Genomic DNA, 141348 nt, shown 5'->3' with positions numbered 1-141348 from the left:
TTGAGCCCGCGATGAATCTTATTGGATTTGTGACCCTCCTTTCACTCGCAGTGGCGTAGACCCACGGAGGGAAGGGGAGTACTAAAAAGAGGAGAATAGGTGTGGAGATGAAGGGGCGGGATGAGATCGAACAAACAACATAACCTTAGACGCCCCCTCGCCCAATGCGGAATGACTGAATTCGCGCTAAATCTGCATTTACCCACGAGACAGAACGGGGGCATTAGGACAAGGAAAAGGAAATTATTATGTTCGTACAGCAAAATCCTTTGAATTGCAGATGAAAGCAAGTAAAACCTATTAACTGCCTCATAATACGCTGGCGGCACACAAGCGCTTATCAAGGCACACAATTATTCAGCCCCCAGCAGACAATAGTAGTGGTATGGTATGGCCGGATATGTTACAAGGATGATTGCTGCTTTTGCTTCAGGGGTCCTGTTCCTTTTCAAATGTCATATTTGTGTAGCTCGAGAAGAGGAAAGAAAAGTTCATAGCCAGAGTGTCTTTAATCCATTGGCTGACATTTTTTTATTGCTCAGCAGCAAAGTGATTTACACCATCCCGGTAGTGCAGCCCGAGGAGTAATACCATCAATTTGCCCTAATTCAGTTTCAGTGACAAGCCTCTCGCACTGGGTAAACCCATTCCCTCTGATCACCTCGCTGTTTAAGTGGCCAACGGTTAAGAGTGTGGGTTTGCAGCGCCGAGCCCAGTGTCCCAAAGTGGCATCATGACAACAAGTCTCGATGTCAGATTACTGTCAAAGCTTGAACAAATCTCGACAATAAGCAGGTAAAAGCGGCTGTATTTCACGAGACAACTCAAGGCGGTAAAATCTCCAGTGCTCAATTCTGGTCAACTTTTATGGTGGAGCAGCTGAAAGCTTCCTGACTGCAAACATTACAATTTGGCATGGATTGTTGCCGTGCAACTTTTGACAGAGACAGTAGTTGGGACCATGGTGGCTCCAAAAGACAGCCAGAATAACCAGACTTCCTGGAGTTTGATACCAATAAAAAGTAATTCCTCATCCTCATCAGCAAACAAAAAATGGAGGGAAAAGGTTAAACCAAGACTTTAAATGAAAGTTGAATTAAGTCTCGCGTGTGTGTTTCTCTCTTGCGTCTTGAGAGGAAGAGCTTATGATTCTGATCTGAGTGCCCTGAGATCATTTTCAAAGCTATTTTGTCCCAGAATGATGCGGAAGAAACAGTTGAGTCTCTGAATCTCCAGATGAGAAGCACTTGCTGTTCTAATCATGGGCATTGCAAAGAAGAGCGAGACGTCCCACCACGCATTCACGGAGGATATGTGAACATGGCATAACCCCGTATGAGAGAAATCTCCAGAACAAGCTACTGTACTAAATAGACCTTATGCCGAGAATTGAGATGGAAATAAGAACTTTTAACGTCAGTTTTTAAGTGTTGTAAAACTAGACCAAGTCATGACCAAGCCCAGAGTGTATCGAGTCTGAGATTTGAGGGCCTGAGACCAAGCAAGTCTAAGACCAGGGGGAAGGGTATACAAGCACAGCACTGCTGTAGATAAGACCCAAAAAGAGTTCTTACAACATGGATTCCTTTTTTTTTTTCTGACGTGCTTGTTGTTGGGACTGTTCCAGCCTTGACTGTCATTTGATTTTGAAACTGCTCTTGACCCACTTTTCAACACGTGTGTCCGCTCAAGGTCTGTGTTGGGTGAGCCGAGGACCATGCGCAAAGATGCGAGCAGAGATGAAACTGCATCATTAAAGCAGAGAAAGACGAGGAAACACAGAAATAGGAGGAAAACACGCTGTTACAGTGTGACTGCTTGATGATGCCTGGGTACCTTTTTAACATTTAAACTGTCCCCAGTGCAGCTTAACGGATCCATTTCTTAAATATGCAACTGCTTCCTTCAATAACTCCCGCAGCTGTAAATGTATGTTTCTTAATGTAGTTAATATCTCCCTACATTCTGGACCGTTTCTGTAAATTAAAGCCAGCCCTTTATGGACCTGCCTCCCAGAATGTCAACAACTGCTACTCAGTGCTCTGCCCATTTTGTTCACTCTCTCTCCATAGATATCTCATCCTACTTAATACCAGAGCCAACCATGTGTGATATTGGCTGTGCTGGCTTTCCAATGACCACGCTCCACCCACTTGCACTCCAGCAGCATATCTGCTCCACCAATAGTCAGGAAGCCGTAGTTATTCCGGCTCAAGTTTTCTAACAAGAGGGCAGCATTTTTCTGGGTGACAGGGGTGCACGGAAGTGACTAGAAATAAATCAAATTACCCTCGTGGTCACGCTGGTCATCATGCTCTGTTTTCTCGAGATGGAGGCGAGGAGCTCGTCTTACTGCCTTCCCCCGAACCCTGTGGGGGAAAAAAAAAATCAAGATGTCCGGATCCTAAAGAAGAAAAATATGTCTTTCGACAACAGTACTCAATGAAGGCTGACATTATGTGCTTAGAAGTGTTTCATATTCCTCCAGGTAACATAACAGGATCAAATAAGAGAACTCTGTGTCTGGGCCGACTCCAGCTCGGAGCTCCTGTGCAGACACTGCTCCTCCCTCCAGGCTTTCATCTGTTGTCTCTGTACGGCAGTGTTGCCATTTGTTACAACAACTTTTTTTGCACCGCCTAGACATGAGGAAAAATGTGCTGCACGTGTGACCTGGGAAAATGGGAACAAGGTGTTTCTCTGCACCTCCGTCAGCGCTATCGACCAATCAATTAGAACCCTCTTCCCACCGCGGCGCGCTTTCTGCTTTAAGTTATGCCACGCATTTGCCTCTTTGTCTTTCAGCGTTATGCCTGTTTCCATAGCGATGACTCCCATGCTCCCACACTCTCTGCTTCCAGGTAGGCACTGCCGAGGTGACAATGCTTCACAGAAGAATTTCTCATCATTACAGCTCCTCTGCTAGACTAAAGAGAGATATTCTAGCAGTGCGTCAATTGTCCTTGACTGTGCTCCAATAAATTCTCATTGATATCTCTCGGAAGGCTCCGGCATTAACATTCAACATACCAGTGAGGCTTTATACTCATGTGTCTGCGTGTCGAGCTGAATGAAAAGGTTCGAAGTAAAGGAAACAGAGCAGGATGGCGCTTTTTTTGTTCTACACATGATAAAAAATCAAAGAGGAAAGCGTAATCAGGCACAGCTTCAAGTTTCTATACATAGCAATGCTTTCTTTTCACAATACTGTCAGCAACTTTAACATTATGCTCAAGCACCGGATATGTTGGCATCCTCTGGGCTCAGATAATATGCTGTTTAGCCTGAATTTAGCCCCTGCCGCTACCACAAATTGAACATTTCTTCAAGGTCAGCTCCCCACATTTCACATCACTGCACCCCCTTCCGCCGGCTCTGCTGACGTTGCCCAAATTCTAACTGATTTATCTGGCTTCCTTTGTATGATTCAAACAAAATGACAAAACAAAAGAGGCAGCGCAGCACGGAGCTGGAGCAGGAGCGACGGGCACGCAGCAACATTTAACATCCTCCGAAGCCATATGCATTACAACAATAAGCTCCTGGTAGGGGTTATGAGATACATCTTTTTTTTTTTTTTTGGACAATGATTTTTCTTTCATGCACGTAAAATGCTTGCAGCTAGAATGCACAGGGATAAGGGTCTTCTTGCAGCTAGTCAATTAGCAAATCGAGCTTGATTTAATGTTCCCTCCACCATCTAATCGTGCAAAACACTCGAGCGCTATGGTGATTCATCACGTGCCAATCTTTGCCACTTCCAGGAGAAGGACTGCACAGTGTGTGAAATGGATCAAGTCACTTTGTTGTTTCGTTTGATTTTTCTTTTTTTTTTTTTCTGCTTATTCCAGGCATATGTCTGTGTCCATCCATAGATGCCAAATGAAGGAAGCCCCGTCTGTTGTCTTTGGAAACATGTGCCATGGCTCACAGACAAATAATTGTTTATCCTTGCATTCTCAATTTCAGTCTCCTCAATCTCAACTTTACCCTTTTTCTTGTTTTGCTGTTATTAAAGGAGACATATTATGCTCATGTTCAGGTTCATAATTCATAAACAACATTTTTGGTTTCTACTTTACATGCTATAGAGCCTAAAAGGTTTTCTCACGTCCAGTGCTGCAGTGCTGTTTTCCCTCTCTGTCTGCGACAAGTCTGCTCTGATTGGTCAGCTCACACACGCCTGAGCAAGCCCCGCTAACATCAACAGGGTAGCTGTGCTTAATAAATTCTTACATGCCAAACTAGCCACTAGGCATACATTACGCAAATGTGTTACACTATCATGCAGTGTGATGTCACTAATTCATGGGATTAAAGGGGGGGCTACTGACGAGGCGTTTCAGGAGCAGTGTTTTCTGTGGGAGAGCGGAGCTTCTGTTGGTGTGGAATTTGACCTTTTTAGCTTTCAAGATGTTTTACATGCACAGGGGCATTAAAACACAGACAGAAAGGAAAAAAAACAAAAAATCATGACAGGGCTTCTTTAAAATTAGCTCATTTCTATCTGAGGAGACACCTTGCTGAAAAATCTCTCAGTGGCATCAGTGCTGCAACTCGAGGGTGTCGGTGTGAACCCCTCAGGTTTACATATGACTTCACAACAGATGTGTGAAAGCGGCTGGCAAAAGTAGTGGATCAAGATACAAGTCATTACAGACAGATGGAGAAGGCGTATAGGTACATTTTGTAAGTGTGCAATTCCTCCCCTCCTCCTTCAACATTCATCTCCGAGCTATCTGTCGAGGCACAAACTGCCAGCTCTCTTTCAGACATCTCCACCTGCCTTCTTCTGCAGCACAGTTAAAAATATATTTTTTTTGTCCATCCCGCACCAAACACCACGTGTAGAGTAAGTTAAGGTGACTGCTAGTTGAAAGTTTATTGAGAAAAAATATGTTGCTTGTCTTTTGAATTAAGAGGATATGACATTTCCTTGAAAATAATTGTGCGGCCCTGGCCAAGAGCCCAGTGTGGTGACAGGATGTCTTTGTCTGATTCTGTGTGTGTGTGTGTGTGGGCCTGTATTTAATAAGAGACAGAATAAAGTGCATGTCCAGCTTGACGCCAGAGTCCTGCTGGGGGAGTGTTGAGTATCACAGCCCAGGATGGCAAGAGATCAACAGAGGTGTCTCATTCACACACTCTTAACAGCCGCCATGCTCGCACTTGTTCATACTTTTATCTCCTCTTCACAGACCCTTTAAGCAACTAATGTCACAGAGATAATGCCAAGTAAATCACAATCAGCCTTAACAAAGACACCTACGAGCATTTTGTGGGGTAGAAGTGTTCAAAATGAAAGTTAGAATTGAGTAGTGGAGCTAATTTCCTGCTTGAGTCAGGCCCGTTTTGTTCATTATAGCAGTGTGAAATGAGTGAGCAGTTTAGTTCTCTATATTAGATATCCTGATTTTTACTTCTCAGTGTTCATTAAGCTCCAGAAACATTGAGTCATACACTTCCCATTCAGTGACTACTAGCTAGGGCTGCACAATTCTGGGAAAAATGTGAATCACAATTTTTTTGCTTAGAATTGAGATCACGATTCTCTGGCACGATTTTTTTCACAAAATGTTTATTGCACTGATGAACTTGAACAAACCCCCCCCCCCCCCAAAACACTGTAGTATGGCAGAGGCATACTACTATGCCTCTGCCAAAGCAAAGTTTTTTTGTTTTGTTGAAGTTCTATCATTGGATGAAAAATGATTTTTACAAGAGTAAAAAAAAAAAAAAATAAGTCTGCAAGATGAGAGGGCATCCTTTAATACCTCATGTTGAATAGTGATTATTGGGGCCGTATCTTTGGCTAGGTGATATGTGATAGCTGCTGTGATCGGCTTTCTAAAACGGAGGCATAATATTCCACCTTTTCCAAAAGCCGCCTCAGAGGTAGAGGTAAACATGTGACGTGGCGTGAAGCTCGAAGTTGGGCAGTGAACAGTTGACAACGAATTTGTCTTCAAAATAAGAGCTTTACATTGCACCCCATTGGAGTTTAGAACTGGGTTCTTAGCGGGGTGCTTTTAATTTGAAAGTAGCGACCGTTCCTAGCATGTTGTTACAACAACAAGCTAACACAACTATACAGCTAGAGATCAAGGAGACGCTAGCATCTCAGCGGCTGTCTAGTTGCTCATCTAGCAGGCGAGATGTAAATAAGTGTACCCTCCGAGGCGGCAAATCGGCAGACCAAAACAGACCCTCAATTTGCCGCCCTCTGTCTAAAACCGCGGACCTAGCCACCAAAAGGACGCGCAGATTGGCGGCTTGCTGCCCCGTCTAAAAACGGCTTCTCACTCACTTTGTTTGTGATTCAGCTCCAGATATAAAATGCTTCAGAATCGCCGTGTGTAGAAATGAGATCACGTGTCTGTATGAATCGAGATCGCGATTTTTTAACGATTTTTTGTGCAGCCCTACTACTAGCCCTGTCTATGTTGGTTGAACTGGCTTAACAACATACGCTAACCCTGCCTACATACCCCAACCCCAAAAACATACCCTTAACTTAAACTTAAGAACATACCCTAACCCTAACTACATACCCCATCCCCACCTCATACTCTAACCACAACCCAAACAACATACACCAACAGCATATTCTACTTTAACCCAAACAACTTACCCTGACCCTAACAACATACACTAAACTTAAACTTAACAACATGCCCTAACTCTGACAAAATACCCCAACCCAAACAACATATCCCAACCCTAACACCATACCCTAAACTTAAACTTAACAATACGCCCGGCCCTAACCCTGACAAAATACCCTAACCCAAACTACATACCTCAACCCTAACCACATACACAAACAACATACCCTACCTTAACCCCAACAACATACCCTAACCCTAACAACATACCTCAACACTGACCTGGCACTAAGATATCGTGGGCAAAAGCTTTTTTACTGTCAGGCACATAGGAGTCAGTCCAATGAGACATTTTTCAAACCACTGGGATATTGGAATAATTGGCAGCCAGAACAATGGACAGTCTCTGTATGCGCCAAGTGAGTATCTTCCATCGGAATTAATGGCACCATCTTGGAACACAGCATCCTCTTCTCTTAATACATCCACACTTTTGTTAGCCCCGTCGTGCCTGCTAAAAGCCACATTTGTAACACTGACGCTCAGCTGAAAACCAGAGCTACTGAAGACACTGAGCTGCTTTCAAAGGCTGACTTGTCCTCCCCGTGACTCGTGAATGGATTCTCACTTCCAGTCATCAACTTTTCACGACAAAACCTGCTTCTTCCCCCCTCGGTCTCCTTGTCTCTCTTTTCCTCATCAGTGTCTTTTACTGTGTGTTCTCCAGACCTTGCTGTACCACACCTGTCCACTACAGCTTCACCTGACTGCTCCTGCCATCAGCCAACTCCCCGCACAGCTGTTCCTCATCCGCTCGTTCGCTCCTCAGTACTTCCAGAGACAGTATCCCACATGCACTGGCCTGATTGTGTATGTTAGGTAACTAATGTGGAGCTATTCCTGTTTATCATATCTCCCAATTACAGCCCATGTAAGACCAGCAAGTGAAGACCCTTATATGAAACTTGACCTGCTCCGTATGTTGAGTCTTCTTTTTGTCCAAACATTGTTATCCAAACCCCACAACTGTAGCTTATTGTCCTAGTTTTAATAGATGGTCTAAAGGTAACATGCTGTCAGTATCCCAACATGAGTCTGTTGTGTTGAGATAACAATCAGCTCTTCCTGTATACCTCCTGTATGTACTGTACAACCATTATGCTCAACATAAATCAAGAAATATAGGAGTCAACATTGCTGAAATTATGTCTGATTTCCTCCACAGCAGCTAAGTTATATACAGTTCACAAGACTGGTTCACGAATTTGAATAATAAATACAAATAGAAACGTATAAAACATTTAGGTGGGGACATAATTTTAACCAACACACACCACTGGAGTGCAATCAAGTAAACAGCAGCACCATACATATATTTCATGGTGGAGAGGTTGTTATTGGACTTAATTTAAGAGGGCGTAACTTGGAGGTCTTGTAAGTGACTGTACTAAATTGCAAGTTGAATAATATGTTGCCCCTTCCGTATGCATCACATCCTGTCTTTATGGGGTGAATCATACCCATGCAACTTTTATGGTTTTATGTTGGCTGTGTCAGGTGCAGCTTACTGGGTTCACATACTGTACATTGTAACACACATTTCCATTTTATCTCCACAGCTTGTGGGCAGCCCACAGGAAACTGTTTTAATTTGAAAGATGTGACATGACTGACAGCTGATCAGCTCATGCCAGTAATAGAGCAAATAACTAAACAACACCAGGCACGTCAGGGTAGACAATTTGTGGTTGATTAGAATTGCGAAGAACACAGTATTAAAAGGTGTATTTTTAGCTGTCATTATTTCACGTTTTAACAAATAATTAAACATCGTGATCCCACCTCTCTGATGTTTTGGCTTGGTTCGCTCCCATCTTCGATATCTATCCAGGTGAAAGTTTCGGGGTAAACTCAGGCTGTCACTGTCTTTGGCCTGTAGCCCGACTTTGAAATAAGATTATGAAAAATGACAATTAAATTGTATGTAAGCCAGTGCATGTGACAGGGTTTTCTCCAGAAAGTTAGTGAAAACAAACATTGTGATAAGTTCTTCATTAAAATCTGCCTATTGTCCTTCCCCCAAGCTGTGATTGGACAGTTTAATGTTTTCCATTTTGGCATCAATACTTCTTCTCCATTTCAAAAAAGAAAAAGCTCCTTTGCGCCTCTAGTCTATAGTCGGTAAAGCTATATCCCTCTTCCTTTTCTGTTTTGTTTTATGATTTGACTTTGATTTGGCATTAAATAAACATGCATATAAACAAATACATAAATAATGTATTCTGCATTTCACTGTTTTTCTATGTTTGAGTTCTTTTTTTCTGTAGGCTTTTTAAATCTTCCATACTCAAACTCTGCGCTGATCAGCACTACTGTGCCTCTGCGTGGAGAAGACGGGAGCCGTTAGGAGGATTTGTTTTGATGGTGCAAACCAAGAGGGAGCTGCCTCACTGGATTGTACTCTGACAGGACCGTAGAAGTAAATGAAAATATATGAATGAATAGGCGATGCTTCGAGAGAGTATTGGAAGAAAAATATCCAACATGAAATGGTTTCCCTGACTAGAATGTCAGTAAGCTCCATTTAGCCACTCTCACGGAGCACTGAGTGGGCAGCAGACGATGCAGGTAATGCCTGCTGTCATTTTCTGTAAAGGTAGAAGTCCTGCCTGAGTGCTGCTTTCATGTTAAATATCTGGATATGCCAATTAGCTGTTTTATGCCAACAGTACATTGGATAAATACAGTGGAGTGGACACATGCCTTGAGCCTAAGCTCTCCACTTTGCAGGGCTCAACCCCCCCCTTTAATTTCCCTGTGATGAAGACCTACAGGGCAGTATAATCATCTCTACGAATACCTCAACCATGTACCTGACCATTTATACAGTAATAGCCGATATTTAAGATCTAATGTACGAACATAAACATCAATATACCAACAAATTACAATTTCATGGAGCTTCTTCCGTTCTTTTGCATGGGGAAATGGGTTTTACATGCACACATTTCATTTGTTGAAAAGGAAAACAAAAAAGAAAAGAAATTAAGACTGTTCATCTCAGCTGCCACTAAAATGATCATCCAAATGACGTTGCCATAGTAACACATCAGCTTTCTCACAGTCTCATGCTCCACAGTTTTTTGGCGCCGGAGATTTGGTGATTATATCAGATTTCCATGAGATGCTGTATGGTTACCAGGCTAAATGAGTGGGTATCAAGCATGTTGCCATTCTATCAGTCTAAGTTAAACAGGACGGAGCCGATTTTCAAACAGCTTTGTCTCACTACAGTGTGTGTAGTATATGCAAATGAACAATGTTCAAACAACTTCTCTCCATCTTGTCTGCACACAGAGCCCACCGATCTTTTGCCAAAAGAGAGCTGCCCCCCCCCCCCCCCCCCCTCTTTCTTTCTTATGATCGAGTAAATGGCATCTCACCAGACTCTGTTTGAACTGTATTAACTAGGCAGTGCTGATAAACGATAAACCAAGGCTCTGTTACTACACTTAAACTCATATGTCAAAGGGAGGGACTGATCAAATATGAACCAGGATCCTTTTCATCGTTTTTTCCTCATCTGACATTCACGTCTTTCTACTACAGAGACAGCACAATTTTATGCAATGGGCATCTTTGTATTAACATATTAACGTGTTCGGACTGTTTTATTTGAACATGCCTCATGTGAACTATGGCTGCAGCCCTATCTTTCCCCTTGACCCCTACAGGTGTGCAGCTCAACACGAATCACTAAGTGGCCATTATTCAGCGTGACACCTCCTACCAAATAATACCGTAAATCAATTGAAATGGAAACTTGGGACGGTTATCTGTTTCACTTGCACCAAGGTTCTGTCTTGATGTATTTGTTTTAATCAGCACTTTGGCAAAATCGAATCGTAAGCATGGATTCCTAAAAAAAAAACAAAAAAACAACAGAAAAACAGAACAGACTGTAGACGCACAGCAACTTTTAAGTTCGGCTGATCCTGCAGAATCTGTGGATAACATCCATACACAGAATATATTTACCAACTAAAGCAATGCATTTTGGGCCGAGGTGTTAACGTCATTGTGATTGTGTTCCCATTGAGAAAAGGGTTAATACATGTTAACACTACTTTTGCCCATTGTTCTCTATTTTTCCCTTTGTTACACTGTGTTTGTAGCATTCATCCCATCACTGACAATTAAAAGTTAAGTCATGTTCCTTAAAAACACAGTGAGTGTTTGAACATGAGTATAGCAGCTATTGGAAATACAACAGTTGTAGCAGTAAAGGTGCTCTGTGGAACTTCTGTGTCGTGCTCGAGGCCACTCAATATTTTATGCAAGCAGAGTCCATTTGTAAACTACCGTCAGCTACTGTTGCTCACTGTTAGCGGGCTGGAGAGAGGCTCTGAGACGAGTCACTCGAGGACGTACGTAAAGTCAGACTGTCCTTCACAAAGAAATCCAAGGTCTCAGTTTTCATGTCACGTTACAATCCGCTCACATGGGGCCAATAAAAAGGTGACAGGAATATGTAAATTGCTACAAACTGTTACATGGAGTGCTTTTAATATAGCATTGCCTAGAATTATTAATCGCTCCAGAGTGACAGGTTTTAATGACCTGGGGATGTCACTCGACAATCAACCATCTTTTTCCAGAACAGCATATTGCACCTATTGAGCGTAGCGGCCTACAAAAATAAATGAACCCGTGTTCTAAATGTTCTATTATTCATCTAAGTGAATTTGCCCTCCACAGTGCAACTCTGACTTAAAGGAAACTTTTTAGGAAAGTTAAAATAAATCTACCTGAGTAAGATGTTTTTGTCTTACACTGCATGTTTGGCTGTTCCAAAAGACCGGTGCAACTTTCTTTTTTTTTTTTTTTGCGATGTTCAAAGTTGCGTGCAGAAACTCCCATGATAGGAACTGTTTTCCTCGCATTATTTTTGGGCTTCAGGGAGACATGACCGCCAGCCAAATCTGATTGGCACTACATTATCACTACTTTTTTAGTGGAAACTAACAAATGTCCATATTGCAGCCTTTGCAATTTATTTCATCTCTGCCTGTGATTTCAGTTTGGAATTCCCACTTGCGATGACTGTAACGGATGGAAATCTAAGAATACATTTCTCCGAGTCAGTGCTTCATAACGTTTGGCAAGGGCTCCGTCACAGGGGGGGCAGAATAATTAGGGTGTTTTGTGAGAGGATTAGTGGGGTACGCTGAATCGAGTTATGTCATGTCCATTTATCTTATTTTCCTTTTATTTCCTTTCAGCTGCCCAATAGTTTGCAGCCTGCTGACAATCAAATAAAAGAATGTAAAAACCTGAAAGTCATTCTTTCGGATAAACCACTTTGCTTACAGTATGTGACAGGAATGGGAGTTCAGGGATTGCTTTGAGTTATGTGTCAGAAGTCAAAAAGATTAAGTCCCACTTCTCTAATCTGTCTGAAACCCAGAGCTGCTTTATTCAATGTTTAGTGAATCTGCCTCAATATCCAATTGTATTTATTTGCTGTTAAACTCATTTTTTCTTTCCACCTTTATCAACCGCTGCATTTTTAAAATATAATTAAAAGATTAAAAAGTTTCAGGTAAGTAAGTAAAGTTTAAATCATATGTGCTGTCTCGCTTTCAGAAAAACGAGGATGAGGAGGCGGAGGAGGACGTATTCTGCTCGTTCTCAGGTTCATAATCTTATTTCAGGTTACCACTAGAATAGATTTACATGCTTTAATGCTCAAAAAACACACCAGTTTTCTCATACTTACTATTTTCTGCATCTCTACCGCCCCTCTGTCTTAAACGCTCTGTTTTGTTCTCCTGTCTCTTCAAGGCCCCGCTTCTGAATACAAAGTCTCTGATTGGTCAGCTCACACGTGTCTGAGCCGACACCGCAACAACAGGGCAGCTGTGCTTGATTGAATTCTTACTTGCCAAACTCTGGGCATAATTTATGAGAAATACATGATACCACAAAATAACATAATTAAAGGCGAGGCTGGGGACGATGCATTTAAGGAGCAGTGTTTTCCGTGGGAGAGAGGAGCTTCAGTTGGCGCTGGCTTTGGCCCGTTTAACTTAAAAGACCTTTTACCTGCGCAAGAACCTATAAAACACAGAGGAAAGGAAAAAAAAACTTGAAAAACGATAATACGTCTCCTCTAAACGTTCAGAAATACAGCCTAACCTGTCCGCGAAAAAAGAGGTGGACTTCTCCTTTAAAACGAGAGCATGGCATTGAACCGTGTATTAATGGCTGGTTAAGTGGGTCTTTGCATATGCAAACAGTGTAGATAGCTCCTGTGTAATCAAGCACAAGCAAAAAGCTGCCAAAACACTGGATTAAGTCATTCTTATAATGGAAGCATATGGTCTGACCCGTTACAGTGCTATCGCTTGACAAGAATTAACTCAATTATAATAAAATTTAACAGTATGCTCAATTAACCCAGTGATGTAACAGTGGACTGCATAGTCTAGCATGAGATTTGAAAAGCTCTCTGCTTATTCACATTCATTCTTGGTAATAAATAATAATCTTACAGTAATATCCCCCAAAATATAAAAACCCAATAACTGTAATATGAGTCACAATCTTCGCTTCAAATTAAAACACCCACTCATATTTTAGTCACACCACTGCAGCATGGTCATTCGGACCCAAAGCCGTACATGTTTAAATTCTAATGACATTACACTGTATAATGGTGCTGCAGCGGCTCTATAACCGCAGATTAGAAAAATGAGCTCTGCTGCGTGAGTGTAATTACATTTTAAACATTTAGACATCCTCTAATGTATCTGTTCATTACGAGGCTGTTTGGTAGAGCTCCTGTAACATCGTCCAGATGCTCTGCGTGTGTTAATGTATGTCTACGCAAAGTGGTCAACACTGTCTCCATTCAGGGCGTTGTATTTATTATTTGTTCGGCCGTCCTCACCGTAGCCCACTGTTCCCTAAAAGTTTTCTCCTTCTTCTCGTATTCTCATAGACCTTGTCGTGTCAGACTTTATTGTAAAATAGTAATAAAATTGAGGACTGCAATTAGATTTCATCCGATACGGTTATTGTTGAGTAAATAAATAAATAAAAGGCCGTGTTGGCAGTAAAGCAGCAGAGCTAGACAGAGCAAGAGGGTTTTATTTTGGTTTTCCAGTGTTACTAGAAGAACAGTCCCTGATCTTTACGGCTCCACTGATCAATATTTTCATATTAACAATGGATTAAATGGCTGTGAGTAATGTGAGAGAGGTCACTCACAGTGACAAACCCAAGTTTATCACCCGATGAGATGAGCCCACAAATCTGAGCTGAAAGACCCTTGTTACTTGTTTAGTTTGTTTTGAATCCAAGGCCCCCTACATCTCTGTCATTAAGCTTGTTTCCAGACGCAGCAGCTAACTGACAAACCTGCTACCTGCCCAGCAATGAACACAGTCAGACGTGGATTATTTAGTAATTAGTGCCCAACATTTTTCAGCTTTATTTTTTTGTCATTTCTTGTTTGAGACTGCAAAGCTTTAGCCAATACTATCTGACCCCTAGGCTGAAATAAGCACACTAGAATATACTTAAAATTGAATTGATAAACACAATTATCAGCTTGATAATGGATTAACATTATGCCTTAATCTGGCACATGTACATCAAATTGAATTTAAAGTGGAAAAAGACAACTTTAACTGCTTGTCATTGGTTTTATTGTTGGTGTCGCTGCCACAAAGACACTGGATTGCTCTCCGTTTTGCTTAGAGTATGGCAGCTACCAACAACGCGGCGCAAAATGTGAGTTTATCATTCATTTAGTGTTTGATGTAGACATGAAAGCAAATTGAAATGGTCCCAGGCTGCTGGTCTGACAGGTTTGCCAGTCAACCTCCATCTTCCCAGAATTTTCGTCCCCTCTAGCAAAATTGTCAAAATTACACGGTGGAAGTGAGGTTTACAGGGACCCATTATAAACCCTGATGGTGTCATAATTCTAAAGCCATTACATTGTGCAATTGACATTTAATTTATAATGATAATGTAAAGCTAAAAACGTTTGCCTGTTTAATGTGTGCTGCCTCCTACAAAAGTACAAGTAATTATCGGCATTAATGCCTGGATCTCTTCTTCCTCTTCTTCCTTAACTTTGTATTATTATTAAAGGGGCTCTGTGGAACTTGTGTGTTGTGCTGGAAGCCAGTCATTAGTTTATGTTATTGGACTCCATTTCTAAACTAACGTTAGCTACTGTCGCTTTTCTATTCGCAGAGCAGAGAGAGGCCCTGAGACGAGGCGCTTGAGAAATGTTCTTAATGTCCACGAAAGTCCTTCACAAATAAGTCCACAGCATTAAACAACTAAAAGATATCGTCCTCAGGCTTGTAAAGGCCACCAGAGAGAGACAGGGAAGGGGTAGTAAATGAGTGATTTCGTCATGTAATTACTGCAAAATGTTACATGTTGTTAAAGCTACTACAAGGCCCTTACATTTTTGTTGATTGTGGTGACCCCTGTGGGCAAAAGATGAAGCTGTTTAAACAAAGTGAACTTCAGCAGCTTCAGTGTCAGTCTGTGACGCTCCTCAATTCATCGTCAGCAGCTGTCCATAAAAGAAGTTTGAATTTTATTTAATATCCAACTAGGTTACACTGAAATCCAGCCTGGTGTCAAGCCTTAGGAATATATCCTCATAAAGAATATATACTCATATTATCTCTATATAAATAGCCAGTCTCTTCACTGAGGGTCTCATTTGCTTATCCAGGTCATATAAAGGGATAACGCTATTAAAGTGAGACTGTTTCATAATCAGTTCAAAGTTCCTTGTAGTACATTTAAGCGGGTGAAGAAATGAAATATATACCGTGCATGGCAATGACCCATTTGATGATAACAAGGCCTCAGACAGCTGCAGCAGGCAAAACTGTTCCCTAAAGCGCTGAAAGCCAGAAACCCAGCGAGAACCACGTCAGGTCCCTGTACTCCCCGTCTGTAACCCCAGCAAGACCACAGCCGTACACCCCCTCTGCAGCATCCAATTCACCCTGCACACTTAAACTGTACCCACAACTGCCGTTCAGAGTGACTCAATCCAGCTTAGCAGATACACAGCAATACTCAAATCCCTCTTCCTTTTAATTTGCACTCTCGTGGCGGGGTGTTAATGGCTTACACAACAGATGTTTATTATGCCGCGTTTAGGTCCATGTGAGCCGAAGCCACCCGCAGTCTCAGACATGCATGACAACCTGGGACTTCTTGTCTCCGAGGCGAAATAAGCATGTTCACGCCGTTGTCACGCTTACATGCACGGAAACAACAAAAGCAAGCACTTCGTACGAGCAAGTACAAAAAAACACGCGACGCGGGAAGACAACATGCGAAAGCGCGAGTGTGGGAGAGGGGGTGTGAACGCGAAAGGGAAAAGATGGAGAAAGTGATGGAGAGAGAGAGAGAACGGTGACAGCTTCCATCTGCTGGGGAGCTGCTGATGGGCTCCTCAGACAGAGGAATCCACTTGGATCAGTATGTATACATACACACTAATGCAGTAATGAGGGTATTTGACAGAAGTGTGCTTTATGGCAACAATTAGTCGGGGAGGAAAGTTGCCTCATCATGTATGGAGCGGTGAAATTATATAAACAGCTGCAATTCCTCAGACTGGGAGGAGAGCGACTGCGCTCATTATTAAAGCACACGCTGATCGAGGCAATCCTGAAGCCCAGCAGAGCTACAGAGCCACACCTGAGGCAAAGGGAAGCAAACTCACGGGTTCACAATACACAATGAGAATGTATGCACAAAACAAGCGCAGCCCAAATACAGCAAGCATAAACAAACCCATCCCTTTTTTCATTCCAGGAAAGGCTAGAGCAGTCGCAAAGGCTAAAAGAGGTGTGATGTGTTCACCGCTTCGACACTATGACCTCGAGGTGGACAAGAAAGGCCGCCACATTCGCTCTTTTTCTCACGCAAGAGTTGATCTTGTCATAGGTAATATTTCCCCCCCATCTCGCGTGCGGTCACATCAGCACGTTGATTCTGATGTAATGGGATTTTGCCTACCGCTGACATCTTGTAGTACAGGTGTGCAAAAAGCCTCCAGGATGACAGTTTAATGCTGCTTTCGTGTCATACAAGAGAGACGCCGTTGTAGATATAAGCCTCCTCCATTAGGAAGAGGCTTTCCGCCTCAGCATTCAGCTGGTCAATTTTATGAGAAAACACAGTTAACCTCAGCTGTGGGAGTTATCACTACTCCGAGGCTCAGGGTGATGTGATGAATCCTGACGCCTGAGTACTGTATACTGTATCGCCTCCCTTATGGAATTCCACAGTGCATCTGATGTTCACAACTTTTGGCAGGACACAACTTTTTTGGATAAAGAGCTGCACAAGTAAAGACCTTTAAAGCATCCTCAAGGATTCAAAACATACAAAAACATGCACAAATAAAATACATATCTACAGCCTTTCTAGCGGCATGGCACTTGGTCCGTTGGTCTACCCGACCCTTTAGTCCAGACTGCATTATCTAAACAACTATCTGGTGGCTTGCAATGAAAAATTCATGCTCCCCAGAAGAGGAATCCTTACTGCTTTGGTGATCCTCAGACTTTCCCTAGCGCCCCTTTGAGGTTGAATTTTTTGTTTTTGAGTCAAATGTATCATGATGTTTCGCTCAAAAAAGCATTTTGTTAGCATTTAGCTCAAATTACACTGGTACTCTGATGATCCCCAGCTTGTGCTCCAGTGGTTGATAAGAGTTGAACAGCAAGTATAGATCTGTGTGTGCAGGTTTTCTGTACACCTCAATGTTAAGGCTTCATATCTCACTTTCAAACCAACACAGCGAGGTGGAAATTATCCATCATAAGGACAAAACACCAGGCATAAGCAGCCAGGGCTGCACAGATTTGTACATACGGGAGACAAAACAACCTCTCCATAAACAAATGGTACAACAGAGGAGGGTCAACTCATCAGGTCAAGACTCTGCTGTCAAAGAAGACAGATGGTCTGAAAGAGGAGTAAAAAGTATTCCATCTTCGTCAAACTCGAACGACCGTCTTTGAACAGAGTAGGTGGCCTAAGACATCACTCATCACCCACCTACAATGCAGTGCTGAGTTCCCTCCCCAGACAGCTTAACAACAATTCACACCTGGGCTCACCTAGCCCTAGCAACCCACATGAAGGCTGGTTTGGTCAACGACCCACAAGTGGCCCTAACGACTCGAAAACTCTGAGCTCACGGGTGTCCTGAACGACCCTGTAAGGACACTCCCACACAGGGTTTAAAAGCCTGATCCTTAAAAAGATCAAACGCGTTGAGCCGATATTTGGCAAAAGTGTTTTCAATGCATGTTATTATGAGACTCAAAATTATATGTAAATGTGACAATTCTCTGAATTTCCAGGTTTCCAGGCTTCTTTGTGTTTGGCATGTCCCAAAAAACCTCTATAGTCTCATTTAGCCACCTGAAAAACCCATAAAAAACACTGACTTTGAGACAAGGGAACTGGGAGGGATTAAATGCTAATTTTTTCAAGGTTTTAGTACTTATTTTTCATGCAGCACTCGGTCAAAGATTTATCTAGAAAGGGATCATGTCCTCGTTGCAGCACTAGTGACTTTTAGAGGTTGGACAGTGCACCTGCGCCTAAGGATAAGGGATATCCAGGTAGTGTGAAGCTCTATACATGGGACCACCATCCTGGTCTACTGCCAAGTAAAAACAAACCTTGTGCAACACATTGAGGATTGGAAGAGCAATCGGAAATGAGTTGGAACTGTTTGTTTTAATGCAGCCGGCTGAGGTTAAAAAATTGAGACCGACTCAACTTTTGGAGAATTGCAGCCCGACATCATGTTGCGGCGGCCAATCACATAAGCTAGCGATCAGATGCGCAGCATGAATGAGTGAAACCACAGTGGATTGCAACGTAGTGTGTGTTCACTCAGTTTAGCTTTGTGACGATCACTGTAGGACCGGCATGTTTAACCTGCTGTGGCAGAGGCACGACTGGAGATCATAACAGAGCCAACATTTCTGTAGATGACCATTAAGAGCCAGGCTAAATGCTACAAAGGGAACACAATGGGCATTTCTCTGTGTAGCGCTGTTTCTATTTTTATTCATAATTCGTCAAACTCGTAGGACTAGCGTGCTGGGAGCATTACAGCATAGCAGCTTCGCCTTTTCTGCAAACTGATCGGCAGGGGTTCCCAACATGTCACCCACACGGACCACGGGTTGACTATCCCACACTGCACATAGCTGCAGCGTTTTGCTCCACCGCCAGATTTAGTCTGAATGTACCGTTATTTGAATAAGTTCACGAATTGGCTGTTTCCAGTCTCCAAATAAGCAAACGAATAATTTGTTTAGTCAAATAACAGCCTCCATATATAGAATTTAAAATTATTTGACATTAGTGCCACCTAGTGGTGTTATCAAAAAGACACTGCAACATCAGCAAAGCTCAAAAATACCCCTACGCCACATGTCCGACCTACAAACGCTGGACATTCTGACACACGCTGGAGTTTTCATGTGAATTGTCATTTTTGACATTATGTAAACAGAACCGTGTGCCATCAGAATCATTTGAAACGCCATTTAAAAAATCCACTCATTGTGGCTTTAATGTACTCTGTTTCTCTGGGCACATTTAATTGATTCTTCTTCCTGCACATTCCCAGTTATTCGCTCAAGTGAAAACACATTTTAAAAAGCCTGTTATGCTGGTTTGTTTTGTCACCCGTTGCTAATGTCTGCACAATTATCCTCCTGTATCAATTAAAATAATAATTACGATAATAATTTGGCTAATCCCACTGACACCTTTAGGAGTGGTGGGATGCACATTTTAGTTATTAAAGGTTGTCATGAGTTAAGTGGTATCCAGATGTGACCTTAGGGATGAAGTGAAGGTTCAGATCGTGCCTACTGTAGTTTGGATGTGAAGGGTTACATCACACATGATACAAGCTGGACTCTATCAGCTGCTCCTGAATCCTGGTCACCAGCTGATGTGACTTAATGTATGTCCCAGCATGTCTTCCCAAAACGTCTCCAGCCCCGTCCTTGCAGTTCTCCACTTCCACTCCTGCGCCTCGGTGCGGCACGGTGCAGCTCCGGACAGCGCTGCCCCCCCTTTGTCAGACCCAGTCCGACGCTCCATGAGCGCGCAGCCACATGACGTGACACGCTCCGGCACATGACATATTTGGCTTTAAAATGACGTCACGGCAGCGTGGGGCTCAGCGGGCAGGTCGTCCGTCAGTCTGAGAGAAGAGGAGCAGCAGGAGACGGAGCAGCCTCCTCTCCTCTCTGATGACAGCCTCTCATTCCCCCCTCCATCTCTCTCTTCTCTCGTCTCTCTCTCTCTCTCTCTCCAACTCGTCCGAAACAACTCTCAACCTCCAGGATTCTCCTCCGTCGCTTCCCCATCTTCCTTTTTTCAGTTGCACCTCGTTTTTTCTCCCCCCCTCTCTCACTGTGCGTGTGTTACTTTGCCTCACCCCTACGCACCCCTCGACACCTCCCGGAGATGTGAGTAGATAATGAGGACCTCCCGCCAGCGGTGACTTGTCTCCTCCATCATCTTCTTCCATCCTCAATCTTTTTTTTTTTCTTCTTCTTTTCTTTTTTTTTTTTTCCCTCGGACGTTCATCTGCCTTTCAACAATGTAGGAGAAGGTGCGCTGTCATTTCAGCGACGAGGATGCCAACTACATGCCTTGCCTTCGCTCTCCGCAGCTCACATCTTCGTCTTTTTCCAGACTGGGGGTCGATGGCAGACCTGCGTGAAGGCAAAGTTTGAGGGCACCTCTCCTCGGTTTTCCCGCTCACCTGTCCGCCTTGCATGCGCCTGCCCCCCCGCCCCTCTTCCCTCCTCCAGACTGACAACGGCGGACATTACCACCACCGAGAGAAACAATTGACGAGCAACTTGAGACAGAGACCTGACTATTGTTCCGGTGTTTGCTTTTTCTTTTTTTCTTTTCTTTTTTCTTTTTTTGCAAGTGGGATTCGGCAGCGCTGTCGGAGGAATTTCATGTGCGCAACGTTGAAGGATACGGCTCAAATGATGGTTGCGTTGCTGACAGCTGGAGTAAGGTCCGTCACTTGAGTGTTTCCTCTTTATTTTCGTTTTTATTTTTTACGTATCAGATATTGTCGACTTTGGTGGGGGGAAAAAACCCATCTAAATGGGAGGATACCTGGAGGACTGAGACGAGACGAGTCGAGAGAAAAATGTGGATAAAACGGAGCGTTGCGCGCAGGTAAGAAACCCCCTGTTCAGTTTTATGGGAATTGCGTTGTTTGGCAACGAAAGGCAAAATGTACACATTGTTTCTCGCTGCTTTTCGACAACATGTTGTCTCAGTTGTTATGTTTTTGTTTTTTGTTTTTTTTTAATCTACGCCAATGCAAGTTGTGAGACTCTGCTGAAATCGGTGACTGGATAACATTCAGCCTTTTTTTAAAAAAAACAACAACAAAAAAAAAAACACGCACAATGAATGCGCCCTCCTTCCAAACTTCCTCAGATGCACAGTGTGGCTCTCTGCTGTGGTTGTTGACATTGGGGGGGTGGTGGTGGTGGGGGCACGTCGAGACGGAGGCTTTTTTTCTCTCTTTTCTTCATGGATGTGTTTTGTGATGTTTTTGGAAAAAAAAAAAAAAAAAAAAAAAAGGAAGCGCGCGATCTAATGAAACGCGCATCCCGTACGCTGGGGGTCGCCAGCAGTACGGAGCAGGCAACGCGCACATTCGCTCGCAGACGCGCGCGCCCGCTCACGCCCGCGCGCGCACAGCCTCAAGGTTAGGTCCCGTCGGCCCCTCCGGCACAGTGAGAACAAACCGGAGGAACAGAAACAAGCGCTTAATATGGTAATTAGGGTGGGGTGGAATTATGGGTCAGGCGCGTAATGCAGGCATAAATGAATTAACTTCTTTTTGGGATCTTGATTGAATTCAGTTTTTTTGGGGAGTTTGTGGCTCTTCCTATAGGTCTACCCCCCTCCCACTCCTCTCAGAGGGAGCATGGGAGAACTGTGTGTGTTTGTGTGTGTGTGTGTGTGCGCGCGCGCCGACGAGTGTTTACCCGAGATTAAAGGGGCGAGGGTGGCACGCACACAGCCTGGATGGAGAGGTGAGCGTCACCTCTTTTCTCCCCAACGACACCCACTCACACTTTGCTCTCCTCATCTTCCTCTGTTCTTATATCACAGTGGATCGTCTCCCAGTCGCAGAGCACATCACTCACCGCTGAGTACTCGCCTTGCTTTCAGGATCAAGGAAAATGCTTCCCCTAATCAGGAAGCAGGATGGAGACCTGTCCAACCGGAGTTAGTTGGGAAGTCTGCAAAACAAAACAAAAAAAAAGCCAAAACTGAGCTCATTCATCCGCCGTAAAATAGGTTTAGAGGTAATGACACGCGCAGTGGAATGAGACCAAAACCAGCCAGCGGTGGGTGAGATTCTCTTGCCACCTGCTGGAATCTCATTCCCACCGGTGGCTCTAATTCCTGCCCCCGTTTTTTTATTTTTTTATTTTCTGCCCGCCGTTCATCTATTATGCATGACACACACTGCACATCTTAAGGGCTGACCTCGCAGGGTAATGGCAATACACGGCGCAAGACAGAACAGTTGTGTTAGACGATGAAATGAAATGCATTTAGGTCTCATATCTCTCGATGGATCCATCAGGGGCACAGAGAAACCAATTTCTATCATAGGGAATTTTCCTGTCACTCGCTGACAAGATGTGCGACGTAAAAAAAAATGGCATGTGGGATGAACGGCAACGGCTGTTACGGACCGAAGTAATTCAGCGTGTCCTAGATTGTTTTTGCCTTCACATGCAGGCTGAAAGCTTTCATTGTTGCGATCATTTATTATCAGACAGTGATTGCAATACTTGGTTCCGAAACATTGCATGGGATAACGTCCTGCGTTCAGGTGCAGGCTGTCATTAACATTATTAGGTTTTTTTTTTTATTTTCTAAAGAGAACAATAAAACGAAATGTTCTGTGAGCATTTGGAGAGAAAAAAGCTCCTGTACCTGTTGGAACAGACAAAGAACAGACCACCTACAGGCACTGGATACGTGGGCGTTAATACAACAGCAACGACTAGCAAAACTGGAGAGGAGAACAGACTGGATAGATACATAGATGTGATAAAACTGAGCAGCTGGAGGTCGACCGCTGTGGTTGTTCTAAATGTGATGTGGGCAAACTCATGAATGAAGACGAAAGCTGGGTGTCATCCTGTAGAATTTATGGGGTGATGATGATGCTGATAGGATCATTTTGCAATTGAAACTAATCAGGCTAATTGTCATTTTAAAGTTATTTGAGTTTTTCTTTTTTTAGGAACTGTATTTCATACATCTGCCCTTATATGATATCATATCAGATGTCCTTTATTATCCAAAGGGGAAATTTATTTAGCAATAGATTGATTTCAACATTTATTCCACAGTGTGACGACTATTTTAACGATATCACCCGAACCGATTGTAGAGCAAGAGCAGGAGCCACCTTTGTTGTGATGGAGCCTGGACTAGATATTTTTATTTCATGTTTTTTATACCAAAAGGTAGGGAAAAAAACGTCAATCCTAACTTCCCACAGCCCAAGTTTACATCTTCGGATTATAATTTTTTTTCCTAGCAACAGTCCAAACTCCAAATATATTTATGATAAACTGGTTTCCTACATGGGCAGACAAATCCAAATTCAGATTAAGATGTCAACTTCTCAAGCAGTTCAAACTGATCTAGTCGAATTGTTCAAATGGTCGCAACCTGGCGTTGAAAGTCAAACTAAGTTTCTTTTTCAGATACAAAGCCTGTTTCTCCCTTCAGGAGAGAAAATGCTTGATTTCCACCACAGTTTTTTTCAATCATCACTGGATCACAGTGATTTGCTCTTTATGAATGCACCTGACCACTGCCTGGACGCCGTCTACCACTGTGCCTTACACTTTATTACTGCCTGTGGTAATCTCCACTGTACACCACTGTACTGTATGCTCCTGCTAAAAGGCGATCCTTGTATTCCTGCAGACTTTCGTATCAGTTGGATTTATTTATAGATCCCTCCTTGGGCTGGTTCCTCCTTATCTGTGTACATACATGTGTCAGAAGCCAAATCAATATTGCCTGCGCCCGCACAGTATTCTACAGATGTTGGTCCCCAGAGTTAGAACAGAATTGGAACAAAATTGGAATTGGAATCAGAGATGGCTACCACTGGGGAATTTAAGTCAGTTTTAACAGAAATGGGAGAATTGACCAGCATTGCTTTATCATATTGTTCTGTATTTCATGCATTCCAATGTATGGATATAGATACATACGGTTTCAGTCCCAACTGCAGTGTACTTGAAATAAGCCAGTTGTCCTATGTAGTGTATTAATTAACTGTGTAAAACAGTTTTTGAAGCACTTTGGGTAAATAAAAAATATTGTTCTTGATTCACTGGTAACATTGGAACGCTGCTTCATCCTAATTATACCCCTCCAAAAACCCAAACTTCATTATTTGGCCTGAATGGTGTGCGTGATTAAATTCTCCCTATAGCAGTAACTAACCAGGCACAAACCCATTACTCAGTCCGCAAATGGAAAAGAAAAACAAGACTGTGCCGGCAGGAAGATGCGGTGCTCCATCACACAAAAAGCGCACGCTGGGTTGCCAGTTAAACGTGACACTTTCCAGTCGGCGTAATGGCTTTCTCAGATTTCATAAATGTATCCCTCACGGAAGGTTGATGCAGTTTGCATTCGGGGTGCGAGTTCCTGTAACGGTACAGAACAACAGCGCTCCGGAGCCAGAGAGAGTGTCTCACTTGAGGGTTAACCAGCGGGGATTCGTCTCTCTCTGGCTCGGCAATCTCCGGGCCCAATCTTTCACGGACGTCACACAGTCTTAGGTTCCCCACGGTGAGCTCTCATACCGCTGAGGCACTGGGGATGCTATCAGGCCTCGGCACGCTGCAGCTGCCAAACATTTCTGGCACGAACACCGGTTGCCTTTCGCGAGGGGCTTTCATTCGTCAGATTCCACTTGTTAAGTGCAGGTGACTGTCCCTACACGTGTCCGGCTGTTTCTGGCCCAGATAGACAGCGATCTGTCAAGTGATTGTTCCAAAGGACTACTCAGGAAATGCACGAGCTCAGGATTATGTCCTCATATTGATATTCCCGGTGACCGTGTGGGCAGTATTCTGTTAACCATCCATGCTTAAACAAGAAAACTGTTGTGCGTCCGAGCACCAGTCTAATTCTGATTAATATCGCTGGCTTAATGACCCAGGCTGATATATTATACTCTAGACTGAGGTGTTTTCTCCAAGGGGAGGGTGTGAGCAGTCAGTGTCCTCACGGACGGGTCGACCAAGAACTCCAGGGCTTTAACATGGTGTTACGGTGCGAGGGGGGCAGTCTGATGTTCAGATATTCCTGTGATTTAGGTGCCATCTTAATATCCTCCGTGAGGGATATTAACTGGGCCTCTCTGGAGCGTGATTAACCTAATTTGCAGTGAAATAGGCTGTGTTGCTTCTCTGAGATCCTATCCTCTGGAGATTTGTGTGTGTGTGTGTGTGTTTGTGTGTGTGGTAAAACACCCCGTGCTCAGCAGTCTGTTAAATCCAGAAGGACCAGAGCAGGTTGCCCCTCAGAAATAGCGTAAGGGACACAACAGACATGGATGCTGGTTGATCTGATGGCGAGACGGCAGAGGAGAGCAGGATAAGAGGAGGAGAGAGGACAGGAGTGAGCCATATGTGGCTTGTTATTGACTGGTGATGCAATTAGTAGGGAATGGCCATCAGCAGAATTGGACCATAACTGCCACTGTAAAATTAATTTTCCCACCATAACACATGCTGCATAGTGGATGCTGAAGCGAGGCATGGAGTTCAACTTTCAGAAAACTAATTACACTGAAATACTCTGTGGGTCAAATATATAATATACATCTATGTATATATAAGTGTTTTTTATAAGCTATTATTGTGCCTGTAACCCGGTCAGCAAGATTTAAATTAGGACTATTCAAATGGAAATTCAGCTCGGCCAGATTTTAAAACAGGGAAATATAGATGGTTCTGACATTTTCAGCATCCCACTTAAAACCCTTTTTTTTTTTTCCTTTCAAGGCTTTATGTAATGACAAACCTTCAACAAATGAAAATTATATCGTAAAAAGCAAACTTAAACTCCTGTGATCCCCCAGGGAAGCACACCTGCCAGCGTTATGGGTTATACGCCTCTGGGTTGGGTTGCCAGGTACCACGACATATCCCAAACAGAAACCGGGACAGACACATTTGATTTGAAATCTGGAGGTTAGCAGGGGGAAATTACCAAACACAGCCGGAGAAAAGAGACGCTTGTGAAAATTGTAAGAAAAAGAGTACTGTCAGGTAAAGTCTGTAACGTTTGGTGCTTCTCAATGAGGTCCGCCAAATATTCTTTCATTGAACATTCATTCAATTACACACATTGGGTTGGTGTTTGGAGATGGCAGTGAAATAAGCAAAGGCTTACCAGTGTAGGCAGGGCAACGCTGACAGCTCTCAGCGTCTGTTTTACATTTCAGGGTTGGGACATATTTCCAATAATGCGCTTGTCTACTTGTGATTGTCAATAGCCAGATGGCTTTTCCTCTTGCGTTGTGGGTCTCGCACTGGCCTTGGTCTTGACTTCTCGGCTGCTCAAAGTCTCGGTCTTGGTTTGGGTGGTCTTGACACTGGTACTGTGCATTTTCAACTCTCAAGGACTCTCTCTCTCGTTAGCTACCTGCTGCTAATCGAATAGGCTTGATTTAGCTCAGTTCTCCTCTCCACTAAGGCATGCAAAACAGTTGTTCAGAGGTGGATTAATAGTTTTTGCTTCAGGTATAAGTGAGTGACAGCTTAAGAAGTTGCTCTCACTTTAATGATGATCATTTGAGAACTGTAAATAAACACTGAATGAAGGCTCAGTTCACTTCGAACTGTTTTCTCGGAGCGGTTCGGGCTAACAGTGACACTGTCTCACTTCAGCTTCCCACCACAGTGCCAGCAGCCCTCAACATGAGTGGGTTTAATGACCAGCTTGTCCGGGTTGGGCTACACGAGAAAACGGGTGTTTCTATTGCGCCGGAGCACATCCATCCCACAGAGTGAAGGAACTCACAGCGCAGAGCTCATACTTGATTCATGTAGTGAGCTTTCCGCTGGATCAATACTGCCTCTACAAAGGATCAGATTTATCCGTCATGGCCCTTCCCACTAACTGGCTGTCTGGAGGCGCGGGGGGGGGGGGGCGTCTCTCTGCGGGCCACTTTCTGCTATAATACTTCATAAATGAACAAAAGAAAGTGCCCCACCCTCCAACCCCCACCCCCTGTATATTATTTCCCAGATACTTGGCGGTAATTGATGTGGACTCGGGGCTCAGGCTAAAATAAAAACTTTGATATTGAGTAGCCGAGTTGATTGGAGCATTGTCCTGTTTCCCCCGCCCCTCCCCTTTTCACCCTATTCCCATGCTCTCCACAGCCACGGCTTATCTTTCTGAGCATGTGGGTCATGTACACTGTGCAGTGGGAGTAATTAATGGGGTGATGCAACACCCTGGACTGTTGCATCTTAGACCCCTGCAAAATCACGCGCGCTCCACCCACCCAACCCAACCCAACCCGGCTTCTTTCTTTGTTTTTCCTCCGTGAATTATGTCCCGACCTACATGCGATGCAACAATGTTTCTTAAACTACAGCCATAGTAGCAACTGCAGCAGATCAGCCTCACAGGCAGGGGATGGAGTCTGTGTGTGTGTGTGTGTGTGTGTGTGTGCCTGCACTGAAACATGTGGAAGATTTCATAGAATATTTGCCTCCCAGAGGCCCGCTGCACAGAAGCGATCCATAAATCTCCGGAACTCTTTGGAGAGCCAACTGTGGTATTTATCTCCCTAATACAGGATATCTAGCGAGGAGAGCTTAACTCCTACACCTCAGAGCCTGCATTTTTCAAAGCTACACAGCCGCATCCTCGCTGGTATTCTGAAAGGCACAACAAACGCGAGGAGATCATTCCAAACAGTGCGTTTTGATTAATGATGAAAAGATGTGATGAGGTGAAATTTATCATGGAGGCCCAGTGTAACATGACGACTGTATAGCGGCGCGCTCATCTAAAAGGAAAGGTCAAAACAGACGATTGTGCATCGTTACAGATGATTCTCGCCGGCCCTCCACCAATGGTTCTGACCCCTGGAGAAGTCACTCAGTTGGTTTTGCATGTTCAAAGTGTCCTGGAGTATAGCTCGCGTCGTAATAAAGGTTAAATCAGACACTGCACTGCTCGTGGGTAGACTTACTCACTGATGCCTTACACCTCTCCCGGGGTACAGGCCCGTCGACAAGGATAGGAGTAAATCCAAAATGTTGAAATTTGGTTTCTACAGTCAAAATCAGACTTTAAAGGGGTTATTGTAAAAAAGGGATAATGGTTGTGTAAGCCAGCCTAAAGCAGACGTGCAGGGGATTGCAATTCTCTCTCGAAAGATCATGTCTAGCTGCAGAAAGGTCAATGATTGGAAATTTAAAAACGCAATTCTCAGCATGGTGATGGCCTGGACCAGTCTTGTAAGACTGGGCTGTATGTTCCTTTTGGCTGAAACAGTTTGTTGGTAAAATATAAAGGGCAATGTTAATGTTCCAAACTAAGCTTCTTTGTCGGCCTCGGCGTAAATGTATCCCTTAAAAATGTATTCACGTTAACGATCTGTGTCCAGAGTCTGCTAATCACATACACAGGCTTGTCGCCATCCAGAAAAGTATAAAAGTAGGCATCAGTAGTTCGGAGCCGAACATCTTGGCACCATTCCGGCTCCCTCGTCCAGTTCTGTAAGGATGGCTGAGCACGAGCGAAGATAATGGAAGTAAATGAATGTGTTTGTTACCTCTGCCAGTGAGGTTATGTTGTCAGCCATGTCTGTGTGTTTGTTTGTCTGTTTGTTTGTTTGGTTGGTTTGTCACTGTTGGTTGTTTGTGTTTTTGTCACACGAAAAAACCACTGAGCATATTCTCACAAAATTTGGATCTGGGCCCAGAATAGAACCCGGTTAACTTCTGGTGGGGATCCAGACAAAAGGAGGGTCCAGGAATTCTTTCTCACTTTTCCTCAAATGTGCGTTTTTTTTGTTGTTTTTTTGTTGACATTTTTGTCACTTCCTGGGGGAATAATACACAAATCTTGAAACATATCTAGAATAATACACGGTATGTGGATCCTAGATCTGGTGAGCTTTAATTATAAGAAGTTCTTAATTCTTTGAATTTCAGAGTGATACAGGGTTATCAAGTGTGATTGGATTAAGCTCAGTTGAATCAAAGTTGACTGTTAGGCCTTGGCGGAGGTATGTGCTCTACTCACTGCCATTCTAGTTTTAAATACGTTTTAGTTCAAGTAAAACTGTGTATTAAAATGGGCAAGTATCCATACAGGTAGAAAAACAAAAGTCGCATGTAAAAAAACTGTTATTTTGATGCCTCGTTGATAATTGCTTTATAACTGCGCCGCCCTGTGAACTGGAATGGGATCGTGAGTAGATTCCCACCCTCAGTGACATGCTGGTCTGTTTCTCCTGTCCTTTGTAGCTGATCGCTGGGAGATGAGAGCGGGGGGTTGTGACCACCTGTCCTGTCTCAACGGTTGATATCAGTTGCATGTCGCTGAGTTGGGATCTGGGAGGATTTAGCCACCGTAATCAACAAATTAAAAATAACATAGTGGGAATAAGCAATTTGGTCCCTGTGTATCTTGGCAATAGAGCTTGCCACCACCGAGCCATTCGCGTGCACGTATGTGTGTGTGTGTGTGTGTGTGTGTGTGTGCATGCTGGGTTATATTTGCCCCGTTGCTTAGTCTGAGAGCTTGAGCACACAGCGCTCTTCAGTTCAACAAAGGCATGCTTGCATATTCAACAGGCTGCAAATAGAGACTCAGAGGTATCAGTGCTCCTCCTTTTAGCGGATGGGGGGATGAACCCCCTCTGCTGTACCGCTTGAAACACCCCACGCTAACGCAACTGCAGTGTGGATTACAGCCAACAACTAGGGGAAAGAAAAAGTCTTGTTTGCACGAGTACCTGGTGCGTGTATATGTGTGAGTGTCTACAAGCAGCACTTCAGTGTTGTTCGTGAAGCCAAAAGTCACTTTAAAACATTGAGATCGAGGCGTTTTTGTCCATGCGCACCGTAAAGACGAACACGGCTGTGTTTAAAAAAAAATGTCCAGTTTGAATTGATCTTCATTCATAGGGTCTGATGTCGATTCATAAAACCCAGAGATTGAGCTTTAAATATTTGAATATTCCCGCAGGTGCGTCTCACAGGGTCTGAATTTAACACCGGCTGAGAGCCAAATGCTGTTAGATATTCTGCTGGGTGACCGGGCACAGTCTCTGACCGGTAGCTGACATATTGATGGGTAAATGTTCGTGCCGGAAAAGCAGTCATGTAACTTAAAAACTATGCTGACAGGCTTGACCACGTTTTGACGTGCCTGTCCTCTGCTGTCTTTCTGCAGCACGGGGACATCGTTTTGCGGTGCAGAGTGCAAAGGGAATATTTTGTGCGTTCAAGTGCTCCTCAGGAAGACAAACACCGATGTTTGAATGGCCACGAAGGATGTTTGAAAGGGGAGAGTTTCTGGGCTTTTGAATTGTTTTCACATCTGTCATTACCTCTGCGCTCTTTCGCTGCAGCACTTGTAAAAAGGACACGCAGATTTTAGCCTCAACGCTCCAAACCGTTTAATTCAATCATGAAGTAGAAAAGGAAAATATCTTTGCTAATGCAACATGTCAGATAGTTCCTCGCACAATTTACAGCGTCAGCTCTCTCAGAATCTCCTTCATATCCAAGCAGAATTGGTATCGCAACTGAAATAGCTCTAAATGAATTGATATTGCAATTAAATTAAATCGAACTGGACATCCCAATTTAATCAGGACCTCGTGAATCAGAAGTGGATCGGTTTGGCTCTAAAAGGGAGAAAATGAGCCTTTGGCGATTGGGCCTCATCAGCACTGACGGCGATGGTGATCGGACGAAGAAACTGTCTGAGGATCTCTGGCTGTGATGACGAGTGGACTCTGATGAGCTCAACTGGGCAGCTCGGTGTGATGAACTGGAGGTGAATTTGGTAGAGTGGCGGAGGTGGGCTGCAACGATTTTGCGCTCGAGTGACGCTGACAGCAGCAGGGGGGAGGACAGATTCAAAGTCTGACTCCGGTGACAGGATTGGCTGACTGATAGAGTAAATACCCAGAGTCAGCTGATTATTAAGAAGCAGGGAGGGAGAGAGGGAGAGAGAAAGAGAGAGAGAGAGAGAGAGAGAGTTGTGAATGAATGAGCATAAAGGAAGTTGTCCTGATTGAACTTGCGCTGAGCTTCATTATGATAACAGGATCTTGATATCAGATTGATATCAGAACCTGTCAGCTGAGTGACACTGCTGAAGTATTTATCCCTACAGACCCAGATCACGAGATATTTAAATGTCTTTAACAGTGAATGAAATCGCACTGAGTCCTTATAGTAATGCATGAAGTAAATCAAGCGGTCTATAATCACCCCTTTAACTGTGTTGTACCAGGTATTGACCAATGAATTGACAGCTCCCTGTGGTTATTCAAAAGTACGAGTAGTTATTTTCAAAAATGCATCAACAGTCTCCATAAAAAAACAGCAAATGAAACGGTGAATTTGTCCTGATAACAAGCCTGATGTAGCGTCTGTATTTGTGCCAGTTTTGTCCAAAAACGTATTTAAAACACATCACTTAGCATCGGCGTTGCTACCGAGCTTCCCTCATTAACATGAAATATGGGCACTGCAGTTAAAGGAGAACTTCGGTCGATTAAACATGCAGCTTCATTGCTCAAGCTACCCTTGACTTGCCAGTACCGAAGACGCGAACAAATTTGGTCCAGCCATTACAGAGCTCCGTGAACGGAGATGTAGCATTGAACGCTAACAGCATGGGGTCAGAACTTTACACTGTGTTTTAAGCATCTTAACATGCTCCACATCTCACACCAAAAGTTATGCAACATCATTAGACACCTTACAACACAGCACTGTAGCGTGTATGACTCAAAATGAATAAAAAAGTAGTTAAAATAGTGTGTTTGTGCAAGCAGCTACTTACCTGTTTCTTGACATCCGTGTGCTCAGGTAGCTAGACCAAACTAGCATATCCATCGAGTGTGCACTTAACAGGCTTAACAGGCTATTGTAAGGCTCATGGCTCATGACAGGCTGTAACATGGACATGTACATTATGAACATAAGCACGAAAATGCTGGAATACGTTTCCGTCTCCGCCAGTAAGGGAGTAAGTGCACGCTCGACAGATTAACTAGTTTGGTCTAGCTAGAGGAAGACACGGATGTCAACAAACAGGTATGTAGCTCCTTGCACAAACACACTGTTTTAACTACTTTTTTAATCAGTTTGAGTCATACACGCTACCGTGCTGTGTGCTAAGGTGTCTGCTGATGTTGCATAACCTTTGGTGTGAGATGTGGAGCATGTTAAGACGCTTAAAACACAGTGTAAAGTTCTGACCCCATGCTGTTAGCGTTCAATGCTACATCTCCGTTCACGGAGCTCTGTAATGGCTGGACCAGATTTGTTCGCGTCTTCGGTACTGGCAAGTCAAGGGTAGCTTGAGCAATGAAGCTGCATGTTTAAATCGACCGAAGTTCTCCTTTAAGTTTGAGTCGGTCGCGCACACAAACATCTTGTTGCCGTAAATACTCACTAGTGTTTCAAATGTGCATCAACCCACATCTCAAAATAGATCCCAACACATTCTCAATTTGTTTTTAAATGATTTACAACATTTGTGAACGTGACTGGAAACTTTTAAGGAGACCGCATAGAGTGTTTTTCATGCCTAAACCTGACCAGACCATTAGCGCACTGTAGATGGGGTCGGTCAAGGGGAGCTGCAGATGCATGTGATCGTTCTCAGCTGGCTCCTTACTCCGCCATTTCATTCACTGTTATTGTAAAAACATCATTTATAAGTAACAATGGGATCCTGATAACCATGTGACGTATTTTGACCCATGTATAGTGCTGCCAAAGTCACTTCTTGATAGATATGCACACAAAACAGGAGTTCTATCAGCCATGAGGATCTAAAATTATTTCTAGCGTTCAGCCATCAGGTTTTAAACTCCCAGAATCTGCCGTCCTCCTGATCCTCCCTCAGAAGTAAAAAAAACAAAAAAAAAAAAAGGCCTTATCCCTGAAAAGTGCTGTGAACAAAAGGAGACGAGGGAGTGAGATAAAGTGCCAAGCAAAGGAAAAGAAAAAAAATGAGCGGAACTGGATTAAAATAACAATAGAGCGTTTTGCTAATGGTTCATTTTGAGCTGCCGCCACATTATGATACTGTCTGCGTGAGAACTGTGGCGGATAAGAAAGGTGCTGATGTTTCTAGAGAAGTCCCAGCGCTGTGCCGGCCACACTGTGTGAGCATGTTATTTGAAAGCACAAGTGTGCTGACCGTCATCCTTTTTCTCTCACACGCGCGTTCGCTTATTAACACGCATTAGACAATTTTGATGAATTAGGCTTTTTCTTCCCTGTAGTGAGGAGTTTAACTCGGCGTCTGAGAGAATGTGGAGCGCCACTTCAACAATGTGCTAAAGTTTGCCGTCAGCGTCATAACTGATTCGGCTGTGTGTCCGGGACTGTGGGCCGGGTGCCACTTAAAATGAGTTTTAAATGGAATAATGGAACACGCCATGTAGCCGCATAATTCATAAATATCTAATGTGCAGCACCATTCATCACGGCTGCGGAGAATTCCTTTCAGCATTTTGTATACCTTCTGACATTTTCAATTTGCTTTATCATTAACAGTTTATTGAGTTTATTGGACTGGAAAGGCAGCCCTGCCATATTTTTCATATGAATAACACATTTCTCGGAGAAGTTCAGCCTTTTGTAATGGTCGTACATTTTTCCTAAATGACAGTTGGGTGTTTCTTTCAAACTGCACGCGTGATTGCACTCCCTCAAGTGGATTTTATTTCCTTTTTCCGAGTTGGCGATGATTCCAGTCAATTTGAGCATTGTCTCCGGAGAGACGCTCAGATTACGCTGCTCCGCGGCTCCGATCTTACTGTCAGGTTGCAGTGATCGATGCGTCAGAGTGTGGAAGGGGTAATGAGGTGAGATCAGGATGAATTCATGTGATGCTGCGGCATCGGCGAACGCTGCCGTCCGCCATGAATAACCGATGTAACACAGAGATGGAAGCGCTAATCACTCTGATCTGATCATCTATTTGTAGTGCGAAACAGTCGTCATCACACGGCGTTATCATTAGCAGCATACGGGCACATGTTATTTACGTGGCATTTATCATGCAAATCATGGTAAATCGTGCAAATCATGGCAGTCAAAGGAAAATAATTATGAAAATGTGACCTAAAATATTCTATAGTAAGTCAAGATTATAAGATGAGCAATCGAAGTTATGACAAAAAAATTCTTACAACTTTTGTATCTCATAATTTAGACCTTATTTATCTTGTAATTCCGATTTTTTTTACCACAGGAACGTTTTTTTATTTAGCTCCATTTTCACTTTATTTATTTATTTATTTTTATTTATCTTACTCAATACTCACATCACTACAGCACTCACCTTATAGCCTCAAGGATCAGCTTTGGCACACAGCGGCTCCATTATTTTGTATGCAGTACGTGGTGGGTTTGACCTACTGGCAGCGCTAGATGAAAGGTCAAATGATCAGCGAGGATTTCTGCTGTGGAAACTTTTAATGTCTTCACCAAATCTCACAACGACCCAAGCAACAGCAGGAGATAGAAATTCAGATGCAGCAGGACAGGTTTGTTAAAGGGTGGCTCTGAGTAATCTTTTCTACATTATCTTCGTAGAGTACAGTGAAGGGTTTTGGCAGATGTCAGTTCACTAGATAAACAGACGAGAGGATGACAGGTTATAAAATGTGAAAACAGCTGATGAAAAAGTCATATCCGTGATGTTTTCATGCTATAAATAATCCGTCAAGGTCTCAGAGTTTCCTTCTTTGAATAATGCAGAGCTTTCTTGTCCCCCAGCCGTGGTTTCATTAGTCCGTCGTCCCCTGTGGGCGTAGAAAACAATGTGAAAAAAAAAACAGGAACACCTAGAGACAGGTGTATTAAAGGTAGCAGAACGGTCAGGGAGTGTGTATGAGTAAGTGGGTTTCTGGAGCTGGTTGAGTTGAAGCTTCCGATTACGCCGTCTCGCCCCTTGAGAGTTTCGCACTGTGCGAGCACCGTGCAACCTAAGTGCCTCGCTTTTGGTCTGTAATCTAAATGTCCCACAAGTCCCCGGCCCGATTGTCTGCTTTACCCCACACATGCACGGAAATAAGCCCTAATACATGAATAGATCCAGTGTAGGAATTTATTGTCACGCAATTAAAGCCTCTCGTGTATTTCCAAACGATGAATAACTTACATTCTATGATATTCACACAGCTGCAGTCCGGTCCACAGGAGGACAGTAACATTACATTGAAGGGTTTTCAAAAAAATGCATCTTATTTGTTGTAAAAGCACTCTAGTTTACATCATATTTATGATTAGATTATTGTAAAGTTGTGTCACTGTGTTGTTTCCTACTGTGTTTGTATTCCAGTGAACTTAAGTGGGGTCAGTATGTTGTGCAAAAGTCAGTAGTAGCCCATTGCTATTTATAAAAAAGGAAAAAGGACGTGATGATCCATGTGAAATTTGTTCAAAGGTCAGTAATGTATGAGTTTTTGCTGGAATGGATAAAAAAGAAACAACTAGAAGTAACAACAGAATGTTAAGAATAAAATGTATTATGCTGCAGAGATGTGTACTGAATTTTGCATGCTAACCAGTTATCCCTGGTCAGTCCCAGTCCGAAGCTCCTGCGCTAGCCGTGCAAACACCAACACTTCCCTGGTGCGTGAGAAAAACTGAGATTGGTGTCATTCTCAAATTGCAGATATTTAAAGGTTAAAAACTTCTCGTCAAACTCAGTCGGTGGCACTGCTGACTTATTACAAGTCACTCACAACGTCCCAAGACAGTGTCCATTAAAAGCTCAAGACAAAAACCCGGTCCGTGAGCTGTGTGGTTGCCATCTCAGAACACTTTGGCTGTCGTCTGACGATGACCCTGGTGTCTGGGGGCGGTGGCCGATGTTGGCTTTCAGCGTAGCCGTATGATTCTGCGTTCATATGCTGTTTACAGAGATTACCAACAACACAACGTTTTCAAATATTTAGCCACAGTCTGTTCTCCCTGCTGCCATCTGGCAATGGATACAGCAGTACCCGCTGCCATGTCAGAAATAATAATAATATCACACCTCATAAACCATTTTGATGGCCTTGGTTAACATTTGGGCAACGGGTAGGGACTGGGGTTAGGGTTAGGGTTAGGGTTAGCACCCTCCTGCTCTCTCTCAGGTTGCGGCTCCATACCTTCCTCCGTTGAAGTGGACACACCGAAAGTGTTAACCAGCACCATCGTGACGACCCTCAGTCCAACACAGCTCTCGTGATTCCTGCTGAGTGAATCTGTCAGTCACTCGTTGAAAGCTCAAAAGAAGCAAAAGAGAAGCCTCTCTTGAGAACGAACACGAGTACAACTTGTACTCTTATTCGCACTTCAGCGGGGGATTACAACCCCACTCATTCTGTAGGGGAATTTAGATCTACAGAAAGAGGACTTGGAAGTAAGATGAAGTAAGAAGAAAACCTGCCAAGTGAAATAAGAAAAGAAGCACAATGTCTTATACTTACGTTACAGTACAGTTTATCATAAGATGCTTTACTGTATTTTTGTTTGTGTGTAAAGCGATGCATCACGTTGGCCCTGTAATAAATCACCAGAAACACTGGCCGTTGTGGGAATTTTGATGTGTAATGGCTTTTCTTGCGCTGTTTTGTCTTTTACAAAGAGAGCAGTAGTTAAGTTCAATTGTTTCGCGCTTCCCTACTTGAGGCTGTCTCAGCTTTACACCACATCTCCGCTGACCTCCTCTTGAAAACAGTGATTATTCTGGGTCAGACTCTCTTAAAGCTACACGCTGGAATTAATGGAACTGGGAAGGGCAGAGAAGGACTGTTATCGTGCCCTCATTTTCTCAATGTGCTGCAGTCGAGGCAAAAGCAAACTGTTTTCCCCCCACTAATCCCAGAGGGGTCGGAGTCATTTCCATACCATTTGAATCGATGTTTTCTATAAGGAAGCGAGGCAATTACCGGTATATTAATGGCATATTTACTGTTGCGGTTCACGTTCATGAGGTCAGTTTAGTCTTTGGGGAGATTAAGCAACGTTGTCTGATCCCCGAGGCTTCAGGCACTTTTGATTTTCACTGTGACGCTAACACAAGTTGAGCCCTCGTCCATTATTGAAAGCTTAGGTCTGTTAGCGCGGCATGACGGCGCGTGATGTCATTTATGTACTGTACATTCATCAGTGTCAGCTGACCAGGCAGTGTTCTGTGGAGCAGAAGATGGATGTGTTTCCTGGACAGTGGAGAGGAGCACTTACTGTGGGCGTGGAGAGCTCACTCAAACGCTCTGGCCTCAGCCTCAATAACATGTCAGGAAAAACCCTTCTGATGCGCCGAATCAACAACACCACTCCATTGCCATAGCTACATGTAGAGTGTTTGACTGAACTGCGCTAAAAATACAATGTCATAGTGACGCAAGTATAAATGATAATTAATTGTAGGGATATTATCATGAATATCCTTGGAAGCCAAGTTGCAATGACGTAAAGACATACGTTGTGCCTGTTTCAACTTCTGGTTGTAACCGCAGCAGATAATGATGTTGTTCAAGTAAATCAAGTGAACCCCAGGAACACGCTAAAGTGCTTTAGATTAGGATGATAAAAGACAACGGTAGCACTTGTGATGAAGTCTTTCAAACACATAGTGAGACTCAAATCGAGATGCCGTTGAGTTAGTAAAGCTGTTGAAACGGATGCCAGGAATCCAACTCAGTATTATATACGACTTTGCCAACATGTTCTCACTTCCAGCTTGTCAAATATGGCAGCTCGGTCGGTGGCCTTAAAATTCAAACTGTGAGGCTCTGCTTACCCTCTAGCAGCAGTTTGGTATGTAAAAGGCTTTATGGTCAAGTTAGGCAGAAAACTACTTGCAAAGTTCAGTTAGACTATTAAAATTAAGCTTGCTGAATGATTATTTATATATTACAACATACTATGACTTTTGGACTTTTAACATTATCCCTGTTCAGTTCGGTTTAAGCTCACAAACTACTTGGTAAGGTGCAGGAAAACATCCTTTTCTGTGTTAAGATAATGTTATAATGTTGAGTCATTTAAGTTATCTTACTTACACAACGTAACTTAAAATCAAACAAGCAGTGACACAGTCACACAGGACAGGAATCCCAGGCTCCTGGGGGAACGTCCTGTGTGTGACCGCCCCAACCACCCCAGACTTCCACTTTTCTTTCCATTTATACTACTATGCCAGGGTAAGCTTCCAGAAATGATGCTAGATGAGTAACCGCAGCATCATTCTCAGGAGTGTGGGGCAACTGACCAGATACACACAGATATACACAGTGTATACAGAAACCCCCTCCCCTTTCTCTCTCACTCGAGGGACCATTGTTGTAATTTGATGAAGCAGTCAACTGCAGCTTGCCTTGCCAGTGGGGTCCAATCTGCACTCCTGTGTGTGCTGCCCTCACAGTGAGCCATCTGAAAGGAGAAGTGTCCTTGTTCCATGGCCTGGATGTTATCATAGAATATTTTTTTACCCCCCAGAGGGGCAAGACTGCCACACAGCTCCTTCCCTGTTCTCTCTTTTCTTTCTCCATCTCTGTCGCTCTCTTAGGGTAATGCAAATGCATAGTCCATCCACCCCCCCTCCACCCCACCTCTATTTTAAGAGTCTTCTCCCCAGTGTGAGCGGGCTGTGCTCGGGGCTGGCAGAATCAGGGAAGGTGGAATGAATGGAAACATTGTACAAGCGCTCACCAGTTTCCCTCTGTCTTTAGTGTGCTATTAATCCATAATCCTTTAAAGTTGCTCAATCTAGCGTCATAGCTACTGCAGCTGCTTAATAGTATGCCTCATGATTTTAAAAGGAAGACGCCTGGAGGCTTTGGAGCAAAGCCATGACAATGTCATGTTTTTGGCTAAAAATAACATCCAATGCAGTGATCCACATGGGCACCGAACGCCAGGATGATTTCTTCCAACATGAAACATATCTGATTGTGCAGACACTTTCAAAGACAAGACGAACATACGATCATACCGTATTCCCACAGATCTCCCCCCATAGTGTACGTATGGCATATGGCGTTCCTGTGAAAAGCTGCTTGATAGATATAAAATATTCATTCACTGAGTGATCGTACCAGATATAATGTCTCAACGCTGTGATAACAATCATAACAGGGTTAGGATGATTTGTGTAGGATCGTGAACGAGAAGTCTGCTTTGTCTCACATGAAACGTGGCCTGGAAACGGTTTTGCAGTGAATTAAACTAGGTTTGTTCTGCGAGAGAGCAGGAATCATCCTATTTTGGATATTGAATATAAGAAGGAAACCGACATTGAAACCCGAACAGCACCTTAAAGAAGACAATATCGCCGGTAGTATGTGGCCAGTGTCTGTGCGCTGGATGTGCTGACTAGATAATCCATATTGTGCTGAAACCAACAGCACAATGTGTTGCGCTCGGTTCAAGTGTTTGGTTAAGCCTAGAGGCTTCAGTATCTGAAAGTGGTTGTGATACGAGAGATCAACACAAAAGCATGAATCACAGGTAAAAGGATCTGTCTTGAAACGTTGTAGAGAGGAAAAACCTCCCCTCTACCTCAAAGAACGGTATTGACATGACTGTCGGCAACTTACTGGCGTGTATTTGATGAAGTGTATCTTGACTGACAGCTGTATCTGAATACTACGGTTCAGTTGCAATATCATAAACATTTAATTGTGTGGGGAACTCGTCAGGTCATTGTGGTTTTTGTTTGTTCCCAGTTGGTGATTTTTGTTTTCAACAGGGGGACGGCCCCAGCTTTCACCCAGCTCAATGCGTACCCTCACCCTTTTGTAAAATATATTGTTACAGAATACATTACGACACTACTGAATGGGTAGTCTGACTCACTGGATATAGACTTTTCGTATATGTCCGTGGGCACCTATTCCCCTCTGCCTTCCGCTTTCTGCAGGTTACTGTTTTCAAATTCCCCATTCCCATGTGAAACAACAGCAACCTCCAAGCTAGCAGTCTACACACTGGCTAACCCTAACTTGGTTGCTCTAGTTACAAACCTCAACAAGCAGCTGTTTCCCGTTTCTTTGTAGGGATATAGCCATTTCAGTAAACCAGAATGTGTATATGCAGCAAGACCTTTTTTCTCGGTGTCAGCGCTGGAGAAAATCTGCCTCTGACCTGTGACCAACAACTAGACCTTTCATTTAGATCGGTCAACTAGTCGAGGTTAAAACTTCAGGTTAAATGTCAGGGAAATAAGTTGCTGGGAGCATGAGCATTTATAGGATATAGCTCAGAGAATATTGTAGTTCCAAGCTTGGAGAAGGGCAGGTCTGAGAGGAAAAAGGCGCAATTACGGATGTGCCTGCCACTTCAGCACCACAGACAGCGCCACGGATTCACAGATGCACTGCACAGTTAGGTTGCTGATATTTTATAGCCGTGGTCGGGTGCCGTAGATTCTAACATGCTCACACGAACCTCAGTCAGATAAATGATCAACGAGTCGGGCAGACTAACAGATTTAACTCAACAACCCCTCTGCTTCATCCCTGCTCCCTCTCGCTGTTAGATGCAGAAGGGGATGGCGGGTCAACCACGGGGAAGCATTTAGCTAACAAGCGGGATAGCACAAGCAGGTTAATAACCAGACAACGTTTACAACCAGCCCGCTGTTGTGAATTGATCCCTTGACAAAAACGTATCAGTTCTCTCATCAAGTGGAACTAAATAGGCATGTGAGCATTTCCTCTCTTGCAGAATGAGGTAAAGCGAGGTCTTTTTCACAACATACAATTAGTTTCAGTCCTCAAATATATTACTCATCTTACAAAACACCCCTGGTAGGATCAAGTTAAGTCACTGATTAATCTTTAATGTCCGTTTACATCCTAGTGTCAGCTGAAAATGAATAATATTGGATGAGTACCTCATCTAGGACTGCGTTCAGTCCGTTTCTGCCGCAATCAGTGTCTGCAAAAGCGTAACGCTGGCTGTGACGACGAACACAAATCGGCTGTACCGAGGCAAATCCTCCGTTGCTATTCCGAGAGGTGAGACAGTAACATTTTGTGACGTATTTATTTCACATTTATTGTAAATCCTTTATTGCAAGAATTCACACACCACCGACCGAATGGCATGTCACAAAGAAAAAAAAGTCAAGTGTTTTGGAGATGCAGTCATGCTTGTACGCGCTCGCGAGGTCTCATTTTGACCTCTCGCTGTGTCTGCTTGGACCCACCAGAGAAAACCACCCACTGCAGCTCCAAACTTTGGTGAACTGTAGCTGGTGAACCTTCTCCCCCGTGGATCTTGTTTTTTTTTTTTTTTTTTTTTTTTTTTCTCAAAGTGCCATTTTTAGAAGTGTGTGGGAGAGACATGGACATTGCAGTTCAGCGTGTAGATGCTCTATCAATTGCTCGTGTTACCCTGAATAAAAACACTGGTTATTTTCTGTGCTCTGAAATTGATAACACAGGAACAAAATAAAAACCCACTGAGAGGTTTTAAAAAACCTACCTGGAAGAAAGAGTCTGCCATCACGCCCGAGGTGGAGTCACCTTCAACAAGGCACCTTTCAATGGCTGGCTCGCCGGCCAGAAAATGATGTGTACTCAGCGGCGGAGCTGTCGAGACCATGCTGATAAAAGTCTATTGATGGCAGCCCGGGGACGCGGGGCGAGGGGGATGAAGAAGGCATGCCTTTTTCACCTCCCTCAGGTGGGAAGGCCCATCTGCCGAGGTCTCACTTCTGCAAAAAAACTCCCCAAGAAGTTCTAATTAAGACCTACTTCGCACAAGTGATCACAGTGCGAGGATGGCGAGAGAAGTGGGCCAGGGATACAGTGCAGGAGACAATAATTAGGTGCAATATCTGATTAGGCGCAGAGATAATAGTTTTGTTTTACTGGGTCTGACATGACACAAAGGATGAGTTCAAAGAGTCAGATAATCCTTCATTAGCCCCTTGTACTCTCATGACAATCGTTTATATACACTATAAGGGAGGAATTTGGCTCCAAATTTAGACTTTTTAATAGTCCCTTTGTGTGGCACGACTTTAATGTATTCTTAACTGTTTTGCCACCCTTTGTTAAGCTTGACTTCCTATGATTACTGAAACATCGGGGCTCTGTGAAGCATTCTGAAAAGGCTTCAGAAGAGCCTTTAAAGTTGGCCTCATTCACAGAGACTATATCCTGCCCTTTGTTTCTTTGCTTGCTGTGGCCCACTGGCACATGCTTTGCAGAATTGCTGCGCATAATAGCCCACACAGCACTCAGATACTTTGATCTTTTCTGGGGGAAGAGCAGATTCATCAAGCACCGGGCACTGCTCGCCCTTTTTTTTTTTTTTTCAAGATCCTTGACATGTTGCAGGCCTCGAGTATGCGATGAGTTTCCTCTTTTGGAAATAAAACAGTGACTGCAACTGGCTAGAAATCAGATACATACTGTCTGATTAGATTATACGTTGCATTTAGATGATGCTGATTTCATCTTGAGCTGCAAATCAGTATTGTACAGCAATGTAACCAAATATATTAGAAACATTATTAACAAAAACTTTAAAATAGGTGTGACCAAATAATAATAGTAGTGTTATTGGATCATGCTCCATGAACATTAGCCCAAAACCGGTCACACCGTCGAGCCTGAGTCAGTGGACGGCTGGAAAGAAGGGAAGGCCATCTGATGCCAGGGACTTTGAACAACAGGAGTTACAAATGTCTACAACCACCTCCCCTGACTGTCCACGAGTTCAACTAGTCAATCCGTAGACAAAGAATCTGCCACTTCATCGATAATTATTCAAAAAGCTTAAATGTCAAACATTCTCATTCAGTTGCAGCCTCTCAGTAGTGAGGATTTGCTGCTTTTCTTTACCCTCTGTCTAAGCAACACATCTTTGGGTTGGTTGTAAGGGGGGGCTTGTTTTCAGGTTTAAATGGAAAATCGGTTGCGATGAGCTATCAGTTTCAATCATCAAAATCAGAAGGGATAGGGAATTCTCCAAGTCCGTTTTTTCTACATCCTAAGAAAAAAATCTCGGGTTTATATTCTTTATTGACTTGTTTTGGAAGAGCGTTTACTCTGGACGGATTTGAGAAACTGGATCAAACTGAACTGTTGAACTGGAATCTCTATTTTGGGTGAACATAATCTAAAGTCGCCAACCCCTAACCATCACAAGGCCACCAGGATAAAGTCAAGCTGTTGTTGTATAATACCTTCATCTTTTAAAAGAAGAAAAATACCCCCAGTTAGAGGGTACTTTGGACTATTTTTGATCATGACCAATCCTGAAGGTGTCCACCGTCTACTTCTGAAGCAAACCGATGAAGTGATTGATGGATTGGATGAATTACTTCACGTGGCTCCTCCTTAAACAATGCAAAGTGAGGTGTGGCCATCAACATGGCAGATGAAGAGCTCGTGGCGAAATTAGCGAAAATCGCATTTTAATGGTGCAAATGGAGAGTGTGACTGTAGTCGTTCAGCAGGGCATTTCAAAATTGAAAATTGATGCGGGCTGTGTGACATTTTACAGACCAAAGGATTAATCGGGGAAAATAGTCAGCGGAGTAACCTTTAATAAAAATAATTGCTTGTTGTGGAACTAGATTATATTCAGCATTAGCACAAAACATTCATTATTACCAGCGGGGCGTCGGTGTTCATCATTCAGTTTGTGTGTTTGTCTGCGTCAGCCGCCCTGGATGTCGGTCTGTGAAGAGGACGAAACAGTGGTGCCTCCACATGCGTGACTTCGCTTAAATTAGCATTTAGCACGTATAAAGGTTAGCCAGCTTTGCATCATATCACTGCCGACTTCATGCATAAACATGGCCTGAGTCATACTGTGTAGTTAATACACAAAGGATGCAGCGATATTAGCACCAAGTGAAATACAGAAAACACTTGCCTGTGCCCGATGAGTAAGACGATGAATAAGACCCGTGTCGTCGTGGGAGCTAAGCCGTAACTCTTTGACCCGGCCCTGATTTTGTACCATGCCCCAATTCATGCTGACAAATCTAACATTTACGCAAGGCCAGCCCTCCTCCGACTGCGCCCCGTGGACGGGTCCGTTGCTGCCGCTCAGAGGTACATTCAAATCAGTTTCACCATCTCTTTATGAGGCCCTTGAGCGGACGCTACATATGAAGCAGAGAGAGGTGAAATGTAATTACTCAAATCCAGGAGTGCTGTAGTCATTGTGCCGCAGAGAACTAGAACCCTCAAAGGCTGCTATGGCTCGATTCACAGTTCATGAAAGAGTGAAAAAAACAAAGCACAACGGGCTGGAAAACCCCGGCGATCTTTAAACAGCGCGGGCCTGAGTAGAGCACTTCACGTGTCAACAATCTGACATGAGGGACGTAAGACAACAGCCTCTTATGCAGAGCAAACCTGTATCTCCAAGGCATGGCAGCTCTGTATGAATGGCCTTTTTTTATTAACCGCTCTCACCCCCCCACCCCCCCTTTTGCTCAAGCATTCGATTCAGGATTATGCTGCGAATCTTTCGCGTCGACTTCAAAGGCCGCTCTCCATTCATCCGGGCCTTTTGATGGCATTATGTCGGTTCTGTGAGGTTTTCCAGTTTCAAGGGCAGGTAAATGGTATTAAGTACTGTATGCAATTGATTACTCAGGCTAATGTTTTCCCCTGTTGCAGCAGCGTGGGTTTTGAAAAGGAAAAGTGACAGGAGCACATAAAAAAAAAAATATATAAAAAAAATAAAAAACGTCCACTTTGGTTCCAACATTAGCCAGACAGATGGTATGTGCTGTAAGTGTGCTGGCAGAGTCCGCGTCTACTTTGTGAGGCTAAATTCTTAAAGTTTCGTCATGTGCAGGCATTTTCAGCCACCGGCCCGCTGTAAAAACATAGACGCGGACTGTTATTTATTTATGACTCACGCTAAGAACACAACTTAGCTCCATAAAGCAGAGCTTGAGTCATATGTCAATGATGTTTTTTAATCAAACGGGAGACCCTAATTAAGTGCCGATGACGACTGCGGTTCTCAAGCATGAAGATCACGTGTTTAATTTGGAGTGGGTGTCAGGGCCTAATCCCAACTCCTCCTCCTCCTCCTCCTCCTCCTCATCCTCCTCCCCATGACAGTGGCATTTGTAGGAAGCCGCAGAATAAGTTGGGAGTAGATTTGCTGAATATAGTACAGCTTAAAACTGGCACCGAGGAGAGAGAGAGAGAGAAAGAAGTCAAGCTCAGTGAACCCTCCTCCACCGCTTTTTCTTTTTTTTTTTTTTTTTTTTTTTAGGCTGAGCAGCATAATCCAAATATATTGCTCTGAAATATCACATCTTACATGTGCTGTTACATCACTGGCTTTCTGTTGAAATTACACATTGCCACAGTTTGATGAAGTACAGCAGAGGCTGGGATCACACACACACACACACACACACACGTCCTCCCAGCCCTGGATATCTGCTATAATTGGACATGTGGCAGACGTCATGGTTGCCGGATCAATAGGCATGAAAAACAACGTCGTACACAGAAAACACCGTGTTTGTGTCTGCCTGTGTGTATTCCGCGAGGCGAGCGGCTCGAGGAGCGCGCGTACGTGTGATGCACAGAGATTGCGTTTCTCCCGGTGTGTCTGCGGGCAGAAGCCCCGGCCGCCCCGCTTGCATCTGCTGTCTGTCAAGTCCTGGTTGAAATCATCATTCCGGCGAGTCTTAAGCTGACCTTCATACCCGAGTCCTCCAGGCCAACAGACACGCTAATTAACGGACCACTCCACAACTCCACAAAGTAATTTCATTCCCCGTATGTCTGGCTCCAGAATGGACTCGGCATACTGAGATCCAGGACTTGAAACCTGGATAATGCATATAAAGTAGCTTCCACTCAACTTTAACCTCCACTGGTCCTCTGATAGGCCTGTTCAGGGGAATGTGCCCGCCTCCACCAGTGCACCATTTAATCAGTTCTTCTGCTAAAACTGCTTTTCCATGCACACCAATCTGCCGCGTGCCCCACAGCAACTGCGTGTACAATCCCAATGCTTTGAGATGATGCGAGGCGGTGACAGTACAGAACAAGGAGACGTCACAATCTCCCGCTAAAGGGATTTCCTGCCATATTGTTGAGGCTTAACTATATAGCGTAAGTTCGGAATGACGGCACGATAAGCATGTGCTCATAAAATAGGACACCACACACACTTTCCACCAGAAAGCAATCTGGTATGTTGACGCTGTGAATACGGCACTTTATCTGCCATCTGTGCAGCACACTTCCAAATGATAATTCACAATGCGAGATGTCAAAGAATATTAGAGTCCTCCTTGAATAATGAAACTACAAGTCTGAGAAAATATTATTTGCAATCCATTTAATCTGTAGCATGTGCTGTTCTCGCTGAAATTATACCCACTGCCGTGTAGTGGGGTTTGTAATTACACATCAGGGTTTTATTTCTGAATCGCAAATTGATCAAAATGAGCTTTCCGATTCGATCATTGTTTTCAGAGGCAGTATTTTTTAATAAGTGTACCGTGGTTAACTTGCAGGGTGACGCTAGCTGTAAAGGGTCACTTGTGGGGGAAGAACTGAACTGAACTGATAACGCTGCCAGAGATCCTTTATTGATTTGCCTGGGGGGAGGGTTTAACTCAGGGCAGCTCTGACGAACTGAACTTTGTAGCAAACTGAATTTCTATTTTTTGTTGTTTACTTATGAATCACTGAAGGGCCTTTTTTTTTGGTGCCTATTTTTGTCAAACTCTGGAATCTTTATTTTTGGGGAATATTATTTGAACCTACCTTACCATAACCTGCAAAATGCCACCAAGATAAGGTCAAGCTGTCAAGAATTTGAGGATGTGAATGACAGTTGTCAGGGCCTGTTGATCTTTCCAGATGCGAGTCAAAAACTGGCATTGCCATCAGTGTTTTTAATCAGAAATGTAATTGAAGTTGGGCCTTGAAATTGAAAGTCAAATGGAAACATGGATTTGGAGACTCATGAAACCCCTAATTTCACTCTAGCTAGAAAAAATACTTTATACTCAGATTTTACTGTTTGAAACAAGTCATAGCATAATAAATATTATTTTATATATTATTATTATGAAGCAGTTAGGAGTTATGGAGATACGTAATTGACATTAGGGGGCAAACATCTGAGAGTCAGTGTTAAGATTACCATTACACTTACATTACACTTACCGTTACAACATGTGGACAGCGAGGGTTCCTCTGGGCTTGTTTTATTTTTGGTTGGGTGTCAGCTAATCAACATCTAAGCACATCAGCAGTGGCTCATGGTGTGAGATGGATTCTGAACAAGAATCTGCGTATAATTCAAACATATTTATGTCATTTGAATACACAGTGACACCACGTGATGGACATTTTATTGAAAATCACACCATCTGGTAATACATAACCAGATGGTGTATATTACTTTCATACCCGTAAATTTTAATTGCACAGTTATAATAATTGTGTAATCAAAATGTCTTAATAATTGATCACCTCAAAATATATTATGCTAATCAAATAATAAATAGCTAAACACAAAGCAGGCCTTTAACAATTAGAGTTCACAGTACAATAATTAAAAATCTGAAATAAAGACAAAACGAGCTGATTTGAACAGGGGAGGAGATGAATTGGAGGGCGTATTCAGCTGTTATTTCATTGACAAACCAGCAGTTTAGGTGACTTCATCAGGTGTCGAGCGCTACTGAGCATGCTCCGTGCTAGCCGGCAGATTTGACACATTTGTCGTGTGAAAATGGAAGGCGAGTTCGTCTGGACTGTGACACTAAAGACGTCGTTGTTGCAGCTTTAAAAAGTTTTAAGATGAACTATCGTACTGCTGACTGTTTGAGTGGAACACATGAAGATTTACCTTTATCGAGGCTTCTCTCGCTGATGTGTTCGGGAGGTCGTAGTGTGTCATGCCTAATGTGTTTGATAGAACTATTTCTCACGAGAACATGCACAGATTTCTCTGGAAAATCGGTACTCAGCCCCGGCTCCATATCTGATGATACGCCAACTCAACTACCTGACATCACAGTGGTCACCTTTGGCAATTCTGTGTTATTATGGGTTTTCCCTCTGGTTAGATAACCGTTCTATCGTTTATTACCGGCTGCCCTCAGGCTGCTCTTCCAGGCGGCTTTGAACTCTTCATCATTGCTGGGACCATGTTCCGGCCCAGCAGGGTTAAAAGCAAGGTGCTCGACAAACATGGTCATTAAACACTTTACAGCCCTTTTCTTTTTTCCCCCTCCCTGCTACGGATCATATTAGTCGTGATGAGTAACCCGTATTGATCAGATTCGGCTTTAATTTCGGCCCGTGGAGTCAAACCTGCCGCCTCTGTTGTGTTGATTGGGAGACGTGCCAGGATTTCACGCTGAGGTCATGGCCGAAACACTCACAGTACAAATTATGGTCCATATTTTTAACTGTCAGTAATACACTGACCTTGTCTCTGGTCTTTCATGACCGCATCAGTCACCATTTATGGCTCAATTAAAATGCCATTCTCGATTAGTGGTTTGCTGGTCCCTCACAACTCCAGTAAAAGGTGTGGTGAATGAGAAAAACATTGTTCAGAGTCGCTAGGCACTTGAACTTTCTTGAAAAGTCCTGTTGTTTTCAGTGTAGCATGCTGGATTTGACATAACCACATGTGAGTGATGCATAAAGGCATAATTCAGCATGTTTGAACTTGTCCGATGTGTCAAATGATCCTAATTTATGTTTTACTGGCATCAGCCACCCCGCTGAAGGGACAAGCTAATGTTGCTTTCAGGCAGCTGCTTTGTACAAACTCCAAAATCCCACTTTGTAAGCAAAAAGAACAAGAATAGCTTGGTTTACTGACAGGAAAAACAGGCCGTGCAGAGGGTCAGACAGACTGAAACTCCGATTAAAATTGACATCTCTATTAAGCGGAGTTGACAAAAAAAATCTGTTCAATCTATCGCAGGGCAGTTATAATCCATCAAATCTTGTGTTGTGAGCTCTCGCCGGCCTTAATGTAATCTCTACCATTTGCTGAACATTAAAGTTTGACACACACAATAATGTAGATCTGCATCTGGGAAGAATCACCACCCATCCATCACAGGCTCGAGCAATTCTCACATACCCACGCAGTCCCAGCAGAGGCCCGGTCCGCCCTGTCAGATGTCAGCAGAGCGGAGTTAGGCTATAGTTGGAAACTTGTTAAAACGTAAATCGGTGATAACAGGATTGACGGCCGTGTTGTTGTTGCCTCTGACAGTCGATGAACCCATTCACACTTTTCCAACCATCATCGCCTCTGTGATGCTTCCAAAATGAGTCAGCCATGTGGGGGCCTAAATTGGCCAAGGACAGAAGAGATGTAAGATAGCCCCATAATGAGGTTTCTCCCTTAGGAATCAATGTGGAGCTTTGTCCCAGGGGCCACTGAAGGTTGTCTGTAAAATCACTCTACTGCGGGGTCCCGGCCTGAACACCCATCCTATCTATCACCTTGCCGTTGTGTTGACGAGCCGGAGTGAGTTCTGTACGGTAACAAATGACTCTCCGGGGTGCGCTTTTGGTGTCGAATACATTAATGCAATAACCGTATGGGTGAGGGTTTTTTGCAGCGTCCCTGTCATGCTGCGTCTTCCGCTGGCGTCGCGTGCTACCCCCCTGATCATTGCACTGCATAATCAAATTGCCCTTTGGGAATCAGATGACTTTGTGTCTGGGGGAGATAATGCAGAATATGATGATCAGCTAAACCAGGCCTGACCTTGTGTGTCGCTGCAATCATCCCTGGATTGATATGAATCTGCGACATCAAGGAGGATGAGTCCTCGCTGCTTCTGACAGCTGAGAGCAGGGAGTGCAAATCCATAATCTTTCACATGTTTTACAACATTTACTTTGTGTCCGACCTTTATACTGTAATTCAAGAGGCGCTCTGCGAAGCTAATTATTATGGAGGCTTAATTGAGTGGGTGTGTAAAAGTTGTGGAGCAGAAGTTTGCCGAGAGTACGAAAGGAGGGTGAATACAGACGTGGATCTTTACAGTAGGCCACTCGCTTGGAGGCGGGAGGCGGCGGCTACCTGATTCGCGTGGTTTTGAACATAAAGTGAACCGTGTCTGAATCTAAAACCTTTTCTCTGTCTCCCTTTCTCTGCAGTCCGTCTGCTTTGAGGCCAGGCAGCTGTGTGGGACACCGGGTGTGGATCCTGCTGGCCATGACCCACCTCACCCTGGACTTCTCCGTGTGCAGTCCCCTCAGTCAGGGCCTGGGGATCAAACTCACGCCTAAACCGGTGCCTCGCTCACGACCACGCTGGCAGCCGCTCTGGGACACGCCCAACAAGCTACCGTGGAGAACAGTTAGTCCGTTGGCCCGCCGGCTCGTAAACCCCATCCCTCCACTCCAAGACAGCAGGGCGGGGCTTAAAGTCAAGGCTCAGAAGCATCGGAAGCCAGCGCATAAAGGACAAGCGGCGTGTAAGGAGTGCCGGTTGAGATACTCTCAAAAGGAGACAGGCGACCCTTTGGCCGTAATAGCCGAAGCTCCTGCAGCTTTATCCAGCGGGAGCAGGGGAGACGCGGTGAGGCTGTTACTTCGAGCCAGGAGGCAGCTCAAATGGGACAGCTATGAAAAGTCTCAGGAGGGCCGGACTACCACAGTGGCCGGATTTATCGACTGGGGACCCACAGGGACAGATAGCATAGACGATGACGGCAAGCCAGAGACCAACATGACGCTGTCGACCCGGGTCTCAACTACCACAGTGGCCACAACCACTAGCACTACAACCAGGCTCTCCCAAAGGACGTTCACTGTGGTGACCACACCAGAGCCCAGGAGGCTAAGCACCACCAAGGCCACTGTCAGCTTCGTGGAGACTGTCAAACCACCAAAGCCATATGGGGAGACACCAGGTGAGACACTGAATGTTAACCAGTGTGAGCTGTTAGGAAGCTGTTTCAGTCCCACTTTGCAGTCTTACAGCATGTCTCCAGCACAAAACAGATACAGTGATGTGAAGATGTTCCTACAAAGCCTGCAGTGTCCAAACCCCGTGCCTCCGTTTTATTCTGCAGGTGGTCATTTTAACAAAGAAAGGAGCTCAGTTCATCTTTAGCCAGAGGCGATTAACAATTCATGATATGGCTTGTAACAAACGGCAAACCTGCATTGCACAGAAATGAACACCGTGGATTTAAAGAGAATCGGGATCGTTTTATGTTTTGCAAAGCTCCTGAATTCCATCCGCAGTGTGATGAAGTGTGCAAAGTAGTGCTAATACTAATTATAATTATATTAATTTAGCTAAAATGTGTAACAAATTCAGAAATGAGACAACAAGAAAAACAAACAGCTGAGTCTGAAATGTTCAGTTTTGCCATTTATAGCCAAAGAAGCATCCCGTGACTCTGTGTGCCATTGTGGATGTAGTCATACAGTTCAGGAGGATCTAGATGTAAGATGAACCTTGAATGCTGAATAGATTTCTCACCCACCACCAGCCCCACGGTTTGATCGCCAGTTGTGGTACCTCCCGATGGGATCACATGTGGGAAGCCAGTGTGGGATCACATTCTCACAGTGGCAGTATAGGCTAGGAGACAGCTCAGACCGTGGATCCTGAGTGATCTGATCACAGGTGGACAGCTTGGGGACACACAAGATCTGACCACTCAGACCACATTCCGTAAATTGACGTCCTCGGAAAATCAGGAAGAGGAAGCTACTACAGCAGGCCGAGTCCAGATGAACATGAACATGCGTGGGCCCTCTTAAACTCTCTACACAATTTATGAGAGAAGACAACATGTTATTGACAGTAAACATATCACATTTTACAATTGTGGTGATTATATAGGCGGGTATTTTGATGTCCGTGTCCCCAGACTTCATTAAAAAGTCCCACAATTATATAGACATAAACTTGATACGCTGTCTCCACCAAATTCTGAACTATTTGGACCTAGGTATTAGTTCTTATTAATTGGGCAAACATTATACATGATGCGTGAAATTGGTGGACTAAATTGCTGTGAATAAATAAAAAAAACACAATTATAACTTGAACTTTTGGTCAAGACAAACTCTTTTCACCTTTGCTCAGTAATGTATGACTAATGATCCAGAGTAATGATCTCTGCTTTTCATTAATAAGATATTACAGCTGGGGGAAATAGCCCGGCTCACAGTGAATGACCTTGACCATACTGTGGTTCCCGTGCCTGAAGCGCTGTACATGGGCATATGTGGGGGTTTTTTTAGTTTTTTTTTTTTATGGACGGTCCCTCTGTGCCGGAGACACACAAACCTCTCAGCCAGCCATATTAGATTTACCATTTCATTAAGTCCATGAGAACACGGCGTTTTAAATGGACCATACAGGTTGTCATAAAACATAAGTCATGTTTAACAACTTATGAACAAGCACTAGGCTAATTGGAGCGTTCCCATTCGGTGCATTGAAATAAATGTCGTAAAATTAGGCAGTAAGGGTGATCAATAGTCCCTGGCCTCCTCCTGCATTACAATGAAAATGTCTTAAAACGCAGCGCGATGCGAAGATATATGTACAGCAAGAGTGCTGCACTGTTTTGGCTCAATTAAAAGGTCAGCTCGCAAGAGACTTTATTCATGCTGTTTTAAGACTCAAGTGTTTTTAATCATTCACTCCAAAGACCTGAGTGCTGTTTGGAGAAATACAGCAAACAGCGTTTTTGGCTAAAGATGACCTTATCAGCCGCAAAGTTGCATCCGCAGGACAAACTGTGTGTTTGTTGGTCCTGTATGCAGATGTGCACCGATCTACCAGAGAGAGACCAGAATTGGAGGGTTTCAGGCATGACCTGCAACGAGCAGCGATAGTAAAACAGAATAGTCGAGGGTGATAGATGCATAATAACAACACAGCGGCAACTTTGTCTGAGCCAGGGCGGACATCTTTAACAGCAGTGCATTCGAGACGGACCCCTTTTTACCTTTCGCAATAGGAGTCACCAGTATACGCCACGTAAATGCTCATCAGGGGAATTCATTTGGATCATTCCAGTGGGCCACTTAATAAAAATAACTCACAATGTGTTATATGTAGTGGGATATACTGAAATGTATTTTCAGTTGGATGTCAACCTCTCCAGTTCGAGCACTTTATTTTAAGATTTGTTTGAGTGAGAGTGAGATAAAGGTCCTGTAGCCTGCAGCAGTTTTGGAGTAAATGTAAGAATTAGGCCTGTTTAACAAACAATGTGTTATTCTGAATGTACAAATGTGTGTGTGTGCTCACAATAATAGTTGTTAGAAAAAAACAAATCGGATTCGGCAGGTAAAACGTTTTAAAAAATCGGAAATCGAAACCGGCAGACAAAAATCGGTGCGTCTCCACCTACGTGCATGCATTTGAACTTGGAACGGTAACCTTTTCCTGTAATTGTGTTCTAGTATTCATATAATAAGCAGTCTGTCCTGAACAGGGACCGCCAGCGAACCCTGATCCATTGTCTCATGTGACTGTAGCCGCCTCCTTCCCCTGTCAATGTTCCCGGTGTAAATATACGTATACACGGTGAGCGAAGTGAGTCGTGACAGTACAGTGAGTGTGAAATTAAATGGCGGTATGTAATTGTCTTGTCATCACTGTTGTGATCTCTTCATTTCCCCCTGATTGGTGGGGGTGAGCATGAGACCACCTGCGATTCGGAAATTGATGGCTTGATACGGTATCCTGGAGGAAATCAGTCTCCGCTCTTAACTGAGAGCTGATGAGAAGAAGAAAGGTTTGATTTTTTTTACGTCCGGGTGCACTTTATTGTTTCAATAAGACGGCTGCGTCTCATCACAGCGGATGAATGGAATCGCATTTCAAAGGCAAAGCCCAGGTGCTTTAGAGCCGCGGAAAACTTTCCCTTTCGCCTTCACAACACATTAACCCGTGTCTGCCTCATATTGGCCCAAAGGCAGGATATAATTACCACACCGACGGCACGGCATCGGATCGCTGATGAAATTAAACTATTAACGGAGGAGAAGTGCCTCGCTTTGTCTCTGTCACTTACTCTTATCTCCCCTGCTTTGTGTTCGAGGGAAGTTTATGGATATGTTTCCGTTCAATCTGAGTCTGATTAATGCAAACTCGGATGGGAAAAAAACTCTGAAGTGATTAACTTAATGAAAGTGAGGTGATAATCAGAGCTCGCATAACAATTGAACTCATCTAGATTTCTGCTAATGTCTTGTGATTTATGACGGCATTCATCCAGTTGGGTTTTAATTTACTTTGAGCCTTGAGGGGGGGGGATTTAAGGTAACGGGGAAAAGAGAACACGTACCCTCATGCGTGCCGTCATATATCTATATTATATTAGGTTACAAACAGATGAGACTGTTTTTTTAATCCAAGGAATGACAGGTTTTTTTTTTTCTTGCATTAGTTGAAGAATCGGTATTGTTTATTACACGTGAGTCTTATTTTCACAGTTTTCCATCATTTCTATTCGTAGATTGCATTTCGCTTTGACAAATGGGGATTTTAATCCGTCTCGAATGCTTCTTGGTCGCATTCAAACACACCGTAGCTTTCTGATACTAGATAGCTGTCAGATGCCTCCAAGTTTAAAGTGGAATGTTATTTTAAACCTCGTTATATTTCAATGTAGATGTGCACATCCTTTAAAAAAAAAACATAATTTGGATTTGATTGGATGACTGAGTTGACACAATCTAGATCATTCATACATTTTAAGCAATACCCTCTTTGTCAGTTCCCATACACATATGCGATTTCATAACACGTTATTAAAACAGTAACAGGTGCAAATAAACGAAATATGAATAAAGCATTTTTCTTTACCAAAAAAGTAACTAATCCTTCGCTACATTGTGAATTAGCCTACGTTTTAAGATCGAGAATACTCGTTATTTTTCCTTGTCCCCGTTCAAAGGCTCGTTCACAATCTGCAGAAAGATGTGTCCTATATTTGTTCAAAGGTGACTGTCGGTAAAAATCGAATATCAACTATGGAGGGGACAACTGAATCATTCTGGAGGGGGGCTGCAAAAGTTGTGATTTATCTCCAAGGAAAACGAGATTACACAGCTTAATGTTATCGCAGCTGGCTAGCTAACATAACGAGTTACCTGTAATTCAGTACAGATTGGTGACAGTTATAAATGTTTTTTTCTTTTCAAATTTTATTTAGTGGGAAAAGTCAAGAAATATGTGACATATCATTGTTTGACTACTCAGACTCAGACTCAGATTCTCACTCTGCTAGGCTATCAGGTGCACCAGTTCCCCCGATGACATCACTTTGCTGTCCTCACCAATCGAACCCTGTTGTCCTCTAACTGATACAGTGAATTCATAGCAGCAAATAGCTGCATCAGTCATAAGTGGGAAAGGCTGCTGCGTTACAGCGCGACCCGTCAGTGGCTTAAACAGAATGCTGCTTTGGCACCGCTGAAAGAAGTTTTCTGGTTCATGCTCAAACAGATTTACACAGAGGGGTGTCGACTTCCATTTAAGGCTAATTTTGAGAGTAGGAGTTTGGCTGGTGCACATGCTCACCATGTCATGATAAGTGAGATGTATTACACTGAAAAAATGCATCGCCAGTCGAAATGCCGTAGAATGCATTATGTATGTTTGCTTCGATGCGTGCACAGACTTTTAGGCCCGAATCTGCGGCGTGTTGAGATGGCACCCAGCTGTTTGGATGCAGCTCTTCCCTCCATGCTTTTGTGTGTTCGTCCTCCGGGCGCACGCTTTTCATAACCGTGACAACCACCTCAGGTGAATGCTGTGAGATCGGCTCCTTTCCACGGCATTCGTGTTTATGCGTTTTAAAAACACGCAGGGCAGCGTGCGAACCATGCAACTCAGAGAGCCCCAGGTGATCTGTGCGCACGGTTGTTTTTTCTTCTAAGTATCTGATTACTCTACGTACAATCAGAGTATCAGTGTGCATGTAAAATGCTGTCTTCTTCTCATCCGGCGTCTCAAACAGGAGCACCTCAGCTCACGGTAAACCTCTGGGAGATGCAAACCCATCGCCCCAACGTGGCAGCTAATTGTAATCTAAAAAGCGCTCATGTAGAAATGACAGGTGGCTCATTAACACGTCTGTATTATGTGGAGAACTGTGACCAACAATTACTATTTTAAGACCCCCTGAATTTTGTTCCCATTCAATTGATAAAATGTTGATGTTTTTCTAAAGGGGCTCAGTGGGAGCTCTGTGTTTTGCCGGGAGCCTGTCGTTTGTTTACGTCAACCGACACCATTTCTAAGCTTTAAGCGCTAGCTACTGTAGCTCTCTGTTAGCGGAGTCCAGCAGCATTAAACTACTTCTAAACATCAACCAAGGCGGACGGGGAAGCTGTCATATCCGCTCACATATGTCCGATACAAAAGTAATTAATGCATGTAAATCACTGCAAATTGTTACGTAGCGGCCCTTTAAATTGGATGTCAGGGATAACGGAAACACAGGAGCAGTTACCAAAGATATTTCCAGAATGATCTGGGAAAACACATTACAAATCGTTTGACAACACAAATACCATATATTGACTCGACATATAACTCAACTAATTATCTAATAATCAAATGGTTTGCCTGTTTTCTGCATCGACTAACCCTGCTCAGAAAAATAAGGACCTGTGATTTTTATAACCGGCTGCATGAATTTGATACGACCTGTTTATGTTTCCACATAAAACTACATTAGAATCTACGTTTTTAAAGGGAAAATACCACTGATGTGCTTCAGACACTGCAGCTCAAACATGCTACAGTCACTCATTGCCAGTCATTCTCTCTGTAACTGTGAGATTACAGTACATGCCCTCCCCCCCCTGCAGTGAACGGGCTCCGTGGACTAAGCCACTGTGACTCATGAATACTGTAGGCAACCGGCACAAACTAGAGCCATTAGTGTACTTTGTCTGAACCACGTAAGACATGCGTGTATCATGACCGTAATCATCTCGCGCTGCGTGTACGGGGGTGTGCGCGCGTCACTGTCAAACACGGATGCAAGTGCTTGTTTTGTGGAAGGAGGCGGAGGGAGGGGGGAGGGGGGCGATTCTAAGACGCCTCTCACAAACACTGGAGTGCTGCGCGCAGTGAGTAGCAGTCTGAATCCTGACGGCTTCTAGCTTCACTCCGGTCCAATGTATTCATTAATGCATCAAGTGACGGCGCATCTTTGACAGTCCGTTTCACTGGCAAGATTGAAAAGAAAAGAGAGTCGAAGCGGCGAGCGTCAGAGCATGCTGGAGAAGTTGCCCAAGTTTGATGCCTGCTTAAATGAAACGTCTCCTTGTGTTAGGGCAGGCGTCGTCTCTGCACAGTAAACACAACACCAGGAATGAGCTGCTCAACCTGAGCCTGCTCATTAAATTATCTTTGCACAGAAAAACTTTACCATTCACTCATTTAGATAATTATATCACCATATATGGGAAATCAGCCGGGGCCAGAATGGTATATAAAGTACAAGTGTTGCAGTGTTGTCGGTAGCTGTGTTTATTTTACTGCATTTTGTGCCCCTAGATCCTTTATTTGCATTTTGAGTTCACAAAAAAATGTAAAGTCCCTACAGAATGATGGTGGCAGATGAGTCTTGAACTTAAAGGGACTCCTCAGCTGCCAGTCTGAACCGCTCGCTGCATGGCTAACTGAGCTAACTGGCTGACCGCAGCTACAGTGAGCAGCGGCGGTGACACGCTGCAGCCTGTTTGCTTTGTATGAATTTGACAGGTGGCCAGTTCTTACATAGTGCACCTCTATTTCAAAAGGAAAACGTGATTTGACTTCACCTTGACTAGACTAGAGTGTTAGAACAAGCCTTCAAATTCCTGCAGTAATGTGTTACAGACGATTTTGTGCACATGTGATGGAGATCAGTGGCTCAAAATAACCTGACGGAGATCCAGCGAGGATCAGAACACTGCATGAGAAACGCGTGAAGCGGCCGGAACAGTGTGAAGAAAAATGAGCCGTGGATTCCTGGACGACTCCGGCGCTCGTTTCATTAGTTTCTTCTTGTGTGACATTTCGCCAGCCAGCCCCGCTTCGGTCGGAGAGCTTAATGACACAGAGAAAGTACACGACAGCTCGCCACAGCTTGTCTGTGTTGCACTTTTTGACTGCAGGGTATGTGTCTTTACGCCCACGCGCTGTTGGCATCGACGGCGCAGGACAACAAAGGAGACAAGTTTGTGTGTCGTCGCGGAAAATCCAACAAGTTCACAGCCTCTCCCTGGATACAGAAGTTATTGTGTTGCCCACAGTCAGCTTAAAGGGCGTTCAGCAAATACACTCTGCCCGCTTTCCGTCTCATTTAACGGGCTAGAATTTCTTCTTTTGGACTATTTTCATGCTCAGTTTTCCAATTACTGGTGTCAACTGTCAGCACATGGGTCTCAGTTGTAGCTTAATGAATTGCAGCGTTAGAAGTAAGCAGCACCGACAGTCCATCCACGCTGGTTAGTAACTCAAAATGTTAAATGATTTTCTTTGTTGAGACAATGGCTGTGGCACATGCACGCTAATAGTTTCCAACTGTTATTCAGGAAATGACAGTATTCCATTTGATACGGGTCCTGTGAACAGCTAGTTAGTTTGGATTTTCAAAATAAGGCCTAACTCCAAAGTAAGACGTGTAAGATTATGGCGATAGATAAATCTGCTTCTATTAAACTGCATAGAGCGCATTTGGAATGCGTGTCCCATTAGTTATCCCAGTGGAAACACTTTAGTATCCATCATTAGTAAATGGTGAATTTATAGTTAATGAAATGTTAGTTTATCAGGGCTCCAGGCAAAATCTTTGCATTTATGTGTGTCTCACATTTTCATTTGACTGCACCATCACATCCTTTAGCTGCATCCAATAATACAATTGTGTTTACCTTATTAACAGATTAATAATGATAATGATATCAATAACAATAAAACTAATAATAAAGGGAATCAAGCTGCAGATGCATTTCTTAATTTAAATCACCGCATACATGGTGAGACATTGCAGTTACCGCAATTGTTAAAAAAATTAAGATGTGAAGTGCTGAAGTTGCTGGTTTAAAATAGATAAATCAATCTCAAATATTATTGGATACTATTGAAGCCATTAGTTGATATTAAAGTGTGAACCAGAGACCATAGACCCAGCAAAATAAATAACAAATTATTTATTTATAAATTATTTATATAAATTATTAATCTATGGAAAATATGTTTAAAGGCTAGTATTTATTCAAAGGTAACTGTCTGCACACCCAGTGAGTGTTAATTAAACAAATATTTTAAAACATTTATGAATCCCGACCTGCTGAATATCAGGCGCGCCGGTGCGACCAGTCAAAACGTTCAGTCACGCAGTTATTCACTGTAAACAAACAAGAAATTCTTTATAAACCATTTATTAAGCAATCGTAAAGGTGTATAAACATCAGTTTCATCTTTATGATGGTCATCCAGGTAATTGTGGATGAGCTGCACAGTATTTATTAACCATTTACAAAGCAGTATAAACATCAGTAAGCAACTGCTTTGCAAACAAGTGTTTGCAAATCATTTAATTGTTTGTTAGCAGGGAAATCACAATTAAATAAAGTTGCAATAAATATGCAGAAATGTCATTAGCACCGACCTTTTTGAGAAGGCGGTTGAAGGAGGCTGTGGTTGTTAATCAGTACGCATGCACGCTGGAATATTAGCGGAATGTTCGACAGCTTGGTGGTGAAGAGATGAGGATGTGAGCTGGTCCTCTTATCTCAGTCGGCGTTGGTCGGACTTTGTCAGAATGCGGCAGCTCTCACTGGTCGCCTCTTGTTGATCCTGCTCTCTCAGTCCTCTAGCCGTTATACAGGAGGTGGGAGGAGAGGGAGGAGGTGAGGAGCGATGGTGTTGGTGGTGGTGGTGGTGTTGGTGGTGGTGGGGGTTATAGCTGTGGTGCCTCCAGATGCTCACTGATTGTTCCCAGTGATTGTGCTGCTAGTACCGGCGACCCCCCTCCACTCCACGCAGATGGAGCTGTCAGCTCCTTTATGGGTATGAGATGATTAAAAGCGCAGTTGGTGAAGCTACTCCTGATAACTCGGGTCTTGTTAGACGGTCTGAGAGTCGTGGGGTTAAATGTTTCAGGTTGGCGTGGACCAAGCGAAAGGCACCATGTGTTCCTGACGGACGCAGTAGAGCCTCTAGGAGCCGCGGACCGATGCGTTCACTGGCCGTTTGAAGCGGAAGACGGCAGCAAGTGTAGGAGCTGGAAGCTATTTAAAACAAACACATCCATCTGGCAACAATTCACATCACGTCGTCGAAGTTGGCGAGGGGAGAGGGAGGGTTAAATGAGCGGCGTAAATAAGTAAGTCTGCGGAGCAAAGCGAGCCCATGTAAAATGTATGTTAAGTGTCTCAGGAATCTATTTTTAAAGGAGCGAGCTCGGTGCACATTGTAATGCGGCGTTCTGACCCGCGCTGGACCTGTAGAGGCGTGCAACACAGCCTCCTCAACAGAGAGAGACGCACAGAGAGACAGAGAGAAACCACTTTTCCCAACGGTTACCATGGCAATCCGATAAATTTGCCATTACTCTTCCGTATTGACTCTCAATAAAGTGGGTAAAAATGAATCTCCTTTTCTCGAGCGTTAAATCTGGACTTAAACGCTGATGCCTGGTGACAGGCGTGCAGAGTCAAACCCCCCTTTTCCCCCTGATTTACAGAAAACTCAGCCAAGAGGAGATGACGGGGCCAGACCGAGCAGATGCCGCCTCGCTTTCTGTTCCTCCGCTGCTCAGCTCTTTTCTTCGCGGCCTGACACATCGGCCCGAAGCGAAGAGGAGTGCAGATGTTGACTGAGACACTGTTTTGGATAGAGGAGATTGTTTCTGTCAATCAGAAGGATTAGGGCGGGGTTTTGATTATGACCGCCCCCCCCCCCCGTCTTCAAACTCATTTGAGACTTTTTATTCTGGCTTTTGAGAGATTTTCAGTTTTGTAGCGAGATGACAGTAAAGACAGAGAGAGACGATGACGGAGGAGGCGGAAGAATCGGGACGCGAGTCACAAAAAAAACATCGCAGGTGCGTGATGTGCTCTCACAGCCCACCGGCCCACTAAACGATTCAGCCAAGCTTTGTTTGGTGGAGAAAAAAAAAAAAAACAAAATGAAAGAAAAAAAAATACATCCTGTCACCGACGTGACAGTTCCACGGATTTCAGGACGGTTGATTGAAGCGGGCTCAGCAGCGGTGCCATTTTACACCCACCTGCAAATTGGAGTCATCTCCATTTGTCTGTTGTTAACAGGATGAGCCGCGTGTTGCTCACTGTTCCCACGACAGGCTGGCACACAAGACGAGTAAGGGGTGTCATCATCGGAGCCATATACTTCGATGACCCCCTTTTTTTTGGTGTGGGGGGGGGGGTTCCAGCGTTTGCCACCCAGCCTGACTGAATTATGCAGCGATGCCTTTGACATTGAGAGAAAGACATGCAGAGTAATTGTCTCTGATCCTTCCCTCTTCAACTCTCCCTCTTTGTCTCTCTCTCTCTCTCTCTCTCTCTCTCTCTCTCCCCCTTCCCGTCTCTCTTTCTCAGCACCCTCCTCTTCGGTAAGTGTTTGAGATTGCTCGGTGACTCGGTGGAAATCAACCCAGATTGGCACTTTGACACCGACGTTAATTGGCAATTCCTCACCGTCAGTTGACTGCCTTTCTGACGGAAGTCGCCCCGCCGCCGACCGGTCCTGGTCAGGTGCGCTGGCGGTTGGAGAGGCGATCTTTGAGGCGGGTCACACGGCGTATTTAACGCATATTGAATATGCCGGAACGAATGGGCTTTGGGCCGCGTGGGCGTGAGGTAGCTCAGCCTCCGTAAGCCGCAACTCCACTTTACAAATGAGGGGGGCCTTTCCCCACATTTTGCAGGCACTTTTAAGCCAACACTGTGTGGGTGTAGGCACCATTAGCCTTAAATGGCTCTTTGCTATGGATTCCTGATAGGGCTTACATACCGGCAGTCCATTAAACACATGCACACACACACACACACACATGCACACACGCACACAGTTAAAGCCTGACAATAACTCATACATACATGCATAGTAATTAAATAGTCATTTTCCTCATCATTTGTCCAGCGTCGCCTCGTTATAGCATTGTTACTCAGAGGACAAACTGCCCGCTGTTCCAGCCCTTCTCGCACAGCTCGCCATGTAAATTGCAGATTGACAATAATGAATTCATTAAGGTGAAAAACCGCCGCATAAACGGTCGCATGCCAAGGCTGAATTGTCTTTGAGCACTACAGCAGAACGTTTGTACTCATTTGTCAGCCACACGTCCACGCAAGTACGGCACTTTGATCACCAATATGTTTGTGATATTGCGGGGGGCTGTCTGTCACGGCAGCTTGAGTAATGTCCGACAGTCGAGCGATGTTAAATTCATAGAGGCCGTATGTGTTCAGGCAGTGTGAGAAAACACACACTCGCGGAAACCTTCTCCCATGAAAGTATACTCGAGCAACGGGATTTTTTTTTCCCGATGATGCTGGGAAATGTATGATTTAGGCTGTTCACTGATATCAGTGAGGTTCTAGCTGATAAGCAGAGCTGATAATTTGAAGGCAAATTGCTTTCAATGAGTTAACAAGCGCAGCGTCTTGACACTCCAACAGAGGAGGTGGGTGTTTGCGCCTCGAAAGTGGGTTTGCGATCCACCAACAAACTCGGCGAAGAAGGGAAAAAAATCCATATCATGCATACGGAGTGTAACTGATAAGATGAATGGCCGTTCCAGTGGATCCATTTAGCTGCCTCTGTTCCAGGGTCCTGGCTCTGTGCATGCTGGCTTCCTTCCACACTGACATGGTTTACTTGGACGCTCGAATAGACCAGAGCCATCCTTTAATCTTATCACACGTGTGCTTTTTTCCCCACGATCACGATTCAAAAATGGTTTACTTACTAAACAGGTTTATTGTCTCTAACTCTAACTCTAACTCACGCTTTGGCCGTTTGGCAGGTAAAGTGTGTGAAAACATGAGCTCAAATTACTGCTGACCTTTAAGGTTAGTAACCACGACTAGCAAGAGCTCAATTTTGATGCATCGCTATGACAAGCATTAACAAACAGCCGCGCACCAACACATACCTGACTGGACGATGGCTGATTTCTGTATTTCAGCCACCAAGGAGCGAAACAGGACCAGGTTTAGAGATGAACACAAATTACACAACCAACGAGAACTGCGAGGTGTAAATACAATCCACACCTATCTGACTCGAGCTAGCAGAGCCGCTGAAACACATCACTAGATTATTATCACTTTCAGTACGCCAAGACAATGTGACGTGACAATGGTAGGAACCTCACTGAGGAGGGTTTTTTTTAGATTTATTGTCCGCACGCTGTGTTTTTGCTTCCGAGCTGGGCATCTTTTATTATAAAACAGGTAGCTTGGAGAGGTTTCGTTTAACGACCAAGATTTTTCTTGTCTGAAACTGTCATGAACAAGGAGGCCTAAAAAAAATCTCATTTATTTTCTCCTGGGAGCACTGATGGAGGCTCAAATCCTGCTGCTGCAGAGGTCACGAGCTAGCCGTCCCCTTCCTCCCTCTATCGCTGTGTCCATCCCGTCCATTTTTTTTTTTTTTCCCCTCTGTCTCTCTCTCTCTCTGTCCATCAATCTCCTGCTCAGCCTTGCTTTGTTTGGCAGTAATTTGACCAAACAAAACCTAACTAGGTATCTCCAAAGCAAGGTGACTGCCAAAGGTGATTTCTCATCCTGACTGCCAGGACGCAATGAGTGTTGGACCGCCGGGCCAAATTTTCCCCCTCCCTCTGACTGGTGGTTGTGGACCGAAATAGAACTGGCCCCTGCACCCACATTTGTCACCCGTGTCATTATCTGCTCTATTATCCGTTCCCCCCCTCCCTCCCTTGAACGTACCACCCTGAAAATTAGGTTATAATGGACTTAAATGTTGATGTTTGTGTCGCTGGACCTCAGATTCTTGGGTTCATTTGTTTCACTCGAGAGCAGCACTGTGGCAGTATGCATAATTTTGGCTCCACGAAGCAGCCTGAAGTGACTCTTAATGAGCCGTTCGGACTTAAATACCCCGAAACATGGCAAACATGACACCAGTAATCTACACACAGCGTGCTCATGTTTACAGACCGAGCCGATCAGATTCCTCCGGCTCAGAGTCGCAGACCGGCGGAGCTGCTAGACGTTCTCCAATCGATGCCTGCGTGCACTTTACAGCAGCTCTGTTTTAAACTTGTCATTTTGAGCGCGTCATGTGATTTAATCAGTTTGCCGTTTTATGCGACAAATTTGCAAAGTGCAGCTTTCAATTTGAAAGCCCCCCCGAGTTGAAAGTGTCCCCTTTTCGCTCTTACATGAATATAGAATGAAGCCATTCTCAGCGGAGATCTTAGTTATTGATCAAGGTCAGGGGCGAGTTCTATTATGCCTGAACCTTCGGACAGATGTTAATTTATAACAGAGCGCTTTCAACTTAACAGCCTCGACGTCAGCCGGAAGACGGGCAGAGCGAGGGAGGCGGAGGAGGGAGGACAGAGACGGGATATGAGGGAAATGCAAATGACTCGCCAGATAAGTTAATGTGCCTTCGCCGGGGCGAGGGACTCTGATTGCGCGGGGAAGGTAAGGCTTCTCTGAGCCAGCCCGAGATATCATTAATCCAAGGTTGACCTGGCCTGCCTTTCGCACGGCACTGCCCACAGAAGTTTATTATCCAAGTGGAGGCTGTCCTGGCAGTCAGAGGAGAGGCCGTGTGCTTTTTTTTCCCCCCCAAAATGACCGAGCAGCACTTCCTTTCGAGCCTTCCCGAAGACAAATTGGCTGGGATCAGCAGCCAGGCAGCTGGCTGATGGAGAGGTGAGATGTGTAAGGCCCACGTGGGCATTTTCATCATGACGGCTTTTCTTTTCTAGTCCCACCCCCCCCTTCCTGCAGCATGTCACCTGCTGCAGTGTGTCATTGTGTCCTCGTCGCTCTCATGCTCTATCACTCACCCACACACACACACACACACTTTCAACACCAGCCGTACAGTGCAGTTGAATAGGCTCACACTAATCCTCACTTTAGACATGTATTTTGTTTGTGGATTACTGTCCTCTGGCTAAAGTGAGAGATCAGCACACACAGGAGTCTTAGGAGTTTAAAGAAGAACAATGCTTTTGTACTTTAGTCGTATGGAACAAAAGGGAGCGAACAGAGAGCCGTCGGTACACATTCACATCTGCAAAAGACATTCATTTAAAGAGTAATTTCATGGCTCCGCTCTGTCCAGACAGCTTAGACCAGATACCTGGAGGATGTCACATAGGTGGGTGGAAATACGATGCCTGGTTTTCATCGCTCTGGTTCGTGACTATACCGACGTTTTTGGATTTATAAACCCTCTTGAGCCAAAACAACAATTAAAAGAAAAGAGTTTATTCTCTGTTGACCGTTCATTGTTTGCGAAACAGAGAGAAATCCCATCCGTGCCAGTTTCGATTATCTCAAACCGGTGTCCCCGCTGTCCGTTTGATAACACTGTAATTGGGTTTTAATTGTGTCCAATGAAGACTTTCTATAATGGGGGTCGGACAAGTACAAGTAGATCTGAAACAGCCCAGTTCATCATGGAAAAGTAACAGTTGGTTCGAATGGGCCGAAACAAAGAGAAAAGCTTGTGACCCGCAGAGAAGTCCTGGCTGGAGTTAGTGTTTCCATCTGTGGTTCAGATACTTGGTACAGAAAATACTGAAGTCTGTAGTGATGAGTCTTCCATGCACCATTTGCTATCCATCTATCCATCTATCCATCCATCCATCCATCCATCCATCCATCCATCGATGCTCTTAAGTCATTGTTCTGGTTTTCCGGTCCACAAACTCCAGTTGAAGGCTGAACAAAACCAGACTAATGGATTCCTCATCGTCAGTGAATAAATATTAGGACTTTATCCAAAAACACGAATACACAGAAATGCATCTCCAGAAAAAGGAGTGGAAGCAAAAGCATGTAAATGACATTACATTCTGTCCCTTTCCTTATTTTTTATCCCGAGCGGTAGTAAATGTTTTCCACACAATAATGAAATCACTGTATAAAGAAGTAGTAGGATCAAGCGTATCATTTATTTATGTACTATTTCAAATGGTTCTTTAATGTTTTGTCATGGATTTAGGTCATTGGGCCTGATGATAAAGGTTTTAAAACATTGTGTTTTCATATATAAGGATGTATATGTTGGACTTTGTAGTTAGTATCAATAAGAAAATCAATAAGAAAAAATAAAGTATGAACATGTCTATGGAAAAAAATCGTAACAACCATGATTAAGATCAATTCCAGACACAGATTTTTTTTTTTTTTTTTTTATCAAAACAGCCTTAATGGAGCCTCAGCACCACACAGCAAACAGACATACTGTCGCAGGTGACTAGCTGTATCGGAGCATTCGACAGCTAAAGAATGAGAGATATTTTCTCTCAGGGGGAGAAGTGGTGACCTAATCAGCGCCAAAAGGAGAACAAAAGAGCAATATTGGACTCAAATTCATTCCAATGTGTTCACAAAGACATTTCCGATTTTTAAGTGGATGAGACTTGTCAGATGTTGTGTTTCCAGCTCGTTCTGCTGCCCACCGTCTTTCCTGTGGTGACTGCAGAACTGTCAAAACACTGAATTGTGTGCCTTTAAAAATATTAGTTTGATTTAACGCATGTTGATGAAGTTGACACGTCGAGTGCATCGACCCGAAGGCGAATATTTTGAGCGGTTCGGTTTGGCCGCGATGTGAGCCTTGGAGTTGGTCGTACGGAGTTCGATGTGACGTCGCTCTTATTGTCTCATCGAGCGTGTCTAATTTTGGCACTTTCATCAGCTGTTCCTCGCCCCTTCCCCGACAAAAAAAACTCGATGTTTTGGTATTGAATCCGTTTTTTAATAAGATAAACACCAACAGTCCTCTATATGTGTCTCTTCAAAGCTCAGAATAGCAACACCTCATTTACTGCTCTACCAGACCAGCCTCAGAGCTTGTGTATGTGTGTGTGTGTGTGTGTGTGTCTCCGTTCCTCCGACTTGCATTAACATGCCTCCCCTTTTCGAAGCGTTCAGACTATGTATCGGAATCACCGTTTGATCACGTCTTCCATTTGATGTATCATATCAAGTAATTTGCTCTGCCTTTATGTTTAAATAAGAAAAAGCCTCAGGGCAAAATCTACAGAGATACTTTTTTAAACCCGCGGAGCCGACAGGGACGGTCTTACTCCGGGAGGCAGGATTTAACACAGACAGGAGTAATGCTGTCAAACTATAACTGAACATATACGATATGGAATTTATTAGTATTTTAATGACACAAGAATAATAACGTTGTGCAAGCACTGAGAGACGACTCGGACATGGTTATCCATTACAGCCGACCGTGCCATAATGGAATAATTCATATTGCTCCTGAATTATGAATGGCGGCGGATGACGGTGTCATCGGTTGTTACTGGGGAGCAAAATTGTTCCGGGTCGTCATCCTCTGCTTTTTTGAAGTGAGCGAGAAAAACAAAGGAGAAGTGAAGCTCTCCGCTGTGAACCACAGGGGAAAAAAGCATTTCCTCCGCAAATGATTGTAATCTCTGCTCTTTTGTTTGTTTTCTGTCCTTTTTTTTCCCGCAGGTTTGGCAGTTCACCAGATAATCACAATCACTGTGTCTCTCATTATGGTTATCGCAGCCTTGATCACAACACTCGTCCTTAAAAACTGGTAGGAAAGATTCCTTTACTTTCTTTTTTGCAAATATGTCGGAGGCGCGCGCTTGCTTTGGTGGACCACCAAAGGTACAAGGTATGATTTTATGTTTGTTTCTTGTCTTTGGTGCGTGTTTTTGTAGCTGTGCGCAGTCGGGGAATGGCCGCCACAATAGCCATCAGCGCAAGATCCACCAGCAGGAAGAGAGCTGCCAGAATCTGACAGACTTCACCCCGGCCCGGGTGCCCAGCAAGGTGGACATATTCACTGCCTACAACGACAGCCTGCAGTGCTCGCACGAGTGCGTTCGGACTGCCGTGCCCATCTACACCGATGAGATGATCCAGCAGACGCCTGTCTACAAGACTGCTTACAACGGAAACAGGTAAGCCGGCCCAGGATGGTTCTTACAGCTCGAGTGGATTTCTTCAGAGTTTATATGCTTTTCCTGAAGTCTTGTCTGTGTCCACTGCAGTTATTATCACTAATGCTCTAATGGCCTGAGTATTATGAAGCCCCGTGCTGAATGGCAGAGCTAGATCGTTTTAAATTGGGTTTAGAAATCAATGTCTGTTTCCTTATAATCACGGTCTTGTGAGGGGGATAAATGTTCAAATAACTCCTGAGCATTAAAATGAAAGACCAGAGTAACAAACAGATGAGCAGGAGCGCCGTGAAACAACAATCGTGTCGAGCATTGTTTCTTCACGAAACGCTTGGATATCCTCCCACTCTGCTCTGCTGTTCCCCTGAACAACAATCAGCTCCCGTCGGAGCAAATCAACACATACATTGTTCGCCTTTAATGCCGTCGTCCGTTGCCTCATTCCTCGTCCATCTGCCGGACACCTGGCCGGGCCTCAGCTCGCTCAGGCAGCGCACGAGAGCCTAAATCCACCGCTGATTTTCCCTGTTGTGTAATGAGTCAATTTATGGATGCGAGCAAACGGGGTGAGAAGTCTCTGCAGTGACATTTTTCTGTCTGATCTGCCTGTCAACAGTTGTGTCTGTGTACTTAAAAAAAACTGAACCTCAACACCCAGAAGTCATGTAATGTGATGTCATTACACTTTACATAACACATTCATGTTTACCAACCCAGCTAATCTGTGTACAACAAAAAAAAAGCAAGAGACGTAACACTGGTGAGTCACTGGTGTGTTTGCATCTCACTCTGAGTTTGAACTCGTTCCTCTCGGCGGGTGAAGATGCTTCTCTCTTTGTGATGTAATCTGACAAGGCAGGTGTGTTTGACACAGAAATCTGACCTACTGTGGTATTATACTCTAAACTATCATTCATATGTAGTGTGAGGATGAGCTCGGTGGAGCTTTGACAGTGTTTACTGTCTGAGTGTATAACAGTTACGGTCACTGAGGCTGCGGGGCCGGCAAATATGGTCACACTTACTCTGTGTGTCCGAGCCCTGTAACAGATCCATTATTCTGCCACCACGGGGAGGATCGTTCATCTTGTGTAAATAGTCCAAAGGTTTATTTATGTGAAGTCGATAGATTGATAGAAGATACAAGCAATCTCTCATGCTTAACAAGAACATCTCTGGTCATATATGTGATTATCTCTGTTTATGTTCGTCTCTGATCAGTGGCACAGTGTAAACAGTGGCACTTAAGGCTAACTAGAGGGATCATTACAGTAAGCCTTGGAAGATGTAGAAGTAAGAAACCTATCAAAGCACCTGCTTAGCAATATTCCTACATAAAACTTGCATCTGTCCGAGACCATAAATATACTATGTACTTACCTTTATATTTCCCTGCAGTGCTTGAATAAGAAAAACATGCATCTGGAAAAAAAAGAAAATCATCCTTAAAAATGATCTTGGAAAGGTCTTTTAGAAATAGTTTTTTATTAATCACTTCATAATTGGCCATATATGAGCAGATATTGACCCCATGTCTCTCGGTTGCCTCTACAAGGTTGTGGCCAGTTTGTTTGAGTCGTTTAAAGGGGCAATATGTGAGTGTTTCAGTTGAAAACATCAGAAAATTTACAAAGATTATCATACAAATGTGAATCAATGTCAGTGTATTCATTATTAGGGCTGGGTTTCACCAGGTACCTCGCGATACGATACTATCACAATATTTTGCCCACGATAACGATAATATCACGCTACAGCGATTCTGTGATAATCAATATATTGCAAGAAATTTCATCCACAATACATCACGATATCTGTGTCACTGAAGAAATTCAGAATTTATTGACTGCACTGAATCCATTTCACAGGAATTACAAAACATTGTCAATCAATTTCACATCAATGACAGCCAAGTAAACAAAGAGTATATTGCACAGTGACTCTTCTTAACACACACACTGACTACAACTATCATTAAATATCGATATGTGTGGGTTTCGGAGCTGCTTAAACCATTTTTTTTAATTTTATTTGGTTGTATACCTATGTTTGAGTAAAGATAAGTGTTCCTCCAAAGAGGGGTGGTGGTGGTGGGCCCAAAAAAAAAACAAACAACGATATTTGGCGCCAGTGTATCGATAACGTACCTCAAGACGAAATACCGCGATATATCGTGGTATCGATATTTTGGCCCACCCCTATTCATTATGGTATCTTTGTATTGTGTTGTCAAGCTATCTACTGAAGTTAGCATGCTAACTTGCTAGCGCCATAAACACTAACACTCCCCTGGTCCCTGACCTGCTAGTCAGAGCCACTAGCTGCACGGGTCACTGAGCTAACTAGCAAAGGGCAGCTACAGTTAGCAGCAGTTAGCGGCTACTCTTGGATATGCTTCCTGCTGTTTATTTTGAGGGTGATTTTGACAGGTGGCCACTTCTTACATATTGCACCTTTAAATTTAAGTGTTTTTTATTTTGATGTGACTCTGTGCACGTCCTCAAGTGCATTGACTCCGAGTCCTTCCTCCAACGAGCCCCTTTAGGTGTGTGATACCAGCTATGAGTCCAGCTAATGCTCTCACCTCTTTCTCCGGCAGGCCCTCCCCCACCGAAAGACAGCTGATTCCTGTGGCCTTCGTGTCAGAGAAATGGTTCGAGATCTCGTGTTGACGAGCTGAAGGCCTTGTTCACTTCCTGTGGGTGGAAGAGACTTCCTGAATTCACGCTCTGGTGGGTACTGTGCCACTTTGTCCCCTCGCAAATCATCGTCTGAGCCGCAGCCACCTCGATCCCCGTGGTGACGCTGCCCCAATTTGGGAATAGAGGGGAACTTGGCATATGTTTGTTATTTGTGACATGATTCTGCTGCCTTTCAGTTTTTGTGCACAGTGATGGAAAAAAAGGGGTGTAAAATCCAGTTCACTGCAGCATCACAGGTCTGAGTAGCTGAGATGAGAGACTAATCGTGTATATATTAGTATGAATAAGCTATATGCTCTCAGTTAACGATTTTCACTTTCCATATCTGAAACACTTTCATTAATATTTATGTCGACACTCTCATTCTTACACCCATAGCATATTGTTTTTAACATCTCCAGGATTCGAGAGGCACTTTCACTTGACTTGTGACACATCTTTATGCATGGTTAATATATGCCAGAATGGGCTGCATTTGAAATTCAAAGCGTGAAAGTTAAACACATGCTCCAGCCCCACAGTGTTGCTGGAAGCCTGGGGGGAGGTGTAACGTCTGCTATTGACCCAGATTTTTAAAAGGAATAGATCGCCTGCAGGTAGCGTAGAGAGAGGACAGTGCCTCGCCGTCGTCTGGACACACATTAGTCTCAGTCAGCCCGGCCCTACGCAGCCTGCTCCCGTCGCTGCTGTCTTAAAAAGACACAAGATCCCTTATTATGGTACTGCAAATTTAATGTTTTTTCCTGGGCTTAAGTGTATGTTACATCAGGCCTTAACAGTACAGATTTTTGATTCATCTTTCATCTTGTTCGGGGAAAAAAGCCACTGGGTCGGTGCTGAACGAGAACAAAAGCCAGTTTTTGAGACTCAGATCTGTGTCCCAGGAATTATTTATTCTGCACTCGGCTCGTAATGAGAGGGTAATTGTGATTTTTTTGTTGTTCTCCCGCATCTCCGCAGGATCCAGTTGGAAACAAGAAACACAAAAAAACAGCTTCTTTTGTAAAATAGTGTGATCACTCTTTGGACACTGGTGAAGATATTTATTTTTCTAGAGATGACAAGCTGAGCGGCCTCGACGCCGCCACTCCATATTTCCAGGAACGTCCAGTCATTTAGATATAGATTAATATATAGGTATATTTACAGGATGTGTGGGACGAGACTGTGGACGTCAAGGATGTCTCGAGATAAAAAAGAAACACTTGACATTTGACAAAAAAAAAGGAAACCCACGGAGCTGCTGTGGGTGGAAGATGAACTGTATTTCTGAACAATGTGCCAATAATGCCACTATGTGCCACAACCTGGATAGACGGAAGTTTCAACAACAACTGATGGACTACACAAAGAGCGCTATATTAACCCTGTATCGACTCCAACTACATTGTTTTTTCTTCTTTTTTTGTTTTTTAAAGAAATGTGAAAGATAAAAAATGCTACAAATGTATTTGAATATGTTTTGAAAATAGTTTTAAGAAATGTGTCGCAAAAGAGTCTAAAAAGATATTTATATGAAGCACTATTCTATTTAGTCGGGGGAGGGGGGGAAGAGAGAGGATGGAGAGAAGCTGAAAACGGTATATGCTTTAGTGAACAGTTGATTTTAAAAACATTGTTTCTATAGGTCCCGTTTAAAAAAACTGAATAGTCGTGTCTATTTTTTTACACACTCAAGAGTCGCCACAGCCCTGACAGTGGAGGTTCCGAAGCCGTTGGGGTTCAGCGCTGTTAATTAAATACTCCCACCCGAGCTGAGATTACAAAACTAATCTGAATACACCTGGTGCATGCCAATCCATCTCTCGCTCCAATCTCATGCAAGATTTGTACCTGGTATAACCCGATGGGGCAAAAAAAAAAAAAAAACTAAACTAAAAGGTGCAGGATCACTGCTGCAACCAAATCCCATGTATAGATTTGTGAGCATAAGTACTGACAGCCACAACAGACTGCACGGAGCTGGACAGGACATCCATACTGCCTCAGGTCTGTCGAGCTCTCCTGCACACATTATGTTGGTCTTGGTTTCAGCGGCTTTTTGGGGATACATTCTGACGATCGGTTATGGCTTAGAATCGGAGCTGCAGCGCGCAAAGGGTGGACTCAGATTCAATTTGAGCTCTGAGTTCAAATAATTCATGTGATCATTTTGCATTAATTTGGAAAGGGATTGAAAAATCAATCCGTCCGCAGGAAGTCCGCGAATATCTCCGTCCAACTCCCAGATAGGTTAGTGTGGATAAATAATTTTTGAAACAAAATGAAGAAGAACATGAACCAATTTATTCAAGATAAAAAAAAAATGATCATCAGATTTTTTAACGGCGAACGAAGAAGAAGCTGTGAAGGAGTAGCTGCAAATTGGTGTCCCTCAGGATCAAACTGATCCGCATCATGTGTTTTAAATGGAATCCCCTCACCGGGTGCGTGCTAAAGGGTTAATGAGCTCTCCACAGAGCCAGACCCCGCCGAATACTTGAGGACACTATTTTGAGCATATCACAATTTCAGCTATCACAGCCAGGACGTGGTGCACAAACAAGATTGTTTTTAATTTGTGTCGAAGGAAGCAGAGCGAAAAAAAATACGACACGGACTGAGAAATAAGAGTTGAATTTTTATTCTTTCAAAAACCTAAATCACTCCGCCAGTGTATTGTTGAAGTGAGGGGATTACGACGAGCCAATCAGCCGCTGCCAAATTGGTTTAAACTATCTGTTAAGTCGAGGCGAGGGAACTCCATGGTCAGGAAGGGCGGTAAAGCTCTCCCGAGGGCTTTCTAGCACCAATAGTTTTATTATCAACCTTAAGCTCCGACAGACAGACGGACGGGTTACCTTTGTGCTACGAAGCTTTTGAGGGAAGCCGCCTGTGAATCTACCTTTTTCGTTGTGCTGTGGGTTTGTACAAAGCACAAATACAATTCTGTAATTGTAAAACGTTTTTGGGGCTGCAGACAGCAATATGTACAGATCTGAAAAAAAAAGGTGGGTTTAAAGCGTGTGATCTCCAGGAATTGGATTACGGCAGGTGGGTTTTAGGCTCGCGCTCACTTCCTTAAAGGATTCGAGGAAAACAGGTTGTCCCGGTGAGATCGGAATCTGTAAAATGCGAGCCATTCAGGACTGGCCTGGGATAAACACTGTGGTGCAAAACTCCTGCATTCACAACATGAAAAACCACTCTCATGAATGACCCATACCAATTCAGCCTCACGTGTGTGTGTCAGGCTGCGGAGTTGCTTCTTTGACATAACATATATTTTTTTGAATGAAGAGTGTTATCTTAATAGTCAGAGGGTTACGAAACTTACTGTATATTATACACGTGTAAATGTATTTTCTATATATTTGCTTCTATTTGTGTACAGGTGTGTTCTATTTTTCAAGGCCTCTCCAGTTTTTGGGAAGGTTTCAGCTAGGTCGGGGATAGTGTCTTTGTTTACATGTGTAACTACGGTATTTCTTTTAAAACACAAAAACTAACCTTGTGCCAAGCTTCCTACCTGCACTTTCAAGCAGTACTTGTATTATATCTTTAGCTAACCAGTATAATACTTCAGTAGACGCTGCAAAAGTTCAGAGAGAGTTATTACCAGGAGGAATGTCCGAAAGTGAGCGGGCGGTTTTGAACAAGTGTTGTGATCATGTCTCTGGTTCTGCTGTATTCATGGTTGGCTGGGAAAACCGGTAACTCTCTGTTTCTTCAACATCATTTCTTCATGAATTCTAATAGAGTGTTTCATCACGTGAATGAAGAATTAACAGTGTAAGTCCAACAGTAGATGCCAAGAAACCAACTAAACTTGATCAAGACTGGTTTGCGTTCATGATTCATGATTTATCAGTTGTTTTTGTGTAACCGTATTGCTAAAACCGCCCCAGAAAGTGTTTGCCACAAACTTCAGCCCATTCGCCAGAATAAAATGTTGGCTGTTATTGTTTCTGCAAACCACTGATACATCGCCTCATACGTACCATAATGACATCAATACAATATGTGTCATCTCATGTCCACATGGGTATGACATGACTTTCTTATCAGGAGGCGGAGCTAGGCAACAAGCCAGTGTCTGCAGTTCCAGACTGTTTCAACATTTGTAAGTGTGACACCACTAGCTGTTTGTAAGGACAGTTCAGTGCTTCTCCTGCTGTGTTTTTCGTGACCAAAGCAGGTTTTTAAGCCAGAACGTGATCTTTTCTGAACCCTAACTATTTTTTTTTTTGGTGCCTAAACCTGACCAGATCATAAACACAGCGTCATTGTAACATTAAATTACAAAAAAAAACAAAAACCTAAAGTTGCAGCATATCGGTGGCTTGCAGAAATGTACATTGCAAAACATTCTTTCTGGAGACTGGGTTGCATGCCTCATCGTAACAACTGCCACAAAGATCTAATATTAGCATTTATGAGCTATAGAATAATCAGGGAATGAAGATTTGTGAAAAGAACGTGGTGTGTTAGCTGCTCTTTTGATGCAACTGGTAAACTGACCCAGACTGACACACATAACTACTTGTTTAAGGGAATCTAATTTTTTACATTTATTCCTGTTTTTTAAAGGATAATTCTGGCTTATTTCAACTCGGGGTGTATTTTTAGCCGTGCTAGCTGTTGATCCGTCAATCCACCACTTGACTGGAATTGACTACATTTTGTTTGAGGGAATGGACATTTAGACATACCCATTGTGTGCACAGGGTGAATCCCAATCATTCTTGTGATCCCTTGACTGTATGCTAACACACTAAATTAAGATGGTGGACATGATAAACATTAGTGCTAGACATCCCTGTCTTTACATTATCAATACTGCTGCTGGCATAGCTATAGCTGTCTTGTTGCTTTGGTCAACATTCTTATACATTATGGTGACATTGTACTCACCAAATGAATTGCAGAGGTCTGGAAACACTGAAAGTCTAAGAGTGTAAAAACAACAAATGTAAATTGTTTGCGATGGCAGGCCAATGATGATCCTTGAAGTCTTGTTTCGTAGCAGTGTTGTTGCATTTCAAGAGCTTAACATTGAACCTTGTTCAGTGCAATTTTATTATTACTTACAGCAATGATGGCCAAAAGTATGGAAGTAAGTTTTACTAAACCCGAATTATCCTTTAAAATGCACATATTGGAGATTGTTAGAGGTTTTTGCTGAATGATAATGAATTGATTCCAAATTACACCTGTAACATTTAAAAATCTGGGCTGTTGTCCATTTGTGACCATGCTAATTGTTTGTAGTGTTTCATCAAAAGATGTTATGGTGGTTGCCAAGCTTCTGTCCTACTAACACTGTCCCTGACAATAATGTGACCCTAACCCTGCTGAAAACTCAATACCAAGCTGAGTAACGATTGTGTGGGACTAATCCCTCATTCTTTGAAGACCTACAAAATCAGATTATTGAACTAAGCCAAACTTTGGGCTTTTATCATTTCATAAAAGCCCATTTCAAGGGTTAAATGGATTTTTTTGCATCGAAAAGCTTGTTTGCATTGTTAGCATCCCTCATTAAAACCATGCTGCAAGCTAGAAGCAATTTGCTTTGCATTCCTGAAGGACATCTAGACAAAGAAATATGTAACTCTGCGGCATATATTCTTTAAATATGCACAGATGTCTGGAGACATGGGCATACATCAGCCTTGGTCCCCTTAGCTCCATCTGAAATCAAACTGATATGTAAGGAAATGCCTTACTGCTTTCTTGCCTTTCCAGTTTATATTTCAAGACAGCTGATGAGTGTGCTGTATTATGGCTAAGAGGGAGGAAAATGATTCCACTCCGCTGGTCAGATTTGATTCAGGAAACATTATCTGAGAGCAGCCGAGGCAAAGGCAGGGGGGAAACGGGGAGTCTTGCAGGAAAGTCTTGAGCAGACACCAAAGACTTGACATGCCTTTTTCACGACGGATGAATATTTTCCGGCTCCAGTGTCTCCTCGGCAACTCACGAAAGCTCCCCGCGCTCCCCTTCAGCACAAACAGGCTATCAATCAGCAAGGCTGTTCCTGTCAGGATGAAGGATGTCCCGCACACTCATTTGCAGGGACAGTGATTCGTGTTTGCATGCGAGACATACAGAGTGGACCTTATTGACATATCTGTTGTTTGAATTAGATGTTGGCTGAACATCCCCCAAAGCCAAGGTTTTTTCAGAGGAGAGGAATCAGTGTATCCAGTCTGTTTAATCATGTCTGTTTAACATAGAAACTTTTCTCTCAACCGGCGTCGACAGTAGTGATTTGAATTTTTTTTAGAGAGTCGAAAGAGGAGGGTATTTATCGGACAGTGAAAGGTTCAACTCAGAGCAAAGGTTTATAGACTGATAATGTATCTTACTGAATCCATCGTTTAGCTGTCAGAAAACTGTAGCTCCTCACTCCGCTTCTCCCCATCGCTCCACAAAAATCACGTACTGTGCGCTTACTTCTTAAGGGGAGGGCTCCGACCCTCCTCTCGGGTCATGTTTTTACTTTTCTATGTAAAAAGAGCTAACGCACTGTCACTGTCGGTGCTTATCAATACAGTCGAAGACTTGAAAAAAGACAAGCAACTCTCGGTTTTGCGACATCTCAATTCTCTCATAATCCCTCTGCTAGATAGAGACTATCTGCGTGACCCAAATCTGCCGCCGCAGCGTTTTGATTTGCATAGACAGCATCAGGCACCGTACAGTTTCCTTCAGGATGAAGTGTGGGTCCGGAATGACTGGCGCGGCCATTAGGGATAATGGGGGGGAAATAAAGATCAGTTGTTGCTATTTCCCTGGGAGTTGTGGATTGAAGTGTTAAAAAAAACAACAAAAAAAACCATAAAAATCATACGTACATTCTGGAATTCTGGGGATGAGGAACTTGTGTGTTTTTTTTGTTTTTTTTTTTTCTTTTTCAGGGGGAGGGAAGGGCTTTTCACACGTGGGCACACAGCGGTTTGTTCATAGAAGCTGACTTACAATCATGATTCCATACCTACCATGAAGGAACCTGACTCAAAGTTGTGTTGTCGCCATAAAAATGAAGAGTTTGTACTTTGTGACTCTTAAAAATTTTTATATTTGTGTTTAATATATCAATGAGTACCTCTGTTAACTTTTGTATAAGACTATAGTATATACGAACACACATACACACACAACACACCTCCACAAAAGGGACTCCAGTCTGTCTCTGTGACGGCTAAATGTTGTATAACTTTTATTTTGTGTCTTATGAACCACATCTCTTCCTTTTGTAGTTATTGGTAAACGTTTCGATTTCCAGGTGACTTTGATTTGGTTACTCTTGTACTACTAAGCTCTGTATTTGCAAGCACTGTAAATGCGATTCTCATTGGATTCGTCCTCTGTACATTTAGTACTCTGATGTTGCTATTAATAAAATGTAAAACAATACATGGGCTTGTGCTACAGGGAGTTTCTTGGACCGGAGTGAGTCCTGGGGGTGGGGGAGGGGAGCGATCAGGGCAAACGGCACAGAAAAATAAAAGATTTGAATATGAATTTCGAGCTGGGTTCTGTTCTGCGTTTGTCAGATCAAATGACATGCTCATTTGAAAGTTGCTATGCTTAGTTAGCCCTTTAATCAATAAATAATTATCTCGCCAAATTTAATACATTAGTATTATTACTGCCAACAAATGAGACCAGCGCCGAGAGGAGTGTCATCGTGCGCTGGCATTTACGCCGCGTGACACTGGATCAGGGACCTGTTCCTACGACACAGAGAGAGTGGAAATTTAATTGTTTTTTAATTTAAGCAAGACACCACGGGCAAAATAAATTAGGCTGCATCCAATGTTGTTAACTATATAAAAAAAAAACAGTTGCACTCTCATGTTTCTCAGCATGGAGGAGAGAACACGACGTAAGTACTAGACAGGCGTAATATTGTAGACAGTCAAGGTTCTCAGATCAGAATTGGCATCACAAGAGAACTAAACTGTCCAGATAAAACGTGCCACTAAAAATCGCACCATCTGAATGAATACTTTGCTAATTACAGTAAGAGATGTTCACGAGAAAACACTGTCTTAATGTGCGATCTTCAGATAAATGACAAAAACAGACGCTGTTCTTTTATACACCTCAGTCATGGTGACGTTATGCACATGCACAGGAGCTCAAAAGACACGTCATTCCTATTAGACAGATCTTATAGTGAACTGCTTAAATCTCGGAACAAGACAGCAAAATGGAAAAAGACAACCAAAAAGCTTGTAAACTACCCACAGCTTATCCAGATGAGCTAACGAGTGAGACAGCGAGAGGGTAACTTCATGGCTTTATGTTTTTTATCAACTCTCAATTTGTTCCTCCAGTTTGTGTAGGACGGGCTCCTGTTCACACAGTGCAGTCTCATTAGTGGAAATCCGTCGGACCTGCCCAGCTTGATCACAACATTGTCAGCCCCGTCAATCATTTGGGAAGAAAATCAGTAATTAAGCTGCTCTCTGAAGTGTGTTCTTTCATTTTCAGGAGGCATTTTCTTCATCAGAAGTCGTACGACGTCCATTTTAGCGAAAACTGTGAAAAATATGACCCAAGTTGTAAAGCTTACCCCTATTCACCTGATCTCACGATTAGCATTTATAGGAGAAGTCGACCCAAAAATGAAAAACAACCCATTATCTTCTAACCCCCATGCAGATGGGTCAACAAAACATTCTTTGGAGCTTCACAGTAGAACAGCGTTTGCAGCATTCTCCTGCACAACCAAAGTAGATGGGGAAAACAAGGTACAAGGTAATTTAATCAATAATAGCCAACATCATACAGCTCGTTGGGCGTAGGCCGAGTCTCCAGAAGCCCAGAGATTCCATATTGATTTGAGCAGCCGTTACTTGCACCCCTGACATGTGGTCGAGCTCCAGCACCCACTTCAGGTGGGGGTGCATTTCAGAGACTTGGGTTGCAACGGACCAGCTGTACCGAACCATTTTTTTTCTTTACAGCTTTTTTTTTTTTTTTTTTTTTTTTTTACATTGTAAAACAAGTCCCCATCTACATCAGTTGTTTGGGAGAATGCTGCAACGCTGTTTATCTGTGAAGCTCCAGTAATGTTTTGTGGAACGGGTGAGTAATTAATGATTGAATATAAATTTTGGCTGAACTTATCCTTGAATACATTCTGGTCTTCTACGTTATGATACTCATGGTTCATGTTAATGTTTTAACTGATACAGCAGCTAAAAAAAGACACAATCTGCATATAATCTGTGGGTGTATGTCTGCAGATGTATACACGTGTGTGTCTCGTGGACGTCTATGACTGCTACAGGATATTAATCATTCGATAAATATCATTAAGGGAATACGTGCTTATCTGCCTATGGTCTGCCTCGGTCACATTTTATAAGAGCGTTATCACCGCAGTTGAAATCCTCCCATTCTGACAGTATTTCAAATGTGGGATTATCTCCTCATGGGTCTCAGTGCGATCAGCTGAGGGTCAGTGACACTGGAGCACGTGTTAAAGAAATTAGCACAGAACATCAGATAGCATCATATCACGCTCTGCTACTGTCAATATTATTATGATCATGATAGGTCACGGTAATTACTGCCTTCACTGCACTGTTTCTTTATTAAGTGAAGAAAAATAAGACTGCCATCGCGTTCGGTCTCGATAAGAAGCTCTGGAATGAGCAGCGACATATTTGTAGGGAGGGCCGTAAGTGCTGCAATAGCTATTTTTCTACCTGATTATGGTGTGAAATGTCTTCTCAGCTGGCTTTTCTTCCTATTGCGAGCAGTCAACCATTAATAATAGCATTGATTAAAGCTTTGTGAGGCCGGCCCCTTAGTATTTGCTTCAAAGTGCTTTTGAAGGCTGGGTGGAGAATCCTGTTTAACATTTGCCCCAAAGTCACGAGCGGACCAACATCTCTCGCACCGACTTCTATTTTTCTTTCATGTTGAGTTTCATTACTCTGTTATTGTTATCGCTCTTATTTGTGATACATTTTTTAGCCACTTTAGCGCCGTTGCTCCAGCACTGTCGGTCTGTCTGGTCTGTGAACTATTGGATAGCCATTTACTTTCATACAGACATTCGTCGTATGTGGAGGATAATTCCTGCTGACTTTTGTGATTCCTTGACGTTTCCTCCAGCACCACTATGAGCTCAACATTTGTCATCCAGAGTGGAATATCTTGCTAAGTATCCATTTATGCTAAGTATCCATTTATGCGAATCCCTGGAGGACAAATTATAACTTTGTTGAGTGACCTCACTTTTCATGCAGGTCCACCATCAGGCTAAAGTTCAAATGTGTCCAATACTGAAAAACTTTTGACTTTCTCATCAACCTCAGCTGTACTTTGTGTTTAGTGCCAATTAGAAACTTTTAGCATGTTTAGCTCATTTAGCTTAGAGCATTGTCTACCCTAAATATTTCCAATTTGGCATGGTCCTTATGTGTTCTCACATCCTGAAACATGTTATAGCTGTATCCTGTTTTAAACTTTGTCTGGAAACAGCTTTACGCAATACCGACAGGGCTGCAAAAGCGGCAATGAAATCCTTTGGGGCGACTCCGACGTCCACTAAAAGTGCTTACTTTTGCCACTGACAGGCCAAGGTTGTTATTCTAAGCATCTGACAACATGATGGAAACGATTCCTTTGGACGGCTTAGACCTTTTTGTTAAATAATAAGATCCTTTTTTGTAACCATGAAGGGTTTAGGGCCAAGGCGACAAAGGTGGAAAGGGAAGTCAGAGTAAAAGAGAGGACTTTGGAGTATGGCATAGTGTTCACCTGTAGATAAACTGCCAACAAGAATTTATAAGTCATGTCTGACGATTTAACTGATAATCTAGATGAGTCAAAAACTATAGAACTCACCTCAAGAGATATCAGACCAAGGCCTCTCTTTCAAACACGTGTGTCTGGTTACAAAAAGGATCACTTAATTATTAAAAAATAAAGTCCTATAATGTTGTCAAACTTAGACTTAGACTTAGAATAACAATTGTCAGCCTCTCTGTGGATGTAACTCTGGTGATCGCAGTTGCCCCAAAGGATTCGCTTGCTGCGGCTTCCGACTGAGGCAATGTACTGGACCCATTTAAAAACTGTAGGTATGTATTAATCAATGATACACAAAAACATACTTATTTAAAATACCTTAAATCTTATTTTTATAGGGCAACATTCAATTATTACACTGAATTCACCAAAATAAATGCTAAGAGTGGGATAGAACAAGTATTATCCTTACAGTGTTGTAAAACTCACATTAATGTGACATACGAGCACAAACAGCTCAAATAGAGGTTCAGGCTTATACCAGTCATCAAAACAAACGAGAACATACCAGGGTTTCATGTGAGAGTATAATGTAAGAGATGTGACTGCCTTAAACATTTCAATAATTCTTATTCTGCGTGAATGATGCTTTGCTTTCACTGCCATATGACTGTATTCCTGTATCGCTGAAATGCTTCAACACAGGCGTGAGGTACTCTGTTTCCCCAGGTTTCAGCATAGTGCTGTCAGTGGTGCATGACAGATGGGCTGAGACAGTTCCTAACTCCTTACACACACGCATACACACACTCAGCTGATTCCATCGATGAGACAATAAATGTTAATTTCCCCAAGCAGCCCGTTAGTGTTTTTCCATTTAACCACCTTGATCAGATCAGAGGCATCTCTCTTTCTGTCTTCTCTCTCGGTGTCTCTGGGTTGTTGTATTCTTTCCGTCTTGCCCTCGCTTTTCTCTCTCACGCTGTCTGGCTGTTTTTGGGATCACCTGGAGATACAGTTCCCCTTTCCTGTTTGACGGATCGGCATGGGCAGAATGAGTCCTCCTCCAAACTCCCTAAAGCCAGGCTCTGTCCTCGGGGAGGCCTGGCAGGCCGCATTAGCGTGAGGCCAGTTGGATCGGTCAGTACTCAGTGTGACAGGCCCTGAGCCCCCCTTGCTCCTCATACATTAAATAGAATTATACAGCCCTGCCTGCACAGACGGGCCCGATCAATGGGGTGGACGGCACACGCCAACAGCTGCCAGGGAGATACTTTAGTAGGGTGAGATTAATCCCTGCTGCAAACCTGCACCCGTCAATGACTCCGCCGCCACCAGGCCAAGACAGCGCAGTCAAAGTTGATTAGCTCCCTCGTTGTCTGTGGGGTGGAGGGACCGAACCACCTCTGACTGGCAGATGAGACAGGTGAGGGCAGGGCTGCGAGGACTACCAAACTGTCCAACTCGAATTTCTCGCTCTTTAATGAGACTGTAGAGACACGGCGGAGGCAATTTAAGTCTCTATCAGGCTTGAGGAATTGTTACTGATGCTCCAAATTAAGATCACAAATTTCTGATGCGTCATGAATAAAAGAGGATGCTCCTCCGAGTTCCATCTGGGCTCGAAGACAAAAAGTATGTCTCCTGCTTTGTGCCTTAGAGTAGTCTCTTTGTAACTCCAGCTTCCTAAATTTTTTTTTGCTGCACATGAAAATGTCTCGACAGACTGAAACACAGAGTTTTCTTAAAATGCTGATCGGCATGCCCTCCAGAGCACGCTCAGTGCAGCTCAGTAGTTCCACAACTTAAAGAAGAAATTCATTGTTCATGTTGTGCCTCAACCAGTTAAGTAAGACGAAGCCACAGGATGCATTAGACTGTTTTTACCGAAAGTAACAGCTACATTGCTAGCAAGACAGAGGATGGAATCGGCTATCCTGTGAGCCTCACCCCACATCCTGTTGTGACTGTCGATAGCAGAACATTATCAAGGTCGCAAAGTGTCTATGCCTGGTAAACTCTGCCGATATAATCCAGGTCCAGGAACTAGGTTAGTTTAAGAATTCGCCACCTTGTCAAATATATCACCAGATTAACTGCTGCTCACTGTAGATAGCTGAAGAGGTAGCTAGTTAGCTAGCCAGACAGTTAGCGGTTCTTACTTGGGGCTCGAGGACCAAGGGAGTGTTGGTATTTACACCACTAGCACAGGAGCTTTGGAATGGGATGGGATGGGGCTAGATGGTTAGCATTCTCACTTCAGAAGATATATATCCAACACAATATATAGACATCATATTACCAAAACTGGTAGACAAAAATTCCTTCATATTTCACCTCTAATGCTAGGCAAAAAAAGATGACAAAGGCAAGACACGGAGGAAGGGAGGTTAGAAACGAAGGGCAAGCTTGTTTAGTAAAACTGAAATCCCCCCAGATCCAAAGTGCAGGTCATGAAAAGGTAGGCAAAGGAGAATCCAAGAAAAACTATGGAAATATACAAAACCTTCGGCCAAACAAGAAAGCCCCAGGGAGGAAGTAACACGGAGGACACACAGGCAGCAACACAGGACCAGGGAACAGACACAGGAAAGCAGACAAACCAGCGAAGAGTGAAGGAAAAACAGACTGAAATATACAAAGAACTGATCAGCTGATGAAACAGGTGAGCTGGAAAAAAAGACAATGACAGGTAGCGGAAATTAAAACATTGCACATGAGGGTATAATCATCAACGTGAAATAAAGCTGGAAATGACAAAAACCAAAAACCAAAACCATGACGCACTATGGATTTCATGTTACTATGTCATCATCAGTTCTGCTTATTGATCTGATGTTATATCAATGCCCATTTAGATAGAAAAAGGCAGGCATATGACTCAGGTGTGCAGACGTAACCACTGTCTGTCATCATCTATAGGGGGCTTTGTACTAACCCTAACCATCTGATCACTAACACCGTCTGTCCCTCTCTCTCACTCAACAAGCCACGCTACTCAAATGTATCGATCATATGTGTCAGTGTGTGGATGGAAAAATATATGAGGAATAGTCACACGTGTTAAAGGAAAACTTCACACTGCACAAAAAGGTTTGCTGCCCGGTGAAATTTTCAGGAAGTGTCCCATGAACGGTGTGACTGCGCTAGCACTACGCTGACGGACTTGGGGTTTACATTTACATTTGGGGCATTTAGCAGATGCTTTTGTCCAAAGCAGCTTACCATAATTCATACATACAGTACATTCATACACTGATGGCGGTGGCTGCCATGTAAGTTGCCGACCAGCACATCAGGAGCAGTTTGGGGGTCAGTATCTTGCCAAAAGACACTTGCGGATCAGGGGAATCAAACCAGCAACCATCCGATAACAAGACGCTGGCGCTTCCCCTGGGCTCTACCCCTGAGCCACCGGCTCTCCTCGTGAAACGAAGCCATAATTTCTTCTTCTCCAACATGACTCCTTCTTGTTGCAAGCTTTCGGCAATGCAGTTTGACGTCATTATTTGCAATATGCAATGCATTTCTGAAAAACTGCCTGCATCAATAAAGGGGATACCCTCTGGAGCATTCCATTTTTAATGGATTTTTTAAATTTGGAACTCAATCGGAGCTGGTCTCTTAATTCCCAGCAGCAGGGGATGTGGGTAGCGTGTGGTCTCCAATAGGAAGTCAAATACTTTGTGCTGTTGCAGCAGCAAATAGTTATTTTCCAGACGTGTTTGCAGTTGTTGACATCTTGTGGGCCACAGCATCTTTAGACGCTTGACCGCACCCCTGCACGGAACAAATAAGGGTCTGTTCATTCTGCCTCAGTAGGTAAATCCACAGGACCAAGATCTTTTGGATAGCTCCCTTGTTTTTGAAACATCCTCTTCAAGAGTGGGCACTCAAGGAGGCAGGTGTTATCTCATCAACAGCCTACGAGACAGCACTACCTGCACTGTGCGCTGTTAACAGAGATGGTACAGTTGCTCAGGTCCTTCTCCATGCCCTCAGTACTCTGTACTCTCGACAGTTTTTCTGACATCATTATCCTGACCTCAAAGTCCACGACGGAGGTGTGACTGCAAGTGTGACTGCAAGTGTGACTGTTTGTCCGTCTGAATGTATCAGCCCATCACAGTTCAGTGGTCCCTGCCTCTTGCTTAGCGAGACTGCCGTTAGACACCACCCAAACCCTGATTGTTTTGATCTTCTTTTTAAATCTGTGTGAGTGTGACACTTTAATTTTGATAGAGCTAATAAAAGACCTAGCAGGATATCACTAACCAGCTACTCTGCTGAGATGAGCTTCTGCTGTGTGGCTGCAGATCTTCCCCTTCCTCCTGTTAACAGAGTTCACATCAAAAAGAAGCAGAAGTGTTAAAACCTCGACTGGGGAAAACACAACGTACTGTGTCTCTACACAAATAAATATGGTACAAAGGTTTTACCATGCAGTGTGTAAGGACAAGTAGATCCAAAGATGGTGGTTATTATTGTTACCATGACAACAAAGGTCCCATAAGCACATCCATGTAATTATTTTAACCCAAATCTAGATCTCTTACGCTAAGCTCAGTGTCATTGTGCCTAAACCCAACCAAACCTTTACAAAATAAGTCTGAATTTGTGAAAGATTTTAATTTTGAAATGTCAGTGTCATCCTTACTATAGTCGTGCAAGACCAGAAATACAGCAATAATGATAATATATTATATTTATGTACCTTTCAAGTCAGACAAGGACTATTCACAATTCAGATATGTGCAATTCAATACACAATAAAGAAGGCAATAAACCACATGACAAGAAAAAGCAATCATGCAGTCATAATATGCACATTACAAAGCCAATTCTGGAGGGCAGAACACAAATGTACATATTTCCTTTTATTATAAGCTTTTTGGCCACACAGAAAGACTCGGGCTGTATCATACCCGTTGCAGGAGATATGACAGGGGTACTCAAATACAAATCTTAAAGGGCCACAAAGATTTTTTTCAATAACTCAACGGTCCATGTATTGAGATCAGCAGGCCACATGCAATAATACTGTAATATTCAAAACAAAATGTCCTTTTCATTCTAAACAACAAAATACGAACTAAAATAAAATGTAATTTCCATTTTAACATAAATTAAAATACATAGTTGAATATTTCCTCTTTTTGTTTGCCTTCAAACATTGTGTCCATCACTTCTGTCATGCATTATTTTATTTCATTGTGACATAGATGTGACAAGCATCCTGCTTGCAGCTTGATATGACGATTTCAGTGCATTTATTTGTGTTGTGCTTATCGCTGAATTTTGAGGAAATGTCTCTTCAAAATTCCTATGCTTCGTCTCACAATGCCGTCAAATTGGAAATCTTCATCACAGCTTCTCCTGGCATATTGTAACGCCCCTTGTGGACTGTGGCGCAATGACATCTTGGGTATTCTGTTGGTGTTGGTGTAATTATGATTCGTGAATGTGTTTGTGAATAAGATGATATGTAAAATGATTGTGGGTTAATTCACGTCATTTGTTCTTTGATTAAATGGTGTTGAGTTTTAACAAGGATGATAAACATTTTGGAACTGTGAGTAAAAGGGTGTTTGCCGGGAGAAACTCCCCGTCCGTTACAATATTTGTGTGTTTGAAAAAACATGATGAGACGGAGTAGAATTAGTTAAACTACGTCTGGCCTCTGTTACCGCTGCACTGTCAGATATGTGGGCCTTGTCCTGTCAGAGGGAGAATGAATGCAAATTTTAAATCCCTATCTCTCTGGGTCGCGGATTTTCACTGTTCACTTTGTAATAGCAATTTACTTGGAAACACGCCATTTTCAATCTTTTACCATCGGCAAAATGTGAATACGCGAACTGCTCCGAAAACGAAAGTGAAAGTTAAAAGTTGCGCTCGCGGCGGTGAGTGACCCAGCTGTCTCTGTATCGTTGGCATGGAGACAAGTCCCGGTGCACAAGTGCTGACCCAACCAAAACCCATGGTGAAGGAATAAAAGTTTGGGGGCCACAAACAGGAGGCTGGTGGGCCGGATGCGGCCCGGGGGCCGCCTATTGAGGATCGCTGAGATATGACAATCTCTGCATTTGCAAAGAAGTCACAGGGTCAGGGTCAGGGTAGATGGTGTACAACAGAGATCTTGGATGACATCCTGTGTTCCACGTGTTGTTAGATTTCAGCTACCAAAACACTTAAAGGATAAGTTCAGCCAAAAAGAAAATGCAGTCATAAGCCCTCCAAGCAGATGGAAAGTTGGGTGAAGTTTTGGAGTTTGCAAAACATTTCTGGAGGAAAACATTCTCCTGAACAACTGAAGTAGATGGGGACTACTGAAAATGCAAAAAAAAACTATAAAAAAATGGCTTCATACTTCACCACTTCAGACAGGGTGTGCACTAACGCTTTTAGCTCAGCAGCTACAGTGAAAATTTCCACTTGGAAGGGTGTAAAAAGCATCTTTTCCAGTCAGTTTGGCATCCCAGCCCTTCTGAAGACTTTAAATACACCAGACGAGCTGTGTGGAGCCATGAAATGTGTTTGTTTGTTTTTTTTGTCTCAATCTACTTCAGTTGTTTAGGAGATTGCTGCAACACTGTGTTGATGTGAAAAAAAAAATGTTTTGTGGAATATTTAGCTTCACCTGACTTTCCACTGGTATGATGGTGGGCAGGTAATGACTGAATTTTCCTTTTTTAGTTGATCTCATTCTTTAATATTAGAAAAAGGACTCTTGGTTTGTGGAATTGGTCATGTAATACAAGCTCCACAATTCAAGTAAATGTGTTTCATCTCGAGCTTCATTTCAGTGTTTTTCATATTTTAGCTGCTGTGGTAAAAGGTGAGTATGAAAGCAACATCTGTCAAAATAAGCTTGACAGCTATGAAGACCATAAACCCTTGCACAACTGATCATCCGGTTTATATTATATAGCATTCAAAGGCTGCAAGGTAAAGTAAGTAATTATTTAGATTGATGGAAACCTCCATTTTAGAGTCAGCTGGGCGGCTGTCAGCGGCCTGTCACTCCTCATCCAGGCTCGTCTGTTCCACCAGATTGCGATTTTGTGGTTCCCAGAAATGCCAAGATGGTGGCAGAACGGTAAACTTTGAATCCGAGCTTCAAAGAGCTTTCTCGCAAAAACCTTGAGGTGACATCCCAGTTGCTACTTCCATCTTTTTCTAAAATCTGTGATTAGAACTTAATCCTCCAACTGAGACCAAAGAGATATTTCATAGCCCTGATAATGAGCTTACTGAGGACGGGGAGCGGCACAATATTACACAGTGCTTATGGTCAAATGCCATGCTGTAGAAACACACTCATCCTTAGCACCTCCAATAACGCATTGTTAAGTCTGCAAAATGGCAAAACATTTTTTAGGTGACAGACTGAGTTAATGTCTGTCACTTAGATGAGCTGTGAGGTGCTCGAAGGGTGAGAGAGAGGAGATAGAGAGAGACATTTTGGAAGTAAGGACTTTTTACCGTTCCTCTAACGAACTTGAAACCAGAGGCGGCCCCGGGAAAAGCATGAAGCTGACAATTTAATTCCTCCTGCAAGAAGAAGACGCACTCAAAAAAACAGGTTAAAACCCGGAGCCCGGAGTCGCCAGGGGTGATTTGTGGTGATGTCATCCAGCTAAAATAGCTCCTCATTAGCACCTCTGAAGCAGGTCGTATGATTAATCGTCACCAAAGATTTACAATCCAATTAGAGGGTGTCTGGGTGTGGAACAAATGACTCACCTTTGAGGGAAACACATCAATGAAAGGACCCAAATGGACATTTTTTTGGGCTCTTTTTGTGCCTCGGGCTGATGGATGCTGAAGTGGATGGGCGACATCTCGGGGGCTGTTTGTCAGATCCACAGGGCATCACTCACCGGGCCGGGTGGCCTGTCATCCAAACATGGCAAGTCAGTAGATTCGCAGTTTATTCCTGACATCAACCACTTTGTTGGAGTGATTTCGCATCACATTCTGCCAGGGACCGGCAACAAAGAATTGGTTCTTTGCCGGAGCGCGTCTTTGAGTGTGTGTGCACACACGTGTGCTTGCTAATGCATTTCTCTGGGAATGACTAATTTAGCAGCGAGCGCTTCTCCCCTCTCCAGGCCAGCCTGAAGTTTTAATCCCCACATTTGCATGGCTAAACATAGATCAGCCTCCACACATCCACGCTGGATATCGACTCGAGGAATATAAATGCTTGTTTTGACTGCGCTACCAAAATGTTGATTAAACATGCATGAGCTCGCTCCTTCTCTGTCACTGCCTCTTAAACACTACCTGTATATGATACAAATGGAGACTCTATGCACAACTTCCCAACTGAATTGAAACAACTTCAGTATATTTTTTATTTTTTTATTTTATATCCTTGTTGGGGCCAAGCCACTCTGTGTTCCAAAGAGTGATTCAATTCCTTGCAAATGGGCTTCTCCAAGAGCTTCTTTGCCGAGTTTAAGGAGAGAGCTCACAGATGCGGAACGGATGCAATAACCGCCGACTCGCTGGCTGATAGAATAGCTTTATCACACACTACTTGCACTGTTGAGCTGCGGTATTCTATCTTGCCTGTGTTCTCACACACACAGGAGCGCACAAACACACACACACATAAGCGCTAAATAAAAGACGGTGATACACGCGGCAATGAAAATGCTGTTAGTTTTGTAGTAAACATCGTACATACAGTCACAATATATTGATTTCCACTTAATTAAAAAGGAATAAAGCAATGCGTGTGTGTATATGTGTGTGTGATGCTGGTAATAGTAGCTGACACCGAACACATCTCAGCAGCTGCCCCGTCCTCCTGTTTGGCAGAGCTTCTCATCAGAACAGCGTTGCCAGATGGGAAATGTTAAAATTGTCAAGAGGCCTAAAAATTATCGTATTTGGGGGGAAATTAACACACGCGATGAGTCATAGCCATGAGAACAAGTACGCGTAAACGCTTTTTTTTGACAGAACATGTATTTAAAATATATATGGTGCATTCAAAACAAGTCGACTTGAACAAAGTAAACCTTGGAGAGAGAGTTCACGCTCCACCTCGAAGTCGCTTCGAATGAGTAGTAAGTCGTAAAATCACACATCTATGGGGGCAGTAATCCATTACCAACAACCATTATTCTACTAGCAAATACTGAATTTCTCAATGTTATGGGTATTTTTTTTTGTTACATTGGTGATATAAACAGGTTGAAAAAAAAAATGTTTTCCCAAGAAAATACACACCATATTCTCTCTGAATGACAGTGAGAAAGTAAGTCTCTCTCTTCTCTCTTGGGGTGTGCCCCATCATACCTTTTCATATTTCTGTCAAATAACTGCTGTTGTGAGTTGACACAACTGTTGCAAGAAGTGAGCTGCTGTCTGCTTTAGAATCTGAAGTGCACCTTCCAGCAGCTGTTTGAATGAACAGTATCAAATGATTTGTTCATTCGGCAATGAATACATTCTTAGATAATATGTCTGTCTTAGTGTAATCAACGTATCCGTTTCGTCCAGTGTTGCAGGTGTATATTTGCATGTAGAGCGGGGAAGCGAGATCAGATAGTTAGTTAGTTAGGATCAGGGTTAAGTTTAGAGACTTCCACTAAACTCAGATTACAACTTGAACCGTGGCATACAGAAAGCATGATTGGCCGTGAACAGGCCATGTAAGGACTGAGATCCATATTATGTTTCCCCTGGTCGCACCAGGAAAGAAATGAAAATCAGACAGCGTTGATAAAAACCAACTAAAGGGACTCAGACAAACTGTTGAGTGTGTTTACATGTGAAACAGTATCCAGGTCACAATCAGGGTTTTTGAGTCTGCTAGCACGGAAAATGAGAAACACCTCATCCAGATTTTTGATCTCTGTCCTCAGGTGTGGGTGCGGGTGCAGGTGTGCCCCTTGAATCACATTACATATTAGTTGGTCAGTTAAACAAAAAAACAACAAAAACCAAACAAAACAAAACAACCCAGTCACCAGGATAAATGTTGGCAATGTACATTTCTGTAAATCATGGATATGTGGAAACTTGATTCATCTTTATTTATGTTCAGTTTTATATTTCATGTTTTGATAACACTGGTACGAGGCACTCAGGCTTAAATACCTGATTCGATCAAATGTAGAAACACAGTCACCGGCCTGGCAGCAACCGGCTGACAGAAACCAGACCTCGTCTTCAACTCAAGGTGTAACAGATGAATACCTCATTTTTGAGTTACACAGACACACTTCTGCTCAGGCTCACCACTGTGTCAAAAGACGCTTGTTAAACTGACACTGAGGCCTTGGTTTGGTATCGGATTGCATTACGTTGCAGGATGGTGCTGCTATTCTGTGCACCCTCTGTGAGAGAATTCCCACTGATGTACATATGAGCATAAAGTGAAGCCATTAATGTTGTGAAGAGTCACTTCCACTAAGAAGTGTCTTATCTAACCTAACAACAGTAGTCCTCCTAAATGAAGCTAAAAGCTCTTTACGAAGGGTTTCGTCTTGAGAGCTATTCAGTTAACTGCTGAGAGGATCTCTCAGAACTGAGAGATCTCATGATTTACGAGAAGTGATGGGGCTTGACCCTCTAACTATGGATGACTTCATGTTATGGATAGATAGATAGATAGATAGATAGATAGATAGATAGACAGTCTTTTCACAATACCTGCTGTTTCCACATCATATCATACAAAAAGCTATATCAGTATTGTGTATACTGAGTAGAAAACGCAGCTTGACTCCAAATTGCACTGACTACCCGATCGTCCCTGATCCCCGCCCCTCCCTTACGTTCATCGTGAGTCACCGAAATACCAAAAAAGGACAGGCAGGGATGAAAGTGAGACTTTGTCAGGGTGCACTTGATAAGACTGACACATTTTTTTTTTCCCACCTCAGTGGCGCAAAGCACCGGCATGCATCATCCATATTACAAAAATAGAGCCATTTATGTTCCAGTGCGTACAGGGCGCGTACTGTTAATGCACGAAATCAGTCAGACGTGATGATGGTGAAATAATTGGCCTTTAGTCATCGAGAGTGAAAGTTTGAACCACAGCTACTGACTGATATATATCAATAATCATATCGTAAACTGTAAGGCTCACTGCAACAGATATGTGTCCTCTGGGACCCTTAAATATCTGGACTTAACTCTGCTGCAGTTTTCAGGATATTTAGCTCTGCTCTTTGGTAGCTTAATCCAATATAGTCAACCAACAATTGCAATCCAGTCGAAATCAAAGCTTCTCCACAGCTTCGATGAACGTGAAACTCCCGATGTAATCAGTGCAAGTGCGCTTGCATATAAGCTACAACTTACAATTCCAAAGTTATATTTTGGCAGAGAAATATCCAATCAGCAAGCTTAAAACTCTTTCACATGCACTCCTTGCCCAAATTACTTCGCCCTACCCCTCTGTTTTGTGCATCCACGTCTAGGGGTAGGGTGTCCCGATTCCTGTTGTGAAAGAGATTTCAACAACTACCACTTGTAGCTGTCTTCTGAGGGGCAAGAGGTTCACTTGAGGGGTAACCCATTGAATTTGCTACAGTTCCTGACTGGCTTTTTCTCCGTAGATTTGGATTTCTCAAAAGTGAAGTTAAAACAGTTTAAAACGGTGGACATGATCTAAACCTGTAGGGTTTTTACATTATCGAAGACACAACTGTGTTGTGATTTGAAAGGGTGACTCCACGAATTGCACAGGTCTTGGTAGTTCAAAGTATGAAGCCTCATGTGGCTCCAGAGGAGGCAGCATGTAACCTGATAAAACACCTCCAGTGATGTGACTAAGTGGCCAAATTGCATTGTGGGCAATGTAGGCACCAGGTTTTTAAAAGCACTCATTTAACACTGTTGGACAGTTAACAAACAAACGATCAAAATCAACACAGCAGAACCAGAGATGTTTTTTTTTTCCCCCTTCCTTTTCAAAACTCGGCACCCACATTACCCACAATGCAGCTTCGCTACTGGAGTGTCATCCACAGAGGCAATTTATCAGATTATGTGCAGCTTCCTCTGGAGCCACAAAAGTCTTTAAACTACTTCACATATACAGCAGGACTCCACAAGACCTGTAAACACACCTCAATGTACAAAAGTGGTGGAGTTACCCTTTAAGTAACATTGAAGATGCCATCACAAACAACATTCTGAATTCGCAGGAAAACACTCCCTGTACCAGCAGTGCCTCCCACTCCGTAGCTCTTTAGCGATATCATGTGATTTGACATCATTATCCTCGAGCTCCGTTATTAGCGGAACGGCACAAAGAGTGCAGAAATGAACCCTGTCTACTTCATTATGGTGGTGTACACACAGAGGTTTATAAATGCCACTTGAACAATGCAATCAGCTGTTTTCAGCTGCTGTTGCTCTAGGCGACATCCAATATGGCTGTCAGAGCGTGTGTTATGTCGTTTGTCAGTCTGCTCTCTTTATACTCACACACAATAATAACAATACAGTCAAGATAAAGTTTGTCTTTCTTGAGCACACAGAAGGCAGATGAGTGTGAATATATGCCGCAATAAATCTGCACCGACACAATGCCTCTGTCAGTCCAACATTCCCGCACCGCTAACTGTCTGACATGTTCTTAGCAGCTAACAGCAACTCACGGGAACACAGCGAAGTCACCTCCGGGGTATTGGTTTTCCTCCCTGCGAATGTTAAATGTTTATTAAAAGAGTGGAGCAGCGTCAGGAGAGGCGGGGTGGCCCGAGGCGATATCCTCTCACTGACTGCGCTCCCCGACCGCACACCCACACCACACCATTCTCTCCCTTTGAGCGAACACAGATTGACTTCAGGACAGCCCAGGTCCGCCTTTTCCCATCTATCTCCGGGGCACGGCCCGCTTTTCCTCATCGCCTCGTCGTCCGTCTCCTCTCGTCCGCGCAGAGCTTTGATTACCTTCTCTCAGCCCAGTGGCTCTGAATGGCCGGACGGTCGGGTCAGGAGTCCAACTAAACAATAAAGGGAGCGAGGGAAGAATAGTGCCGACTGAGAGAGCCCCTGCTAGATTCAGTGCCCACCATCTGCGACTTGTTTTCGTCCAGCTGATGGAAGATGACTTCTCTTTGGCTGAGTTCGTTTTCAACCAGGCGTGAGAGGATCAAAGAGGCAGAAGTGACAGAGAGAGAGTGAGACTCAGTTCCTAGATTTGACTTTGAATTTCATACAGTTTACATCTCTTTTATACATGTTTCTTTCTTTCGTTTTCTTTGGTATACTAAAGCAGACAGGTTAGGGCAACATCTATCCAACTATGTTACTGGTTTTGTACTGGTGAATGAGCTCTCAAGGGGATCAACTCTTTAAGGAGACATATTCTGCTCATTTTCAGATTCATAATGTTATATTGGGTTACTGATAGAATAGGTTCACATGCTTTAATGCTCAAAAAACGCATCGGTTTTCCCATAATGTCCCTCTGCTCTGTTTTAGCTCCTGTATCTTTAAGCCCCCCCTCCTGAATACCCAGTCTGCCCTGATTGGTCAGCACACACACGCCTGAGCCAGCACTGCTAACAAGGGTTAGAGCAGCTGTGCTAATTTCATTTTTTGCATAGATTATGCAAATGTGTGACTCTGTGTCAGAGTGTGATGTCACAAAGTCACAGTATCGACGGTGGGGCTATAGAAGAGGCGTTTCAGGAGCAGTGTTTTCTGTGGGAGAGAGGTGCTTTGTTGACCTTTTTAACTCCCATGATCGTTTACATGCCCAAGAACATATACAACACTTAAAGGAAGGAAACAAAATGAAAAAAAGATAATTGGCCTTGTTTAAAATCAACAAACCTAATCCCTGTCTAACAAATTTGCATCATACACATTTTTAAAATGTACACTGTTGACCCCATTTTCAACTTGGGGGGGGGGGGGGGGTTAAATGAGAACAAAGCCGGTTCTGACGTTAATATTTTAGCGAGAGCGAGGAAAAGAAATTGCACTTGGCTATGAGCCAAAAGCTTTCTTGTCGATTTTTATTCATTGTAACGTTTGCTCCTGATGAGAAACATCGCCACCGGGGGATGATAAAAATTAAGCAAACCCAACTTAAGCGCTTTGATGCAACCAAACCCTCAACGCTGCATGTGTAAGCATAACACTATGGATGGAATTAAGTGGAGGATTGGAGTGAAGAGGAAGCCGTGTAAAAATGCAAATTCTACGCGTGCATCGCAGCGTCGCAGCTCAGTTTAGAGTTAACGTACACAGTTTTCTGTCTCTGTATCATGTTCCATTATGAAATTAATTTGCTCCGTCTGACATATTCCCATCCAGATGCTAATTGCCTGCAGGCAACAGATGAGGTGGCACACTGTGATTATAATCACAGATAAGTTGGAGATTTTCATATTTTGCAGACAGCGTCTCGCCGTCTTGACCTTTCCGCTGTTTTCATGGGACTGCCCTGTTTATGATCAATACGGCAGCTGCCCTGCTGAGGATTGACCCATGTGCTCAGGATGCTTTTTTTCCCTTTCACAGCTGCCTCGTGCTCAGCGTCATTGTGAGATTGAGCCACACAGCCAGGCTCGGTGTGTGTCAGAAGGCGCCGGGTTTTTTGGAATTCATTTGTCAGAACATTACATCTAATGAATTTCCAGTTCCTCTATCATTGTTATACGAGACCTGAGCCTGGTCTGAGGCTGTTCTTGTTCTTGTACAGTTCCACCGCGTGATGTAGCTGCATGAAAATTCCAAAATACCATAATTGTGGTCAGAGGAGTCACGGTGAACTTCAGTGACATTCACCCTGTCCCTACTATGAACAGCAAAGCACAGTGAAATTACATCACAGCATGATTTCTGTTGGATTTTTGTTAAAGCTAACAAATATATATTTGATTTCCGATTTTACCCTTGCATTAGCATTTTCATTTGAGTCCACCTTAACTCTAACCTCAGCTTGACACACACAGCATTGTATATAGGGGTATAACGATTCATCTACTACATCGATGAATCGATTTATATTGCTATGATCCAACTACATCGATCTGTGCTCGGCAAATTAGCCTTCCAGGCGACATATATCGATTAAAAAAATGGTAAAGAATCGATTCTATCGATACTAGGAAATTGCACATTGGATTTAAGCACGGCAAACTTTAAGGATGTGTGTTTTTTTTAGCATTTTTAACAATAAAGACATGTTAAACATAACTCAATTCAGTCTGCCTGTCTGTGACGTCATCGGCACGTGCCGGCAGCAGCGCAAATCTCAGAACAACAACAAAACGCAGCATGGCGGATGGCAGAGGAGACGGCGAGTGTGTGTGGAAACACTCTGGCTTTTGCAAAGACGGACATGTTCTAATTAAGTCGCTCACTGTTTGTAGAATATGTAAAAGCCAAGTAAAAAACCACGGCAACACGACTAATCTCTCCAACCACCTACTACATGGGATTTCACACAATGCCAACCGTCCAGGCACCTCTTGCAGCATTACTGCTGCAGCAGCAATGCAAGGTAACGTCAGCTCAGCAGAATGTCGGTTGCATTCTGTTTTTGGTATTACTATCGTACTCTTTTTATGTTGTAAACAACAGAAGTAGCAGGTAAACCTACTGTTAAAAAGAAATGTTGGTTGCACTTACTTTACTCTTTTTATATTGATATGAGAGCAGAAAAGGTTAACCTCCTGGTTGCACTTCATCCAAATAAAAGGTTAATACATTTGCCATTAATTGTTGTTGACTTGTTTATATCCATAATTATTTTAAACCTGATTCCCTTACAAGAAACAACAGGGATCTAGGAAACTTCACCTGTACTGTCCAGTATCCAGGTATTTATTTCACAGTCACACTGGTTGATTTTTTGGCAAAAAAGTAACTGAATCGATTTCAAGTCACTGTATTGTATCAGATCATATTGTTCTAAAGGAACCAAGATCATCCTTGAATCGTATCGGCAACCACGAATCGTGATGCGAATCGAATCGTTGTTAAAATGAATCGTTACACCCCTAATTGTATACAATCTTTCAGCTCAGTTGTTGTAGTTGGTATTGCAGCACTAAAATGCCTGCCACAATCCAAATTTGTTTAAATTCATGGTTGCTTTGACGGTTGGAAAATGGATGCGTCGTCTTCCTGCACAGTAGCTTGCCTCCATGAAAATGGCAAGTCGAGTGAAAATGATGGAATGGATATATGTCACCTTAACATCCTCCCCCTGGTGGTACTCCTGTGGGTCGGCACCTGTCTGAAGAAACAGTTGTCTAAAAATCAAATACAAACATTTGCATCAATTTTTTTTTTACTGATTTTAACTGATTCTTGAAGTTTGTTGGGTGTATTTATCTTAACAACCTGACTAAATGTGACCATATAAACACAGTGAGTTTAAACCGATGTCTTGAAATCAGATTTGGAGCCACCAATTCTTACCAAATGTCATATTTCATCCAGTTTTGTAACAACAGGACCCACTGGGATATCCAACTTATTCCAATCCATCACAAATTACAGTTGCCACTTTCAGCGCATCCTAAAACTGAAACCAGAAGCAGCGCTTTCCATGTAACATGAATCTAATCCTCTTTATTTAAAGCGTACCTTTTTAATTCCTCAAAATCATGGATAGGAAGCAACAAGCAAGGGCGTTTTTAAATATGTAGGTACAAGGACTTGATTTGTAGATAATTTTCATGCTGCGATGGAATAGAAAAAGCTGCAGTGACTCACAGTTCTTGAGAAAGAAAATCTTTCTGAATGAGTTGTGAAGGAGAATTAATACTTTTAATTGGCGCAGTGAGTGCGAAATTAGAAAGAACATGAGCTAACACTTGGACACGACATGCACTTACTTTGCAGCATCTCTTACGGAGGATCTTTGTCTGAAAAAATGATGACAAATAAAGGACCAATCAGTGACCTTTGTTTGACTCAGCGGCTGATTCTCGTACCGACAACGTTAATGATGAGCGTCATTAACACGCGCAGGGCAGCGCCGTGCATGCACTGCGAGTTGTAAAAGCTCCAGTGTCAGTATTGTCGGAAAGTTTGAGCTTTCAAAGTCATTTCAGCAGGTTTCATCAGTGGCAGCTGGTGAGAACATTAATTGCCAATCAGTTGATCCTAGCAGTTTGCGGGGGTTAAGACCATCTCATCTACTTAATGTCATCCACTGTCTCTCCCTCTTCACATTGATCGAATGTTGTTTAATTACCAGCCAACTGTAGCGACTCAATGAACTATTAAATAACTTAATGATTTGGCACTTTCCCCCCAATAGCTCGGATCCAGTGAAGCGGCTCCACGCACGTATTACATAAATGACTACCGGCGGAGGTGTATCAGCCTTGTGCGCCTGAACTCACAGCAAACACACTGTGATTTAGCTGCTACGAACCACAGAGGCCATATAAAAACCTCAGTGATCATAAACACTGCGGAGGAAATTGTTATCCTAGATTTGCTCTTTAAGAAAACACATATAAAGACAGTTATTTCTTCAGCCTCGGCTCCATCCCAGAGCCTGTAATACTCTGAGCTTTTTAAATTCACCTGCATCGCACCGCCGTCACGCACTCCCCCCCCTAACCCCACCCCCACCCCCACACCCCAGAGGTGCTGTATCACCAAATTGAACAGGAACATTGCAGGATTTATGGATCGGTGCGACGACCGCCGTCGAGCCTGCTGTGACCCGCTGTGTCAACACCTACAGCGAGACTTGCAGCTACTGTTTCACGCCGCCGCTACCTGTTTTTTTTTTTTTTCTAACAGCTTAAGTGGAAATACTGAAAGTTGTTGATTATTAAAGGCAGCCGCAGTAAATTGGTGCCACTGGAGAGATGTCAACCCCGATCTGCATGGTGGCCGGAGGCAGCTTTCATCTTACTAAGGACTCCTTTTTTTTGTGCTTATCAGGCTGGAACCTGGAGAGCGCACACTGTATACGGTACACCAGCTCTTCTGCCTGCCTGCATCTCCTCGAACCATCACTCTTTGCAAATGCATGAACATCTTACCATTAAACATTTAAACGTCTCTCTGATCTTGGCATGGACTGAAAGGGAATGCATAATGTACACACTTACTGAAGGAGGATATTGGTAGTTTTCCATACTTCAGCCAGTTCAAAACAAATGGTGCATAGCAACATCTCTGCTGACCATTTTCATGAGCGGACTGGTCCGTCGCTTTACAGACGCATGCTGCTTCTATCAAGTTTTATAGGTTTATGGTAAAGGTAATCAGGTAACAAAGAATAAAGAAATACATAACATAATAAAGAAAGGGTACATTCATAGATGATTAAACTTTGGTTAATTTCACTGTGAACAAACAATGAAATGCTTTATAAACCACTTGTTGAGAAATCATTTATTGTGAAGTTCCAACTGATGTTTAAAATACTTAGTGAATGGTTAATAAATACTGTGTAGTTCATCTATAAGCAGTACTTGGAGGGTCAAAGGCATTTCATTGTTAACAGGGAGATGGCAGTTAATATCATTATCCATAATTGATGATACTGACTCAAAATGTCAATTTTTTCGACACAGAGTTACGTGAGATGATCGTAAAAGTCACAGCCAGCTAGCTTAGCTTGGCATTAAGACTGTGAACATGGACAAAAAACAGGGAGCCTGGCTCTGTCAAACGGCAATCATCAGCCTACGAACACCTTTAAAGGTCACCACTACTAATGCACTCTGAACAGTAACCTCCTGGAGCGCTATTGATTGGCTGACTTAGGGGGGTTCCAAACTGCATCGAGGGGAGGCTCAGTGAATGGAGGTGAAACAATATGTTTTTTAAATTAGTTATCACGAGGAGATCACATAGAATAGACTGAATGTGCGTGAGTTTGGTTAAAGAGACAGTCCAGAGATAAAGTGGATGCTACTGTTTTTCTCACTTTTTGACAACTCTAAAACTACCATACCATAAGACAGACTCTTGTTGACACTAGACTTTCTTTTTTTTTGGTGGAGTCTGAAGTTATTTCAAACAGCATTATTGGTCTTACTTGAATCAATTGTTGAGTGTGTTTGGGCTCAAATAAGAGAATCAAGATCTCATAGAAAACCAGGAATTGAAGTGAAACTAAGAAAGTAAAGAAAGAAAAATGGGTAGGAGTGGGTGGAGAGGCCCCACAGTCTCAGACTTTGAAAAACCCTGGATTAAACAAACAAGATACAAAGTGTTAATTACTGTATTGAGCTTTAGAAGTGCTGGTAGGTGGATTTTGTTTCCTTTGATAAGAGTCCCACTCACTGCTTCCCCCTTGTTTGCTCTGTCTTTATGCTAAGCTAAGTTTTCCAGCTGCCGGTGGTAGATGCATATTTAACATAAGAAAGACATGAGAATTGTGTCCATCTACTCATTTAACTTCAGCAAGGAAGCATACAAGAGCAGGGTTCTCCCCAGTAATTTTTAGTGTTGTGGCGCACCGCTGTCCTCGGGGGGCGCGAACACTTTTCAACGTCAGTCCGGGGGGGGGGGACGGTGACATGGACGGACGGACAGACGCTCATCGCCGTCAGCCGGGACCTCCTAGCTGTCAACCGGGGGACGGACGGACGGACGGACGGACGGACGCTTGTCACCGTCACGCGCGGAGTATAGCGGCGCTGACCTAGCAGTATAGCGGCGTAGCGCCGCTGTTCCACTGTCTGGGGAGAACCCTGTTTAGGCGGGAGGCAAAAATGCTTGGGCGCCGCGCCTAAGCCGTATAATGGCAGGGAAAAGCCTGAAGAGTATTTCCAAGATAATGAACTTTTCCTTAAGTTAATTTTCGACTACTGTAATGTAAATCCCAAATGAATACATTTTGGAAAATCAGATTGTGATAATTATGCTGAAATAACTTGATGATTTCTACATACAAACACAGTCATCCATAATCACAATCATATCAACATTTCTCTATTGTCTACATAACTGGAATTTGTTTGTATACTGCAGTTTGAAAGTCTAGGTCATGATTAATCTCGCTATTAATATGCTACACTTTAGCAGATTTGTGGTTAAAGGACCAATACGTAAAAATGTTAGTAGTGTTAGTGTTAATGTTAAAAGTTTAAAAAGTAACACAAATGACCAGAAGAATGTGACGAAACAGCTGTTTTGAAATGATGACGTTTATGTATTGTGTTTCGGAGGTGTCTACTGAAGTTAGCATGCTAACCAGCCAGCTACATCCCTGTCCTGGTTGGACACCTAGCGGTGTACATACTAACACACCCCTGGTCCCAGTCTAGACCGCTAACTGCACGGCTATCTGAGCTAACCCCCTAACAGCAGCTGCAGTTAGCAGTGGTAAGCAGCTGCTCTGGTGATATGCTGCCCCCTGTCTGTTTTGAGAATGAATTTGACAGGTAGCTAATTCTTACATATTGCAACTTTAAGAACCCTTTCTGAACCAGTGAAGTCAAGCAAACCCATAGACTATTGGCAATGCTGCTTATGGACTTAGCGGAGACTAAATGTTAAACACGAATAGAGTTCTTTCTTTCTGTATTGCCATGTCTGGCTTCCTCGATCTCTCTGAAGCATCATCCCACGTCGTCCTTTCTTAACAGTAAGAGTATTGCACCCATTTTACTTGCGTCAGCTTTTTTTGTAAGACCCAGTAATGAGAAACTGAACAAAGGACAGAACATCATTCTGGAGCAGCTTACCGGCATCAGAGCGTAAAAACTGCATGTGGGTACAGGTTACAGATTTTGGTTTAAAGTAGTGGTTGTCGCCTAACTGCTTGTCCAAAGGCAATAGATGTCAGTCTTTTGGAAGCTACCCAAATATGTTTGTCCTGTTTGTCCTCAAAGTCCACAAAGGCAGAGAAGGTGAGTCATCCATCCCCGGCCCTTTCCTCAATGCTGCGGCACAGTCTAACCATCCATCCCTTCTCTCCGCGCCGCAGAAAATCTATCCATTCATCCTCACTATGCTTCAGCATGAACCATCCATCCATCTTCAGCAGGTTGCAACAAAACATTATCATGAATGCACCGTACATCATCGATGTGGACTAGAAAGCAGCATGTATAGTTTCTAAGTTTGTTCATAAGAGTTATATCTCATATTCATGTCACGTATTCAGTGATCAAGATAAATAGTAAAGTTGTTTTGTGAAAACCTGGGAACTTTGAGAAGCAGCTCTCCCAACTGTCCGACAACTTTTAGTTTCAGTCTTCAGTGGCGGAGATAGATGGCTGTCTGAAGTTTGGTAAATTTGAAGCAGCTCACGCCCCAGGCAGTGATTCCTGGCATTCCACCCCCGCACGGCCATTGGAGACTTCAAATGTCAGAATCTAAGGTTTGAGTTGTCACCTCCAGTATTAGGAAAAGATTGGTGGCCTAATAGTGCAAATCTAGTGTCTAATTTAGTGGGAGATGAATGCTCTGATGCAATGTCACTTTTGATTTAAGCTAACTTGATGACTGTGATGTCAGACATGTCCGATTATTCCTCTGGTATTACCAATAGTTGCACCCTCTTCCCGGATTTCTGCTAAAATATAGACATTAGAAATCACAAAGTCCCCAGTTAAGCCATTAAAATAAAAACCTCCTCCAATTGAGATGATGAAGACTAATGTATAGAAAAATTAGGTGGATGGATGTTATATTATTTGGCTGTTAAATCTCGTCTGACATTAACTCAGTGTGAGGAAAAAAGCCCTGATCCAGGAACATGAAAACACGGCGATCCCTCAGGGGCTTGTGAAATTTATTACAGGAGGATGTTGAAAATAACTCACTGGGTGATAAGATAAATGAAAGATGCATAAATGAGACTACTGGTTTAATCATGAGTACTGTTGCCTCGCAGTATATCGTCAAGCTACCAGTGACAGCACTGAGCTCTGCAGCTGAGCAGCTCTTTAGTCTGTGAGAGTGGATTCACTCCTGTGCCATTTTTTGACATTACATGGTTCGTATGGATTTCAAATAGACCTTTCTTGGCCAGAGTAAATCAAGCTCCTGGGTAGCTTGCAACCCTGAAGCTGCAAAAGCCTATAAAACTAAGACGGTGAACATGGTCAACATTATAACTGCAATGTACTTCATCTGCCTGCCAGCATTCGTTAGCTTGTTAGCATGTTAGTGTTAGCATTAAGTTCAAAGCACTGCTTTAGTTACTGCTGCACAACAATGTTAGTATTAATCTTAGCGTGGTTTCCTGACCCTGGAGAGGTCTTTTGACAACAATTTGTTGAATTCATATTTACATGTTCTTCACATGACAAGTTTTGTGAACCTCTGGGTGGACATACATACTTTAGACATGTTTTACCACTAGGCAGTTATTTGGGCTAACAAAACCAGGCCTCTTTCTAAATTAATGGGGGGAGCCATAACTTACAGTTTTTTTCGATTGCTAAGAGGCAGTCGTCGAAACTGAAGAGACATGTTCAAAACTCTTAACACAGTCTGCATTTCCATTATGCAGCTCAGCTCAACAGTTAATCTCATGCCCAAAAGTGTGTCTCACCAACAAAACACTTCATACTTGTCTCAAAAGAAGCTCATTCAACAAAACACTAGCACATTGTCTCACTTTGGAAACACACACAATCACTCTTAACAAACGTAACGACAAAATACTAACAACAAAGAACAATACATCAAATACATCTTATATTTCAAGTTAGAATGATTTTTGTCTGGTAAATCAGTATTTTATATAGGATCTTTTGCACTTTAATGATTCTAAATTATTGTATATGCTGTAATATATTGCAACAACACTGAATCAGGAATGCAGAGATTTATTCAAGAACATTTGCGCTTTTGCATAAGTACTTCAGGACCATACAAAAAATAAAGATTACGTAAACAGAATTATGCAGAATCTCAGAATTCCAGGGGTAGAATACAAATTACAGTAAGATATAAAACTAAAAAACAACACATGTATACTGTAATATTCAGACCCTGTTATCTGCATTCGGCCACGTTTTCCTCAACGTCACATCTTATATCTTCTCTGGCAAGGCACCTAGGGTAGAATCTTCTTGAATGTCTGATCCATCCCTGGCAGGCTTCGGGAGAAACAGAACTTCACCTGCTGCTCTTCGATCCATACTTGCACGGGAAAAAGAATCAGAAGCCACTCCTTTTGTATATGCTTTCTAATGAGGCCAAACGCAGATCACCTGAATCAGTTTTCAGCTGAAAACTACCATCAGCTGTTTGGAATTGAATCTTCGTTTTATTTATTTTTATTGTCAATATTTTGATATAATTTTCAATAGATTTTAATGTGGCTGCAGCAGAAATTCCCAGTGTTTTTTCCCCTGTCATTCTGTTTTGAGTGTGTTTTTAACTGTTTTGAACAAAGTGTGTTAGCATTTGAAAAATGTTAAAGCATAGTGTTTTGCAGGTGTGAACTAGTGAATGAGAAAAGACTTCATCCATTTTGGTGACTCTGGTCACTGAATGCACATCGTCTGAAAGCAATGAAAAGTGAGACACAGTTTAGCCCACATGCATTTCTGTTTTGCAGACTGTGCTAAGAGTTTTGAACATGTAGCTTCAGTTTCGACCAATGCGTCTTAGCAATCGAAAAAAACTGTAATTGGTCAACGGGACATAGAAACAGCATGTATAAAATCACAAGTCAAATCCGATAAAACCAGCCTAAAATGTCAGGTAACTTGGCCCCACAAAAAGGTATAAAAACTGTTTTTATCCCACAGGTTACACTTCTGCTGGGCATGTGCATGATTTCACTACGCCAACCTCTTTTACAGCTCAGTACAGAGTGCTTTGATGCCACCAGCTCATCCCAACAGAGCACTTGGATAAATGCATGTTTAACAGCTAATGGTGACATAAGTTATGCTTTCCCTGTAATCCTCTGTATTATCAGGGTATCCTCATAACTTAATGATTGGCTGATATGTTTCTCAGATAATCTCAGTTTAAAGTTGTTTTAGCACCTGCGATAGCCCTAGACTGACATGTTTTTCATTACAGTTGAGACTGTTTACCAATTTCTACCAATTATTTACTTTAAGTCTGTATAGGCGTTAAAGATGATTCCAGATTACTTCTAAATGTCGTATCAAAACTCTATATTCTGTCCTTAAACTGTCACTGAATTATGTTGGACTTTCTTGTGTGGTAGTGATTAAAAAAAAGGCTTAGAAATGGTGGAAAGTAATTCTTGTCAGTATGTTTGAAGAATTTTGGGCACCACCACAACATTTCCGTACTTAAGAGGCTACGTCCTTGATTTCTTAGTTAAAAAAAACTTATCAAAGTCAATGTTGTGACGGTTATTCAAAAAAGTTTGTTTCCTGGTTCCACAATGTTGACTTACAAAAGCCTCCGCTTTTTCTCCAAAGTGAAATATTTGAACTAGGTCACTCATAGTGTGCAGCGCGGGCAGGAAATGACCATGCAGCTTGATGAAGAACGCTCGCGATCACCCCTGAGGGAATGAGATCGGCTCATTGAAAAGAAAAAGAACCATCAGGTACATTTACTGAGGATTTATCCCACAGTTTTGTTTACTAGCCTGCAGAGCAATAGGCAAGGAGCCAATAACACGCAGTTTTTGTGCATCAACCAAGTGAACAAATTGCTGGAAGGAAGACAAGCAACTTTTTCTTTGTCCTAGATTACTGAAATGTGTCTCCTCTGAATAGCCTCATTCTCCGTTTTTTGTGTCATATTCACTTCGAGTGTTACTTTCCCAGTCAATTCGCTTCACAGGCTGCCAATTTGCCAGGCAAGACCTTTTGCCCCTGAGTGAAATGAGCAGGTACAGGTAATTTGGAACTTGCACGAGGTACACTGGCCGATGAAAAATTGGGCTTACCAAAGCACCAACATCTTTCCCTCAAGATGCCTGAGTAGTTTCTGCATACCCTCCCTCATCCTCCTCTTCCCCTGACTCCTAGCCTTTTGCTATTGTAATGCAGGCAGGGAGAGTAGAAAGTATTGAAAGCCTTGTTTTCAGCAGCTGCTGTGTGTGTCTCTGTTGAGTTTTTCCTAATTACCTCCCAAAGGAGCCCCACTGCTGTCAGACAGAAAGAGAGGAGGGTGAGACGGAGCGAGATGCAAGAGGGGAGACGATGTAGGGGAACGGATGCGAAGAAAGAGAGAACGTCGACGGGAACGGGAAGACAGCGTTACACAGCGAAAACAGAGCAATTGAGGGGAATAAAGTAGAGGCAAAATGAGGAGGCTTGCATGGGATCTTCCATTTAGCCTCGGTCTGCCATGTTGACTGTCACTTCAGCTCTGGAAAACAGGTAGAACGCCTCCGTCTCCAGTACAGGATTTTTAAAAATGCATGGAGCCAATATCCCAAAAACACTCCATCTAAAAGGCTTCTAACATACGTGTAGGGTAATTGTTTGAATCACATGTTGGATCAGCAGTTCATGACAGCGCTGGTCGGAAGTGGTTATTGTATATACTGTGTAATGCATGGCTAACATATAGCTTGAGCCTGTGAGAGTGTGTCACCAAAATGTTGTAGCAATTACAAAATAAAAGACACATTCTTAAAGGTGTTATTTTTGGGAGAAGTTTATATTTGAGTCTCATTTTCAACTCACCAAAAAATGACACTTTGGGATTGTAGGACAGGTTAGCTGCCATTCCAAAGTGCCATTATTTGAACATTGAAATTCTGTGTTTTTAACCGTAAATATTTTTCTTCAGTCATTACATTATGTTTAGTTACCCTCCACATTCTTAGTTAATGAACATTAGCTAGTGTTGCTATCATTACCTGGCAAACATTTGCTAACATTGCTTATACTAGCTAGCAAATGTTAACGTTGCAAATGCCGGCTAGCATTAGTGATGCTAACTCTAGCAGGCTAGCATTAGGTAGAGTATGCTGGGTGCATATGTCAAACTCAGCCTTCCTTGTTTTTTTTTTTCCGCAAGTTGGCAACTACCAAGACTGTTGATGGCTGACGAAACACAGTTACCACGTGATATCAGCGATGTGACAATCCTCAGTAGAAGCTGAAACCAGCAGTCGGAATTCTTACACAGAGATAAAAACAAAAAGAAAACATTATTATGGACTCAACAAACATTTTTCAAGTTATTGATCTACTATCATAACAATGTCTGCACCTTTCTACAAGCTCTAGATGTATTGTTTCTTTTTTTAATGATTTGTCCACCCATCAATATGACCTTTAATTTATGTCAGGTCAAACTTTCAAAGTTTTACCTAATGTGAATCCTTATATATTACAATAGACTTTCTAGCAGCATGGTTCTTCATATAAAGGCAGATGATCTACTGTCCAGTGGATTGTTTCATTTTGACTTGGCACTCATAATATTCTGAGTGTCTGACAATGAAAGACATACACAGATGCTGTCTCTTTTCCACAGTTAAAAATGTAATATGGGAGTAGCCTTGTTTCTCATCGTCAGGAGATGAGTTGACACAGGTTATTCTAACCCACTAATTCTTTCATGTGTTCGCCCAAAAACAAGGTTACTGGAGTAACCAGGCCAGGAATCTAGTTTTCTGTGAATGGAATTGAGGCCACTTAAGAAGAGACTTCACACTGCAGACAAAGAGCTGTATTTGGGTTATTTTATAGCAATGCAGATACATTTTACATTCCACTTTACTTACTTCTCATTGGAGCAGCTCCAGGTTTTAGACTTCATTATTAGCTTACTGTTTTCATGATGAAAGTAAAAGAACAACAAGATAAATATATATATAAACATATATATATACACATATATAAACACATATATATATATACACATATACACATCTCTCTCTCTCTCTCTCTCTCTCTCTCTCTCTCTCTCTCTCTATATATATATATATATATATATATATATATATATATATATATACATATATATATATATATATATATATATATATATATACAATTCCTGTGCAGGATATGGTCCTGGGTTTTGGTACACTCTGCAAACTAAAAATAAGGTTAAGTTACAAATAAGTTTTGTTTAGAAATTAAGGGCTATCCCAGGTAACATCAGTCCTGTGTATATAGGGCCTCAGAGGGCTATATTAAAACACATTCCCAACTGTGATAGACTTAACGCAGCTAATGTAAAAGTGAAGTGCTGCCACTAAAGGGAATAATGTGTGAATTATATTGGATGAGGGATTTCTTCGCTCAAAGGGCAGACATCATTTTTGCTGACCAGGGACAAAACCTTCAGTTATGGGTAATCTCTCTTACAAATTATAAAGTCATATATTGACAGTATTTTGGAAATGTTAAAATTAATCTCTTTAAAGTCACATAATTTCCCCAAATGTACTGCTGTTATGGGAGAAGCTTGCTTTCAGGCCTTTCTGGCAGAAAGCCTTGAGGAAGTCTGGTGACGTAATATAAAAAAGCAACAAAGTCGGCATTGGGAGGAGGTCACAGTGAATAAATGTGTCACCGTAAAATCACAGTGCTTTAACTCAGGAGACTGGGAGCTGTGTTGTGCGTGCAATCAAAAGAAAATGTTGAGGCGCAATTGGTAGAACATGTCATTGGCATCGTGGCCCAGGTTCAAACCTGTGGCCCTTTGCTGCATGTCACCCCCCCATTCCATTGCCTGTTTATCAAAAGCTGTCCTGTCAAATAAAGCCATGAAAGACCAAAGAAGAGTAAATGTTGACGTTTTATTTATTTGTTTTTTAGTTATCTTACGTTTTCAGTCACGTTTTGGTTAGGATTTGGCAACAAAACAATTTGAGTAGGTTTACGAAAAGATCACAGTTAATGTTAAAAAACAGTGTTAAACCACATTACATTTATATTTTAGGGCATTTATAAAAACGCTTTTGTCCTAACCCTAACCCTAATTCATACATGTAAATGTAGAATGTAAATGTAATGTGTTTTAACGTTGTATTTGAATCTAAACCGTGATCTTTCCCTAAACCTAACCAAATTGTTGGCAGTGGCTGCCATGCAAGGATGCTGACCAGAACGTCAGGAGCAGTTTGGGGTTCAGTATCTTGGCACTTCGACATGCAGCTAAGGGGAGCCGGGATTCAAACCAGTGACCTTCTGATTACGAGACGACCCGCTCTACCTCCTGAAATACACATCTTAGAAAGGCTTTCTGGCAGAAAGCCCGGAAGGCAAACTTACCTCATGTGCTCACGAGCCGCCTTAATATAGCTGTTCACAGGGCAGAGAAGGCACAGCACGATAATTCACGTGTCTGCCAGCTTACCTAAATATATACATACAACACCACAACAGGAGCATTGTATCTGGTTAATTATCACACTGAGCACATGCTGACAACATAGTCTACAGTCAGAGCCCGCAGCTTGATCGCTCGTGTATAATAAACCACGTTATTCAATCTAGCAGTCACGGTTGTCGTGAGCTTCCCCAAGGAGACGTACCGTCAGCAAATGCAGGTGTTGTCACTTTGTCATCAAATTAACATTCCCATATGCAGCTTCTGCTGGGAGCCAGTAGGAAACCATGTGCATATGCACAGCAGAACAAAGAAGGAAAAGAAAAGAGAATCTCAAATTTTATTTTCAAATTTTTTTCTTATATAAATAAATAAAATCTCTTCCCTGCCTGTGTTTTCCTTTCCAGACAGTAAGCAAATTGTACTATCCTCAACAGGCCTGTTCACAGCAGGTGTTACTAATAATGATTGCCTCATTCTTCTAAGTCATGACAGTGTGACAGCGAGGCGAAACACACAAGACCAGGCCCCTGAAACCAAAGCTGCTCAACGGACTCTAGACATAAATGACTGTTTTATTTCCTACTGTGACAAGCCAAAATGTCGTCTGTGGAAAAAAATGTCTTACCGGATGCAGGTGTGAAACTGTAAATGATTACAAAGCTGTGATGTTTGGCTGTCTTATAACATGGAGGCAAAGAGAAATAATGGAACACATGCTGCACTAAATGTTGTTACCTTGACTCCCAGGTACACACCGCGCACTCATTAATGTCAGGCAGACCTCTACTTGCACCCTCAACCTAAGTATTGCTGAGTTTCATTTGGGCTCTACTGCACACAAGATCCTCACCTTCTAAAATATCTTCACATTAATACACATAGACAGCAGTTTTAGCGTCTGCTGCAAAACACTGCACATGATTTGATTACATTTGGGGTGCTGTGCATCCAGGTGTTGTGCATTAATATTTAGATACTGTTAACGGCTGTGAGAGTAAAAGAGAGGAGGTGATTTGATTGGCAGCTACCGAGGTTTGAACCACATCGGCCTGTGTTTATCTAGCAACTCTGTCACTTTTCTGGCATTGCGATCAAAGTGAACCTTGGACTAAAAACACTCCAGCCTCAGAGTAGGACTTGAGAGTAATTTACAAAGTTCCTACACTTGACTTTTAGCAAGGAGGCAGATTAGTGTGTGGAGTGTGTAATGTTGCTATTTTAATGGCCCTCTCTGCTGCAAAGTAGATATTATGATAATGGTAAGCATCTATCTAAAAGTTAAGTTGCGTGTGAGTGCGAAAGTGGTCAAATCCAAAATGCAGGTGTTTGCAGCATTTAATCCTGTTCGTTTTGTGTGTGATGGCAAATAATCTAAGTTACTATAGGTGACATATATGATCATGATTTAACTTTGGTGAGACAGCTGGTTAAAAGTGGAGAAACTTGCAGTGGTGATGTACTGGAAGGTGGAAACATGTGAGGTGATCAACAGGAGGACCAAGCACTGAACCCTGAGGGACGCCTTAGGACAGAGGACAGGTAGGGGATGTGCAGTTGTGGATGCTGATTTCCTGTTGTCTGATTGTGAGCTATGACCTCAATCAGTAGAGGGCAATGCCGGTGATGTTGAGGGAGGATTCCAGGCGGATGAGAAGAATATTGAGGTTAAGTATGATGACAGCTGCATTGAAGTTGAGGATGACGAGGTGACCAGAGCCTGAGGGGAGGTGACTTTGAAGAAGCCGTTTCTGTGCTTCGCTGTAGACTGTAAGTGAACCATTCATGTGACTTGAAGGTCATATTAATAACATTTATGTGAAGCGATTAAAAAACAAACAAACACATCTATATCCACTAAAAACATGATTATGATTTAGAATCAATCATTCTAAAATGTTTATCTCTGTGTAAGAATTCTGACGGTTGGTTCCAGCTTCTAACAAGGTTTGTCAGCCAATAATATAACGCAGTTGCTATCACATGGTAACGCTATATAGTACGAGCGCCCAGCAACTGTACTGCCCTGTCATTAGATAGCTAGCATAAGCAACATTAATGTTAGCTAGCTAGCATTATCGACATTGGCTAGTCACAAACATGCAACCACATGAGAGGCAGTTGCTTTTTGGTGTAAACGCAATGGAACGGGGAGATGGAATGCCACATCTAACGGCTGAATGTTAACAATAACACTTTTAATCACCAAAAGAATAAACACTGTTGTATAGTGATTTGACCAAACTGCACAGCTCTGGAATCATCCTAAAAAATCTGCACGTATACTGTATGTTAAGAAAGCTAAGCTAAGAAAGTACATAGAGCGTGCCTTGGCATTAATATGACTTAATCCTTGGTAAATAGAAAGCAAGAGATGCTTTCTTAGCAATCAAGGTATTTTTGGATTAACTTGCCATTTTCTGCATGCCGGCTGCTAGCTTGGAGATGGAAGAGGTGGCCAGTGGGGGGTTACAACAGAAGTGTACATTGATTGCATTTGATTGGGGCCACATAAGGCGGACACATCTGTGCTTTGGTTACGCTCCATCACTGCCCGTCCTGATAGTTAATATTAAAACGAAGGTGTCAGTATTGCTGACAGTTTATTTGACCATCTTCTCATTAATAAATAAAGGCACCGTTCAACTGTCTATAGAAAGACTAATTGAGCGGCTGACTGCTGAATTCACAGATGGGTAGTGGATAACAAATACTGTTTAAGAGGCAATGAGATGAGATCAATGCAAACAGTCACTGATCCATTTATTCTGGCTTACATTTAGCATTCTTACCTGGTATGAGCGCGGAAAAAAAGTGTACACAGGTGACTTTCAAAGAAATTCACATTTGTTTGTACATAGTATACTTGCAATATACATATTTGTTCAAATACGATCACTGCCTCAAGACCTAAATGTGTTTTTCATCCTTATTGAGAGACGAAACACACTGTAGAATTTGAGAATTGCAGTATTTTACGATGGCTTTACGATGAAATCCGCACTGGAATCAGGGGAAGCCGTAGCACATAACCAAACACAAAGCCAAGGATTTGGATTTGCAGTAGCGTTGACTAGCGGCTAGCGGGGCTTCCTGCTGCAGGAACACTCAGTGATTGTATGGAAGTATCCAAGGTGGATTTCTCCTTTGTGAATTTACTCATGGAAATGAAATGGGATCAGGCAGAGGTATTTATTTATTAATATATCAAGCGGGGGGCATTACCTCAGTGGCATATTATTTTCTGTTCTCCCAGTGCCCCCCTCCCCTCGACAGGCGGCATTAGTAAATGTGTGCTGACAGCAGAGGTTACCTTGAGCAGGCCGCTGGACCTGGGGGCTGTATGTCTTCATTTACCCCAGTATCTGCAGATGCCAGGGAAAGGGGAAAGTTATTTTCTGTGTCTGGCCCGCGGGGAAAACTGAGGCTAACGATCTTGGCCATGTTGATTGTTACCTTGCTCTGAGAATAGCACTTTACTTTTCAGAGGAAGCGCCGGGGAACGCATGCAGGAGGGATGAGAAGGGATGGGTGGGGTGTCTGCGTGTGAGTCAATATAGCGGAGGCGAAGGTGAGGGTTGTGGGTGGAGGTGTTTGGGTCACCGGCTGTGTGCGCAGACACACATGTACATACAGGTGGAGAGCTTTGAACCCGAGCGCACAGAGAAGTCAGGTGTGTGGTGTGATTATACTGAGCCTGAGAGTCTGCCTATTAATCATGTGGATTATTTAGGTCAACGTCGATGCAAAAACCCTCCGTGATGTAACAGAGCTACATAATATGTGTCCATAGGTTAGTGTGGCACGAAACATTAAAGGCGTACAACCTAAAAATGCAAACAAGCTAAGCAGCCAAGATACAATATGTTATAAAGAATGACAGGCTAATCTTACATTTACATTTATCTTACAGTAGGCCTCATAGGACTTATTAGCTTGACGCTGAATTCACATCATTTATTTCAATGTCCTCCAGGCTACACAGATGATCCTGTGGTGAGGATACAGACCTTTTTTCCCTCTGCTTTAGTCCTTTAGTGCAATATCACAGCCATTAAGTGTGTATTTGAGAGCTTTTTCACAAGATAAGCATTTAAAAACAAGTGTGTTTGAAACATTAAAAGTCAGCAAAAGTCATTGTTTTCAATAAACTACTAAAACCAAGGTTACCGTAATCCGCAAAGGCCGTATGCTAGTAAAATTTGTTAGCAATGGTTGTCATCTCATTGCTATCATTTCAGATAGCATGATCGGTGGTTGCTAGGTTAAAATGAGAAGCTTGCTTTTGTCTATGTCTGGCAAAAGGTGTTAAACTCAAGCTTGAGATTACGTCAAAAAGTCAGAGTAAAGTGGTCACGCTGTGTCACGAGGAACAAATGACACGAATGATGTGACGTGAATGTGCAAAATCTGCATTCATTCATGTATTAGCACAACTCTAGAATATTCAGCATTCAGCGTAGACTTCACTCAGAGCCGGCCAGCTCTGGAGGAGAGAGTCATGTGCAGAGACCTTCTGGAGGAATAAACACCCGGAGTCACATTAGATCCTTCTTTGAGCTGGAGTCTCTGATGAGTGCTGAGTACATTGAGAAACTCAACTGGATTAATTTCTCGCTAGCTTACAGCTAACGTACGGTAATGTATCCCGGCTAAAAAAAGAATTCTCAGAAGTGAAAACCCCAATGCAGTGTGAAAACAGTTTCCTGGCACCACCCTAAATTAAAAAATACACCTATCAACACCTCTTAATCTCATAGTAAGTATCTCGACTGTTTGGCCTACACTATATACAGGTGTAACAAAACAATGAAGTTGTGGTTTTGAGAAGGTGCTGTAAATATCTCTTAATCTTCAGCCCCTCAACTTTTCAGACTTCATCGATAGATAGATAGATAGATAGATAGATAGACCAGCTCCTTATCAAATCCTTGACATTGTACCATGTTTGATGCTGACACATCGTCCTTATCTGCTTCGAACAGAGCTGTGCCCTCTAGCTCTTTCTTTTTTCATCATAATGGAGCAGATAAAAAGTGTATGTGGACGGCGGGGAGCAGGAGTCTCAGCGACGGAGCCTAAATGAAGGGTTATTACAGTTAAACACAGGCTGACACTCTGCCGGCTAATCCTCAGGGCAGCCATTACGGAGAAAACTAATAGGCACATCAGTAATCAGGGCCAAATTCATTGTCTTATCTGGGCCCGAAAAGCACCTCTAAATAGCACTATAACAATCACTGTGAGAGGACCTCTCCCGATATTTAGCAAGAAGTACAGGCTGTAAAATTTGCTGGAGAAATTTTTAGAAGGTTAATAAACTCAACCAATTACCTTGCATAGAATAAGTGGTTCTGTTCCGATTTTACATCCCTATGATTTTTCTGCTCCTTGTTATGAATTCGTGTCTGACTCAAACTCAAGACGCAGCACCTCATTAAAGTAGCACTAATCAATACATTGAGGGATTGCTCACAGTGACAAACCCACACATTATTACCCCTATATGCCTCAAGAGCACAAAGCGTTTTTAGCCTCTTATGTTCGTTGCTGTGGTTTTATTGTACACAACTTTAGTGCTTTGATTCACCCTGACAGCTCACTGCTCAAGATGCAGCGGGCTGCCATTTTTTGAAAAAAAAGAAAGAAAACAAAACTCAGAAAATCCACCATATACACCTTGACAAGCACTAAGCGGTTGACAGGCAAATTTAGCGACAAGCCACTGAAGACAGTGGAATATTTAGCGGCTAAAGAACCGGATTTTGGACCATTGTTATACAGCATTTAAAGCATGTTCTGGAAGAGGTACAGCTTCTCTGCTGCTCTTCTTGAGGCTTCCGCATTATTTTCTTGTTCATATATTGTAGTTTTCTCTCATCAGAGTTTAGGGTCTAAGGATAGAGGGTGTCACATGCTGGGCAGATTGTAAAGCCCTTTGAATTTCTGATTTCTGATGTTGGGCCATATAAATAAAACTGACTTCCTTTACATCTGTCAGCTGGGACAAACACAGCTACAAATAAATGCTAATTTTACACTGTGTAAATAGTCAACTGTTTATTTAAAGCAACATTATGTCACTTTTTTTTTATGTCACCTTAAAATAACGGCTTTAAAATCGTGTTGATGGTAACAGGGTGAATGGCGTCTCTGTCTCTATCACTTGTTTCTGCACTGTGTAACTTCAGTGAGAGGGTCGGATCACAGCGTTACATACATCTTCACTTCAACATACAAGTTTTCAACACATCACATTGTTATAACGTGATGAGTTTTGATTGTAATTAGCACCTACATTACATCTGACACATTGTTACAGAGCTCAGATTCATATTTACAACAGCGTTGTTGCACTCAGAAACTGTGGGGGGTGCCAAATCTCACAAAACACCCATTTCTACATATTGTTGCTTTAAATCGTTTGCAGAAACAACTTGTCAATGCTGTGTTTGCAGTTTGCTCAGTTGCCCTGAATTTTTCAGAAGATCAATTCATGCAGGTTTAAAGTACCAACTCAAAAACAATGAAATGTTATTTTGACCGCGTCATTTGAAAACCAGTCTTCGTCAAAATGGGAAAAATCTTACGAACCTTTGTTTATAAGGACCATGTGATCTGTTGAGCGTACACAAACACCAAACAATGCACTGTTACTACTTTTTAATTGGAATGATACAGTATTATTTTAGAATAATATTGGTAAGTTTTTATCTAAGAGAGACCTATTGTGCTTTTTTCCTTTCCATCATTGTGTTATTTATGTTCTCTTGCATGTAAAAAGTCTTAGAAGTAAAAAAAAACAAAGACTGACAGATCGTCTCTCCCACAGAAAACACTGCTCCTGAAACGCCTCGCCAGTAGTCCCGCCTTTAAATCTGTGACTTCTTGACATCACACTTACCATGTCATACATTTGCATAATTTATCTCTAGATCAGTGGCAGAAGTAAAGCTAACTGGAAGCCGAAAACATAACAGACCAGACACATGGTGAGTGGTACTGGCTCAGGCGTGTGTGAGCTGACCAACCAGAACGGACTGTGTATTCAAGAGATGGTGGCCCTTAAAGAGACAGGAGCTAAAACAGAGTCTCTCAGACAGAGGGGGAATACCGTGCTACGGCACTGGACAGTGTGAGACAACTGACTTTGAGCATTAACGCCTGTAAACCTATTCTAGTAGTAACCCAAAATAAAATGATGAACCTTAGAATAAGCGTAATGTGTCTCCTTTAAGACCATAGTCTGCTAGGCCAATGGTTTGGAGGAGGCCCGTACCTTTTTCAACATGTTTATCGCGCTGTCGAACAACTTGGCCTGGCTGACCTGCTCCACACCCTGACCTCAACCACTGACAACACCTTTGGATTGACTGGAACTGTGAGTCAGGCCTCATCGCTCAACCACAGTGCCTGACCTCTAAAAGATTCTCTAAATGGAAGTAAACACCAATAGCTGGCTTCAAGAATCTTGTGGAAACTGAGGGGTGGAGGCTGTTAGAGCAGCGCATTAGTGGAACCAGACACGGGTTCAATGCTTAGCCGTCCATATACCTTTGGCCATGGGATGTATATTAGAAAGCCTAAGATAACAGTCACTACCTCAATATTTCCCTCCTGCAGCCACAGATGTTTAGTTGATGGTGAAAATGTAATAGCACTGAGCTAACTGCATTGAAATCTGAAGATTGTCTATAAAATGTAAGGGGAGCCAACAGCAGGCATTTTCATCCAAAGACGGGCAAACACACACAAAGTCGCACTGCATGCATCATTTAAATCTTCCCTGATGCACTGCTGTTAGCGCGCTCAATTTATTGAATTGAATTAGTTTTAATTTGCATCCTAATTTGACCCTGGCAACTCTGACTCAAGCTCAGGGTGCATTTATTGCTCCCTACTTTGTAATCAGCCAGTTATTCATGACTACTCTGAATACCAATGGTTGTACTCCTCCAGCTGCAGAGAGGTGAGAACATTTCAGTCTGTGTAATTCTGTACATTCATATTGTTTCACAGGCTCAGTTCGCACATTGTTTCACAGGCGCAGAGTGTGTGGGTGTTGGAATTTGATACCGCACATATTTTTTTGTTAAAGCAACCGGAGAAAGCAAAGATAAATCTCTGAGAGTTTTGCCACTTTGCTGACAGATGCATTGTCACCCTCAAGTGTTTTCAAAGACAAAGTGTGATGACGGGATAACAGGTTGAAAGAACATGTCAAAGCCAAAGTCAAGACTGGAATTTTCTTTTCGAACGCTGTGTATTAAACACTGTATTGTGTCACTGTTTGTGTATCTGTACTCAACTTTAACTTTAACTGACCTACATTCACCAGAATGCCTTTTGGCGAACCCCAGAGAGGGCCGGGATGAATAATTCAATGTAGGTGGGGGAGGCAATACTGCTGTTTTCCAGTTGAAAAAGCAAGAGTCACCCTTTACTGATCAATATCTGACTTGTCAGGATGCTTCACTGCATTCTATTCTATTTTGGCCAGTATTTGTGGGCAAAGTATCAGTATCTTTGCATCGGCCATAACGTGTTTGCACCATTGTTTTAGGGATAGCAATGTTGGTCGTCCAGTCCTCCGCTCTTATCCAGTTTATCTCAACAATTACTGCCTGCCATGAAATTTGGTATTTATAATCTGATACGGAATATCAGAAAAACACAAAAAGAAATTGTGTTTTTGTTTTATCTCGTCAAGGAAGAGCTAATTCTGATTGAGCAATAGAAAAAACAGTGAAGGATGTCATCATTGAGATGTGTTTTGTTTTATGTCCATCAAACTGCATGAACATGGGTAAGTACATGTTAACCTGTTACTACCTTTGCAGATTTGAGACTAAAACTGGCAACAGCAGCTGAAATAACATGAGCATTTAATGCACTGTGCAGCACTCCCAATGATGCAGGTCAGCAGGCTTTGATAGCAAGTTAGCGCTGGTTATTTTTCCACACTCAGAGATTGTAAAAAAGAAAAAGGAATGTCACGTGGTTGTATTAAAGCAGTATGCTACTAAATGAGCCAATGGGTAATGAGCATGCTTATAGCCCAGCGGTGGAATAAAAATGTTTACTTTTTTTAATTAACTGAATGTTGTATCAACATTTTCGTCCCGCCGGGTAGGGATCTGGTCTAGCAAACCAACGGTGTCTTTTTTCCGCAACTTTATGACTTCTTGATCTCAGAGAATATTCAACATGTTCTTCTTATGAATGTGCAACTTTCATTTTGGAGGTTCTAAGTTTTTTTTTTCTTGGATGTTGGCCTGTTTTTGGGTGACTCTGCGACTGTAACACTGCTTAATTGATTTAATGAAGTAGGCTGCAATGTTTGAACTTTAAAACAAACAGGAAGATTTGTAGTCACTGCAGCCATTACTCTCATGCCAAATGATTGACACAAATGATGTAATCCCATAGGCTGATTGTCAGGACAATTACTGAACACATCAGTCCCCCCCATAGAATAAATCTTTGACCCTCATTTCCTCTTTTGCAGAGCCATCCCAGGGTCAAGCGTTCAATTTTGAGCCTATTGAATAATCATCGAACCCTTGCTGAGTTGACCCTGTGACATCATTAGGAGGTATTTGCTCAAGTCAAAGCATTAATAAACTGGTTTCTGTCAGGCTTGGGGGGTTAAAGGGGGGACTATGGAAAGGGGAAGGTGGACCCAAATGCAGTTACAAACGAGAGGCAAGGATATGGGGAACAAAAGGCGAGCTTTATTAACAAAAGCTGAATTTCAAAAAAACCAAGGGAGTCAAAAGTCAAAGTAACAAAAGAAAGCAAGGCAAAGTAGCAACAAAAACAGCAAGACAAAGTACAAATCAAAGGCAAAGTTCAAATCAAGAATGCAAATGGCAAAATCCAAAATCCGAAAACACATACCAGAGACGGGGGAACAAGGGACAGACAGGAGCAGGAGCAGGAACATGGACGGGAGCATGGACAAGACAGACGCTGACAAGAACAATGACCAGACAAGGAGTGAAGGGAACACAGAGACTAAATACACAAACACTGATGACAAGACGAGGAACAGGTGAGGTGGACCAACAGGTGAGATAACGAAGGGGAGGAGCACATGAAGGGACCAGGGCAATGGACAGAGGGAGCCAGAGGGAACATAGGAAAAAACACAGGAGAACTTAAAGGACACATGAGGGCATGGGAAAAACAAGACACAAGACAAGATACAGAGACATGGAAATCAAATACAAGAAAACACAAGACAAAACCAGACAAGAACACAACAAACAGATTTACAGTCATGACAGTACCCCCCCCTCAAGGGACAGCTTCAAGATGTCCCTCAAAACATAAGTCCAAGTGAGCCTGGGAGGGTGGAGGGGGTCTGGAGGAGGGCCAAGGTCCAAACAAACAGGAGGATGGAGGCAAGGACTGGAACCCACTGGAGGCCGGGGACATGGACTGGGACCCTCTAGAGGCCGGGGACGTGGACTGGGGCCCCCTAGAGGCCGGGGACGTGGACTGGGGCCCCCTAGAGGCCGGCGACGAAGGCGTAGGCGTTCTGGAGGCCGGCGACGAAGTCGAAGGCGAAGGCGCTCTGGAGGCCGGCGACGAAGTCGAAGGCGAAGGCGCTCTGGAGGCCGGCGACGAAGTCGAAGGCGAAGGCGCTCTGGAGGCCGGCGACGAAGTCGAAGGCGAAGGCGCTCTGGAGGCCGGCGACGAAGTCGAAGGCGAAGGCGCTCTGGAGGCCGGCGACGAAGTCGAAGGTGCTCTGGAGGCCGGCGATGAAGACGAAGGCGTAGGCGTTCTGGAGGCCGGCGACGAAGGCGAAGGTGCTCTGGAAGCCGGCGACGAAGACGAAGGCGTTCTGGAGGCCGGCGGCGAAGGCGAAGGCGTGGGCTGGCACCCACTGGAGGCCGGCGGCGAAGGCGTGGGCTGGCACCCACTGGAGGCCGGCGGCGAAGGCGAAGGCGTGGGCTGGCACCCACTGGAGGCCGGCGGCGAAGGCGAAGGCGTGGGCTGGCACCCACTGGAGGCCGGCGGCGAAGGCGAAGGCGTGGGCTGGCACCCACTGGAGGCCGGCGGCGAAGGCGAGGGCGTGGGCTGGCACCCACTGGAGGCCGGCGGCGAAGGCGAAGGCGTGGGCTGGGACCCACTGGAGGCCGGCGGCGAAGACGTGGGCTGGGACCCACTGGAGGCCGGTGGCGAAGACGTGGGCTGGGACCCACTGGAGGCCAGCGGCGAAGACGTGGGCTGGGACCCACTGGAGGCCGGCGGCGGAGGCGAAGGCTGAAGCCCTCTTGAGGCCGGATCGCTGACTGGGAAACCCTCCTGGGCTTTGGCCGGACCACCAACAGAGGTTCGCAGGGAGCTGGTGGCCTGTGAGCCAATAAAGGGTCGCTGGCGGCAGACGACCTCGGCCTGGCCTCCGACCAAGGAGCTGGCACTGGACTTGGCACGGGACTTGGTACTGGCCTCGGCCGGGCCTCCGACCGAGGAGCAGGCGCTGGACTTGGCGTGGGACTCGGCCGGGCCTCCGACCGAGGTGCAGGCGCTGGACTTGGCGTGGGACTCGGCCGGGCCTCCGACCGAGGTGCAGGAACGGGCCTCGGCCGGGCCTCCGACCGAGGTGCAGGGTCTGAACTTGGCATGGGCCTCGGCCGGGCCTCCGACCGAGGTGCAGGGTCTGAACTTGGCATGGGCCTCGGCCGGTCCTCCGACCGAGGTGCAGGCACGGGCCTCGGCCGGTCCTCCGACCGAGGTGCAGGAACGGGCCTCGGCCGGACCTCCGACCGAGGTGCAGGAACGGGCCTCGGCCGGACCTCCGACCGAGGTGCAGGAACGGGCCTCGGCCGGACCTCCGACCGAGGTGCAGGAACGGGCCTCGGCCGGACCTCCGACCGAGGTGCAGGAACGGGCCTCGGCCGGACCTCCGACCGAGGTGCAGGAACGGGCCTCGGCCGAACCTCCGACCGAGGTGCTGGGACAGGCCTCGGCCGGTCCTCCGACCGAGGCACTGGGACGGGACTTGGCATGGGCCTCGGCCGGTCCTCCGACCGAGGAGCAGGGACAGGACTTGACATGGGCCTCGGCCGGTCCTCCGACCGAGGAGCAGGGACAGGACTTGACATGGGCCTCGGCCGGTCCTCCGACCGAGGAGCAGGGACAGGACTTGGCATGGGCCTCGGCCGGTCCTCCGACCGAGGTGCAGGGATGGGCCTCGGCCGGGCCTCCGACCGAGGTGCAGGGATGGGCCTCGGCCGGGCCTCCGACCGAGGTGCTGGGACGGGCCTCGGCCGGTCCTCCGACCGAGGTGCTGGGACAGGCCTCGGCCGGTCCTCCGACCGAGGAGCAGGGACAGGACTTGACATGGGCCTCGGCCGGTCCTCCGACCGAGGAGCAGGGACAGGACTTGACATGGGCCTCGGCCGGTCCTCCGACCGAGGAGCAGGGACGGGCCTCGGCCGGGCCTCCGACCGAGGTGCAGGGACGGGCCTCGGCCGGGCCTCCGACCGAGGAGCAGGGACAGGCGCCATCAGGTCCGCCGACTGAAGGCCACAGGCAGGAACAGGCACCATCGGGTCCGCCGACTGAAGGCCACTGGCAGGTGTCGACCGGGCCGCCGACTGAAGGCCACTGGCAGGTGTCGACCGGGCCGCCGACTGAAGGCCACTGGCAGGTGTCGACCGGGCCGCCGACTGAAGGCCACTGGCAGGTGTCGACCGGGCCGCCGACTGAAGGCCACTGGCAGGTGTCGACCGGGCCGCCGACTGAAGGCCACTGGCAGGTGTCGACCGGGCCGCCGACTGAAGGCCACTGGCAGGTGTCGACCGGGCCGCCGACTGAAGGCCAGCTGGCATCGGCTGGGCAGCCAACATAGGAGCTGGGAATCGAGCCGAGGCATGGGCTGGTAGCTGTGCTGTGGCTGAGGCGTGGTCTGTGGCCGGAGCTGAGGCATGGTCTGTGGCCGGAGCCCCAGAACCTGACTTCAGGGAGCCAGGCCGCTGCCGAGAACGTCGCCTTTTAGGTCGGGGAGCCTTGTAGGCCAGGCGGGTTCCCCAGAACGGAGACACTACAGCTGATGCTGGAGTTGAGACATGGGCTGAGGCATGGACTGAGGCTGGTAGCTTGGCTGTGGTGTGAAAAAAAAGGTTGCTAGCAGCAATCTGACGAGCCCTGCTAGCTGGATTAGTCATAAAGTCTTGGTACCATCGAATTATGGCTAAGCCATCAACTGCTGGGTCTATTTTTGGTCTGGTCATTCTGTCAGGCTTGGGGGGTTAAAGGGGGGACTATGGAAAGGGGAAGGTGGACCCAAATGCAGTTACAAACGAGAGGCAAGGATATGGGGAACAAAAGGCGAGCTTTATTAACAAAAGCTGAATTTCAAAAAAACCAAGGGAGTCAAAAGTCAAAGTAACAAAAGAAAGCAAGGCAAAGTAGCAACAAAAACAGCAAGACAAAGTACAAATCAAAGGCAAAGTTCAAATCAAGAATGCAAATGGCAAAATCCAAAATCCGAAAACACATACCAGAGACGGGGGAACAAGGGACAGACAGGAGCAGAAGCAGGAACATGGACGGGAGCATGGACAAGACAGACGCTGACAAGAACAATGACCAGACAAGGAGTGAAGGGAACACAGAGACTAAATACACAAACACTGATGACAAGACGAGGAACAGGTGAGGTGGACCAACAGGTGAGATAACGAAGGGGAGGAGCACATGAAGGGACCAGGGCAATGGACAGAGGGAGCCAGAGGGAACATAGGAAAAAACACAGGAGAACTTAAAGGACACATGAGGGCATGGGAAAAACAAGACACAAGACAAGATACAGAGACATGGAAATCAAATACAAGAAAACACAAGACAAAACCAGACAAGAACACAACAAACAGATTTACAGTCATGACAGTTTCGCAATGTTTAGTCTAAAAATGCTTTAATAAATGCTAGCAGGACAAGACTTTTACTGTCATCATCATCATGTTCTATTAAACTCAAAAATACAGGAGCTGCTGTCTGTCTTCTTCCTCCCTTTATTACAGTTTTTCTCAATTGTTTACACACAAAAACTGGTACTTGAGACACAATGACCAATGTAACTCATGCACCAACCCCCTGAACCAATTCTGCTAAACTAGAAGCACAATTCCTGCTTTACACTCAAATTGCAGTTCTAAAACACACTTTTTTCAAAACACTACACACAATTCTCTGCATTTGGCACAATTTTCATGAAGAAAATCTCTTGCTTTCACAAAGAACACTCTGTCATTCAAAATTCTAAAGTGAACTGCCCTACGATGCGCACTGACTCATCAAATGGGCAAACACCTAGACACCCTACACAACACACTCATTCCACCAGAGCAGCTCAGGTACGTTGTCATTTGGGACAACGTAAGTTTCCACTGGGCTGCTCTGGTTCGTAACTGGTTCACTGCCCAACCACGCTTTATCTCCCTCCATATTCTCCATTCCTAAATCCTATTGAGAATTTTTTGTAAAGTGTATGACCGAAATCCACAAATCCACAAATGTGTATACCCCTTCTCCAAGCTATGGAAGATGCATGTGGATATATAGCAGTTGGTGCTTTTCATGGCTGGATTCACCATGCTAGGTGATGTTTCTCTTGCTACTTGGCCAGGGAAAACATTGCTTGTGATGTGGATGAGGTGCTGTGGCCAGACCGAAACAGAGGAGATCATGCTGCACAGTTTTTTATTTTTTTATTTTATTTTTTTACTGTAACTGTGTACAGTAAATTCTTCTGTTGTTTTGCAGGTAGACCGTATATTGTTGTATATGCACTTTGTGTTGGTTGAGATGTACACTGTGTACATTGTTTTTGTGGGAAAAATAAAATATATCTGTTACTGTGTATTTGTGTGTTCTGAGTATAAAAAACAATATTCTCAAATATTTTACATCACACTTATGTATGTACTGACTGTAGTAAGTGTAACTATACAAAAAAGGCCTAAGGCATTATGATGAATGAAGAAGAAGTGTTTTCCATTCATCATAGTGTTTTACATTGAGCACATCAGTGTTCAACTGGTTCTTATAAATGTCTATTCATATGATGGTTTGTGTGTGTCATTTGAAAACAAAATACCATTTTGAGAAGAAATAACATTGTTTTGAATGTAAAGTTTAATTTTGCAGGAGAATTGAGGGGTTTTGCCCATTGTGTGTGTGATTTTTGATTTGTGTGTAGAGTTCTGAGAGCATGAGGCATGCTTTCAGAAAATGTGTGTAAACAATCGAGAAAAACTGTAACAGGAGTACAATCTACAGCTGTTTTTGTGCACTGCTTAAATATTTTGCTTTGGATCGTCCCTTTAATCATTTACAATCAGCTGAGCATGAGCACGATTTGTGAACGTCTTGACTGCAGAAGCTTCACAGCTGCCAGTATGAATATTTCTCGCTCTGTATATATATATATATATATATATATATATATATATATATATATATATATATATATATATATATATATATATTCATATATATCTGAACACCGCTTTCTGTCCATCTTTTTTCACTTTTTGTTGTAAGAATATCTCCTCTAAAGCTTTGAGAAAGGACAGTGTGAACAACGGGAGCGAAACGGCCTTTACTTGAAGTTAGCGTGCACGCCGCGTCTGAACAACCCTTGGCCCTGAGCATATGGTGCCTGGCTTCTGGAGGACGGCGAGTGTTTCAGTGTTTTAGAGTTCCCCTCCACATATTTCACTCATGCATGTGAGGGCAGGCAGTCAGTGGCATTATAACGAACTCGGCTCAAATTACTGTCCACATCCCTCTCTCTGGCTTTACTGACCGACTGAAAATCCCAAAGGAACGGCCCCTTCTGCCGGCGACGCCAGCCACACGCTAAGCCGCCATCTATCACCCCTTGGCCTTTTATAGACATTTTGTCCTCTTTTTCCTCCTTCTCTGGTTCTCCATGAGTCCCCGAGACAGCGGCAGGTGCACTTAGGGAGGGCTATGGATGGCCTTTGCCAGGAGATTGAATGAAGCCTTTATAGACTAGTTTTCAATGTCCCCCCTGTTTCCCTCTGTGCTATCATAGAAAAACCACTATCATCACTGTTATGATCTACAGCCCTCCGATCGTGCCTTCTCCCTGCCAGACGATGGGCTCACAAAGACCTCCTGGGGGGTTGTGATGCTCCATTTCAATCAGGCTCATGAATCAGACCCCCCCCCACACACACACAAATGCGCGCACACACACACACACACACACCCCAACCTCCTGCCCCACACACGCGCGCACACGCTTACCACAGAGACAGAAACGGCGTGTAACTTCAAGGCAGCCAGGCTAACGGTGACAGAGAACAAGATAGACACAGGAGTCTGACACCCCAGCTTTCAGTGGAATTACTGCAGAATTAAGCTGGTGAACTGAGAGGAGAGGAAAAATGAGTCAGCACAGCCTGTCATTGTCACTAGTCTAGCCTAACACCAGGGCCGCTGTAAAACCCAAAGATGCCAGTTAGCTCTTTAAAAAATCTGCCACATTTTATCTAAACAAACATGTTATGCAACTGCCGACGATTGCTATGCAACAGCGTTTGCTATTTTCGGCTCACGGAGGCTTTCACATTTGCCGTTCTGAACATTCGGTGTCTTGTCCTCTAATGCACCCCCATTTAAAGCATCGATCATACGGCGTGCGGTTTGTAGGACGTTCGTGCGAGAGCGGCACCGTTAGCGTGAGCAGGTACGGCACATTCACCGCGGCAGACGAAGAAGTGAAACTGGCCGGAATCCACCGGATGTGTTCTGTTCTGACAACCGCAATATGTATGGGAGCCAACACAGAACCTTTCGATTCAATGTTTGCTTTGCCTACTGGGTGCGGACAGAAATAACCTGCTCACCAAACAGAACGTTGAGTGACTGACTGGATGTTGGATGATTCTGCATGTTTTGGGTTGGCAGTGCATGTCAGTCCACTGCTTTGGTCCACACTGAAATCATTTGACAACTATTGGACGGTCGGGGTGAAATCCATCCCAGAGACTGGAGCTACTGACTGCAGCACAAACACCCCGACTAAATTCATTCAGTCATAATCAATGTTCTATATCTTACCCACACAGAAGCGTCATGCACAGTAATGTTAGGATCTTTGATGGTGTTTTAAGGGTTTTCATTTCCTGGGAAACAATAAAATATGTTGATGACTCATCCAGCACTCAGGGGCATGTACTAAAATCGCACCTAATTAACGCATTCTTAATTTTTATGCTACTGCCATTGATGTTGGGTATAAAATGAAGGACGTGGTGCCAGGCCCAACAGATTACTGTACAAAACACAGCTTTTTTCACCGATTTGAGTGAAACTGGATCATATTATATGGAGAAAATGTTCAGGTGTTCCCATCGATTTCTGTACAGTTTACTCATCAGATGCTAAACTAACTGCTAACCAGCAGCCTCCAAATGAACACCTCCAAACCGGGTCTGAGCGACAGAGGCCAGTTAACAGTGCCGAGTTGATTTATGAAATATCCTCATGGACAAGTAACGGTAGCTTTGTTGCCAAAGTAACCACTAACTGCAGCTAAATGTAGCTGCCATTAGGTCGTTAGTATGATTAGCCATTAGCCTATTTGTTGACTCAGCATCAGTGCAAGAAAGCCACCTCGATACCGTCATCAAACCAGCCTCCGTCTTCTCTGAGGCTGTGTTGTTCCATCTTGTCTCAGCCGTGTTCACTGTGAGCTGCCGGTCCAGCCAGAATCACCAGCCAGCTAGCTCCGCGGTGGTGGCGTTGTGCACATTTAGCTCTTGCAGGATATTTGTCAAAATTCTGAAGCAAATAGCACTCTACTAGCCGTTTCATGGAAACTTTTATACTGCGATGTATGGCAATAACAGAAGGGCAGGATGTGGTTAGATTAGTTTATTCTGAAACTTGGTCAGAGGCCAGATTATTACATTTTTCTTAATACATTCTGCATCTGGTGTTGCTCTTCTGTGAATCCTACAAATATAATCCTGACCAAATAAATCCATGTTTCACTTGTTATTGTTTACTCAGCCTCGAGACTCGTGACACTTCCACAGAGCAAATGAGGAGAGCTGCTTCACCATTTCCCTCATGTGTTTGTGTTCTGACCACATTATTCTGGCCAAACCATTTGTGTGACTCCCACTAACTGAATTCCTCAGATAATTTGCCTGAGGTTTATGAAGAGACAATCTGATTATTGACTGCTGATGAATGAACGCTCAATTGCAGTCGGTCATTACAGAACACCATTAAGTTGCCAGAAGCAAAGACTAAAATTAAATGGAAAGCTTAATGGCCATATGGTTGCGTTGGGATCCGGTAATGTTGCTGTAATGTGAAAAATCTGGCTCCATCTTAGCGGTCGGGGTCAGCAGGGTCAACATGCGCCGATGCACCTGAGTGCTTCTGACTCTTATTGAGTCTCTTAACTGATTTTCAAGTCGTCTAAATTATCGATTGTCACAATCAATGAGAATGGGGTCGATTGGGAATTCTTTATTCGTCATAAATGAAGCTTGTGTTTCAAAACTCTGGAAAAATATGGAAGCATCAACAAAAACAATGTATGTGTGTGTAAGTTTGTTTGTGTGTGTGTGTGTGTGTGTGTGGGCGGGGATGCAATATTACCTGACTACTGCATTTGACTGTATGGTACTAATAAAAAAAAAAGTCTCTGTTTTATATTGATAGATTTCATCATGAAATGGTGTTGATGAAGCCACTATTGTTCTGAGAGAGCGCACTAATTAAAGGTTTACACTTATTCAGCAAAGTTCCATTTTTTTGATCTGGTGTACAGGTCACCTTTCAAACCTCATCCAATTAGGACAAAGATGTACTTATGTGTTAATGTCCTTCAAGGGTTAATGTGACAGACTGCTCAACGAGATCATGAAGTACACTCAGTTGTTAATTCGAAATGTTCACCAAGCTAAAAATTACACAATCCGACATCTTGAAATACATCTTTAGCTGTATCTTTAGCAAATGTTGGAAATTAGTTTCTGGTTCTCACAAAATGTACAAATGACTGTAATACAAACTTTAGAGTAACAGTCCCCTCAGGACCACAGATGTGGACTTGAGACATTATGACTTGGTATGGATGCAACTCGACTCACTGTTTTGATGACTTGACAGAAGACTCTCGGACTCGAAGGTTAAGGACTCATGATTTGACTTGACTTGAGAAGTGATGACTCGACTGCAGTTCTGTGTTCATTTTATGTTTGAGTATTTTATAAAGTAATTTGTTTTTTGTTTGACTTGATTTATTTAATTGATTATCAATAATCATAATATGCATTTAACTCATTGTCATATTTTTGTAAAAAGGATTAGATGAATTGTCCAGTAATATCTTTCTCATACGTCCCTCTTGGATGCCCCTGTGGTAGATAAAACTTGATAACGTGTCCTTCCAGTGGACAAAATGTCTCCTCACTATAAATATATCACAACTTCACAACTAAATAATCACAACTCTGCATGTTGGTGCCCCATCGCCTACAGTTGGTGCCCTTGTTATTTTCTTCAGCCCTGCCCCTCAAACATCCTGAGTCCTTCCCTGCTAATACAAATACTGATGCCTTATCTTTTCTCTCCGTGAAGACCAGAAACTGCAGGTATAGTAATTGCCAATTTCTATGTAATGTTTCTTAAATTACATAATGTGTTTAACTAAAATAGAGCATTCTAAGATGTTCTAATACTTGGGAAATGCATACAAGATCCAGCTACATCGCTGTAGCATTTTGTCTTCAAAACATGCTTTCCTAACAGATTATCTGCCAGTGGCTACACACACCTCACACACACTTAATAAGGCGATGTGGGCACTGGTGGTTGAGTTATTGACAGCAGCAGTCTACCTGAGGCAAAGACTGCTTGCCTTAGCAGCAAAAGCTATACCTCCAAAGCACACTGGCCCCAAACACTTCTCCATTAATGACAGGAATGGAAGCCAGGTGGCTTTATTTACAAGGATATGTGGTTATATAGGGATGCTGAAATACTAAATTGAGATGGAGGTAAACACAGCACAGTCAGCAGCATTTCAGTCTAAAACTCAGCCTGCTTGGCGACTGCCTTACCCACACTGCCCATCGACTTCAAATTCAGGATATGAGAAATTGAGTGAATAACAATTTTCTTCATTTACGCCTGCTGAGAATAGGTTCTGCGCGTAAAAATATCAAAACTCACCGAGTCACAGCTCAACGGTTTCACACCAGCTGTGAATCGCAGTGTCATTGCAAATGTTCCCGCAGCACTTTTCTTTGGGGTTTTGGAAAATGTGTTCAGGCACATCAAATCATCTGAGAGGCAGAGATACATACCTCAAGTTTAGACTGGTGTAAATAAAAGTGTTGCACTGGAAGACTCTTTATTTGTTATATCTTTCAGCTGCAAGGTGGGTTTCTGTGATGGTGCATTGGCGGTCAGAGCAGGACGAACTGCTCATCAAGCGTTGATGCGTCGAGAGCACCCAGGAAAGGGTTAATCCTGTAAGGTGCTTCCAAAGTCACTTCCTCATTCACTTAGAAACTCCCCTTCATCCCTCGTTGTATATTCATGAAGGTCCTTTAACCATATGCAGGGACCACTTCCCATCCATCCTCATTGCCGATGCCGTCTTACAGAAAAAAAAGCCCTTAGAAGGGCAATTTGTTAATTATTAATTGACCTATCCACTTATGACCCATGCACTTTGTAGTGATGACCGAGGTATGACCCCCTGACGCAATCCAAACTCCACCCTCTCAAATCACAGCAGGCTTTAGATTCAAGACCTTGAGAAAACAATGCAGGCTAAAGCCCAAATTACAGAGTCGTCCTTTGCACTGGCAGGAGGTAGGAAAATATATCGAGTTGAACTTTTTGGGGAACAAATACCCCTCCCACCCACACACAGTGATTCACAATGATCTTTTATCAAACAGCGGAGCGACACTGCCCTCTATCAAATTGGTTACCCATCAGCCATCACTCCAATCCAGGGGTTTTTAGCGTTGGCACGGGCACTCAATCACCGGTGCCTCTGTGGATTTCCTAAATGTACTGATCCTGCCAAAGACTCCATTGCCTTATTAAAGTGCAGCCACAGAGGCAGCGCTGTCGTGAGGTAGGAAGCAGCAGCCCAGGGGAGGAGAATGAGGAGCTAGTGACAAGCAAATTCATTACACCACTTTTGTTGATGGTGTTGTAAAATGGAGTGTGAGATGCTGCGTAAAGGTCAAGCGCTCGCGTGTTTTTGTTGTTGGGGAAGGATCTGAATGACTGAGTAAGCTTGTGGTGGTGGCTTGACCCTTCTCTTGCATCCGGCAGTTGTATTGATTTTTAAGAGATTCTTGTTGTTCTTTGTATCGAGTTTGAAGTAGGTGGGCAGGTTCTGTGACGAGCACCTTGTCGGTTACGTCTTTTGTCTTGAATTGCAAGATTCATTTGGAAAAATCAGTTTAAGGAAGGGAATTCTGAAAAAAAATAAAATGTGCTTGATCTTTCTTTCTCTTTGTATGACAAGCTACAACAGGATCCGATCGATCTGTGGCTGCAGTGGTGGAGTGACATTTTCTCAGCCTTGAAACAATCATACTATTCGTTGATAAGGTGTTTACTGAGACCTCTAAACCAGACAAGGCACTCAGGAAAGCACATACCTCCCCGAGGGCCCAACAGCCCCCTTTAATACAATCAAACCTATAATCCAATATCCTATTTGTGAGTGTGTGGCGGCTAAAACAGACTACCTTCTTGAAAAAACGAATTAAATCAGCTAGAAACGGATTTTTATTAGGATCCGCGTCCATCCCATGTACCGAGGCTATGACTTCGCTGCAGTGGCCCAGGGATTTGAATCTAAAATGTGGCCTTTTGGCGCGTGTCATCTCCAAACTCTCTCTCATCTCATTTCATGACACTCTTCAGCTGTTTTATCAAATAAAGCCATGAATGCCTTGCATCATTCAATGACATATTATTTCACAATGTTAAAGAAAGTCAGACAAAATTCTCCTTATCCAGAGCCACAACGAAAATTGATGGGATCCATCCTCAATCCAAGTGTCGTCGTGATCGGCTCAGTAGTCTTTGTGTAATCCTTGTCCAACTGACAAACAGAACAAAAAAAATGAATTTTGGAATTTGTTACAGAAAGTGTATGAAACTCATGTCATACAGAGTATTTTGTGTTATTGTGTTACTCCTGGATGGAGTTATACAAAAAAAAGTTATAGTGAAAATCGAGTATTACCCTTTTTGCTGGGGACCCTTTGAAACCCCTCAAGGACCCATGTGTGTATCGAGATCCTCCACTCTAAATGAAAAACATTTCGGTTTTGACAGAGTTTATGCATACTACACTTCTGAGCCAGTGGGAAGCAGGACACAGTTAAATCTTTCTTATCTTTCTTTATCTTTATACTGTTTATTATCCCGCAAGGGGAAATTCTTTTTTCCACTCACATTACACACACGCAGTGTATAGAGGAGATGAGTGAAGGGGCTGCCACACATGCTATGGCGCCCAATGAGCAGTGTTAGGGGTTGGTGCCTTGCTCAAGGGCACCTCTGCAATGCCTAAGATGTGAACTAGCATTCTATTGCTTCAACATACAAGTTTTCAACACATAACGTTGTTACGTTGTAATGAGTTTTGTCTGTAGTTAGCACCTACATTATATCTGATACATTGTTACAGACCTGGGATCTGTATTAACAACAGTGGTTTTGCACTTCGGGATTGGTTTGAAAAGTAAAAGTAAACCGATTTTACAATAACGGTGACATGTGTGATAATGTGAATGACCCCATTCAGAATAAATGCTGACACTACTCCTGCAAACCAAACGGTGAAGACATTCTTTAGGCAGCACATGTGAACGTAATACAGGTGTCGATGACTGCTTTACGTGCTTGTAAAGTACAAAAGGTATGATCAAGGATATGTAAGCCTGCGCAGCAAGCTCATCTGCTGACTTGGTTAAAATTGCGTGAAACAAATCTAACAACACATGAAAGCTACAACATATGGGCTTATTGTAAAGGCTGATACCTGCTTCCTTTTTGGTGTTATTGATGTGTTGTGTTCCTCTTCAGAATTGGCATCTGTCAGTTCTTTCTCTGCGCAGAACATTTGTTTTTATCTCCTTGCACAAGTGGGTAGCAGGGTTTTTTATTTGCTGCTCTCTGCCTGCATGAGGCCACTGGGATTCTGTTTCCACAACATAATCAAACCGAGGACTTGAAGGAGATTGTACAAAGCAGCGTTAATTCTGCATAAATGCACCCCGGGATGTACAGATAGCAGATGCAGGCATATTTATGCCATTGGACATGGTGTCCTCTGTATCCATGTATATTTGAATTGTTCTTAACTATTTAAAGCAAATTAAAATGCTATATTGTTTAGCAGCTCCCCCAAAACTTTTTGTTGTTTCACTCTGGCCAGCAGGAGGGGGGTTGACAAACACTCGGGGAACGAAGCTGTCACACCGAATGCAACTAAATAGCATTTTTATTCAGCGAAATGAGATAACTCCTCTGTTAGATTCCTTCTTCCCCTCCTTTTGCAATAAATTGTTATCTTTAACAGACAGATGAGCTGTCGACAGATAAGCATGAAAGCCTAGGTCTGACAGCTTGTTTTCAAATCAAACAAAGTATTTCTCTATAACATCAAATATTCATGTCTGAATAAGCAACGATCAAAGTTAAAGATTCAGCTTACATTGTGATGTTAAAAAATATCAGCTTCAAAATCATTTGGATGGTACACTGACTTGTAATAGGGTGAGTGTTGTCTCTTTCAGACCCCAACTGCTCCCTGATCGCTTGTATTAGAACTAGTAACTTTGGTGGGCGGGCCAGATTTCCAACGTCACACGGCACTAAGTCACACACCACCAACTGTTATATATCATATTTATCATCTATGGTCTCCCTCTGATGTTCTCCAGGTACTCTTGTGGTTTGGGGAGTTTCCTGATGGACAGGTAGCTTTACTGATTTGCTGAAGTAACCACTAACTGCTGCTGACCATAGCTTCGGTTAGCTAGTCAAGGAGGGGTGGCAAATTGCACAAAACACTACAAAATGTTGCTTTAAAGTTTACAACAAAAATTCTTAGTCCTTCTTTGTATTTTGAGTTTAACATTCAAAAACTAATCCACTTCAGCAGGATTGTGTTGGCGTGGTTTCATCAGATTTGACTAACAGTGACATGACCAACCAACCACAACTGTCACCACACTCACAGTCAATTGTTGTTGAAGTGTTATTGATGCACAAGAATAAATTACATCACTTGTCTTCAGATAAACACCACCCACTTCAAACCATTGAGAAGAACTCAGAGAATCTAAAATGAAAATAAGTGCTCTAAATGTGGTAGTAAACTGTATGCTCATGTTGGACCCCACCTCTCCTTGTGAGAAGCTAATTGAGAAAATGTGTTTTCAGGACCTTTAAGTATCCTTAAAACCTTTCAGCAAAACACAAGGCCTCAGAATAAGTTGTATTCACAGTATCAAGTGTTCAGTGTTCATATTTTACCAGTAGTACTTCTGGGGCTCATCGCAGTGTAGTGAGTTTGTCCCAAGGGGAGAGTCTGTCTCCACTTGTCCTGCTAAATAGGGTACAGTCTGACACAGCACAGAGTGTTTGTGTAGCTGAATTGATTTTGTAATGTTTTAGCCGTACAGTGTTTGACACCATGCGCCCTTTGACCTTTCGATTTGCGTACTGAGTATTGTTTTTTGCTTAACATCTGCTGATCATGCCATTTTGATTCCCCACTAGTTTCTGTCTAACTTCCCCTCAGCAGGCGGTCTAATTGAAGTGAGTTGTTCCGGCTCAATTTCCAACTAGTTTATGTCTCACATCTGCTGATTGTTGCAGCCTGAGTTCCAGCTGTTTCTGTCCAACTTCACTTCGACAGGCCAATAACTCGGAGTGGGTTGTTGCAGCTCAATTAAGTTAAGTAAGCAGCTTATGGCTAACATCTGCTAAACATTCAAGCTCGGCTTCCAGCTAGTTCCGGTCTGTCTTCCCATCAGCAGGCAGCTAAACTGAAGTAAGTTGCTGCAGCTACATTTCCAACTAGTTTCTGCCCAACCTTTGCATGTCAGTAAACTGAAGTGCATGTTTAAACTTAAACCTGTATTTTAAGTAGATTACTCCAACGTTGAAACTTTTTTTTTCTATAGTGAGCAACCAACTGCTGTAACAATGACAAACACAATTCCTTAATCAAGAATCAAGAAAATGATTCATATTTGAAAGTGTCATTCCTCAATTTCTTATTGAGGCCTAATAATAATTTTCAAACCACTCAAGTAAAATCTCAATGCTTAAAAAGCTCTTCAAGCTCTTCAATTTACTGACCTATTGACCCCTGTTGGGGGAAAGTTAGACAGAAATCTCAATGGCATGACCGGCAGAAGGTAAGCTGAAATGTGTTTAGAAAAGTGACCAGCTATTTATTAAGTGCTTGTTGGAAAATAGAATATTATTATTGAATAATATTGGGGTCACTATTGTGTTAATTTGGGGGATATTTCAAATCTGTTGCTTGGTAATTACCACCTATTTAACATGACGTTTTTGGTTCTGTAAAACGAAGTGTTACCTGTTTTTGAGCCGTAAGCAGAAACAGAAAATATTATATAAAAAGAGCAAAGTTTCATTTTGCAACACAAAGGGCTTCTTGAGAGTTAAATTAAAATGCCTCTGCAACGCACAATGCAGAGCAATTTTAATACACAAACTGTTAAGCCTTTGTTGAAAGCACAATATGTGGTGTATTACCGTATTCAGTCTGAAATGGATTTAACAATCTAGAAAGGATTAAACTGCTCCTGCACTGGCCCAAACCTCTCATTATAAAACAAATAAATGTTGACATTTTGAACACACAGCAAAATATATATAACCAAGGGACTCATTACCCATGTTAAGGTACCTAATTGATCCCAGAGTGATGAAAACAATTGGTTGTACTCCTTGTGCTTTCACTCCTTTGCGCAGAAAGTGCAAGCGGAGCAAAATCAGGTAATTGCCAGGCAGCTTCAATGCAATAAATGCTTAATTGGTCAGTTCGCACTGTTACGTGGAGCATCACATATGACATTCTGCACAATGGTGCCATTTTGCCAGAAGCCCGAAGCGCAGCAAGGTGAGAAAAGAAACTAGGCGGTAATTATGGTGAGAACTCTTTGTGTGGACTCTCTGCATAATTAATCAACCTTTACAGGACCGGGGTCACAAAGAGGTTGGAGTCGTTGCGAAAGTATTGAAAGAAGCTTAAAGATGAAAAGCAACCGAGTGAAATCTGTCAGCCACCCCTAACCTTTCCCCCTCTGTACCTTTAAACGCTCTAATTATACAAGCCTGTAAAGGAACTCATTTGTGAAATAAATTGGCTCCACACTGTAGGCTTAGTTTAATGTCACATTTTGGATGATAATGCCAATTATTCACACAGTTTCAGGTGGTTAATACAATGTTAGTGGATTTCTGTTTCACATGGACACAGGACCATCTGTGTCTGACAAACAGAGGCTTATTGTAGTAAATGTAAACATTCAAGCTTGCCAGCTCCCTGCCAGCAAGTACTGACTGGTAAATGCTCAAAGCGGGCGCTGCATAATGAGAGCAGACACATGTTGATTGGATGAATGTACAGAAAGTCTTTGTCATAGTTTACTATAAGAATTATGATTCACGCTTTTGGTGAGTGGGCTGGAGAGTGGACCACACGAGCGGCCGTATGCATCACAAATAAACTGGAACTCGAGGAAGTGCCAGTTTGTCAAAGCTGATATCAAAAGCTGTCCCTTCAGACTATAATGGGGATAAATTGTGGTTTGTGAATTAAGTCTGAAAATGAACTGCACATCTGCATACTAATGTACAATTAAGGGAAACATTAGCTTCTTTTCTGTGGCTTTTTTGTTTTGGTGAAGGCAAAATTATGCATGAAAAAACAAAAACGAACTGTACAAAAAACATCCCATTAGCTTGTGTGTCACCATCTAGGCATGTTAATTAAGAGGGCTGGCTGTGATGTGAAATACAACTGCCTGGTGACTGTGAAGTTTTCTTACTTACATGTTTCCTCAGCTAACTGACTGGCCGGGAATCTCACAGTTTGGACTTTGTCTGAACCCTGCGGCCTCACTTCAGAGACTTATGAATTGCTGTGTGCAGTAACCAGGGCTTAGCCAGCTGCTGAAGGTCAGCAACTACCTCTAAACCATAGACTGCTTGCTTGTTAAACGTCAGCATCAATGATGAACTGCAATAATGGTAACACAGTCTCTACACAGGCTGCGTACTTAATTCAGTTTGTGTGTAAAAAAAGGGCATTTGAAATAGGCATGTCCCAAGCCAGTTCTAATGATCTGGGCAAGCATTAAAGGTCCAATGTGTAAGGTTTAGCAGCATCTAGCTGTGAGGCTGTATATTGCAACCAACAAAATACCCCTCGCCTCACTCTCACCTACAGTCGCTGCTAAAAAAATGTACATGTTTAAAGGCCCTCTCTAGAGCCAATTATTGGTTTGTCCATTCTAGGCTAGAGTAGAAACATGGTGGGACCCCACTGAAGAAGCCTAAACCCATTACCTTTAAGATGATAGTATATTAATGAAAACCATTTTGATTATCTACCGTCAAAACAAGAAATCTGTCTCTCTGTAAGTCCTTTGCATATCTTGAGAACCATTGATCTGATTTTCTTCAAACTTGGCTGATGTCTCACTGAGGACCCAAGAAAGTATGGCACATAATTTGGTGCAGTTTGGGAATGCAGCAAATTCAATATGAATCCATTTTAAAATCATGAAAGTCAAAACAAAGAGGGCAAAGAGGCTAAAAGGCCCTGTCGAACTGAGGACTGTGAAGTTTTACATGACGAGAACACCTACAGAGAGGAGATCTTGACAAAATAATGCCAGAAATAAAACCTCTCTCTCCACAGTCTGCAAAACTAAGGAGATGGTTGTGGACTAGTGGATTGAAGAAGCAGCAGGAGGTGGTGGGGTCACGCCTCCATTGATGTGACCGAAGTGGAGAGTCTCCTCCTCAAAGCTCCTCCTGTTTATTGATCAATGATGTCCTCACCTGGTCCAAGCGGTAGGATTCAGGAAGTCTCTATACTTCTTGAGACATATCTGCAAACCTGAGTCTCCTCTCATAAACCTCGACAGAGAGTTCTCCCTCGTTGCATTATTACTGATCCACTGATGATCGCAAGGCCCTGCAAAGAGTGGTGAAGATGGTGGATGGCATCACTGGCTGCAAACCTCCCCTACACACAGAAAATCCAAATTGAATGCTTTCACCTGGACTGTTGAGTGTTGCCGTCAAGTAGATGATACCAGAGCATAGCATAGAGGCAAAGACTACCAGAATCTCAGACAGGATTTTGCCCCAACCAGCAACCTTATCAGTGATCACGTTGACCAAAAGATAACCTCAGTGCATGCCTTGCCCCTTCCTGAACACATTCAATGGATGTCACCACCATTGGAAGTCCAACACTAACAGTCCATTCTCATATTTCTATCTATTCAGTCTCTGAGATTTTGCTGTCCACACTGCATGAATTAGGGTTGTTATGAAGTTTGCTTCAGCCTGTCTGTGTCCTAATCGAGAAAGATACAAAATTAGCTTGACTGACACGGAGGTGGAGCACTTACAGTAATGGCCTCCAAATAAGCACTGAGCTATGTGCAATTAACGTTAATAATGTTGAGAGCAGACTTCCTCCAATTAGGAGAACGTTTGCAAGGCGTCTGACTCTGATAGGAAGAGATTCGCTCAGCAGTTAGTGTCTAATCAGTGTGTCAAACCCTTTGCATCCTTTCACGCACAAAAGTGTAGGTTGAACTCTTCTCGCAACAAGTCTCAGCAGCAGGTTGGACCGTTTTATCTTGTTGAAGGTGTTAAGGTTCTGAAGCTGTCATTGTGCTCCCACCCTGTGCAGGCAACCCAGAGAGGAAATTGACTGTCTCTGTTGTCCATGGGGAGAAGGCAAACAAGGATTTATAGAGAAGCTAGGAATATTGACAGCCTGAGACTCAACTGATCAGTGCCTCCCAACATGGAACAAATGCACAAAAACCTTCTATTTGCCTGAGAATTAAAAACTAAAGAACTTGGTCAGGTGTTTTGAGGCTTTGTAGGGGTGGGCAATCTGGCTGAAAACTCGTTTATCTCCATTTTATGCACTGGAGACCTAAGCAAGACTTGAAATAGCCCACAAATTTCTACATTTTCACCACAGAAACACAAATTGGCAGGAAAGATAGTTATTTCTGGTACAAGCTCATCATCGGCCATTTCCAACTCTGGGCTGTTCATGTAGCACGAGACTGTTATTCGATGTAAAGTTTTAAAACAGAAATGTGAGGACATTAAATACTGCAATCTTTATTCTAAGTATATGGCTCTGGAGTTAAGTGAGAAGGCTGCCAGGCCACTGACTGCAGTTCAAGACTGCGTTCCTACTTTTTTGTCAAGCAACTGGATATCTTTGATAAGGGACCACAGGGTTTCAACATATGTAAGTGTGACACCACTGGATATTTCTAAGGAGACATCAGGACATTCCAGACATGTTGGTGGCCACAATATACTGGGTATTTTTGACGAGATCTCTGTACTTCACTAGGCATGTTTTTGGCAATTAGAACAGGTATTTTAAGCTAAAACATTCTCCTAACCCTAATCACGTGGTTTTTGTCCCTAAACCTAACCAGACCACAAGCATACTGTTTTTACTACATAAAGTACTTTAAAAAATGCAAAGATTTCACATAGTAGTCTGCAAAAAGGTACATTGCCAATATTTATTCTGCGACTGGATCTGTAGCTACGACACCTTCCACCTCTTTGCTTCTGTTCATCAATGCTAAGTCAATTGCATGTCTTCAACCTCGACTCCTTTTTCTTACTCCGTCCCAATCCCACACCAGTGTTAATTTCATAAATTAAAAAAACATTGGTGGCCTTTTATCAGGACAAAAAAGAGACTAAAATTGAGGATACATTAACCTTTGAATAGGACTATGAAGAAATGTCTACAGGTTTTAGCTAACTTGTACTAGAAAATTGACACTGACAATATGAACATTCACCCCCACCTCACCTACCACTAATTTGCATACTCACCATTGTGGTCAAACGTTTACATACAATTGTAAAGAACATGTATATCACAGCAGAAACAAACATACAGCAATGCTACTGTTTGGTTAAATGTCCTCTGGCCGTTATCTTCTCAATTACACTCTTCAGGTAGCCGGATCGAGATAAACCTTTGACCACTCCTCTTCAAAGAATCGGTTGAGTTCAGCTAAATCTTGTTCTTGAGCACAATCTACATGTTCTCAATGGACTAAAGTAAGGAATTTGGGGAAGCCATTCTAAAACCTTATTTCTAGCCCCATTCAGCAGTTCCTCTTCCACTTTCGACGTCTGTTTGGTGTCAAAGCCCCAAGTGACTTTCCTGACTTGTTCAAGTCAATGATCCGCTTTTTCTGATCCCTGCTGAGCTGCTAAGACTTTCCCATTGTAGCGTTTTTTGCCTGAGTCTAATGGGTGTATCAAACCACCCTATTCAAATGGGCTCAGAGAAGTCACCAGCTGTAGTCAGTCATATTCAGTTGCAAGCACTGTGTATATGTTTGACCCAGCAGATTTTGTCTTAATTCTGGGAAAGTTATAAAGAACCGACGTGCATGATATGAAAACGATTGTGTTCCACTAACGGAAATAAAGAAGTTGTAGAAATCAGAACTCGGCACTGCAACAATATTCACACTTTACAAGCGTAGCTAAACTTTTGACCACAACTATAAATGTCATGGCCTTTCATAGAGAAGTGATACTGTCGAAGACCAAAAAGAATGGCAAATATGTCTGTCATGCATCCATAATTTAACATACTGAGAGCTGAAACGGCATGCTGGGGCAGGACGTGATGTATGAATAAGTGTTAAAGAGATTTATTGTTCAGAAGTGATAGAATATGGTGGTTGAGGTGCTATAGAGCTTTGTACCTTTATAAATTTTGCCTTTGTAAAAAAAAAAAAAAAGTAATGCATCTGCTGCCCTCTCACATAATGCTCTCTGGAAGAAGAGCCATGGCAGAAGAACTTTCCCTTATTAGAAATGAATTTATTTCCCAGAATGTAGACCTGCATATAAAATGGTCTGAATTTACCATTAAAATAATCTATAATAACATTGAATGATGTCATTTTTTAGTGGGTTTATTAATGATGGAACAGTATCTGATGTTAATGTCACGGAGGTAATAAAGATACTGAATAAACCAAACTTTCAGGGCATTCAAGATGTTCAGTAGCTAACTTCTGTTGGAACACTTCCTGTAAGAGCTGCGCTATCTTGGATTTGGTACGATACTACAAAAAAATATCTGATGATTTATTGTGAAGAAGATGATGTTCACCAGCTTCTAATAATGGACTGTCACAGAGTTCAAG

At 43.2% G+C, this 141348-nt stretch overlaps 1 protein-coding gene across 2 annotated transcripts; it reads left to right on the top strand.

The window, feature by feature from the left end:
- The first annotated feature begins 19762 nt into the window (after positions 1-19762).
- On the top strand, positions 19763-78286 carry ajap1 (adherens junctions associated protein 1). Of its 2 annotated transcripts, none has more exons than XM_030423293.1 (6): positions 19763-20900; positions 50167-50924; positions 67726-67813; positions 67926-68183; positions 70783-70915; positions 71846-78286. In XM_030423293.1, the coding sequence occupies exons 1-5, from the start codon at positions 20872-20874 to the stop codon at positions 70853-70855; spliced, it is 1206 nt and encodes a 401-aa protein (XP_030279153.1). In that variant the 5' UTR covers positions 19763-20871; the 3' UTR covers positions 70856-70915; positions 71846-78286. The 2 variants fall into 2 exon arrangements, with proteins under 2 accessions (XP_030279153.1, XP_030279154.1); XM_030423294.1 differs by having other exon boundaries at positions 19765-20900; positions 67941-68183.
- The last annotated feature ends 63062 nt before the right edge of the window (positions 78287-141348 follow it).

This window comes from Sparus aurata, chromosome 7 (assembly GCF_900880675.1).
Source record: "Sparus aurata chromosome 7, fSpaAur1.1, whole genome shotgun sequence".
Lineage (NCBI taxonomy): Eukaryota > Metazoa > Chordata > Actinopteri > Spariformes > Sparidae > Sparus > Sparus aurata.
This window is presented reverse-complemented; position numbering and strand designations above follow the sequence as displayed.

Coding starts and splice junctions, on each gene's coding strand:
- ajap1 (XM_030423293.1), top strand. CDS start 20,872: ATGTGGATAAAACGGAGCGTTGCGCGCAG. Junction 20,901..50,166: donor AAACGGAGCGTTGCGCGCAG/GTAAGAAACCCC, acceptor CTTTCTCTGCAG/TCCGTCTGCTTTGAGGCCAG. Junction 67,814..67,925: donor ACACTCGTCCTTAAAAACTG/GTAGGAAAGATT, acceptor TCTTGTCTTTGG/TGCGTGTTTTTGTAGCTGTG.